A 144,179-nucleotide genomic window follows, 5' to 3' on the forward strand; every position below is an offset into this window, starting at 1 on the left:
TTGATAAGTAATCTTCAAACCATTCTAGTGGAATGCCACGAACTCCATAACAATGTAATTTGCGTAAAAGGATAGTGTGGTCAAGAGTGTCGAATGCCTTGCTTAGGTCCATGAACACACCAATGACATGTTTTTGTTCAGCTAAGGCAGTCGACACTCTGTCGTACAATTTGGCTAGTGCCATATCTGTAGAATGAAATTTCCTGAAACCATATTGGTCTTGGTTCAGTATATCATTTTGGAACAAAAAAAAATTCTGTCTGTTATAAACAAGCCTTTCTATGACTTTAGACAGAATAGGAAGGATAGAGATAGGACGGTAATTCGAGACAAGAGAAGAGTCATTTTTTTTATATTGGAATAACTTATGCAATTTTACATGGGTTCATATAATCATATATACAAGCTGACAACGACAAATTACAAATATGTACTAAAGGTGTCAACATACTCCCAACAATTTGTTTTAAAAGAGACGTGCTCATTTCAGCATGACCACATGTATGACTTGATTTTAGAGAATGCACAATTTCAAGGATCTCACTAAAATCTGTCGGTTTGAAAAATAATGAATTATCGTTTGAGGTACCTAAATACTGACAGAAATCTGTCTGTGTACTATCAATCTTAGAAGCTTGACTATGACCTACATTGACAAAATACTCATTAAAACAACATGCTACCGTCCGTTACTCGTAATCTGAAATGTTGATACCTTATTTTGCTTACCAATGACCTCATTGATAACCTTCCAAGTAGGTGACATATTTCCAGTAGCGTTTTTAAAAGCTTCCGTATATAATGCATTCTGCGGGAAAGCCGAATAATCGTTGTAAGTTTATTTCTGTATAATTTATACCGATTAATATTATCATTATCAGGATACCGTAAACTATATTTTCACGACATCCTGTACAAAGACATACGGCCCCAAAAGTAGGGCCTACTTGTCGTAGGTTTCGATGGCGCTTCTCATTCTGCTGTTCTGTCATTCTGTCATTATGTCATTGGAAAAATTAGATCAGGGGCGCATTTTATTAGAAAGGGTTTAAATGTAGACGATTTAATCTTTCTCTATGAATTGTATAACAAATTTCCAGCAGAGTGGAAGGTGGCGAGAATAGGTAATGCGAGGGATCACATTTTGAATGATAACCCTGCTGATGATTTTGAAATCAGTCTTAACATTAACAAAAAAGTGTACCCCTTAGTGTCAGTGACTTAAAAAATGATTTGCAATATTTTTATTGGTACAATTGAAGATTCTTTCCTTTCCAAACACCCAGAAGTATTAGCTTTAAACATGGATAGATGTGCGACTGCAGTTTGTTTCTCTATTCCTAGAATTTCAACACTAGACTGGAAGTTGAGAGATTTCCAGTGTAAGCTCCTGCACAATGTTATTTTCTGTAATGATAAACTGTATCAGTTTGAAATAAGCTTGTGACACACCATTTGTCCGTTATCCGTAATCTGAAATGTTGATACCTTATTTTGCTTACCAATGACCTCATTGATAACCTTCCAAGTAGGTGACATATTTCCAGTAGCGTTTTTAAAAGCTTCCGTATAATGCATTTATGCGGGAAAGCCGAATAATCTGTGTAAGTTTATTTCTGTATAATTTATACCTATTAACATTATCATTATTAGGATACCGTAAACTATATTTTTACAAAACATTTCTTCTCTTAATGGAGCGAAAAATTCCCTTTGTTATCCACGGATTTTTGATTTTTTTTAATTGTTTTTCCTTTTCAATTGTTGAAAATTGCCCAATTTCTCAATTGGAGCCTCCCGGAAGTTTATTGACCCTATCTGCAAAAACAAAAATAAAAGACAAATTCTTCGAAAATCCATAAAATTCCCAGAAAATCAATCCTTCAAAAATCCATAAAATTCCAAGATCACTACCAAAACTCAATCATCTGTTCCTTGTGTCATTATCAAATTTTCCTATAAACAAGTTTCATTCAGCTCTGTTTTCATCTTTTTATTTATTTTGCAAACAGACAAACTAACGCCGTAGACGGGGCGGGGGGGGGGGGGGGTGTGTGTTGGTTGGTTATGGTTCTAAGAGCACTGAGCGTACACCCCGACCGCCAAGAAGCTCATTTCCACCTAACATGCTGAAAATCGCCAAATTTTCTATATATGCATGATATGAAAGCATTTTGTTTATATCTTCAGCTTCCAGTGTTCCAGCTGCATTGACCATTGACCATGTTTGAAAAAAAAGATTTTAAAAATCCTTCAAAACTCAATAGAAACTCCAGGATCACTATTAAAAGTTTTACGTCTGTTTCTTGTTTCATTATCAATTTTGTTGTACATAGATATAAAAATAGATGTGAATTTGATATGAATTCATAGTAGATAACTGTATTTGAAATGTTTGAAGAAAAACTGATGCATCTGATTTTTCCTGTGTAACTTTATTTTTTTTTTTGAGTGCCATAAACATAGGCAAATAATATTTGAATACAATTATCAGCAATATCAGAATTAGACGGTGCATCGCAGCTGCAACATTTTATTTTCGTCAAATGACCGAATTTAATGTCATTATGTTTTATGAGATATTTACAAAATGTTTCTCAAATGACATCGTTCCTAACTTCTTTACAAACAGGTAGCATAGTTTATATCACCGTTGGTTTACGGGTTAACTAGTGACGGGATGGCGAAAAGGGGGAAAATCTGACGTCCGGCCATATCTTCTGGCAAGTAACGTGGTAAGCCTAAATTACACGATGCCATTATGGAAGACCCAAACTTCAAGCCCTGCATAAATTAACCGACCGCGATTTTTGGGGAGGGGTTCAGTCAAAAGCACAATGTCATGACTTGGAAAATAGAACATAGAAAATAAGAAATAAGAAATATTATCGTGACGACACTGACCATCCCATGCATAATACTCAGCACTCCATTTTTTCTTCGTGTCTTATTATTGCAACATTCTGTACAAAGACATACGGCCCCAAAAGTAGGGCCTACTTGTCGTAGGTTTATAGATGGCGCTTCTCATTCTGCTGTTCTGTCATTATGTCGAGTTTGTAGGCCTTATTTGCCTATTGGCTTCTTAGCGCATGTGGGTTTTTTTTTTTTTACCTATAGTGTGGAGCTCATGAGCCTTATCATACCACTAGTGTCTAGCTAGAGGACCTTATTGCCTACAGTCTCAACTTCGTGGTGAGCCTATTTTATTTATTCCTTGTCCGATGCGGACCTTATAGCTGTATGACTTGAGTATACTTAATGGGTATAACTCGACAGCTTTTTTTTTTTTTAATGTCAAGCTTGTGGGCCGTTGACTCGTGGGTCTCGAGCTCGTGGGATGACCCCGAAAGTTCAACTGTTTTCATCAAACTGTTGGCTCAACCACATCGAAAAACTAAAAGTATAGATTTTTATTTGATTAAAAAAAAAAATGATATCTGCTTAGTCCTTAAAGGACAAGTTCACCTTCATAGACATGTGGATTGAGTGAATGTAGCAATATCAATAGAACACATCAGCAAGAGTTTGAGGAAAATTGGACAATCTGTTTAAAAGTTATGAATTTTTGAAGTTCCTGCTTAGTCACTGCTGGATGAGAAGACTACTACAGCTTGTGATGTCACATGTGTACAACTATATAAAGAAAGTATAAGGAAAATTCAAGATATTTTCACTTTTCTCGCATAATAAAAAAAATTGACTTCCCTCTTTCAGAAGGCAAGATAAATAATATTACCCATAACATACATCAGTAACGAGTCGAGGAAATGTGCACTTTTTTCAAATAGTAACATTTTGTGAAATTCTCTTTATATTTTCCTTTTATCTTTGTACGCATGTGACATCATACACTCTAGTAGTCTTCTCATCCAGCAGTGATTGTGCAGATACTTAAAAAAAATCATAATTTTTGAACGGATTGTTCGATTTTCCCCAAACTTTCACTGATGTGTTCTATACAAATAATGCTGCATTCACTCAATCTACATGTATATGAAGGTGGACTTGTCCTTTAACATTTAGAAACATTGCTATACTGGTACTGATGACATTATTATTTTTTAAAACTTTGAACAGGATCTTGAAAAAATAGCATAAATTCATAAGTGAATTATGATTCCTCAGATCTAAATATCATAAAATGACATGATGAGTGTAACCACTTGCACATCAGTTTGAATCTAAATGGACATACCTTATTATGAGTTGACTCATTATACTTCAAAAATTATTTATCACAGTGACGGATACTAGTCTTCTCTGTCTCTGAATCAACTACAACGTACTCTATAGCTTTTCCCTATAATGATAACATAATTATGAAAATATTGAGAATATTGGCATATGCCTCAATGCCACATTTGCGACAACCCTAACCTTGTATTTATATTGATATGAATTTGTATATGGAGAGCGAATTCTTCCATTTCAAATAATAGACGTTGATAATATTGTAAATCCGGCTAAGTCTGCTTAGAAAATACATCGAAAGCAAGGGAGCTGGAAGCGGGCAGAGGGGGCACTTCCCCCCCCCCCTCCCCCCAGCTATATATTTTTTTAGGGGGCGGGGGGAAGCAAAACGAATTTTTGCCCCCCCCCCCCCCCATGTGCCCCTGAAAGGTAGAAAACAGTTATTTAGATACCAATATAAACAACAAAGGCACTTTTCCTGTCTGGGAAAGTGAAAATGGCTCACCAATCATGCTGATGCTGACCTATACATGTATAGCCTATGCACGCAATGCGCCCAGCGGCTCATCCGCATTAATGTGTGTGACTTCTGCTATGTCAATAATAGCGTAATACAAAATTTAACTGGTCAGACTAGAAAATCTATATTATTACACATTTCGAAGCGCTCGCTCCCTCTGCCCGTAGATGGTATAATCAATAGTTTTCATAAGTTGAAATGATCATAGTTCTTCGCCTTCGCAGTGATTTTTTTACTATTATAATGGTTAATTCCCTAGAAATTTGAATGCTCAATAAACGCGATTTTATACTATCTTTTTACAAAAACACCCTCGCCGAGGATCTCACACTGTCACATTTAATGTCCCCCCGTCGAGATTTTGCCCCCCCCCTTAAAAACAAACAAACAAACAAACAAACAAACAAACAAACAAACAAACAAACAAACTACAAAACTAAAAGTATTCCGGCGCGCTTAATCGGAAGTGTTAAAAACGTTATGCTGAAGCTAGCTTGCATATTATGCAAATTAGGTGATATATTTTTTTTCGAATTTCGCGTGGGAACCGGGCTTGTTAGAATCCAGCCATAAAAAGATTCATGGCAAAAAGATCAATGTGAAATTAAGAATTTAAGTCTTCCGGAATAGGGAGTTGCATATTTCTGACTTTATCACAATTTACAAGGTATGATGCGTTTGATTTATGTTGCCTGAATATGCAAATAATAGTTATTATCGTACAAAACAATGGATTCCAGGAAAAATGCTAAATAAGAGAGGGTGTTGATCAAACCAAGAGCTCATGCAATGTTAGCAAACATTGAATGAATGCAGCCAAATATTTCTTGCTCAATCGCTCAAGTCAAGGACGACGTACTCACCAAAGGAACAGCATAGACACACATACACAATCCATACACACAAACACAAGACTCATGGTATACCATTAATGTAATTCAACAATTTTGCAAATAGTTTAGGCAGATGCAATATTTTAGGAAATGCTACTCACCACCTATATACTTATCATAATCAGCTCTTTGTGATTCGACCAATAGCAGCGTCCTGTACCCACTACTATGGAAGGCACTTCTGTAATAATAGTCTGTATTGTTATCTATTTGACATTTTTTATTTCAAAATACTACGGAAAAAACCCCTCATTATCCCTGCAGATCCCATCAGAAAGATAAGTTTCTTGGTAGAGCTTTGGAGTCTTCAAAAATATTATATTGGTAGCAAATTCGAATTGGTGGAAGACGAATTTACTGAGACCTCACAAGTAGTTGAATGTAATGAGTAATCTCCAAGGTATAAATATATGGAGAAAAAAAAAGTGTAATTCAAGCATCAAAATGGAGTTTAAAGGATGTGTACAGTTCTGGTTGAGGTGAGGATTTAGCTTTTAACGTATATCGTGAGATATTCAGAAACCACTGTTATGAGATGTCAAAGAGCATGTAATTCTAAGGGGTATCAAACGTTTATTTGATGAAAATCGGTTTTGAAATGGCTGAGATATCCAAAAGCAAGGTGAAACAAAAAGATCCTAATAAAAGGTGTGGCCTGTCGCCTTTTGTTATTATCACTTTTTTTTGATATCTCAGCCATTTGAAAACCAATTTTCACCAAATAAACGTTGAATCCTCCCTAAAATTACATTCTCTTTCATATTTCATAAGAGATTTCTCATTATCTCACTTAGGAATGTTCAAAACATGAATCCCCACCTCAACCAGAAGCATTTTTAATTGACCTTTGAATCTGGACCTTTGACCCCATGACCCCCAAATTAACAAGACTAATCATTGCTAGGTAACATAATTATGCTTCTCCCAGGTTATTATACGCCGCACTTCGCAGGGGCGGATCCGGAATTTAGTAAAGGGGGAGGGGGGGGGGGGGGGGAGGGGAGGGCGTCTTTACAAAATTCAAGGGCTGAGGTACTGCATAGGATGGCGCGCCCGGTGCGCTCCCCATGGATTCTCCATCACTGCTTCTGACGAGTCCATCTGCCAGAATCCAGAGAGGGTGCGATACAGTTACTCTTATAACTAGATCTCTCTCTTTCTATTATGCTATTACCTGTTTCTCCTCAACTTATCTCATCTTTCACCCTTCTTTATTTCTTGCATGCTTCCTTACAACCCATGCAATCATTCTTTTCAGGACCACTATTTCACAGTTTCTTTACAGGTCATTTGTCAGCGCCTTAACTCCCTCCCATGCAAGAGTACAACTTTCACTCTATTATTCTCTCCTCTTTTCTTTCTCCCACAGGAACCTTTTCAGCACTTAAACTTCATACACTCTCCCCATGTCGCTTCCCTCTTTAAAGGTATTGTTTACCATTGGGAGCAGCGATATAAGAAATGTTCGAGTTATCACATTTGATGCATATTAAAAAGTAGTCAGTTGTATCACAAAAGTTTTGTAATAAAGCCTAAAATATAAGGAGATATCACTACGGATCTTTCTCACTAAACCATAACTGTTGACAGTTTAGTCTCTAAACAATATTTTAAGACAAGGATTGTTCACATTTTGTATATTTAGCAATACTTAACATTGATCATAATCATCAAAATTTCACATTAGTTGTTTCTATCCCTCACTCGCATGTCAGAACTATTTTGAAGCACTAGAGCTGGGGGATTTTGTTTCATATGCAAATTGGTAAATAAATGTCATGCCTTTCATTCTCTTATCTCTAGGCTCTTATTTTGCCAAGCAAATTCAAAGGTTTTATTTTCACTTCTTTCAACAGAATGTACAAAAAATATAGATTCGACAAGCGTTTGAAGGAATGATACATAGATAGCAAAGAATAACATTTGTCAATAATCATTACAAAATTAGGCATTTTTCATACAGACATATCTATACATTCTGCGAAAAAAAAAGTGGAGGTACCCACTCAAAAGACTATGCTTGTACAACGTGGGCACTTCACAGGAGGAAAAAAAAAGGTGAATACTTAACTACAAGTGTGCGGGATGAAAAAAGAAGTGGAAAGGGGGAAAGGGAAGAAGCAGAAATACAAGTAAAGAGACGAGACAACTAAAAACAAAAAGCCTAGATCAATCGATACATTCAAGATCAAACCAACAGAGACTATTAGCCATAGAAGTGTAGAGCGTTGAAAGCGACGAGAAAGTGATATATACAATTGTATGGAATTGCTGATAGCAGAACATATTATCTGATCTGTAAAGACACGTGTAGTAATGTACAAGTTTGCAATAAGAAAAACAGGGGATGCGATGCGGAATTCCGCGAAAGACGCGACCTAACAAGCCTACACTGCAAAAAATGCGGTGTTAAAAGTGTAACACCAACCGGGTGTCAAACTGTGGGTGTTAAATTTGGTGTTAAATTGACACAATTTGACACCCTTCGGTGTTAATTTAACACCAACATTCTCTCATTCATTGGGTGTTAGATTCTCGGTGTTAAAATGACACCCAAGTGGTGTTATAGTTTTGTCATGAAAAGGGGTTTTTCACTAATAACACCGTATCGGTGTTAGTTGTCCACCAGAGAAAGTCACGTGTTCGCAGTCCGATGATCTCATTGGTTACACATGCCAATGCCTGAAATTTGTTGCTGTGGCGCGGAGTCGTCAACGTCTGTCATCGCGATAGTCAGGTTTTCGATGTCGTCTGGGGCTAAAAATGACATTGAATCTATGATGGTGACTTTGCTAAGTCTGTCAGCGGGGATAAGTATCTTTTAAGGTAATTATTTCCTGTACCAGTTATTTTCTATCATAAACGATGTGCATGATTTTCACGGATTTCATTGCATATTATAGACAACTTTGTCTTTGCACGCACATAATACTATAGTATACTACGTAGCGCAGCATACTAAGTACATGTAGCCTATAGTGTTTGCCATACATAATAGGCCATAACACCAACGCGCTGTCACAGCGGTGCATTGAGTCCGAATTTCGCTGAGGGTTCCTTTGTCCAATAATTGCATTTTAAAAATATCATCAAATTTTAAATATAAAAGGTTCCGTGGCATTTTGTATTGTTATTGATGTAGTTTTCTTACCTCTGAGGCTCTGGTGCGGATCTTTGTTAGCGCGCAAATCATTACCCGCTACTGACGTGCACGAAGACGAAGTTCGAACAATGTTTGTGTGTACCGTACATGTTCGTAGGTTTGTACATGTTCGTAGGTATACTGGTAGGCCCCTAGGACTACTATATTTTTTTGTAGGGCCTACTGTAACTGTTCTAGGTCCAAACTGTTAGGTTTAAATTAGTACTAGGTACTAGTAGCAAATATCGCTCTAAAAAGAGCGTAAATACCCGATTAAAGGGGCTGAGTGGGGGGTTCTCCCGACCCGATTTTTGTTTATCACAACAGGTTACGTGATGTTTTCAGTAGCTACATGTAGCCAAGGAACGTAGGGGCCTATATAGGACGCTAGTGACTGTTTGCGCGTGGATCTTACGTTAGAATCTACTACCGGTAACTAGTTTCTAATATGAGTACTACTATTTATGAGTTTGCTAACCGCTTACAAATTTACATTATATAAGAATATGCTCTTATAAAGTTGATGACGTCACATGCATGTAAAACCGGTATTTCCACCGAGTCCATGTTATTATAGACTCTAGACTCTAGATCTAATTGTAAGGTGCGAGTTCAAGGGTAGCGAGAAACAGAATCACAGCCCATATTAATAACTGGCAGTTGTTCTCTGTCTGAGAACTGATCCTAAATTTCACAAATGAGTCAAAATGGAATACATGTATCATCGCTTTTTTCATGATTCAGGTGAGGGAATATACGTCTACTTTGATGGTAGTATTTGTTGAAATAATCTCTTGAAAAAAAAAATCCCTTCTGGAATATGCCTCTTCCCCATACTTATGTTATTGCCACACTTAATGATATTGGCAATAGTGCACTTGAGAATCTTGAAAGTGACAGAATTGCAAAAAGACCTTTTATTATCTATCTAAAAAACCTTGAAAATGAGAGTAGATCAATTGCAAAATGGCATTTGATTTTTCCATTTCTCCTCAAATAATATTTGCATAAATGTACACTGCATAAAGATGATGAATACCTGGAAGCAGGATATTATTGCCCCCCCCCCCCCCCCCCCCCCCTTGGTGGCTAATTAAAACGAACATGAAATTATGAGCATATCTCAAGTAGGTTTATATAATAGAATCACCGACTGAATTAATCTGAAGCCACCTGAACAAAACCCTTTATTTTCTGCAGTTCTGATCAAATCTTTCATGCACACAAGATAAATCTGTTTCATGCACTTGTATACAGTAAATACACTAGTGCAGTTATGTGGATGTTCAGTACTTTGAATCCTAAGCCAGTGCATCACACCTTGCGCACCAGTTTGACAGTTTGCGGACTTGTAGCCACTTGATAATTATGTATGTTCATGGTCCTTACACTTGCAGGTTGAACAGTACTTCTCACTCCTTCTCCCAGGCAACGATGCCAAGCTTTTTTGAGCAGTGGCCAGTTTTTGGTGGAAGGTCTTGTCAAGCTAGCAAGAGGAAAGCCTTCAGAAACCACAGTCAAGCTGTTGAGTTTGCTGGGAGAACACATGCGGAAAACTGATGTGGATTCATGAGACTTGGAGCAATCATCAAATAGTGTACCACCAGACCTGGTAGCAGTCAGGGTATGCACAATACTATAGGTTTTGAAAGCCCCTTTTTTATGTTCTAGATGTCTATCCATCCAATATTGTTTCTTGTGTATCATGCCGCAAGTTGAAAACAATCATCTGTGAATGAAACTTGGTAAGGCTATGTAAATCCAGGGGGCGTTCCACAAAACTTGTCATTGGTGACAACTGTTATAAGTAGCTGAAATCTTTGCATCTGACAATACATTTTATCAAACGTTTCCCTGGAGTCGATGAGGGTCATGAGGTCAATAATCAAGGGTCAGGAGCCCTTCATTATGAAAAAAAAATGCAGGAAATATCTTGTGACTTCGATTTTTCAAAGGCAGATGAATGGATTTCACCAAACTCAATTGTAATATAAAAGTTCACAGTCACAAATCAATATGTAATGTAATTTTGTTATTTTGGAGATGCTGATGAAATAAAGAAGAGTTTTTTTTTCTTGTTTTTTTTTTTTAAAGAAGTCACACAACAACCCATGGGTTCATCCTACATAAAGGATCATATGTTGTACTTAATGCTCCCTGATTATGCAGTGCAATTCACTGATAATTTCTGTTGATACCTGGATGCTTTGTTAATGAGTCGTAGAATATATTGTATATAACATGCATTTCTTACAACAGCATAGAATGTAAGTAACCTGCAAATCCTTCTTGTACTCTATCTGCTTCCACCTGTGAACCAGGGCGCAAGGATTGTGCAAGATTGCTGTGGCTTTGGCTATAGACTACAATGTACCTTATCCGATTTCAAAAGGTAAGTCTACATGACTATAAGGTTTGTTCAAATATGATGCGACAAACCCCCTGACATTTTTAGTGTTCAGATATGGTGCGCCGAACCACGCCACTTTCATTATGTTAATGAATGCACATGACTCAAAAAAAAAAATAAGATAAAGATAAACTCATGACATTGTATCTTCACTTACTTTTGAGCTTGATTGCACCATAACTTCTTGCCACTGTGTGGCAAAATATATTCCTCTTGCCTCAGTGTTTTTGTTTTGTTTTGTTGCATTTTGATCTGTTTATTTGTTTGTTTTTTACCATCTCATATCGCATTGATTTATGCACTAAAATGTTGCCGGAGTTTGACTCATCATATCTGAACAAGCCTTTATGAGTCATTTTGGACAGGCAATTAGAACTCACAGTACTTTGGTATTCTGAAAATGAAATTGATTTTTACGAGTTTAATTGATTTTGCATTTTCTACTTTCTATGATCTGTTTTTGTATTAGAAAAGAAATTAGAGGTCAAGGGAAATTTTCTGGTTTTTTTTTTGTGTTGTTGGACTATGTAATTTATTAAGATCACTTGCTTTTCAATGTTTCACAGGTTAACTTTTTTTTTTGGATGTTGTGAATATTTTTGCGCACTTGCCTTTGTCAGGGTTATGTCCTGATGTCGACGAGAACTTTACTCGTGAATGCTTCAAAGTCGATCCTTGAACTTTAAAGGGGAAGGCTAGTAACTGATCAGTGGGAATCAGTGGAAATGCTGGGAGATGATTGTTCCAATCCTTATGGGATTCATTCAAGAGCACATGATATATCTATTGTTGTGTGAAAATTATTTGCTTCAAAATGGTCTCATATTCAAGTAATGTGCAGTTTAATGTTTCCAGGTAAGCGTCCCTGGTCTGGTCAGTGACGGGGCATTAAACTGCACATTACTTGAATATGAGACCATTCTGAAGCAAATAATTTTCACACAACAATAGATATACAATGTACTCTTGAATGAATCCCATAAGGATTGGAACAATCATCTCCCAGCATTTCCACTGGTTCCCACTGATCAGTTACTAGCCTTCCCCTTTAAAGATTGTCTTCCCCATATGTAGGCTAAAATTTTGAAGTTGCTTTTTGATCAGTCACGAATAAGAGAAAAGTGATAAATTTCAAAGCTTCTTTAAGAAAAAATAGGTATAAGTGAGTTTTAATTGTGAAATTATAGTGATCTTTAAGTAAAATGGAATAAGATCCATTTATTATCCTCTGCCAAGAAGTGGTGCCTGAATTGTTATGGTTTTGAGTAGTCCATCCCTCCGTGTGTGTGATAGCTTGAAATCTGTTAAAATAATCATAAATGTGAATAAAATGTGTTAAGCCTATGTATGACTGAGTCTATCAAATTGCATTATGGAATCGAAATAAAGGTCACAGTCAAATTTGTCTAGTTTTTATTTGTAATAGATTCATACAATGTCTGTTTGTTTTTCATTGTTTCCTTACATTTTCAGCCTGATGCTAGTTTTGATCACCACTTGAAGAGGGAAAGCAGATGAAGATGCAGCTCTTGATGCAGCTTGCTTGCTTGAAGATCAGAAGATGCAGCTTGCTTGACAGAGGACGTCAGAAGGATAACATACATGTGTACCAATATTACTTCATTGTTGACCACTTGGTACTACCCTGCCCTGGTGATATCATTCAGAGTGCCTTCGACACATTGTTCAAAGCACATTAAATATGTGTTTTGTCTACGGTATGCAAAACCTCTCATCAACCTTTGGACATTTGGAATTACCCCGAGTTCGTGAACCGAGATCTAAACTTTCAAATAGATAATGAAGTGATGCATTCTTTAGGAGTTCCCACTGAAACTGCTTTTTTTTTCACTGTTTGCCATACGAACATGGACTGAGTGATGGACAAACAATAAATTGCGCCCAGGGGGCCTGTGTACGGACATAATTTGATTCGTTCAATGGTTTTAGAAGACACTTGAAGAATCATCATTGTGACAATGAAACTGTGAAGATACTCCAAGTCCAGTTCTATGGAGGAACCGAGATAGAGACTGATGATATACAGTTGATGAAGCAGTACTCTCCATTAGTCGATGACAGTTTTTGATGAGGAGGTGATTACCTTTAGTGCAGGGGACATTGAACAACGACCTTGTAATTTTTACATGTCCTAGTTTACATGTGTCAGTATGGAGTAATGCATTACCATGGTAACATCAAATTTTCATAAAGATTACAAATACAGAATGTGGATCAAGCTACTCAGTTTTAAATCAATTCTGTTGAAATTTGATTGTCCAGAAATCTGTTGCCATGGCCATTGCAGTTTTTAAACAAATCATACAAAATTGTGTGGATCATGCTGCTCTGTTAGTTTTTTTTTTTTTTTTTTTAGCATTTAAATTTGAATTTGATACATATGGTCACTATGATAATATGTTATCGTGCAAGACACTTTTTGTGGGGGTCATAAATCCGTTTCCATGGCAACAGCATCTTCATACAAATCATCCACAAGTACGATGTGGATTCAGCTAACTTCCTCAGATTTTGAGCATTTGACTTTAAATTTGGCACATGTGACCACTGTATTATGTACCTGTGCAAATTTTATTTTTCGTCATTGTCAAATGGTATGTTGTCAAGTTAATGGTATTTTGTAATGAGAATTGTATAAACTACAAGTGGATTGAGCTTACTCTCTCAATTTTTAGCAATAACCTTGAGATATGACACCTATATATTGTGACAAGATAAATTCTAGATGTGCAAAACACTTTTCTCGTCAATGTTAAACAATGCGTTGCCATGCTAACTTATTTTTTTTTTTAATACAAAGCAATCGAAGATATTGTGATTGACTCATAACTCCCTCATGTTTTAGGCATTTGACTTGAAATTTGGCACGTGACCACTGTAGTGCGCTAATGTGCAAATGTCATCTTTTGTATCGGTCAAAGAAAGTGTTATCATGGCAGTGACATTTTCAAATTAAAAACTTACACAACAGTTGATTATGCAATCTCCCTCAGTTTCTGAGCATCTGGCCTGAAATATTGCACAGAGTGCTAATGTAATGGCAACCATCTTTTAAAATGAAAATCAAACAAAAAATACTGTGAATTAGGTGAGCTCCCTCAGTATTCTAGCATTTGACTTGAGGTTTCGCTCATGTAACCAATGTAATCTTAAAATGAGTCGCACACTGATCTCACTCTTGAGTAATCTTGCTATGGTAACAACTTTTGTTACATTGTACTTTTTTTTTCAACTAAAGGCATACAAGAATATCATGAATTGAGCTAACTCTCTAAGTTTTAGGTGGGGGTATCAGTTACATCCAGTTCGAGTTGAAAATATTGGCCCAAGAAGGCCTTATGTGTGTCATTTGAATATTTAAATGATCCGAATTTCACATGCTTGTATCGTCACTTGCAATAGCATTGATCAAAAGAAAGAGTATAATTTTTTTTTTATGTTAACATTTTACAACCAGACTGGATGATCTGTATTGAATATTTGAATTATACAACTGAGTAGGCAATTCAATTTGAACATTTGAATGATAGAGCCAAGAAGATATAATACTAGTATCAATTTCATTTGAAAATTCAACTTGATAGTGCCAAGAAGGCCAAAGGTATTCAGAGTGAGTATTTAAATTTGATATTTTAGCCTACAATAGCCATAATGTATCTCATTTGCATAGATAATCAAAGAACCAACTGACAGGGTCAAAGGTATTCCATTTTGATACTTATATTGTAGAGATGAGGCTTTCATTACATGTAATAGAATTATTGTGTTTTGTTGTGACAGACAGAATTTATTAAATATTTTGATCAACCTAGTAGCACGTGACTGTCTTTCACCTACTTACATTACTGTGTTATTTTGTGCGATTGAATGTGGAGAGTGTGAAATGATGTCGAGGTATCGACACTTCAAATTGTTAATAAGTTGGCATCACTTGGAATTTATTTCTCACTCACAAGCGTTGAATCAACACTTCTGTGGTGTCAAATAAACACCAAATAATGCAAACTTATAACACTTTGAAGTGTTAGAATAACACCATGACAGGTGTTGGGGTATAGATTCTAACAACAAATAGTGTTGAAGTTACACCGTAATTGGTGTTAAAGGGTGTCAAAAGAACACCAAAGTGGTGTCAACTTATCAATAATCTAAGCAACACCAAAGCTGGTGTTGGTATATTTTAACACCACGGGTGTTGAACTGACACCATAACTGGTGTTGGGATGTCAAATGAACACCATTATGGTGTCAACTTCTTAACACTCTCCTAAGTGTTGAAAAAACACCGAGGCTGGTGTTGGTATATTTTTACACCCTTTAACACCCATGGGTGTTGGATATTTTAACACCAGAGACGGTGTTACTTCAACACCAGATGGTGTGGTCCTTTATTGAAGTTCGGCCGGTGTTAGATTCAACACCAGTGGTGTTAAATCTAACACCACTGTTTTTGCAGTGTATGAAAAATCAATAACATCCTGGTGCTTACAAAACCTACTTACTGAAAAAGATAAACAAACAAAATTAATTTCTTTTTGTTACATTATAAGACTTAAGAAGGAATGATTTCAATCTTTTTTTAAATTAAAACAAAGAAGGAGCATTTTTTTATGTCTGGACTAAGGGAGTTCCAGAATCTTGGGCCTGTATAAATAAATGTCTGCTGAGCTAACACAGTTCTAAGAAGGGGCAAATGAAATTCATTAGACTGTCTTGTTGGGTAACTATGGTATGTCAGGTTACGAGGAAACATAGAATCAAATATAAGCGGAAGACAGTTATTATTATAACTATACATAAACTGTCCTAAATGAAATAAAAACAAATCTTTAATTTTCAGAATCTTATTTTCAGAAAACAAAGAAGCTGTATGGGAGCAAGGAGCGGCATTACAAATGATTCGAAGTGCCTTCTTTTGTAACAATAAAACCCTATCTAATAATGTTTGATGCGTGTTTCCCCATTCCAAAATTCCGTAATTTAAATAAGGTAATATCAAAGACGAATACAGTATGAATAATGAATGTTGGGGAAGAAACAATTTGAACCTGTTAATGACACCTATATTGATCCCTTCAAGGACTATATGTACACAATATTATTCCTGCAAGGACTATAATATGTACACAATATTATGGTGTTTTCGCAAACCTTTCCCCTTTATTTTCTTCACCATGCAAACCTTCAAGCAACGCAAAACATAAACTTGCTCTTATAGGCCCTACTGCACAACCTCAATACAATTTGTCCTTTTGTAATGTCATAAATAGTTAACCGCCTTCGCATGAAAAAAAAAAAACAGACGAATATAGCGATTACAAAAGCGAAATATTGTACATTGCTTCCAACTTTATCTACAGCGCAAAAGTTATGTTGCGGTTGACTAGTTTTCACTTGACTACACACTGTGTAGTACCCACCTGGTATGATGCCACGTGCGGGAATGAGCACGTGTCGGATCATAATTATAATCATTATAGGAAGTCTAGATGGACTTAAACTAGGGGTGTAGTATTCTGAAAGTCAGGTTTTTTTTGTTTTTGTTTTTCTTGAGTGATCTCCTGAAAATCTTCCTATCCTTCCTTACTTTCTTCCTAACTTTTTTTCTCCTATTTATACTTAGGAGGGAACTTAGGAAAGTATTATGCAAATAAGGAGGAATCATAGGAAGATATGCACACTTAGAAAAGAAGTTGGTATTCTACAATGCACTTAGGAAAGAATTTTGGGGGGATTATCAGGAAAGCCCCAACCCTGTCCTGAGTATGTCGTTAAGATATGGCAAGATGTATGACATCGTTGCAAGTTTGAAAGTTTGAAAAACTGCACGCAATAAGCATCGTATATGCGCGAAAGGGTCATACAAATTCGGACATATCCTTCACACAAGCTTGAACATACGTAGGCACAACATGTGTATTCAACCATATACGTCATAATAATGCAAGATTATCATCAGTGCATTCCTTATGATATACGACATTGCATATTGGCTTAAGAAACAGCTAGTGAGCTGGGAATGAATGACCTCATTTAACAATATTAAGAAGATCCTATATAGGAAGAAATGTCAGAGTACCGATCCTGTCTTTCCTATAATAGGAACTTCCTAACTTTCTGACTTTATCGGAAGAAATTGAGGAAGAACCTTGGGAAGATTTTCTGATTGGCACCCCAGATTTTGACATTTTCTGCACCGGAAGTGTTTCTCAATCTGTCTCAACTGTACAACGAACAATGTGTCATTAAGAAATTCTGACTTCCGGAGTAGGGATTTCACTATCTTCAACTTTATCACGTATAAGCCTGCCCTTCAAAATGCACGTTGCGTTTGACTGACATTGCTTGACTGTGCAAATAATGCAATACAATGATTACGTAGACATCTAAAACCGATGTATTCCGGGAAATACAGATGCCCAAAGGTTGTTGGTGGAACCAAAAATAGAGCAAAATATCAAAGCAATGCATGCATGCCATGCAGCCATACGCCTTGCTTGTTCAAGCCAAGGATGGCGTAGGCCTACTCAATAACCTCCCCCCCCCCCTTCCCGGCCTCTCCATCACACCTTCTGTACACACAACACACAGACACACATACGCGTCTATGGTGGAAACCAAGGACCTGTTTTACCCACAAGAATTTTACCACATAACCGAGGATCTGTGTGTAAGTAGGACACTTGTCAACCGAGGACTCATTATTTTGTATATTTAACCACACAACCGAGGACTAATGAGAATAATGCTAATCGAGGACCTACAAACATGTACCCCCACATGCAAAAGCAGACCGTTTGGGATGGTCTGCGAACCGAGGACGTCCTCGGTTCTTTGTGTGTGTCCTCGTTTTCCACCATGAGTAAGTGCATCTTCCTCTCCCTAAATTCCTCACACATCTGTGCCCCCTTCCACACTTGAAGACTACCCATCCTCCAACCATGGACCCTACGCTCCAACTGTAGCTTGTAGGGACGTATACGCCACTCCCTGAATTTATGGAGCCCCTAAAGATATACCTCATTCTCAATATGAAATTCAGAAATTCTGGCTTCCAGATAGGGATTTCATCATTATGGACTGTCAGGAGTAGTTAACCGTCTCCATATCTAATTAAGAAAAAATAGCAGGCAAGGATAATCAATGTGAAATGCAGAAATTCTGCCCTCAGGGTGAGTGGATTCATTGTTTCCAACCTTTTCTTCTTAATTTTTTTTTCAGCCCGCAAAAGTACTTTTGCGATTTACTGGTTACTGCTTGACTACGCAAAAACACCAGCTGGTGTGGTCTCTTATTGAAGCTGGACGGGTGTTAAACCATTGATATTAACACCAACAAATATCAAATCAACACCATGTGGTGTCATTTTTGAATTAACACCAGTACGGTGTCAAAATATCACCAGGTACAGTGTCAAATTAACACCACGAAGTGTCAGGTGAACACTTTTCAACACCATCACAGTGCATTTTCTACACCTGTGGGTGTGGTCCTCTATTAACACTTGATCGGTGTTAAATTTAACACCCATGGTGTTAAATCTAACACCGATGTTTTTACAGTGCAGGGACATACGCCACTCCCTGATTTTGAGTTTGAGTTTGAGTTTATTTTACAACAACATATGTACAGGAAAGTTTGAATACATGTTTATACATCAATATTAATACATAACACATGTAACTGTCTAAATGATCTAAACAAAACATATTGAATATAATCTATAATATATAATTGATAAATGATTATGTAATCTAAAACTATTATTCTAAAAAGAGCTACAATATGGCAATGTTGTACACAATGAGGTTGCTAAAAGAACCAAGAGGTAGCACAGGTGCTAGTAGGTGTTGGTCCTTTTAAACACGTATTACATAATGAACTATTGAAATACATTTAAAACTACTATTATAACATTATTGGTTTGTAGTACCATTGTCTATACAGATTTAATGTGTTTTGCTAAATTACTTCGGAAATTTTTCCTGGTATTAATACTCCTTAACTTTTTTGGCAAAGCATTCCACAGTTTCACTCCTATATAAGAAAGTGAGAGTTGGCCATACATAGTTTTACATTTTGGTAGATAAAGCAAGCCTTCTTTTTTACCCCTTGTTGAATAAGAATGTTGGATGTTTTGACAATATTCTACTAGATCATGTGGCATATTTCCCTTTGATAAATCAAATATAAATGTACAGATGTAAAGTTTATGCAGTTCAAATACATCCATTACTCCCAGTTTTTGAAATAGGGGATCAGAAGGTGTTCTGAGTGGACTGAAAGTGATAGCTCGCATGGCCATTTTCTGACTAAGACGAAGGCAGTTTAGATAAGATTTGCATGTACTCCCCCACACTTCAATTCCATATGTTATGTTGGACTGGATAAAGGATTTGTAAAGTAGAATAAGTGTATGTTGGGGGACACAGTGTCGTAATTTAAACAAAATACCTACCTTCCGTCTTACACTTTTATTTACAGCCCCTAAAGATATACCTCATTCTCAATATGAAATTCAGAAATTCTGGCTTCCAGATTAATAGGGATTTCATTATTTCCAGTTTTACCACACTGCACAATGTATGTTGCATTCGACTGGTATAATACCTAAAGTATGCAAATAGCATCAAAGATCTTAAACACTACATGTAGTGTGTAGGACCTTTGATAACATACTGTATTAAGAAACCAAAGATTTCAAGGAAATAGAGATACAAAGAGAGGTCGTTGATTAGCCCCAAAACAAACATGAAACCATTGTATATGACTATGCAACCAGGGGTTCCGTTTCAAAGAACTTGTTATCAATAACAAGTTACGAATACTAAGTAGTTCATAGAAGCTACTGAAATCCTTGCATCTGCTTGGCTGAGAGCAAATTTGTCATAGAAATGTGCCAGTTGCCACTGATCACAAGTTTTGTGAAACGGGACCCCGGTTTATCTTACTCACTCAAGATAAAAGAGCTAGGAAGCGTAAATGCACGTTGATTTTTACCGATTTATGATACCCTGATCGTCACTTACGTGGCCAATAGTATTCTGTTATACATGTTATGATAATATTCCCGCTATGATTTCTCAGATAACTTGAATATACGCCCACAAAACTATATACATTGCACGTGATTAACAAAAGGCATTGGAACACACCTGCCCCTAGAAGAAACATAGCAATGTATGATTAATTATGGTGCTTGCGTGACTTATACCCGTTCTTGGCATATAATACTGGCAAAATTGTGCATAATATCATAGGCTAATGATTTGAGAATTCCTTGTCTGTCGTCCTGATTTTACATTGTGAGTTGATATTATTTTAATTTCAACAGTGTCTGCTAAGAATACCTCGGAAATTTTAGATAGGGAAACTAACAATCTGGTAGCCAATTAGTTTATCCAGGTATAAGACGGTCTAGCTTTTACATACAGTTTCGCTTTAGAACTGAGTTTGATATGATTTCAGCATTTTGAAGTACGGGTATGGTGAAAGTTCGATTTCCAACAACAAACAAACTTTCGCATAAACATTGTCTAAAAACTCACGAGACAAGCATGCATAGGTATTCATTTGAAAAACTTCAATGCAACTATTTCCCTTTTTGGACTGTCAGGAGTAGTTAACCGTCTCCATATCTAATAAAGAAAAAATAGCAGGCAAGGATAATCAATGTGAAATGCAGAAATTCTGCCCTCAGGGTGAGTGGATTCATTGTTTCCAACCTTTTCTTCTCCATTTTTTTCAGACCGCAAAAGTAATTTTGCGATATACTGGTTACTGCTTGACTACGCATATACACGAAAAACAATACAAATAAACATAGATTACAAAACGATCTATTTCAGGAAAGAAAGGTGCATGAGACTGCTGATCAAATAAAAACTAGATAGAGCAAGCCTGAAACAAGTGAATGTACGCAGCCAAGTACATCTTGCTTGTTCAAGTGAAGGATGTCGTACTCGGTAACGGAGCAGCAGACACATATTTTATTCATGTTTATTCAATGGAAATGGAAATAAAGTTGAACTTGAACTTGAACTTGAACATAGAGACACACACAGACAGACAGAAATAATATAATTATGTAAACACACATACACAATCCATTAGTCAACTGTTAGTAATGCAAAGTTCAATAATTTTGTCCCATCATAGGCAGCTGTCATCTTATGAGAAAATGACGGTAACTTCTGACCATCAGTATTCCAAAAGTTATATGCACAATTAGATTGAAGTATTTGCACAACATTAGAGCTTTTGCTTAGAGGTCTGAAAAAAGTGATGGAGTAATAGGAAAGCTTGATCTGCGGCCAATATCGGATTCTTGATTTGATTTAGTATAGAGAGTAAGAAGGTGTCGAGGTGGAGCAGATGAGTTGGATACTAGCAGTGACAGACAAAACACGTAAGTCAATCCAACCTGCAAAGTGTATTATCAATTTCAGCAGTTTTTACACATTGTTATACATTTGCCATATTATACTGTACTTTAACTATTGACTGTTTTTACTATGACGACGATGTTTGTTAGGAAAATAGATTTCATTCACTTCATTTCATAACATAACATTTCATTGCATTTCATTTCATTTCATTTCATTTCATTTCATTTCACTTCACTTTATTTCACTTCACTTCATTTCACTTCACTTCATTTCATTTCATTTCATTTCATTTCATTTCATTTCATTTCATTTCAACTATACATATGAATGAATATGCACATAGAGGAGAACTACAGGAATATGGGCATACCAAGAGAGGTTGTTGATCAATCCAAATATCAAACATGAAGCGAAAAATTAAATAAACGCAACCAAATAATCTCTTGCTCGTTCAAGTCACAATGAAATTTTCACAAACGGAGCCGAAACAGACACACACATTGATCCGACTGATTGATACAGGTGGGAACTCACTTCGTTAGTAACCTACCTTTACCTCACGTTGTCAACAATTTAACATCATAAGCATAATATACATGTAATTTGCCAACCCCTCGTATACACTCCTGATTTGAGGTTATGCTTTTGCAATTTTGGCATCTCTGTTTAGAATGTATTTTAGAAAAAAAAAATCATAATCATAGTCATTCAAAAAGGATGATGTGTAACCATGGTAACCCGTATGAATTTACAAAGGTGGATTTGTATAATTTGCCGCACACGCTTTAATTATACTGAAAGTTTGACTCTCATCCTTGATTTCAGAGTGTCTCTTGCATTCACATTTTCCAAAGTCCCAATAGACTAGCATGTGCATACATTTGCACAGTTTGCGAACTGTCATTGATTTTTTTTTTTTTTGGTAATCTCATGAATCACGAACAGCCTTCGCAATATAAGACTGGCAAAGTCACGATGATCAATTAAAAAAAAAATAGAAATCCTGGCTTCCGGAGCGGGTCTATAGACCAATATTTCATTACGTCAAACTATACGGGTATATCACACTGCATTATGAATGTTGCCTTTGACTGATCAAATGCCTGACTATGCAAATAACACAGTAATCTATAAAAGGAAGAATTCAAAGAAATAAAGATGCACAGAAAGGTTGTTGATCACAGTAGCAAACGGGAAACCAATGAATGAAAGAAGTCAAGTATATCTATCCCTCAATTCAGTTCATCGGTGTTCTCATCTCAGCTTCCAATGGAGAAGCGGATCCCACACGCACTTAGACATCGCCAACCAAGCAGACACGCACGTCACAGTAAAGGAATTGAAATATTGTTGTCATATCCTTGAACTTTTGTCATAATTAGAACAGCTGCCCTATCTTGAGAAATAATGATAACTTCTGATCAACCGTCAACAATGTTTGAAAAAAGAATGTACAATTGTATATTGTAAGCACAATGAGTTCTTAGACTTTGTATTATAGCATAGTCTATTAGACGATGGCATGATTTTGCTTAAATTGATATTTCATTTGCGAGGAAGGAAAGACCTGCAGCTGGTTAGGATACAAGTAGGCCTAGTACTCGATATACATTTCTGATGGTCGGTCAAAGTTAGTTGAAGTTTTACAGCCAAATTTGTTTGTCATGCAGTTTCAACGGCAACGCTGGCAATGGCTGGGGGGAATTATAATGACATGGCCCTCTGGTTTAGAGCAGATGCAACACTGAAGAAGCTACCCTGGATAAGGAGGACCTTATTATTATCATCATAATTATTATTATTATTAGTAGTAGTAGTACTGTAGTAGTAGTACTGTAGTAGTAGTAGTATAGTAGTAGTAGTAGTAGTAGTAGTAGTATCATTGTTATTCTTATTATCATTATTATTACTATTACTATCATTATCATCATCATCATCATCATTATCATTATTGTTGCTGTTGTTGTTGCTACAGTGGCTACTATTGCTATTACTACTACTACTACTACTATTACATGATTCTTGAGTAGTGCAAAGACGCACCTATATGTGTGTGTGTGGGGGGGGGGATATACTCCCCATAATTTCACGTAAGCGCTTGGTAAGTAGGACACATGACCAGTTTGATGGCTAGGCCAAGAAAAATATGGGGGCTTATGAACATCAGCCGTCGCTGGATGATGAGATCGAGACATTTTGTGACGTCACGCATGGATACTGATATGAAGGAAATATAAAGAAAATTATCTTCACGTTTCTATCAAAATGAAAGAGCACTTGATTTGCCTCTTTCAGAAAGCAGGAGGAATGATCATAATAAAGTTCTACAAAGTAAAATTTAATGTCAGTGAATGAAAAGTGTAATTTTCCACAAAAAAAAAGAGATCGCTGAAATCTCTTTATATTTTCTTTATAACATTGTTATTATTGTCCCGCAGTTAAGTCACCTAGGATGCGTATCGGAAATGAAGATGTTTCTCAAAACTTTGTCTATTCAATTCAATTCAATTCAATTCAATTCAAACTTTATTTTCACTTTTTCTTTCCAACAGAATGTACAAGAAACAATATTATGAGTTTGACATGGGAGTAACAATACATACATAACCAGACAGGATTAACAACATGTTCATGTCTACATGATCAGTACAAAAAAGATACATACATTCTATATACACTCTGCGAAACAAAAAGTGGAGGTACCCACTTTATGGTTGTAAGTTAATTGTTTTGCAAAATACAGAACATTAATTACACAAAATTAAATACATTTTCTCACGCAGTACACATGCCCAACTGCATGACTACGCAAATACACGAAATACAATATAAATAAACATTTTACAAAACGATCTATTCCAGGAAATAAAGGTGTATGAGACCGTTGATCAAATAAAAACTAGATCACGCCTGAAAAAAAGTGAATATATGCATCCAAGTACATCTTGCTCGTTCAAGTGAACGATGTCGTACTCATTAACGGAGCAGCAGACATATAGACACACACAGACAGACAGACATAATATAATTATGTAAACACACATACACGAATCATTTGTCATTGTTAGTAATGCAAAATTGAATAATATTTGTCGCATCCTAGGCAGCTGTCATCTTTTGAGAAAATGAGAGTAACTTCTGATTATCCTGCAGTATTCCAAAACAAGCGCAGTTAGATCGAAGTATTTGCACAATGTTAGAGGTTTTGCTTAGAGGTCTGAAAAAAAAAGTGATGGAGTAATAGGAAAGCTTGATCTGCCAGTATTGGATTCCTGATTTAATAGAGAGAGAAAGAAGGTGTCGAGGTGGAGCAGATTGAGTTGGATACCAGCAGTGACAGACAAAACACGTAAGTCAATTCAACCTGCAAATGTTATCAATTTCAGCAGTTTTTACAGATTGTTACATTTGCCATATTGTACTGTACTTTAACTATTGACTGTTTTGACTATGATGACGATGTTTGTTAGGTAAATAAATTTCATTCACTTCATTTCATTTCCTTTCATTTCATTTCCTTTCATTTCATTTCACTTCACTTCATTTCATTTCCTTTCATTTCATTTCACTTCACTTCATTTCATTTCCTTTCATTTCATTTCCTTTCATTTCATTTCATTTCATTTCATTTCACTTCATTTCATTTCCTTTCCTTTCATTTCCTTTCATTTCATTTCCTTTCACTTCACTTCATTTCCTTTCATTTCCTTTCATTTCACTTCACTTCATTTCCTTTCATTTCCTTTCATTTCACTTCACTTCATTTCATTTCATTTACTTTCATTTCACTTCACTTCATTTCATTTCATTTACTTTCATTTCATTTCACTTCACTTCATTTCATTTCATGTCATTTCATTTCATTTCATTTCCTTTCATTTCACTTCATTCCATTTCCTTTCATTTCATTTCATTTCATTTCATTTCATTTCATTTCCTTTCCTTTCACTTCCTTTCATTTCATTTCACTTCACTTCATTTCATTTCATTTACTTTCATTTCATTTCACTTCACTTCATTTCATTTCATGTCATTTCATTTCATTTCATTTCCTTTCATTTCACTTCATTCCATTTCCTTTCATTTCATTTCCTTTCATTTCATTTCACTTCATTTCATTTCATTTCCTTTCATTTCGTTTCATTTCATTTCACTTCACTTCATTTCATTTCCTTTCATTTCATTTCCTTTCATTTCATTTCACTTCACTTCATTTCCTTTCATTTCCTTTCATTTCACTTCACTTCACTTCATTTCATTTCATTTCCTTTCATTTCATTTCCTTTCATTTCATTTACTTTCATTTCATTTCACTTCACTTCATTTCATTTCATGTCATTTTATTTCATTTCATTTCAACTAAAAAAATATGAATGAATATGCACATAGAGGAGAACTACAGGAAAATTGCCATACCAAGAGAGGTTGTTGATCAATCCAAATATCAAACATGAAACGAACGATTAAATGCACGCAACCAAATGTAATCTCTTGCTCGTTCAAGTCACAATGAAATTTTCACAAACGGAGCCGAAACAGACACACACATTGATCTGACTGATACAGGTGGCAACTCACTTCGTTAGTAACCTACCTGTACCCCACGTTGTCAACAATTTAACATCATAAGCATAATATACATGTAATTTGCCAACCCCTCGTATATAATCCTGATTTGAGGTTATGCTTTTGCAATTTTGGCATCTCTGTTTAGAATGCAATTTAGAAAAAAAAAATTATAATCATAGTCATTCAAAAAGGATGATGTGTAACCATGGTTACCCGTATGAATTTACAAAGGTGGATTTGTATGATTTACACACTGCAAAAAGTCCGGTGTTAAATAGTGAACACCGAGCTGGTGTTAAATTTTCGGTGCTCATTTATAGTGTTAAATTAACACCTCCGGGTGTCATTTCCAAATTTTAAACTGTTTTTTGAAGAGTTTCTTAGTAACTGCACTTCTTGTTGATTTTTAATTTAAACAAGACGATCAAGAATTTTACATTAAAATACTAGATTTTTGAAAAAACGTGAAAACAAATTTACACCAAAGTAACACCAGCTGGTGTGGTCTCTTATTGAAGCTGGACGGGTGTTAAACCATTGATACCAACACCAACAAATATCAAATCAACACCATGTGGTGTCATTTTTGAATTAACACCAGTACAGTGTCAAAATAACACCAGGTACAGTGTCTAATTAACACCACGAAGTGTCAGGTGAACACTTTTCAACACCATCACAGTGCATTTTTAACACCTGTGGGTGTGGTCCTTTATTGAAGTTTGATCGGTGTTAGATTTAACACCCGTGGTGTTAAATCTAACACCGATGTTTTTACAGTGCACACGCTTTAATTATATTGAAAGTTTGGCTCCCATCTTTGATTTCAGAGTGTCTCTTGCATTCACATTTTCCAAAGTCCCAATAGACTAGCATGTGCATACATTTGCACAGTTTGCGAACTGTCATTGATTTTTTTTTTTTTTTTGGTAATCTCATGAATCACGAACAGCCTTCGCAATATAAGACTGGCAAAGTCACGATGATCAATTAAAAAAAATAGAAATCCTGGCTTCCGGAGCGGGTCTATAGACCAATATTTCATTACGTCAAACTATACGGGTATATCACACTGCATTACGAATGTTGCCTTTGACTGATCAAATGCCTGACTATGCAAATAACACAGTAATCTATAAAAGGAAGAATTCAAAGAAATAAAGATGCACAGAAAGGTTGTTGATCACTGTAGCAAACGGGAAACCAATGAATGAAAGCAGTCAAGTATATCTATCCCTCAATTCAATTCATCGGTGTTCTCATCTCAGCTTCCAATGGAGAAGCGGATCCCACACGCACTTAGACATCGCCAACCAAGCAGACACGCACGTCACAGTAAAGGAATTGAAATATTGTTGTCATATCCTTGAACTTTTGTCATAATTAGAACAGCTGCCCTATCTTGAGAAATAATGATAACTTCTGATCAACCGTCAACAATGTTTGAAAAAAGAATGTACAATTGTATATTGTAAGCACAATGAGTTCTTAGACTTTGTATTATAGCATAGTCTATTAGACGATGGCATGATTTTGCTTAAATTGATATTTCATTTGCGAGGAAGGAAAGACCTGCAGCTGGTTAGGATACAAGTAGGCCTAGTACTCGATATGCATTTCTGATGGTCGGTCAAAGTTAGTTGAAGTTTTACAGCCAAATTTGTTTGTCAGTTTCAACGGCAACGCTGGCAATGGCTGGGGGGAATTATAACGACATGGCCCTCTGGTTTAGAGCAGATGCAACACTGAAGAAGCTACCCTGGATAAGGAGGACCTTATTATTATCATCATAATTATTATTATTATTAGTAGTAGTAGTAGTAGTAGTAGTAGTACTGTAGTAGTAGTAGTATAGTAGTAGTAGTAGTAGTAGTAGTAGTAGTAGTATCATTGTTATTCTTATTATCATTATTATTACTATTATTATCATTATCATCATCATCATCATCATTATCATTATTGTTGCTGTTGTTGTTGCTACAGTGGCTACTATTGCTATTACTACTACTACTACTACTATTACATGATTCTTGAGTAGTGCAAAGACGCACCTATATGTGTGTGTGTGTGGGGGGGGGGGGATATACTCCCCATAATTTCACGTAAGCGCTTGGTAAGTAGGACACATGACCAGTTTGATAGCTAGGCCAAGAAAGATATGGGGGCTTATGAACATCAGCCATCGCTGGATGATGAGATCGAGACATTTTGTGACGTCACGCATGGATACTGATATGAAGGAAATATAAAGAAAATTATCTTCACGTTTCTATCAAAATGAAAGAGCACTTGATTTGCCTCTTTCAGAAAGCAGGAGGAATGATCATAATAAAGTTCTACAAAGTAAAATGTAATGTCAGTGAATGAAAAGTGTAATTTTCCACAAAAAAAAAAGAGATCGCTGAAATCTCTTTATATTCTCTTCATAACATTGTTATTATTATCCCGCAGTTAAGTCACCTAGGATGCGTATCGGAAATGAAGATGTTTCTCAAAACTTTGTCTATTCAATTCAATTCAATTCAATTCAATTCAATTCAATTCAAACTTTATTTTCACTTTTTCTTTCCAACAGAATGTACAAGAAACAATATTATGAGTTTGACATGGGAGTAACAATATATACATAACCAGACAGGATTAACAACATGTTCATGTCTACATGATCAGTACAAAAAAGATACATACATTCTATATACACTCTGCGAAACAAAAAGTGGAGGTACCCACTCAAAAGACCAGGCTTGTATCATGTGGATACCTCTGGGGAAGGGGAAATAAGGGGGGGGGGGGATGAAAAGCTTACAACTACAAAGAGTGCGGGAAACTGGGAAAGTCGGGAATAGAGAGAAAAAAAAAGCAAATGTGTGAAAAGAGGAAGCAAAAAAGAGGGGAAAGAGGGAGAGAGAGAGAGACTTATAAGACTTTTTTGTCTATAAGTCTGTAGTCTCATCATAATCGCGAAAAAGTAAGATTACGATGAAAGCGTAAGGAATTCTGTTTTTTCTGTATCTACGTAGTGATATCGGTAACATTCGCATGCAGATACCAGTCAAATGAGGTGATACAATTGGATTATGGTTGTAAGTTAATTGTTTTGCAAAATACAGAACATTAATTACACAAAATTAAATACATTTTCTCACGCAGTACACATGCCCAACTGCATGACTACGCAAATACACGAAATACAATATAAATAAACATTTTACAAAACGATCTATTCCAGGAAATAAAGGTGTATGAGACCGTTGATCAAATAAAAACTAGATCACGCCTGAAAAAAAGTGAATATATGCATCCAAGTACATCTTGCTCGTTCAAGTGAACGATGTCGTACTCATTAACGGAGCAGCAGACATATAGACACACACAGACAGACAGACATAATATAATTATGTAAACACACATACACGAATCATTAGTCATTGTTAGTAATGCAAAATTGAATAATTTTTGTCGCATCCCAGGCAGCTGTCATCTTTTGAGAAAATGAGAGTAACTTCTGATTATCCTGCAGTATTCCAAAACAAGCGCAGTTAGATCGAAGTATTTGCACAATGTTAGAGGTTTTGCTTAGAGGTCTGAAAAAAAAAAGTGATGGAGTAATAGGAAAGCTTGATCTGCCAGTATTGGATTCCTGATTTAATAGAGAGAGAAAGAAGGTGTCGAGGTTGAGCAGATTGAGTTGGATACCAGCAGTGACAGACAAAACAAGTAAGTCAATCCAACCTGCAAATGTTATCAATTTCAGCAGTTTTTACAGATTGTTACATTTGCCATATTGTACTGTACTTTAACTATTGACTGTTTTGACTATGATGACGATGTTTGTTAGGTAAATAAATTTCATTCACTTCATGTCATTTCCTTTCATTTCATTTCCTTTCATTTCATTTCACTTCACTTAATTTCATTTCCTTTCATTTCATTTCACTTCACTTAATTTCATTTCCTTTCCTTTCATTTCCTTTCATTTCATTTCACTTCACTTCATTTCATTTCCTTTCCTTTCATTTCATTTCACTTCATTTCCTTTCATTTCCTTTCATTTCACTTCACTTCATTTCCTTTCATTTTATTTCACTTCACTTCATTTCATTTCCTTTCCTTTCATTTCCTTTCATTTCATTTCACTTCATTTCCTTTCATTTCCTTTCATTTCACTTCACTTCATTTCCTTTCATTTTACTTCACTTCACTTCACTTCATTTCCTTTCATTTCCTTTCATTTCACTTCACTTCATTTCCTTTCATTTCCTTTCATTTCACTTCACTTCATTTCATTTCATTTCATTTACTTTCATTTCATTTCATTTCATTTACTTTCATTTCATTTCACTTCACTTCATTTCATTTCATGTCATTTCATTTCATTTCATTTCCTTTCATTTCACTTCATTCCATTTCCTTTCATTTCATTTCCTTTCATTTCATTTCACTTCATTTCATTTCATTTCCTTTCATTTCACTTCATTCCATTTCCTTTCATTTCATTTCCTTTCATTTCATTTCACTTCATTTCATTTCCTTTCATTTCCTTTCATTTCATTTCACTTCACTTCATTTCATTTCCTTTCATTTCATTTCCTTTCATTTCATTTCACTTCATTTCATTTCCTTTCCTTTCATTTCCTTTCATTTCATTTCACTTCATTTCCTTTCATTTCCTTTCATTTCACTTCACTTCATTTCCTTTCATTTTACTTCACTTCACTTCATTTCATTTCCTTTCCTTTCCTTTCATTTCATTTCATTTCCTTTCATTTCACTTCACTTCATTTCCTTTCATTTTACTTCACTTTACTTCATTTCATTTCCTTTCATTTCATTTCATTTCATTTCATTTCATTTCATTTCCTTTCATTTAATTTACTTTCATTTCATTTCACTTCACTTCATTTCATTTCATGTCATTTTATTTCATTTCATTTCAACTAAAAAAATATGAATGAATATGCACATAGAGGAGAACTACAGGAAAATTGCCATATCAAGAGAGGTTGTTGATCAATCCAAATATCAAACATGAAACGAAAGATTAAATGCACGCAACCAAATATAATCTCTTGCTCGTTCAAGTCACAATGAAATTTTCACAAACGGAGCCGAAACAGACACACACATTGATCTGACTGATACAGGTGGCAACTCACTTCGTTAGTAACCTACCTGTACCCCACGTTGTCAACAATTTAACATCATAAGCATAATATACATGTAATTTGCCAACCCCTCGTATATAATCCTGATTTGAGGTTATGCTTTTGCAATTTTGGCATCTCTGTTTAGAATGCAATTTAGAAAAAAAAAATCATAATCATAGTCATTCAAAAAGGATGATGTGTAACCATGGTTACCCGTATGAATTTACAAAGGTGGATTTGTATGATTTACACACGCTTTAATTATATTGAAAGTTTGGCTCCCATCTTTGATTTCAGAGTGTCTCTTGCATTCACATTTTCCAAAGTTCCAATAGACTAGCATGTGCATACATTTGCACAGTTTGCGAACTGTCGTTGATTTTTTTTTCTTTTTTTTTTGGTAATCTCATGAATCACGAACAGCCTTCGCAATATAAGACTGGCAAAGTCACGATGATCAATTAAAAAAAAAATTGAAATCCTGGCTTCCGGAGCGGGTCTTAAGACCAATATTTCATTACGTCAAACTATACGGGTATATCACACTGCATTATGAATGATGCCTTTGACTGATCAAATGCCTGACTATGCAAATAACACAGTAATCTATAAAAGGAAGAATTCAAAGAAATAAAGATGCACAGAAAGGTTGTTGATCACAGTAGCAAACGGGAAACCAATGAATGTAAGCAGTCAAGTATATCTATCCCTCAATTCAATTCATCGGTGTTCTCATCTCAGCTTCCAATGGAGAAGCGGATCCCACACGCACGTAGACACCCCCACACAAGCAGACACGCACGAACAGTAAAGGAATTAAAATAATGTTGTCAAATCCTTGTACTTTTGTCATAATTAGAACAGCTGCCCTATCTTGAGAAATAATGATAACTTCTGATCAACCATAACAATGCTTGAAAAAAAAGTATATTGTAAGCGCAATGAGTTCTTAGACTTTGTATTAAAACATAGTCTATTATAGACGATGGCATGAATTGATATTTAATTTGCGAGGAAGGAAATACCTGCAGCTGGTTAGGATACACATCAAGTAAGCCTAGTACTCGATATGCATTTCTGATGGTCTGTCAAAGTTAGTTGAAGTTTTACAGCCAAGTTTTGTTTGTCAGCTTCAACGGCAACGCTGGCAATGGCTGGGGGGAATTATAATGACATGGCCCTCTGGCTTAGAGTAGATGCCACACTGAAGAAGCTACCTTGGATAAGGAGGACCTTATTATCATTATTATTATTATTATTATTATTATTATTATTAGCAGTAGCAGTAGTAGTAGTAGTATCATTGTTATTTTTATTATCATTATTATTACTATTACTATCATTATCATCATCATCATCATTATTATCATTATTGTTGCTGTTGTTGTTGCTACAGTGGCTACTATTGCTATTACTACTACTACTGCTACTATTACATGATTCTTGAGTAGTGCAAAGACGCACCTATATGTGTGTGTGTGTGGGAGGGGGGGGGGGAGGGGATATACTCCCCATAATTTCACGTAAGCGCTTGGTAAGTAGGACCCATGACCAGTTTGATGGCTAGGCCAAGAAAGATATGGGGGACTGGGCTTATGAACATCAGCCATCGCTGGATGATGAGATTGAGACATTTTGTGACGTCACGCATGGATACTGATATGAAGAAAATATGAAGAAATTATCTTCACTTTTCTAGCATACAGAAAGAGCACTTGATTCGCCTCTTTCAGAAAGCAGGAGGAATGATCATAATAAAGTTTTACAAAGTAAAATTTAATGTCAAGGAATGAAAAGTGTAATTTTCCAAAAAAAAAAAAAAGAGATCGCTGAAATCTCTTTATATTTTCTTCATAACATTGTTATTATTGTCCCGCAGTTAAGTCACCTAATAGGATGCGTATCGGAAATGAAGGTGCTTCTCAAAACTTTCTCTGTAAGACTTTTTTGTCTATAAGTCTGTAGTCTCATCATAATCGCGAAAAAGTAAGATTACGATGAAAGCGTAAAGAATTCTGTTTTTTCTGTGTCTACGTAGTGATATCGGTAACATTCGCATGCAGATACCAGTCAAATGAGGTGATACAATTGGATTATGGTTGTAAGTTAATTGTTTTGCAAAAGGGTATTTTCCTTCCCTATTGGAATTCTTCGTAGTGCTGTTGATTCGCAATACTCTGCAAATTCTCAAAACTCAGCGCCCACATATTATGACGTCACAAAAAACGTGAGAGCGCTCGGCAATCAACATTGCCAACCGGGTGTAAAAGCTCGAATCGGATCACGAGACTATCACTAGACAACGCGCTCGCAGTCAAATCCCGAACCCTGGGGCCTCAACCACCGAGATCTCTCACTGGGCCCGTTTGATACTGCATAGTAAGTTGTCCAGATATACTTCAATCAAGTCAATTTGTCTTTTTTTTTTTTGGAAGTGTTCTACACGACTAGTATAGACTATTGTGATTTATCTCTATCAAAGTGATTGTACAGTTTTTGTTGTACCCAGAGGTATGACTGATAAAGATTTTTATGTTTCATCTCTATTTGAGGGATGTTACAGTTTTTGTTAAAGTGAGGCTTCAGGTTTCAAGCTTTTTTGTGATATAATACGAATCCTCGTGAAATATGAAAGGGCATACAATTCTAGGTGGAATTCAAAGTTTATTTGATGAAAATTATTGGTATTGAAGACGCTGAGATATTCAAAAACAAACAGGTCCTTATAAAAGGTTGATCCAAAACCTTTAGTTTGGACCACTTTGTTTTACTAAGTTTTGGATATCTCAACCATTTCAAAACCAATTTTCATCAAATGAAATTTGAATTCCTCCTAGAATTGTATGCTCTTTAGTATTTTACAAGTGGTTTCTCATTTTCTCACAAAAAGTTAAAATCTGAAACTCCATTCCGACCTAAACTATACCATCCCTTTATAATGATACAATCTATGACTGTTTTGTACTTAATGCCGTAAAGGGGATACATTGACCTCATGACAATTTCCAACGACTGTGACTTTTGTGTACCTGTAGAGTTCGTGTGTCTTTGTTGGATGTAGAATTTTTCTTTTTATTGTTTTTCCATGCAGGAATAGGATATAGAGTGACTTTACATGCACTTTTTTCACAGTGACGAACGTTATGACGATCCTTAACCTGTGGGGAAATTTGATCATCACCGTTGCTCGTTACTGTCCATTGACAGAACTTTTTTTTCCACTGATAAATCCCTATATATTCCACAATTTGACCATTTCCTTATTTTGGTGTTTAAATATATTTTCCTTTTGATTTTGCAGGTACTTATTAGATAATTAAAATTTTCCCTCTTGATTTTCAGGTACTTATAGAATAATTCAAAGTTTCCCTCTTGATTTTCAGGTACTTGATCAATTGAAAATAAAAGAATCCGAACATGGCCGATGCCGAAAAAGTCACACCTTCGAATGAAACGAGCGGTTCCGAAGATGCGACGCAGCCCGAGGAAAGATTAGACACGAAGCCGAACCAAAGCCCAGTGGACGGTCGCTGGGCTGTGGTCGTTGTGATAGTTATTTTTGTGGCACGGACAGTTTTGACCAGCCAGATCGTTGCGATGTCCGTGCTCATCGGAAAGTGGGAGGGTCAACTTGGATTCCCAGCCTCTCAGCTGGCCTGGTCGTACTCTATTATCACGTGTCTTCGCTACTGTGCAGGTGCGTGTGAACGTGCTCCATATTTGGTTTTAATCAAATTTTTAAAGTGAGAGTCTAAATGGTTATAAATCGAGGTGCGGCAAAAATGCGAATTCTCGAGAGGAATCCGGATTCTTCTTCCTCTGAAATAATAATGTAAATGACTTGCCGTTCATTGTACAAATGGATATGAGATAATTGTAAAAACCGAATTCTTGAAAACAACAACAACAACAACATGTTTTATATATTTGTTTCGATGTTTTCATTTCTGGACTCATGAACGAAAAAAAGAACACATCTGTGGGGCAAAATATCGTAATAATTTCCCTGCATACTAGAAAGAAAAACAAACAAAAAAAAAACCTTGAAATTTGCGACTTTTACCTTTGCACCACAGCACAGTAACATTACAACCGTTTGTTGTCTGATAAATTCTATTGTGTCATATTTCAAAAACCAAAACTGCTTTTCCATGAAGAATTGGTACAGCAGGTCGCAAAACGCACGTACATATTTACTTCACATACCAGATGATGAAAACTGCAATTAATCTTGTGAACGCGCTATTTCTCGATCTCTTTGAATGCTTAACCCCGACGAATCCATACCGGTATAATTATGTACCCCATAGGCATCTATCACCTCAATAAAACAGTCATTTAAGAGGAACTACAGTACTGCAAATGCATGTTGACTTCCATTGATTTATCACCCCGATCACTTATGTTAGCCAAAAGAATATCTGTCTGTGTGTCGATATGATTTATTACAACTGGTTGACTAATTGCCCTTCATCGATAAGTACCGATTATTCTGTGTTTTAGCAGTATTATAGCCATGGTTAAAAAATCATGGATATATACATGGATAGGCCTACTCAGGTTGGACTCAAACCAACAATCTCCTGATTAATGGAAGGCAGGCCTCGCAGATATGCAGTAGGCTTGTAATACCTGAGACTGCAAAGGATAACAACCAGCCCTGCCTGTCGGGCGAAAGCTCGGTAGTCTTAGTGGACGCCGGTCAATAGTAATCAGTACATCGCTGGTTCGAGTCCAACTCGAGTGTGTATGCCCATAATGTTCATGGAATTGGATGGTTACTGTGATCAAAGCACTGAATAATCGGTGAAAGGCCATTCGTCAATCAGATACAATAAATCAACTCGACCAAAATAGCATGTAATACTTTGAATCAATATGCTGTACCAGCTGACCAGCACTGCGGGTGTATAGTCTAGTGTGGGTATACCCATGGACCTAACAGTAGGTCCATGGTATACCATGCCGATCTAGCAATCAGGAAATTGTTGGTCTCTCCTCTTCCTGTCCCCTTTTTGTCCTTTGACCTTCTGCTTATTCTTTCTGTATGTAAGAGAGCCATAGGCGTACCCAGGATTTTTTAAAGGGGGGTGTTCAGTGGCGTACCGTGGGTTAAAACATTGGGGGGGGGGGCACCTCATGGAAGCAACATCAGAATTGCATAACTGTACAATTAAATGCGAGCGAGCGGAGCGAGCGAGCTTGAAAATTTTGTCATTTTTGACATACAGTCCCCAAACTGCCGTTTGTGGCTATATATGATAATATATGTATATATATATATATATATATATATATTTGCTTTGGAAATTAAGGGGAGGGGGCGCACCTGCTGGCAATTACTGACAGCAACATCAGGAAAATTGCATAACGATTAAATGCGAGCGAGCGAAGCGAGCGAGCTTGAAAATTTTGACATTTTACAGTCCCCAAACTGCCGTTTGTAGCTATATTTTTTCGCTTTGGAAATTAAGGGGAGGGGGCGCAACGGGCGCAACTGCTGGCAATTATTTTCATTTCATTTCATTTTCATTTCATTTATTTCCACTTTCATAATTGGTTTACAAACTTTGCATTAAAAACAAACAGGCAGACAAACAAACAAACAAAATACATGGTGTCAAATATGATAGTGGCGGAATCATGGGAAGCACAAAGTAGGCTTATTGAAAATGATCCCTTAAGAAATATTGTGATGTAAATATATTATGTAATAATTTATAACCATTGGTTTGTAACTGAATTGAAACAAACATGAATACAAAATATGATAAGATTTACAACTTGAATCAATAAAAAAACGGATACGTGTAGATATGAAAATAGAGAAGAAAGAAGAAAACTCCATATTTAACTATTCGTCAGCTTGTAACTTAATTGCATCAAAAAGATGTTGTTTATATAATTATTGACAGCAACATCAGGAGAATTGCATAACGATTAATTGCGAGCGAGCGAAGCGAGCGAGCTTGAAAATTTTGACATTTTACAGTCCCAAAACTGCCGTTTGTAGCTATATTTTTTCGCTTTGAAAATTAAGGGGAGGGGGCGCACCGGGCGCAACTGCTGGCAATTATTGACAGCAACATCAGGAGAATTGCATAACGATTAAATGCGAGCGAGCGAAGCGAGCGAGCTTGAAAATTTTGACATTTTACAGTCCCCAAACTGCCGTTTGTAGCTATATTTTTTCGCTTTGGAAATTAAGGGGAGGGGGCGCACCGGGCGCAACTGCTGGCAATTATTGACAGCAACATCAGAAGACTTGCATAACGATTAAATGCGAGCGAGCGAAGCGAGCGAGCTTGATAATTTTGACATTTTACAGTCCCAAAACTGCCGTTTGTAGCTATATTTTTTCGCTTTGGAAATTAAGGGGAGGGGGCGCACTGGGCGTAATTACTGCTGACAATTACTGACAGCAACATCAGGAGAATTGCATAACGATTAAATGCGAGCGAACGAAGCGAGCGAGCTTGAAAATTTTGACATTTTACAGTCCCCAAACTGCCGTTTGTAGCTATATTTTTTCGCTTTGGAAATTCGGGGGGGGGGGGGGGCACACCGGGCGCAACTGCTGGCAATCACTGGCAGTAACATCAGGAGAATGGCATATAACGGTTAAATGCGAGCGAGCGAGGCGAGCGAGCTTAAAAATTTTGACATTTTACCGTCCAAAAACTGTCGTTTGTAGCTACATGTATATATTTTTCGCATTGGATGGAGGGGGCGCCCGGTGCGCCCCTGGATCCGCCACTGGTAGTCAAGGGTGTCGGTTTATGTTCATGAATGGGGGAGGTATGACCAGCGAGGGGGCGTCGAAGTGACCAAGCGGGAGAAGGATGTCCAAAATCTGTACTTTATATAGAGCATCCCCTAATTTGTTTGTGTTTGTGAGTGTGTGTGTTTCATATAGATGGAAAAGTTAGGAAATAGCCAAGGTCAAGTCTTATTATTGGCAATGCGAGGCATTTTAATATAGACTAGTATGTATAGCAACACTGCATAATCAATGATCAAGCTTTGATAGCAAATGACTGTGTACAACCTATCAAACATCACATTGCGCAACATTGCAGCGACTCTTTTTGCCATTCCGATATTCTGAGTCACTGCGCACATCCTGCTTGTATTCAAAATGCCAACCAGGAATCACGCTGAATCACAATCTTTTGTCGACTCCGGGCTTTTTGAACAATGTTATACCTCTTTAATTATATGGTTAAAAGAAATCTTAGAAAAATATCTTTTTTTCTTGATCATTCTTTCATGTCGATTTCAAAAGCAGTTTACTAACCCTTGAATTATCATTTTCGTAGGTTTTTTTTTTTTTCCCTTGTTTTTTCTTGTTTTTTCTTTTTTTAACCAGCGGATGGGGGGGGGGGGGGTGGGGCACGTGCCCCCCCCCCCATGCCCCCCGTAGTTACGCCACTGTTCCTAGACCAAGATATCTAGTGAATTTTAGGCGCAATAAAGTCATCCAACCACAATTTGTAGACTCACACTCAGTTATCTTTCAGTTTTAACTTTCAGTCATTGAAAAAATTCATATCTACTATTACTAAAGATTACCAAGTCCATGTGCTATTACTAATTACATTGAGTAGCAAGTAACTTGCTACTCCCAGAGCTTCCAGAGCTTGCTGCTTCCAGTAGGCTACTATACTGACAGTACTTGGTAGTCAGTGGCGTATCTAGGGAAAACGGCGCCCGGGGCAAGCGCGAAAATTGCGCCCCTAATTTCTGAAAAAGTGTTCAACCCCAACCCCATCCCGGTAGGGACTTAAAAAAAAGTCCTCATGATATGCTTTTTGAAGCACTTAAGAGGGGTCTTTTGAGGGTGATTTAAATGTAATAGGCAACCCTAAATTTTGATATATTTTGGCGAGCGAGCGCAGCAAGCTAGCCGAAAATTTTTATATTTCAGCTTTATACATAACATGGAATTCTTGTCATTTTTGGTTATTAAATCTTCGAATTACAATTCTAACTATAGTGACGGCCTTATAGATAACGATTTATACCAACAGTGTCCAACCCCATCCCGGTAGGGACTTAACAAAAGTCCACATGATATGCTTTTTCAAGCACTTAGAAGGGGTCTTTTGAGGGTGATTTAAATGTAATAGATATTGAAGAATTCTGGCGAGCGAGTGCAGCGAGCGAGCCGAAAATTTTTGTATTTCAGCTTACAAAACATGGAATTCTTGTCATTTTTGGTTATTAAATCTTCGAATGACAATTCTAATCAAGATATAGTGACGGTGTTATAGATAACGATTTATACCAGCAGTGTTCAACCCCAATCCCATCCCGGTAGGGACTTAAAAAAAGTCCACTTGATATGCTTTTCGAGCACTTAAAAGGTTTTTTTTGAGGGTGATATAAAATCTGATAAATTTTGATAAATTTTGGCGAGCGAGCGCAGCTCGCGAGCCGACAATTTTTGTATTTCACCTTGCAAAACATGGAATTCTTGTCATTTTCTGGTTATTAAATCTTACAATTCTAATCAAGATATAGTGACGGCTTCATAGATAACGATTTATGCCAACAAACTAAGGACTTGGAAAAATACTCTAAATTACTACGAGTGAGTGAGCCGAAATTTTTATATTTCCACGTCATCATTACGTTTTGTTCTTCTTATTTATTTTTTTGGATAAATTTTGGCGAGCGGGCGCAGCGAGCGAGCCGAAAATTTTTATATTTCAGCGTTACAAAACATGGAATTAATGTTTTGTTTTCATCTTGTTTGATTTGGTTTTCTGCCCCCCCCCCCCCCCCCCCCCCCCCCCCATTCTCCTTTCCCCCGTCCGGGCGAGGGTTTTTTTTCTTCTTCTTCTTCTTTTTCTTCGTCGGTTTTTTTTTTTCTTGTTCTTCTTTTTCTCGTTTTTTTTTCACGTGCCCCCCTTGCCCCCCCCCCCCCCCCCCCCACTAGATGCGCCACCATGGCCACTGTTGGTAGTTGATACTACTAACTTAGCATGCAATGTGCCTATAATAGGCTGCAGCGCAGCATGCATTGTATACACACATAATATTATGCATCATACACAATTTACGGGATACCGCGTACGGTATAATACCGGTAAACGATGAACATTATGCGCAATGTATCTCCGCGATTCGGTCAGAAAGCAAAGCAGGGATCGGGAATGTCTGCTGTTTGCGCGTCAGCTTCGCGCGCGGTGCGGTAACGTAGTATTAACACGTACTGTACACGAGTTCTTTAGTGCGTATATTATGTAACTCCATAATGTGTCATCGTCCACACAAACATTAAGATAAAACAAGGAAGAGAGAAAGAGAGAGAGAGAGAAAATGAACGCAAAAGAAAGGAAAGGCGGAATTCAAAACGGAAATAAAAGCGGCAAAGACAGCTTTTGTTTCATTTGTCAACATCTAAACATTGCTGAAGAGGGGTGTTGAACAGCTCAAACACCTCCCTTTTGCCCAAGGGAGGTGTTTGAACACCTCAAACACCCCCCTTTTGGCAAAGGGGGGTGTTTGAACACCCAAAACACCCCCCCTCGGTACGCCCTTGAAGAGAGCTGTTTTCTTTTTGTGTGTGCATGCGATTGTGTGCATTTGATTTGTTTTATATTCCTTCTGTTTTCCACGCAGTATTTTATCGTTTCGTTTGACTATTACTACTACTTACTCACGAGGGGACTGCGTTCTATACAAGATAGGTTTTTTTTTTTTTCTAGCAGTTCCCTCCATTTCCGACATCTTTGCCTTAATGCGATTCAGTTACAGTTTGCCCATGCATTTCCTTTAACTAATACAAGTATGTTTTGTATACTGTAAGATAAATGGTCTGCATTAATTTTGCTTGAATATGCAAAAGTCACATTGTACTATTTCGTACATGCAAATGTCATATTGTATTGTATACTTTTGTCATGTTGGTGAGCCATTTGTGGGTCGGTCGATGGAGGTGTACAGTGGTTTTGATTTTCAGTACTTATCACATTTGTACACTATATCTATTTTTTGTGTATTTTTGTATTATTTTGGACTAAAATGTTAATTTTCCGGCAAACTGTGCGCTTAGAAACATCCGTATTAAGCGCCTTATACAGATATTGTATTATCATTATGATTATTAATGAAATAAATTGGAATGAAATGCGGAACATGAAATGAAATTACATGGTTTATGCCCATGATATTTTGTCATGGCTACTACTAATATTGCGTTTACACCATGCTTCCGGCGGCCACGACAGCCCTGTTTGCCCGAAGTAGGCTAGGGATGGGTACATTCTGCAGGCCTGTTCCCCGCCCCCTCCCTCTCCCCCTCCCCTCCCCCCCCCCCCCCTCGTAATGCAGTATTCTAGGGCTCACACGGGTAAATATTTCCCCATGCATAGAGACGTGTGTTAAAATTCAAAATTCAATAAATTCTGTGAAATAGCTGGGAGAAATGTCATGAGGTGTTTCATCCTCACTAACCTGAAAAAATGAGATATACCCTTTCATCCATCAAATTTCCAAGGAGGGAGGGGGGGGGGGGTTCTTCAGCTCAAACTCTGTCCAAGGGTTCGCAGAGCCAGACTACGAGTTCTTTTAACCCCCAAAATCACCTCAATGTACTCCCGTTGTAACGAGCACGGTTATAACGAAGTAACATTCAAACCACAACGTCATCCGCTCTATGTAATTTCATTGTTTATTTGTTCGGTTATAATGAAATTTCGATATAACGAAAGAAAACTGCCGGTCCTGAGGGCTTCGTAATAACAGGAGCCCGCTGTATTTTCTGACATGCACCTAATGAAATATAGTCCCTTCAAATTCCATGAGAAGAGCTTTTATCTTCCAACCAAAATGCAATTTGTAGAGGAATATTCATAGTCAATATCTGCAGCTATTCATGTTTTCTTTAGCTGCTAAACTGCAATTCTGATTTTAAATTAATTTTCTTCTTCATTTATTTTAGTATCTGGGGTACGATTTTGTGAAGCGGTCAGGGACATTCCATTCTATTTACGGGCAAGTCCAAGCTATTATTGATCACTCATGGCTGAAAATTCAAAATGATTAAAATAAGACAAAATTGGTGTCATTGTAAAGCCAAGATGTTGAAATACATGAATTTTAATGAGAAAACAGAAATTTTTTTGTGTGTGACCAGTAATAGATGAATACATTTGCATAAATTAAAAATTAGGGTAACGCATGGGACATCAAAAATTGTTGCATTTTTCAAGATATCTTAAAAGTTTTCCACTTTTGTAGCCCAATACTAGTGGGATCACAAAGTCTGAATGGCAAGTTATCATGACTATGAATTCCAGTTTCTCAACTAATCAAATATGCAAATGAGGGATGTGCAAAAATTGGCATGTCCCATGCGTTACTTTTTAGGTCATTTTTTCTCATTTGCATAAAAGCTGGTAATTGAATTTTCCTGAAACTTCAAAAGACCAAATCTACATTAGTCTCCATCATAACCAGGAGAAGAAAAGTTAGTCTGATCAATATAATTAACACAATCTTTAATTAGATTTGGTAACGCGTGGGACATTTTAGGTAACGCGTGGGACAGTATGTGTATTACAATGGGAGTATATTATTGAAATTTTTTCATAAAGAAGTAGAATTTCCCCAAACCTTATAGAACGATGAATTTGGAGATATAGTACTCAAAATATTAATTACTTTGGCCTTGTACATTCCTGGCATTCTTTTACTGAGCTGGAAGTAAATTTTGAAAAGTTTTATACAGAGCAAAATACAAACAAACAAACCAAAACAAAATGAAACAACAAAATTCATATACTTCATAGATCTTCATAAAGTCTATGAGAACTCACCATATTTTGCTTAATTGTGAATATATTTTACAACATGCATTGAAGAGATGACTAATTTTTTCCTTCAATATATAAAAATCACAGAGTCTTAATTTGTTTCTTTTCTTCTTCTTTTTTGACAAATAAAGCGTCAGCTAATACTGCAATATGTACTAACCCAATTTTGTTTTTTAAATCACAAAATGAAATGAATGTATTTATTGTATGTGTTGCGTATGTACAATTATACTGTGTTATTGAATTAATCAAGATTTATTGTCACAATATCTTGCTTGGTGAAAAGTTGTTCATGCTTTGTATTTGATCTTAATATGCGACTATGAGTGTTGTGTTTTACACTAAACAATCACTGTCACTGAACAGTTATTATGTACGACACAAGTCATACAACAGACTTTCACCATAGTAATAAATGAACAACTTTGCATAAAGGGGGGGGGGGGGACTATAGGCCTACATGTGCAGCTGTACTTGTACAACACTGTTCTGTCCAATGTAAGTAGAATCTTAACCTTTTAGCAACCGAAAATTCCGTGTATAATGGCCTCTGGCTTCATAAAGGATACAGTAATATTACTCTAATTTCGACAACTTTCTAAATCATATAAAATAGTTTACAGCATGTGTATTTTTTGTCCGTTATAAGTTATGTTTAATATAAAGCCTATTATGACTTTACGAAGAGAATGGTGTGTCACAGAAATAATTCTGACATACTTTTGTTGATCTTTTACCTCTTTCAAAATGTGTGATTACGTATTCTATATGAAAACAATAAAAACAGTTAAGCATAAAACTGTAAAAAAGCAACTGTAAAGGCGGTGTTGGGCATTTTAGGGAGCAATAAGACAGGTAGTTTCAAGCAGTTGAATTACTAATGGTTAATAGCCTACTTGTATCCATTTTCATCAGATGATTTGCATAGCCTCCATAAAAATGATGTACTAAATGGATCAGTTTATTTATGATGATTAATTTATGAAGTGGTAAATAAAGCCTCTCTTTAAGCAAATGGGGTCAAATATTATGTATCTGTCTTACTGCCTTAAATAGATACCAAAGTTAAAAATTTCTCAACTAGATGTGCCATTTTTTGAATATTACCCACAGTGACAAAAATGTCCCACGCGTTACTTACCCCACGCGTTACTATACCCATCTTTTTAAAATTGACCTTGAGAGAAAACAGAGAGATGAATGTTAATGAAACATGTTGTTCTGTCTTAAGTAATAGATGTGTAACAAGTTGTTCACAATGATTTCTTAGTGTGACAAGTATTTTCTTAATATTTGAGAAACAACGTTAAAGAAAAAACGACGGGGGGGGGGGCTTCCAAAGGAGAGTAAAAAAAGACCCTTCAATGGGTTATGGAGAGCAATTGAATTGTCTGTTACGTAAAGTATCTCACAGCTTTAAGTTTGCTTCAAAGTTTTGCTAAATACTTCACTTATCCTATAGATGAATCGGACTTCAGAGCACTATACTTATGCCGGCCATAAGGCGGGGGGGGGGGGGGGGGGGGGGGGGGGGGGACGTTCCAAATGGGATTAAAAATCACCTTCAATGGGTTATGCAATGAGCCAGATGCATTGCTGCGTCAGTGCATAATACATTTCGTTGGGCATATGTACAACCATAACCGATAATTTAGTAAATCAAAGGTGATCGTATGTGTTTGAAGAAAGAAACCTTAGCAAGTTAAATGAAAAGTTTATAACTCAACTAAAACTTTATTATGAAAAAAACAAACAAACCTAAAAATTAAACAATGACATTGTTATGATTCAAACAAATAATTTGCGTAAAATCAAACCTGAGTTAACAGTCTGCAAAAAGCCCGTGGATAACACAAGAAACAACACAGAAACAAGTCCTGTTATAAAAGTTAATGATCTTCAATTAGACTACATTGATGCAAACGTTGATGTTCAAATATAAACCGAATTTTACACGAAAAAAAATGTGAGCTCAAGCTTTTTGCTCTTACAACAAAACTATTCATCCACATTCAACACATACATACCCGCAATAACTTTCATTGAAATTGCTTTACATGGTTAGGAAGAGTATTCCATATACTATAGGCAGTTATGATAGCGAACATATTTTGTCGAGAAACAGCACTTGAGTAGACCCTAGAACTTCAAAATCTCTTTTCTCAGTAAATACTTCCAGAGTATGCACGTTTCCCCCCATATGTAGATGGATTAGGGGTCACACATAAAATAGTAAAGTTCCCCATTGATCCTTCATTTTTCAAATCTTTACCCTCTGTATAAAAGTTTTCATGACCATTGACTATACGAGCTTAGCCAATAATATCGTTAGCCTGCATGCTTCGTCGAATTAATATAGGTTTTGCCTTTCAATATTGTATTCCGTAAAATACAATGATATGAATAGATCATTCAATTTCGACATAGTGCAACCACTATAGAGAAGCCAAAAAATGCCCAATGGGCATTTGAATTTGACACAGAGCAATCAATTAGAGTGCAGAACTTAATTCATATTCTTCATGGTTCATTGAAGTTCAGCATGGAATCTAAAGGTATTTTGGCTGCCGTATCCACGAAATTGAATGAACTATTTACATCTATAATTATACATTATTAGCGAAAACCTATATGTTGAATAATAGGCCTAATGCACGTCAAATACTTTAAGCAACAGTAAGGTTTAATAATTTGATAAAAACCAGAAATACAGGACCACGAAATAACAAGGACACGTGTCAGTTATTGCGAAGCCTTTAACAATCTAGAGTTTAGGAAAAGTCACCAAATTTGGTTGAAATTTAATCAAGGACCAAAGAGTGGCAATCAATGGTAGGGGCACAATGTGCCCCCTCCCCCATTTGCATGGGCTTTATAGGGTGAAACATTGAACGTGCGACTTCATTTCTCTCTCTGTACTATACAACATGACAAGCCCAAAGTCATTTTTTTTTTAACTGACAACCACTTTTTATGACATTAATAAGCACTTCTATTTGACTTCTGTTAATCATCATGGCGTACTTTGCACCAAATCATCTTTCAAACGAGGTAAAATCAATATTGTTTTGACGAGTATGATCATTTTGGTGATATCAAACCACCTTTCTTCCCCACTTATTGTCGACAGGTCCGATAGCGGGTGCTGTAAACCGCAACCTGGGCTGCCGCCCTCTAGTGTTCATTGGAGGTGTCCTGGCCTTTCTTTCCCTCATCTGCTTGTCCTTTTCCACGAAGCTGTGGCACAATCATTTTTATGCAGCGTTGTACTAGGTGAGGTTAACCTGTTTAAGGTTTTTCCTCCTTTCGAAGACTTTAATGAACTGAGGAGGGAATATGATTGGAAAGTGTCATTTCAGCCAAGGATCCAATTTCAAAGAGATGGTATAGTATTGGTTGAGACGAGGATTTCGTTTCAGCTTTTAACTTCTTCTCTTTTTTTTTTTTGTGAGATACTAAGCAACCACTTTATGAAATGTTAAAGAGCATAGACATATTCAAATATGAATTCATAGTTTATTTGAGGAAAATCGGTTTGGAAATGGCCAAAATATCCAAAACAAAGTAAACCAAACAAGAGGTGGGTCCCACCTTTTATTGGTATCAGATTGTTTGGACTATCTCGGCCATTTCAAAACGAATTGTCATCAATAAACTTTGATTTCTTCTTTGATAGAGTCTTATGCTTTTTGATATTTTATGAGAGAGTTTCTTACCTTTTATCTCACAAAAGAAAAGATAGAAAACTGAAGTCTCATATCAACCAGACTATATCATCTCTTTAAGTCAAATTAATGGCATAATCTTTCGCTATTTCGTATGTTATTTAAAATCATAGCCGACATCTTTAAGTAAACAAAATTGTAATGTGCCATTTTCAATTTTCACTTTACACCCTAAGGCGAAAAAGAGGATGACTATAATATAATCAAATTCTCTTTTTTTTCACGCCAGGTACATCTTTTGGGCTTGTTGACCAAGGATGTGGTTTTTGCCGTTGGAATCTATTTCGACCGCTGGCACGGTTTGGCCAACGGATTTGCCTTTAGCGGCGCCAGCGTAGGAGTTATGGTCGGGCCACTCTTGACAACGATACTCGTTAATATCTTCACTTGGCGGGTTGCAGTCCGTATCTTTGCGGGAATGGTAACTCATTTCTTCGTGGCCGCCATGGTGATACGACCACTCTCTTCGTGGATGGATGATAATTGCCAGAAAACTTCCGACACCCAGGTAGCAAGACGCTGCTCCGTAGCAACAGTCAGTCGCGTGGTTTCTATCCGGGAAGAAACACAATTCGCTCCACAACCTCAAGTCCAGAAACATGACGACATGCAGCAATCAGCTTGTACCCAAGACCAGACTGCCAGTAAGCCATACACTCCCGTTGAAACCTTTTGCAGATTCATCAAAGCCCTTTTCGACCTCACAGGACTGAATTTGCTTTTCAAGAGCCCTACAGTTGTGCTACTCTGCGTTACAGTATTTTTCTTCGGATGTGGCTACTTTCCCAACCTATACATACCTCACCAGGTATGCCATTGCGTCAGGTATTGGTGAACTGCAAGCATCTTACATCTTCACCATCAGTGGGGTATGTACTTTGGTAGTGAGACTTTCTCATGGGTTCCTCCTGGATTATGGCGTAGTTTCACCTACAATGCTCTTTGGAATTACAGCTACGCTGGCATTCGCTGGGAATTTTATCATCGCCCTTTTTACGCCCTTTGCGGCGTTTGCCACCTTCGGTGTCATTTTTGGCTTTGGAGCGGGTACTGCGCTGGCCCTCGTTCCACCAGTGACAAAGTCTGTCACCTCCCGAGAAGAGCTACCGACGGTATTTGGATTACAGGCGTTCTTCCAGGGAATCGGACAGGTGATATGCGTCTATGTGCAAGGTAAGATGTGATGTCATTACCGGTGATATTCACATGAATCCATTACAATCATAAGCAGAACAGACAACGCAAAACATAACACAAAAATTCATCTGAAAAACAAACATCGTAATTATACAAATAAACATACGGATTATAACAACTACAATGTACGATGATTGAATTATATGATGATATTCTCAATTACCTGGATAGTCATGGTAGTATCAATAATCAATCTTTGTTACACTAACATTGCTACATGTCAACCTTTACACCTGGGCCTAGAGGAGGAAAGTAGGTGCGCTTTTCGAAATAGTTTGAGTTCAAAATAGACGTAACTCTAATTTTTTTTAAAAATGTCATTTTTTCGATTTAACTTTCGAATTATCAATTGTAGGAATGGAAGGAGTGATCTTGAAAAATCACGTTGTGAGAAAGATGCCAATGATTTTCACTGTCAAGACAGAAATATTTGATGTTAAAGTCTGTCATGGGTATATTTTGATCAACTGCCCTATCACTAAATCCTTCTTTACAGGTGTAATCTACGATTCCACTGGTTCCTACAGCGCCTGCTTCTACTTAACGGGAGCTAGCCTGTTTGCAGCTGGAGTGTGCTGTTTCGCTCTTCAGGTGCTTACCAAAGTGTTTCAGCGAAAGAAAACCAACAAGGAAATTTTCATCGTCGGCAAGGCATGATTCTGTTTGGACTAGTTGAAAGAGTTACCTTTGAATGTAGATCCCCCCCCCCAAAAAAAAAAAAAGCCAGCAAACAAAACATATAAAACGACTTAAGGAGCTGACTGAAATATTGTTTGACAAGGCATTTCCTGAGGTGGTTTGAATTTAATATCATTAGTACATGTGTTTCATCCTCTAACTATTGGCAAGGCACTATTATGTTGATCGAAAATTGTACAATTCCGACAATTTCTTCAATTTGTCTCCCTCTGTTGAAATGAAATATGTAAGATCGTAACTGCTGTTTTACATTCTTAACAGAATATGTCGGCATAAAGGAATCAGCGGGAATCGAACCTGTCATCTACGGTTTTTGTTCCATGTTCGACGTGTCACTGCCCAGCAACCAGAGACAGCCTGGTGGCAGTGCGCTGCAGCCCATAAATTTAGATGGCAGGTTCGATTCCCGCTGGTGCCCTTTTTGCTGACATGTTTGCTTAGAATGTAGATCAGCAGTTGCTATCTTAAAAGCACATAATCATCTGTATAGGGGGAGACAATCAATACTTGATGAAGAATCCATGACATCGTTTTGCTTATGTTTTCTGAAGATTTAAATGATGGTAAACATGGAAAAATGAAGTTCATTACATTTAGATGGCTTACTTGTGCAGATGTACTAACTCTCCAACCTGCCTGTCTATGTCTTCACTATGGAGTGGTATGTTCTAAATGTCTCTACTTCACTACTCTTTTTCCTTTCTCATTTTTATTGTGTTGTGAAGTTATTGTGTTCTTTGTCTTTGCTAAATTATTGTCTTTTGCTGATGAATGCATTTCGGTTTTTTTTTTTTTTTTTTTTTGGGGGGGGGGGGGGGTTGGATGGGGTAACCAACTGTGTGTGCATGCTGTTTTTTTTTTTGTCACTATATTTTCTTGGTACACCTATACTCTCAGTGAATGGTGTCTGCTGTGGTACGTAACATCGATATGTCATTTTACATGTGTATTTTCCTGAAATACTTTATACAGGTACTGTCTTAAATATCCTCTAGTGTTTACATATACCCCAGTTGAATATTCGTAAACTTGTGGATAGATATCTTATCTGCACATTGTTCATGTAATGTTTTCAAAACTTAAATTTGCGCTTTCAGAATATCACTCATCGCAAAGTATATGCGTTGTGTCTCTCATTTATATGATATCTTGTACTTTACTTGACTGGAACTTCTGTACAAATTGTCAAAACCAACATACATGTAATTTGTCAGATGAGTACTTTCTATTATGTACTACCTTTTGTTGGATGGAAATAAAGTATACTTGAATAAAATCTGAAACGTGACTACGTGTTACATGTCGACAGAAACAAAGGAAGATGGGCAGGTGCTGCCCTGTCTGGAAACCTGGGCACCTCTACCACAATATCCCAGTATTCATCTCAGTATAGCTTCATGTACAAGCTGCTTCAAGGAATTACTATACATCAAGGTATCAAGGTATATATATATATATGTATATATATATATATATATACATTGTATGTATATATATACATATATATGTGTATATTATATACTTATGTGTACATATTTATATGCATGTATCATTCTCTCTCTCCCTCTCTCTCTCTCTCTCTCTCTCTCTATATATATATATATATATATATATATCCCACATATGTATATATATATATATATATATATATATATATATATTTATATATATCAAAAGGCATATGTGTATATGTGTGTGTCTGTGTCTGTGTGTGAGTGTGTAGGCCTACAAGGTGGAAATTTGTTTTGGTCTACTGTTTGTGGGTTTTACCAGGCAGTCATATATGGGTATTTGATAATCTTCACTGATCCAAAGGACACTGAAGGAACACGAATATCACAGAGTATAAAGCGTCTTTTGCCTCTAATACCATTCCTCTTTATAACATGCTTCCGTTACGGTGCACGTCACTAGACCGACACCCACGAGTCATTTAGCCCACGCAGTCATGCAGTCCACGAGTCATACAGCCCACGAGTTATACAGTCCACGAGTCACACATCCCATGAGTTTGACACTAAGCAAACAAGGCCCACAAAACCGACACATTGAGCCCGGTGTTGTATCTGTCGAACTCGTGGGCTATTTTTACCTACTGTCCACAGAGCTCTCGGGCTTTATTTGCTAGTGTCAAACTCGTGGGCGGTATAACTCATGGAATTCACATGTGTTTAGGGGTAAATTTCACTTAAAAAGACAACAACAACAACAACAACGACGACAACAACAACAACAACAAAAACAGCAAGAGCAACAACAAAACATAAAGAACATACACTCGACGATCGCCCGAAATGAATGCATCTTATGACTATAATACTCTTTCAATCGCATAGCAGTCTATATTATGCATGTTACTGATGCTATATGCATTATTTGCGGGGCTAGGGAAATGTTACAGAGAAAATTTCTGCAACTAGACACACACTGTGAATGAACAGTAGCTATTTTTGTTTTTTTCATTTGCGATCCGAATAGATGTCTGGATAGACTATATTCAGCTGCACCAGTTGCTCTTATTGATGGTCCAGTTGGACGTGAGGCGGACCACTTTACCGGGTTATGCACCCTGCTCTTTATGATCAATGCCGATGAAATGAATAGAACGTGATCTTATACGAGCATGAGTTGTGACTTTCTCACACAGAGAACCTCTATCTATTCTTTCTATGTCCTATCCGAGGGACACAGTGTTTTGCCACTAACCTTGATGGTATGATTACACACATTGCTCAGTTTGCCTGTCTGTGAGACATTATTATTGTCGCTACATGGGGGACATTTTATGAAGCGTTTTATCGGATAATTCTTTCTGATAAATTTGCTCTCAGTCAATCAGACGCAAGGATTTCAGTACATTATAACAGTTTCTCAGAAAAAAAAAGAATTTGACAAAACATTTCATGAAAGGCCCCCATGCATGGAGGAGGAACCCTTTGTATTATCCCCCTTCCTGCAAACTACATCAAAATGCCGAAGAAAGACGGTTGTCCTACTTTTTTAACCTTATCATGCAACAAAAGGGATGTGTGTGGTCTCTTTCACCTTTGAGAAGCGATTGATACATTGTTCCATGTTAAAACACACACACACACACCACACGCACGCGCACACACACACACACATGATTTATTGATTGTGGTCTGATAAGTTGGGGAATACAGATAAAACTCATTGAATCGCGGAGGTTCAAGAAATGATGTCATTTCATTTCATTTCATTTTTATTTCATTTCCGGCCAAAGCATATAATATGACAATTTCATATAAACAAATTAAGTACAATGTAACTTTAACATTTCCAAATGAAATTTAGATACACGTCATTTGTTTACATGAATCAATAAACATACTAGTTGAAGAAATACATGGGCAAAATGTGACTGAATCATAAGAAAGAAAAGGTCGGAAATGGAGGGGACTGCTCAAAAGCCAAGCTTGTAGAATGCAGTCCCCTCGTGAGTCGTGAAAATTATAGTAATAATGCAACAAGACAATTTGACATAGCCCTCGGGAAACAGAACACAAAACGAGTACGCACACAAAATGATGTCATAACAGTCTCAGTCCCTCCGATCCGATGCTTGATGCCGTACCTCGAAAATATTAAGGTATGTGCCAAAAGGATTTGCCCCACAAAAAGGAAGAATGGAACCAAGTCTCACTGCATAATGTCCAGCCACTCTCTATTTATGGGAAATTATGTCATAATGATGTAAATCATTTTCCTTCATCCAAGAAAAGATGAGAAGCAGATAATGGTAGAGAGACGGGGATAGACGAATAGAATTGCACAAAATCTAATTTTGCTGGGATAAACATCAAAATTACCCGACTGTGACATGTCTTAACGCTAATCTGACATACCAATTTATAAAGAACTGTGCTTGAAGATTATTCCATATTAGTTTCATTTGTCGGGATTAATCGGAAAAGTGATAGATCAAACACTGTCACAACATACAGCTAAGATTTATACTTTCGCAAGCATTTTGGGACGGGTTTGACTTTTTCTTTATGTGCTAGCTTTATCACTTATGTGAAGTCTGATCTCGTTTAGAGAAAACCACAGCCCAAATAAAAAAGTGGATTGAATGAAAGCAGCAACGTTAGTAGATATATCAGAGAAAGTTTGAGGAAGATCGGAGACTCGATTCAAAAGTTTTAAATTCTTCAAGTTTCAGTGACGTCATCGCTGGATAAGGAGACCACTGCACCTCGTGACGTCATGTCGGACTTTAATAGGGAAATAAAAGGAGAATTTCACAAAACTTCATTCTTTCATGAAGAGTAAACATTCCATTGAGTCATTTTGTCAAGGGTAATGTCATGGCCCCTGTTTTCTTAAACAGCTATTAAAAGTCAAGCGCTCTTTCAAAGTGAAAGTTTGAAGGGTTGAGAGGGGGCTTCAGGTTTCCAACATTTACGATGATGATTTTTTTAGATGATGCGAAATTTCTTATGAAAAACAAGAAAAACATATAATTCTAAAATGAATTCAAAGTTTATTTGGTGAAAATTGGTTTGAAATGGCTGAGATATCCAAAACAAAGCTGTCCTAATGAAAGGTGGGACCCACTTTTTATTAGGATCATTTTGTTTTACTTTGATATGTTATTGCAAAAAAAAAAAAATCTCTTTCATTATCATGTAATTTTGTCATATCATGATATTATTGGTGTCACCTGATCTTCATTTATATTAAGAATTTGGTTTCCTTTGAGAAATGAACAAGCAAAATATATGCCCGATATCGTGTTGCCGTTGGAAAATGAATCTTTAGATTGCGTAGGAAAATGGCGGCATCAAACCCTGAACATTAAAGACCTAAACAAAATGCATTCGTGCATCCATAGAAAAATGACAACTGTTTGAATAACTACCGGCAGTTGGAACTGTATCTCTTGAACCTCCTTGGTTAAAAGTTTTGTTTATTCAAAGTGGATAACGCGTGTATACGAGTACTTCTATTCTTACAAAAGCCTACTTTCACTAGTGGTAAATCTTTCTGATTGTATCTCAGAATCAACTTCTTTTCTTTCTTTTTTGGAGACAAGGGGACATTACTCGATTTACAGCTGAATCACCGAAGGTTATATCGGTCATGGATTCATTCTTTCTTTTTCTTTTACAAAACCTCGAAATTGTTTGTTATGGGTAACTATTGTGGTATGTGGGACCCACTTTAGATAATTATGGTATTCTTTATTGTGCTCACATAATGTTTGCAATCTCCTTGAGTGTACGTGGAGAGATCAATTACATTGTGTGTTCCATATGTGACCTTGCATCACAAAACAAACAAAAAGTCGCAAGACATGGATTTTTTATTCTAAAAGAGCAGACTCTAAGCTTTAAAATGGTGTATAACTCAAACCAAATGGACTCTCCTAACCTATCTAAATGTTGGAAAGAAAGCACTAACTCTGGAAAAGTGTGAAGTGAGAAAAGAGGCTCTGAAGTAAAGAGTCTATTCAAGCGCTTACTAGTAATCTTGTCCAAGCCAATCTAGATGTGCCATGAATGGGACAAAAAACAGGGTGTTAACCACTGGAGTGATAACAATGAAGGAATTATCAAATTAAGATGAAATTAGGCCTGCTTTATTAACACATTTTGTCCATGATTAATGACAACTTTCAAAGCAGTAGCATCATCCTTTCAAAAGTTATTAGAGTTGAAAGTTAAGAGTGTGTACAGGATTTTTAAGAAATGAAAAGTGGGCTCTATTAGAAATATCTAATCACACTGTTCTACAAAAAGTGTTTGAGAAAAACTGCTAAAAACACAGTTTCCTGTTTGTTTTATGACCCCAAACTTTAACATAATGTAGAAGAAGACTTGCTCTTTCAGAACATATGAAAAACTCAAGATTGGCTAGGTTGACCCATTTCACCTATTTGCAGTCCTCACACAAATTCACTGCATGCGACTTTGTGTTCGTTTTGTGATGCACGGTCACATAATTTATTATACTTGTTTGTTGTGTATGATTATGTTAGCTCGTAATCAACACCGAGGGGGTGGGCGGGGGGGGGGATCTACAACCCCGACCGCCCTTGGCGCTTTTTGCTTTTTGATAAAAGAACAATGATATGATGTGAAAAGCAAAGTTTATGAGAATGGTGTCACAACTTTCTTGTTTCCTTTGAACCCATGCTCGGTGCCGCCACTCGAAAATAATTTATTTGAAGTACCTCATGTGGCCAAACTGGATCTGCCTGGATTCGTGTCTGATGGCATAATGACAAACCACATTCTTGGGAAGATATCTCATAATGGTGGAAATTACTTTTCGCCATCCCTACTTACTAAAGATGGGCAATAGTAGTATGATCATGTTTGCATGTTTAACTGCTTTCCGTAACTTTCTCTTCGGGAATGGCTCCGTATTATAATAGCGCAAGTCTCAATAAAATTTCACAAGGAAATTGTATTATAACAAAGTTGACATTTATAAAAATATAAATCATTTCCCCCCAAATAGTGATGCAAGTTACAATAGCATGCAATGATACTTGTAACATTCGAGGTAATGCCATCCCATGACAACTTCAAGATCAGTTGGTAGAAGAATAATGATATCAATATTATAATAAAGGGTCTATTTTCCACTCCTTGCAGAACTCATCTCCTTCTCGTGAACTTGCAATGCTCTGCGAACATAGAATAGCTCCTCACCCATACATAAATGACGTCACAAAAATACGGAAAGTGCTCACGTGATACTTGGGAATCTGTGGCAGGCCTATAAAGCCAGAGCAATTCAAAAGGCACGAGACCGATCGGCATGCAGTCATTACCCTATAGCAGTCAAACGCACGAACGAAGTGGTTTCAACCAAGAAGGGCTCTCACAAGATCTGCTTCATACTGCACAGTAAGTTGTTAATGTTCCCTTGCATTGCAGATTTAGGTTTTGTTTGTTTGTTCGTTGTTTTGTTTTTGTTTTGTTTTTTTGTTTTTGGTCTTTTTTTTGTAGATGGGTAAGGCATGACCGATTATGATTTACTTATCCCTTATCATGTCTTATCTTCGAAGAAATCTATTACTATATACTGTACTTCATTACAAACGGACAAAAATCGACCTCATAATCATGATAATTGAAAACAATTTTGAACGCCTGTGTGAGTGTGTGTTCGTGTGTACCTGCAAGTTTATCTACTATGTCCTTATAATCGTTTTAGGAATGATCACATTTTTTGGAGAACCATTCAAGTTTTGCATTTGTTTTTTGTTTCATGCATGCACAAGATATAGCGTTCACTTATATTGCATTTTGCTCTTTCAATTTCAAAGTCGAACGTCACCACAAACGCTTTGTGAGAGTATTCGATCATCACCAGTGCCAAAAATCAGCGGTACATTCTTTTTTTTTTAATATAAAAAGAAATCCCGATATGACGTTTGTACTTTTTGCGCCTTTCAATTGCTTTCTTTATTTTCAGGAATTTATTGAATGGTACAAAGGGAAGGAACGTGAGCATGGCTGAGCGCCAAAAAGTCTCAAATGATACGAGCGTCTCGGAAGACGTCACCCAGCCAGACGAGAGATCAGCATTAAAGAGGAATCAAAGCCCAGTGGACGGTCGCTGGGCTGTGGTCGTTGTGATAGCTGTTTTCATTGCAAGGACAGTTTTGACCACTCAGGTTGTTGCGATTTCTGTGTTCATCGGAGAGTGGGCGGGTCAACTTGGAATCCCAGCCGCTCAGCTGGCCTGGTCGTACTCCATTGTCACGTGTCTTCGCTACTGTGCTGGTGCGTATGAACGTGTTTCATTGGTATTTTAGTTTGTTTGATTTTCAATAAACGAGTTGAAATGATAAAGTTATTGATAAATATGTGACTTTTCTTGAGAAATCTGAATTTTCTCTCTTTTTACTCAGAGTTAGGATCTGTAAGTAGAAGTCATTTTGGCATATACCAGGGCATTTAACGTACAAACTGGTATCAGAATGAAAAAACCAACGCAACCGAAATATTGCAAATGAATCTAATTATTTGCAATCAGGTAGGAAAAAGAAAACTCATTTCTTGAAAAAAAATCTTTAAAATGGCATGCCCAACCACATAAGCTGATAAAGATTCAAATTGGCAGTGTTTCGTCCTTTGCTCCAAAGATCTCGCGACTAGCTTTAAAACTAATTTGTCGTCTGTACTACTAAGAAATGGTTTTCCAAAGTTTTACTGTGGGTGTTATCTATGTGGACAACGCAAGATTGACAGACGATAAAGACATTTTCATAACACACTGACTACAGATTGATAACAATAAATAAAAAATGGTTACACAAAATGTTTACCAGGCACCGATTGGACAAACGTTAACAACATCCCATGTGCAGAGCACAAAGGACTCTTCTCTGCTGAGATAACATTTTCGCGCCTATGGTTGTTAATATCACACTGACATACGTATATCTAGAGTAGTGTGGGCTGAAGGCTGGAGTGGCATGCATGGCCGGCGGAACCGGGGGGGGGGGGGGGGGGGGCAGCCCCCCCCCCACCTTTTAGTACCATACAAAGGAATATATAAGGTGTGATCATTTTGGCCCCCCCCCCCCAACTTTTTTTAACTTGTTTTTTTTACTTGGTCTTTTTTTTTTTGAGTGTCATGGAATGAGAAAGATGAGATGAAGCCCTTTTTATTCTTTTTTTTTTTTTGCTTGTCAGCTGAAGAAACCCGGAAGTAGCACAACAGAAGTTGCGGAGAAGGCCTTTTTTTTGCTTGTTAGCTCATGAAACCCGGAAGTGCCCCCTCCCCCACTTTTGAAAACGCTCCGCTAGCCCTGACATGCCTTTATTGCTCTAAGAATAAGTGTGTGTGGTGATTATCAAAGACTTCGTAGCCGATCACCGATGACTGCAACCACAGCCAATGCGAATATCAAACTGTAAAAAATTTAAAATGAATTTATAAACAAATGTGCAAAATCTTTGGTAAAAAGTGCTTTTCATCCAATTTAAAGATTTCATACAGGTTTATACATGTATATAATATATTGTATATAACATAGTATATACACTTTTATTTTCCCTCTCCTTTTATTTTAAAGTAAAGCCTTTGTTAAGAGTCTAGCAAGTTATGTGATAGACTCAATACCTCCTAGAATATCGGAAGGGTTAAATCTCCACGGAGTCGTTTTAGTATTACTGTCTTTGTGTTTAGTCTTGTTTTGTATTTATGCCGCCATGCTGGTCTAATTTCCTCGAGATAAACGTTTGCGAAGAGCTTGAACAGTTAGATTGCAAGGCCGGCAGTCATGCCGTTGACTTGCCCGTCTACATGTAACCTGACAAATGCAACACTTGTTCAGACTTATCGCCAGTTGTCTCAGGTTCTTTTTCAGCAAGGAATGCACTTTCCTTGTTGAAATAACATGGGCTTACAAATATTCTTTAAAAAAAAAATGCTTGATGAATATTCTTTCTTTTAAAGTGAGGAATACTGCGGTTGGATTTCTTTTCTTTAATAAAAATCTTTGCAATCAATGTGCAATCAAAATCTGGAAACTGTCGACAGGTCCCCCAAAGGAGCAACATTTATGGTATTTACAGAAAGCAGAGAAATATCATGCATCTTCTCTTTTCTAGAAATGCTATGGCAAACAACAGCAGTAGGGGGTCCTACTAGTAACTAAAACAAAGCAATGGGAAGAATCATTTCAGGACGAGAAATGTGCGATATAAAATCAATATTACATGAACGAACACAGTGGTGTATACCCTCTCCCGGACAAGCCCCCATAAATGTGAGAATGAGGGCTGGCTGACTTGTCGTTTTCCACGGATTATTTCAAAGCTACCAAATGTTAATGCAGGGACACAAAATGAGTGTTGCGTAGCTTAACAGTGAGAAAGTTACCAGTCCTGCCAGTGGAATTATACTGTTTAAAATCTCTAGCTCGAAAGACAATGATTTTAATACATGTGTCAAAATGGACGGAGTGGACAAAGCCACTTGAGCAAATAGGCGAGATTTTGACTTCTCTATCTGCACATAGTTCGGAATAGCGTAGGTGTAACGTCTGGGTTTGTTTGCTCCAACTGGGAGTCTGGTGAATCTTCTTTGGCTTTGGATGAATATGTACACAATTTGGTGAAAAACAAACCACCCAACTCCTTGTCAACAGGTCCGATAGCGGGCGCTGTTTACCGCACCCTGGGCTGCCGCCCTCTATTGTTCATTGGAGGTGTCCTGGCCTTCGTTTCCCTTATCTGCTTGTCTTTTGCAACGAAGCTGTGGCACATCATTTCATGCAGCGTTGTATCAGGTGAGTGTTACGTCTTAAAGGAAAACTCCGTATGATTTTCAGACTTATGCGATTAAACAACATAAATTGGTTACATTGGGGGGCACAGAGTTTCAGAATTTATTGTGATTGAAATGAGGAACAAAAATGTTTTCAAAATGATAACAAATCACAAAGAACAATTACGGATGATGACATAGGAGCATCATCATAAGAATGCATGAATGGGGGCTCAAGGAAGCAGAACAAAACAAGCACACATCAAATTCTACACTGGTAAACTTGTTAAGCAAGCGGTATTGACATTGAGTTACTATGGCTACTTTTCTGAAATATTTGTGTCTCCTATGCCATCATCATTGTTCGGTGTATTTTTTTTTTTTTTTAATGATATCGTTTCCCTGCTCAAGGACTACAATTATTTCCACGAATCTAAACATGAAGCTGTCGATTTATGTACAACATGATGTGAAATTATATATGAAAGTCGCCTGGACTTCGGAACTTTTCAAAGCACTGTTCAAACGGGAATTTTGTTAGGACTATAATATGACTGATGTGACTTTGCAGCCAAGTGTTTAGTTTACCTTGAGGATAATGATACTAGTTATTGATATTCATGTTGAGAAAAAAAGAAGCTTGGAATAAACATTAAGTCCTTCTTTTTTTTTTACCAACAGTAAATATCTGATATGAGTGATCATGAACACTCAACGAAAGGATGATGGTGATAGCACATTTTTCTTACTTTCACGTCAGGTATATCATATGGGCTTGTTGACCAAGGATGTGTTATTGCCGTTGGAATCTATTTCGACCGCTGGCACGGTTGCGCCAACGGAGTTGCCTTTGGCGGCGCCAGCGTGGGAGTTATGGTAGGGCCACTCCTAACAACGGTGCTCATCAACGTCTTCGCTTGGCGGGGTGCAGTCCTTATCTTAGCGGGTATGGTAGCTCATTTCTGCGTAGCCGCAATGGTGATACGACCACTCTCTTTGTGGATGGACGAGAATTGCCAGAAAACTTCCGACACCAAGGTAGCAAGACGCTGCTCCGTAGCAACAGTCAGCCGCGTGGTGTCTATCCAGGAAGATAAACGATTCGCTCCACAACCTCAAGTCCAGAAACATGACGACATGCAGCAATCAGCTTGTACCCAAGACCAGACTACCAGTAAGCCATACACTCCCGTTGCAACCTTTTGCAGATTCATCAAAGCCCTTTTCGACCTCACAGGACTGAATTTGCTTTTCAAGAGCCCTATAGTTGTGTTACTCTGTGTTACAGTATTTTTCTTTGGATGTGGCTACTTTCCAACCTATACATACGTCACCAGCTATGCCATTGCATCCGGTATTGGTGAACTGCAAGCAACTTACATCTTCACTATCAGTGGAGTGTGTACTTTGGTAGTGAGACTTTCTCATGGTTTCCTCCTGGATTATGACGTAGTTTCACCTCCGATGCTCTTTGGGATTACAGCTACGCTGGCATTCGCTGGGAATTTTATAATCGCCCTTTTCACGCCCTTTGCGGCGTTCGCCATCTTCGGTGTCATTTTTGGCTTCGGAGCGGGTACTGCGTTGGCCCTCGTTCCACCAGTGACGAAGTCTGTCACCTCCCGAGAAGAGCTACCGACGGTATTTGCATTACAGGCATTCTTCCAGGGAATCGGACAAGTTATATGCGTCTACGTGCAAGGTAAAAGTCTTATAGGAAATTTTAATATCCATGGGAAGGTCATTATATTCCTTAGCATATCTATATTTAAATGACTTCTTCAAATATTCAGTTCTAGGTTTGGGAAGTCGTAATTTTTGCCCAAAACAATATATCAAACAATATGGCAGAGTTTTTGATTAAAAAAAAAGATAGGACGACCTTAAGATTATGATGGCATTTCAAAGGTTCCTATGATATAACAAATCAGTTATTTCATGGCCGCATGTAAAGTTCTACAAAAATAATCATTCACCGTGTGTCATCCTGTATGCATGCGAACACGAAATTAGTGAGAAGATCTGACCTTGAAATCACATGACAGCAGTTTTATCATCATCCAGTAATTACAACTTTTATAAGAAAAGGGATGTTATGTAATGATCCACCAAACGTACGTAATTATCATATTTTTTTTTTTTTTTTGGTGCAAAGCCACTGATATAAGAGACTCATTTTTTTTTTTCTATTTGAATATAGGCCTGATTCGACGAAAAATTTCAGATATTGTATGTCCATATTATTCGATTTTGACGAAACATGTGACATTTTTTTTTTGGATGTTACTGTAATGAAACCTACAGACGATTATGGAGCTGATAATGTAGGCCTATAAAGGCCGTTGGAATTAGCATTTTCTATATAGGCCTATAGGAAAACGGAGAGAAATGAGAAGGATAATTACAATTTCTAATGTCAATGCAGAAATATTTCATGTATAAAGCCTGAGAATGGCATAAATTAGTGAGCTACCAATCTGTATAAATCCTTCTTTACAGGTGTACTCTACGAATCCACTGGTTCCTACAGCGCCTGCTTCTACTTAACGGGAGCTTGCTTGTTTGCAGCTGGGATCTGCGGATTTACTCTTCAGGCGCTTACCAATGTGTTTCAGCGAAGGAAGCCGAAACCAACACGGAAGTTTCCTTCGTCGGCAAATCACGATGATTTTCTCTGAAACAGCTGATTTTGCGTGTTGCAGGTAATAAAACTGACTTAAGAGGAGCTGATTGAAAATCCTTCTTTGACGAGGAGGGCAATTCCGCAGTTAGGTGGACATGACATGGATAAAAGAAATGTGCCTCTTTATCTTACTCTTTAATCTAGGTATCAACTAATGCCATGGATGTTCACCAATCATTAAGGTCTTTCAAATTCAGTAGATTTTATCTTTCGTATTGATTGATTTCGCGAGATCTAAAACCATCATTTAAAATGTACATGTGGGACTGGGGATGCTGAAATTCACTTAAATGCAAATTACAGTGGGTTCCTTTGAAATTTTTTCCTCAAAGTTTTGCTAAAGGGTAAAAGATACATACATTTAAATACTCCAGAAGTCATGTGACATTTTGTCAATTACAAAAGGGTGAAATGACCTGCGGAATTACTCCGGACAAATGTAACGTTACTAAACCATGCTTTTGGGGGTCTAGCTAAGAAATTATTGGTCGAACTGCTAAAAAACATTGTGTGAACATTTGTCATGATGCAATAATTGAAATTAATGCAACACTTTGTTTGAAGTAACTTGAATTTTTGCACACTTTTTGTTACAAGACATTGATTTTTTTGTCATGTCCTTTTTTCGTAACGTTACTAACCAGCCCTTTAAGTTGCCATAGCAGTGCTATTATTTCTTGGATTGTATTCATTCTTTTCTGTATCATAAACCTGGGAATGATGAACATGTTTTTGACATAATTTTGGCTTGAAATGAATAAATGGTAATTTAGTAGTAAAAACAAATATCTTAATTTGTTCAAATGTAACGTTACTAACCGCGGAATTGCCCAGGAAGTTCCTGAGGTGGTTTGATTTATCATTGGTACTGATAAAGGCCATACAGTATGCAGCAGGGCAGTGGTTTCTGAAGGAGAAAACCCAAAGAAAATCAGTAGCGTTTATACCCGACAAAATACTTAACTCTTTCCATACTGAATTCTTAAATCCCCACTGACATATTTCAGAGGCCACCGTAATCAGTAAGGAACAGGTTAAGAGCAATCATGTTCGAATGAACTTTCTTGATTAGAAGAGGTGACCAGAATGATCCGATCACAATGATGTGATTGGGGAATAATGATGATAATAATACGGTCTTATTTATCCAGGGTAGCCTCTGTGCACAGTGTTGTCACTGTTCTACCGGAGGGCCCTGCTATTATCATTACCCTAGCGTTGCCAGGTACCCATTTCTACAACTGGATCGAGAGGGACATGGTGAGTAAGCATCTTGTCCAATGACGTATAAGCACTAGACCAGTTCGTAATTCCACGCGCATGAGCAGAAAAAGGTCATTTGTACCAACAGGCATTTTGGTTTATTAATTCACTGAGATGAGCATCTGTGATGTGATGATTATTCATGTAATCCTTATCTAATTAGTGCTTGCCAGCACATCCACCTGATAGCAAGCCTGGCATTTGCAATATCAAAAGAAAAAAGGTTCTTATTGCATTCCATACGAAACAATGAATTAGATGCCTGCTGCAGTAAAGTGTCAACTGACTGACTATTCTGGTCACCTGGTCTAAGCAGAAGCTCATTCTTTGTTTGAACATGAATTCCACAAATTGTTATGTCGGGCAAGCTTACGCATTATACCGCTTTGAAAACGAGTTAAGTGCCTAACCAACTGAGAAAAAAGAAAGGTCATTTGTACCAAGGTGTACATGAGCTAATTACGAACTGGCTTAATCGGGAGTCGTATCCACTATGCCACAGCGCCCCCACAGACTGAATCTCTTTCATTATTTTGCAAAGAACGCGTCGTGCGTAATGTAGCTCTTCATACATTTTTAGCTTTTTCTAGAAAATCCATGACGGACCTTCACAAGACTTTGGCAGGATAGAGATTATTGAAACTGTGATATAACTGCCTAATCTATACATCTTTTAGTTTTGCAGCGTTATTGTGACAGAGAGCATTGTTTTTTAACACAGTTAACTTTTCAAATTCGGCCACTCTTTAAGTATTTGGCCAGAATACAGATAGAATTATCATTTTTTATCATTTACATTACATTCAGACATGTTGAGTCAACTTGAATAATTTATACAGTATATCAAAATCTTGCTGAAAACAGACAACTAGTCGAAATACAGTCAGAATATTATTTCCATTTTGTTTTTGCCTGTGTTATCTTAGACGCTCATTATTTTGTTTCGAGTATTAGAAAAAAAAATTAAATGCTTGTCGAGTCATATTTTTGCTGGTGGAAACAAAATTTACAGCCTCAACGTCAGAAAATTAGGTAAAAGCAAGCAATGGGAAAGAAGAAAGGAGAGAATTATGATAATTTGAAGAAAGAAGGAAAAGAGATAGCAAGGCAAGAATAAAAGTGCGAAGAAGATTGAAGGAAAAGAAAAGTAAAAACCACAATATTTCTGTCAAGTACAAAAGACACAATGCCGTAAGATAGCGTTAATGATGCAGCATCTGTAATAATGGCACCGAAAACGGGATAATTATATTTTTCTTTCTGCTTTTGCGACAGAATTGATTTGAAGCATTGATCTCAACCCCAGTACAGGGATCAAGTGGGGGTGACAACTTAGGTAGTGCCTGCGGTATACAGTAGTTCTGTTGCAGAATTCTTTTTATTCGTGGCGATACATTCTCAGGTCCGTGGCGTGCTCAGAGGATTAGCGCCATCTCTCGGTTTGTGGCGAACGCGAAATATGAACCAGTCAAAAGAGCCTCCAGTACTTAGGTACCTACATTACCTTCTGTAACAGACAGCCATTTTAGAGTTTATCACGTATTATAGGGCTCACACCTGTGAATATAATGGAATATCCCTGACCGTATCACAAAATCGTATCAAAGACACTAAAATAAATGAAGAAAAACATTATTCAAAAATCAGAAATGCAGTTTGGCAAAAAACTGAATAGCTGCAGATATTGAGTATGAATTCCTCTACAAACTGCAGTTTGGTTGGAAGATGAACGCTTTCCTCATGGAATTTGAAGGGACTATGAGGGACTTTGAAGGGATTATGTGATTGGGGGCAGGAACAGAAAATCATATGTGATTTTTTGAGTAAAAAGAACTCGTAGTTTGGCTTTGCGAACCCTTTTACAGAGTTTGAGCTGAAGAACCCCCCTTGGAAATTTGATGGATGAAAGGGTATATCTCACTTTTTCAGGTTAGTGAAGATTAAACATCTCTTTCTCCCGGCTATTCTACAGAATTTTTGAATTTTGAATTTTAACACACGTCTCTGTGGGGAAATATTTACCCGTGTGAGCACTATGTAACGAATGTATCATAACCTTTTTGACGCCATCAAAGCGATCGAGTTCGGTCTCACGATTCTCATGATTGTAAAGAATCATGTGCATCCTCGTCTATGTGGGGGCGCTTTTGTCTCTTTGAACCACTGATCTAGAGAGATCTGTGTGTGGACCCGATGCAGACCTCGGTGCATAAACGAGTACATTTTGTACTTAACAACCCGTTGAGGACTGCCGATTTTGCTACAACATACATTTCCCATAGACGCTTGCCTGAGTATACTCGCGACTCGTCCGGAACGAGTTAACATGAAAAATAGGAGCACTATTCAATGCAGGGGCCAAGGAAAGTATTAGGCCTATTTGTGTGTGTAAATAGGGGTAGGGGTGAGGGGGGGGGGGGGGGTGCTGCGGATCGGGGTGGTCAAAGGTCATTGGTACCCTCGCTATGAGAAGACCGGCGGCACCCTCGGATATTGACTTTGTTGTAATTTTATTTTGTAAAATATTTTGTTCGAATCGCAACTATCTGAAATTTACAAAAGTGAAGTTAGATTATTCCTTTTTGCGATCAAACGCTTAAAATAAAGATTAGTTGAAATATTCTTACCAATACACTCAGATTAGCTAAAAGAAAATACTTTGCGGACCAATTGAGTCAATTCAAATGTGATATCAAGAACACTTGGAAAGTGATAAATACCGTTTTGAATAGAGGGAAGGCTGTAAATCCCATTTCTAAAGTTCAAGTTGATAATACTATCATTGAGGACAAGTCTGAAATTGCCGAGATTTTTAACTCATACTTTTCAAAGATAGGTTCAAACTTAGCACAAACTATTACTCCAAGTGATAAATCATTTTACGAATTTCTTTCCTCACCAAACGACCACTCAATTTTTTTCAAGCCAATTGACAGGCAAGAATTAATCAAAATTGTGCTTCAGCTCAAAGCAAACAAAGCCCCTGGCTATGATGACATTGGCAATGTCCTTATCAAAGACATTATACATTGTATAGCAGATCCTTTATTGTTTTTATATAACCTTTCACTACAATCTGGTCAAGTACCATCTGAAATGAAACTCGCAAAGGTGACTCCAATATTCAAGAAAGGAGACAAATTATGTATCAGTAACTATCGCCAATATCTTTGTTAACTTCGTTATCAAAAATTGTTCATTCAAGGACAACTACCTTCCTTGAATCTCACAACATCATATCTAACTCCCAATTTGGCTTTAGAGAAAAACATAACACAACTCATGCCATTCTAAGTTTAATAAATACCATTTCAGCTTCAATCGAAAAATCCTGTCATACTATCGGTTTGTTCTTAGATTTTTCTAAAGCATTCGATACTATAAATCACGACATTCTGTTATACAAACTTGCGCACTATGGTATTAGAGGTAAGGCTCTGGAATGGTTCGAAAGTTATCTTTCTGGAAAAAAGCAATTTGTTACCATTGATGGATAATAATTCGTCTACGGTACCAATCACGTGTGGAGTTCCCCAAGGAAGCCTTCTTGGTCCACTGCTATTCTCTATTTATGTAAATAACATTCGATGTTCTTCGAGCGTTCTCTCTTTCATCCTTTTTGCTGATGATTCAAACGTATTCTATACTCACAGTGATCCTAATAAGTTAGTAGAAGTTTTAAATGTAGAACTTACACATGTAACAAATTGGATAAAAGCAAATAAATTATCTTTAAATAAACAAAAAACCAATTACATGTTATTCAGTAACTCTGTTAAACAACTTCCTGACCAAGTGATATTTGATAATTATGTTATTAAAGAAGTCAAGACTACAAAATTTCTCGGTATTACAATTGACAATAAGCTAACTTGGAATTGTCATATTGATAATATTTGTAAGATAGTTTCAAGAAATATTGGCATCATTAACCACGTTAAACGGATTCTCCCCAAGTCAGTGCTTCTTATGTTATATTCAACTCTTATTCTTCCTTACCTTAATTATGGCGTAATGGCATGGGGAAATGCAATACAAACTAAAATGGACAGGGTGCTTCTCTTGCAGAAAAGAGCGATGCGTTTGATATGCAATACCGCTTATAGATCACACACTGATGTTTTGTTTAAAGAAAACCGTATTCTTAAGATTACTGATTTATATCGTCTTCAGCTGGGTTGTTTTATGTACAATGTAGAAATTAACGCTACTCCTGCTTTATTTAAGGAAATGTTTCGAAAAAATAATGTTATACATAATTACTCAACAAGGTATGCGAATGATTATCATCTTCCTAAAAATAGAACTAGTTTTGCTAACATAAATTTCATGTTTACTGGTCCTAAGCTTTGGAATTCCTTCGATCGTTCACTAAAACAAGCTCAGAGCTTGAATAGTTTTAAGTGTAAGCTCAAAAATGTGTTTCTTGATAAGTATTAATAAACAGTTTTATGGTAATAAAACGTATGTATATTTAAATTAATGTTTTCTAGAAGTACTTTCATTAAGTTTACTCGGAAGGTTATCTTCTGTTTCATTCATTATTCTAATGGTACACTAATGTACACTGTAAACACTTTATACATAAACTTGTGCTTTGTAACATATACATGACTTGCTTGTATATCCATGGTACGGTTCATGTGCCCTTGTAAATAGTGTATATAATTATGGTGTTTTTGTTATTTCACTCAGCCTTATCTTTGATATCATTTTGTCTATAATCTGCAGGGGGACTACATTTAACAAGCAGTGCTTCTAAGTAGTCCCCTCCACATTTGTATATGGTGTTATTCTATATCTCAGAATATCACTATATTTTGTATATACATGTAATATACTCTGTATAGTTTTGATATAATGTCCACTATGTGTTATACCCTGTGTATTCTATCATATAATGTCCACCATGTGGAATATGAATAAATTTCAATTTCAAATTTCAAATTTCAAATATTGAATTACTTGACTATTGCGGTTGCCATAAGTGTATATTTTACAGATAATGTTATTCTGAGTCTTTAATTCATAAAACAAACATCCAGTGTGTGCTAAGTAATGAGAACCAATGAAAAGTCTTCCTGCTCATTTTTCACAATGACAATGTAGAATTTGTGTTTCTGATACCGCAGTTTCCCCATTCAATATCACAGTTTGTGATATGAGGTAGTATGGGTGCTTTAGAAAATATTTGCAGTGCGTTGAAAATGACATATTCTCTCAATTTCCGTAGCAAATTGCTGATAATGTTTGATGTTGTTTGATGTGAATAATGATACTCTGTATTGGTTGAGGGCTATCATTTATATAAAGATAACATAATTGGTTTTATCAATATTTGGTGAGAGTCTGTTACGTGTGAAACATATTCAGTGGAACTTTGATTAGATCTTAGTTAAGTACTGTGGTCATGCATGCAGTGTATATAAGTTTCATGATCGTGATCAAACAAATGCTCGTATCATCTGCAAACAGACTACAATTAAGCAACAGAGATGAATTATGTAGCATACTATAGACACTGATAGATATTTACACAAATGTACAATGAATAAAGATCAAAAATTGATCTTGCGGGACATGGCGGAAGATGCTTTATTAAGTGAATTAAGTTGACTGTACATAGATTACAAGTAGCCGTCTCTTTTGTAGATCGTCTTAAAATCAGTGTACCGCTTGATCTCACATATTGTTTTCTGTTTTAGTACCATATTGTAGAATATCATGATCCAATGATCACTCTGATCAAAAGAATACCAATGGAACGTTCCTGTTTTTGAAAGATTCGCAATAATCATTGTATAATGTCATTGAACGATAGCAAATTCTGGTGAATCTAATGTTTGATTTGGAACTACATATGCTTTCCAGTCCCTTTAACTAGCTCTGATTTTCTTCGTACAGTCAACCATTGTGTTGTAATCAAGACCATTTGTATTACGGTTCTCATAATATGTTACATTCTGTTTTAGAAAAAAAATTATGATTGAATTATAAATGCATTTTAACTCGAGTGTCCTTTTACAAAGGTGTTCTAAGATTTAATGGTTAGGGATTGGTTATGTATTATACCGATTAAAGGAACCTCGTCCCTCCCCTCCCCTCCCCCCCCCCAAGTTTCCCACTACTCATTTTCTTTGCTCTTCGTGTCTGTATTTTACATTAATTTTGTTTTTGTATCCGGTGCCTGTTTTTGTCTGTGCATGTGCCTATATACTCTGCACTGCGCTTGTTTTTATCATAATTGTCTCCATGTTAATGTAGAGTCTACGCTTATTAAAAAAGATATGTTCATGTAGTCAACATTTCGTGTTTGCTGATTTTACTGATCTGAATCAGTATATCATTCAACAAGAGTTTATATACACATCAACATCCATTGAAATATCACGTAAATACAAATATTTAAAATATACATATATGTGATATATTCATATGTTTAAATGTGATTCGCAAATTAAAGTCGTAGTATGATGTACAATATATATATATATATATATATATATATATATATATCATACATTATACTACGACATTAATTTGTGATATGGATCTATATAGGAAGGTATAGGATTATCAAAATTTGCTTAATAACATTATGGAGACTGTTCTAATATATGCGCCATTTTTATCTTACAGTTCATTGAGAAAATTCATATCTATGATTCCGTAACTTTTATTCTGCGTCACTCTTTATTTCTTTATTTTTATTTCATTATTCTTTGCAAAATCGAATAAAATCAAATCAAACGAAGATCAATGAAGAATAGTATTACATTACTCCTACCAAAGACATAACAAAAAATTATTTTGTTATAATTATGTGTATATATAATTTTTGAAACAAAGCTTTTCCAAACAAAGGGGCAAAATTAGAATGTGATCTTCAATTTCGTATGATTCTCACTGCACGCTTCTCAAGAATTAAAGTTTAAAATTTGATACATATTTATAGATGTCCCATATAATATTGCAGTAAGTCATGACAAGACCCAAACAAGAATATCTGAGGTTAATTGCTTGTGTTAAAGGGATGGTATAGTATTGGTTGAGGTGGGCGAGGATTGGGCTTTTAACTTTTTATGAGATACATGTGCCAAGAGACTACTTATGAAATAATACAGAGCATAAAATAATTAAAATTTATGTGATGAAAATCGGCTTTGGAATGGCTGAGACATCAAAAAAAAAAAAAAAGGAAAACAAAGCCATCGTAATAAAATGTGGGTCCCACCTTTTATTCGGATCGCTATGTTTTGGGTATCTCGGCCGTTTTAGAACCACTTTACATCAAATAAACTTTGAATTCCTCTTAGAATTACAGGCTCTTTCATATTTCATAAGAGGTTTAATGTAACTATCTCACCAAAAACTTATATACGATCCCTAAAGCCTATATGTACAACATTTTTAGCGCCTCGCTTATTTTCACAAATATAGGCTATTGCAATAAAACGAACATGTCATTCAAGTTTAAGTGAAAACTGGGGAAAGTAGTTTCGCAAAACGAATATAGATCCTGAGGGGAAAAAAAAAACAAGGAGCTTCAAACCTTAAGCTCCTTGGGTAAAAATATCACACCCCGACAAACCTGCGACAGCTTGTTGCAAATGAATTTATTCCCAAGTAACAACGGAAGGGAGATTTACACACATAACAATTATATGTTTCTTTTCGTTTACATGACACCTGCCCTAAGATCGGACCCGAATAAAATTGGTCATCTTTGCTTATACCCTGTGTAAGGAAATTTTCTGGCCTTTTGTTCCGGTGAACGTTGGCTTGTGCTCTTTTTTTATACCAGCCACTTGCTTGAAAGAGCGTTGACTACATGCTCGAACGATATACACACACACACGAAGACACGTACCTACGGAGACAGTTCCCCGATGGCGTACACGTTATCCGTCTACTCCACACGCAAACACACACACACTACAATCGCACCAGAGGATTGTTTTTTTCGCTACTTCACCGTATCGCATATAGCATTGTACTCCATCGAAGAGGAGAATACCTTTTGCTATACCAACGCCAGAGCTTTCTGATAAGATTGAAGACTATCTACCTCCAAGGTAAGACCCGTAGAATTGAAGTGTCTTTCACAGTGTATGTGACATTTCTGTATACATAATTGTATTATCTCATAACATGCATTGTTTCGTCGCAACAACAGGCAGGTAGAGTGCCAAAGAACGTTCCCTGTGACTCTGGAGGTATACCAATAGTCTAGATGGAAACTGTGTGATAGTGTAGCAAGGAGAGAGAGCTGTGCGTTGTGCTTGACGTACTCTAGCTCTATTATCTGGCTGCTGTTCGTAATAATTACTGCAGATTTTTTTCACAGCATCGCGACGGGCAAATATTATGTACCATGCGCAAAAATCGGTTGTCCTGGCGGCATCATTTCATGCCGTACATTTACACTAATTGCAAATATATGGTTTATCTTGGATGTCCCGCTGTGGTTACAATGCAGGACTATAAAATTGACTATAGTTGGATACAAATTTACAGCACAGGGACTATGCTGGGGAGGCAAAGGAAACGTCTGCTCGCAGACATTCGTATGCCTTACTTCCTGTATTGAGATTACAGGAGGTACGATGTACGAGCTCTTATGTTCGTGTTTTGTTACTCTACAATAGATTATGTTCTGATAAGGTAAGATTATACCTCGAGCTTTTGACACATTGTTGCAGGTACCAGCTATAATTCTGCCTCAGGGTTTAAATGCTTTTACATCCCTAGACATAACAGCACCATATTCCCCCACCCCATGCATTACCTGATGTTCAAAACGTACGTTCCAGATACCCTTGCCAAATGATAAAAGCATAAAAGTATAACGAATGGTAGACAGAAAAAAATCCGTCTGTCCGGAGAAGTTTTTTTCTTAAATCATTCTTTTTTACATTTACTGCTCTCTCGAGGGATTTAATTCCGTGAAGCCTGAACCCAGAAGTAGTATCCGCTGAACATATCCTCGAAGACAAGACACACCAATCTTTCGGTCAAAACGGATGGGCACTTGATTATCAAAGTTTGAAGTTCACGTTCAAATTCTCTTATCCGAATTGCCATGATGCGAGTGAGAAAATGGATTTTGCAATGTTGTCAATTATACGAGGGCAAACAAGAGGTTAAAGGGTGTGTACAGTTCTGGTCGAGGTGAAAATTTAGCCTTCAACATTTTGCAAGATATTCAGAAATCACTTTATTAGATGTCAAAGAGCATGCAATTCTAAGGGGTATCAAAAGTTTATTTGATGAAAATCGGTTTTGAAATGGCTGAGATATCCAAAAACATGGTGAAACAAAGAGATCCTAATAAATGTGTGGCATGTCGCCTTTTAATATTATCACTTTTTTGGATATCTTGGCCATTTGAAAACCAATTTTCATCAAATAAACGTTGAATCCTTCTTAAAATTACATGCTTTTTCATATTTCATATGAGGTTTCTCATTATCTCACTTAGGAATGTTCAAAACATGAATCCCCACCTCAACCAGTACTGTACAGTTCTGGTCGAGGTGAGGATTTAGCTTTTAACGTTTTGCGAGATAGTCAGAAACCACTCTATGAGATGTCAAAGAGCATGCAATTCTAAAGGGTATCAAAAGTTTATTTGATGAAAATTGGTTTTGAAATGGCTGAGATATCCCAAAACAAGTTGAAACAACGAGATCCTAATAAAGGTATGGCCTGTCGCCTTTTATTATTATCACTGTTTTGGATATCAGCCACTTGAAAACCAATTTTCGTCAAATAAACGTTGAATCCTTCATAAAATTACATGCTCTTCATATTTCATAAAAGGTTTGTCGTTATCTCACCTAGGAGTGTTTAAAACACGAATCCCCACCTCAACCAGTACTGTACAGTCCCTTTAAGTTCCTTTGGTCTTATCGTACAGTATGTTGAAAACAGAGGGAGAGGGATATATATAAAGTTTAAACACACAGACATGATTATAGTCGGTGAGTGTATAGTACGACATTTTACACTTAAATAGTTTCAAGAAGTCTTTATAATTACAGCGTTTGTGATGACTGTTCTCACAAGTGGATTCAATTTGTTTATCAGGTATAGTTCAGACAGAGTAGTCCCATTCAGTGCCGTAAACGTCTGCTATAAAAGGAAACCCTGCGTCAAACATGGGGTGAGTGAGATGGGTAATATCATATATTTTAGACTGAGAAGAAATAATATCACCCATTGGTCACCACGTTGTCTAAGAATGAATGCTCACGTTCACAATCAAACGTTCACTGTCATGTAGACCTACTATTTCACATTGTAATTTCAAAAGCTGGATATTGATTACTCATCAGAACGTTTATTAATTTTGATAACAAAGTATTTGCGGGTACGGGTACCGGTCGAATCGGGGTTATCATGTTCATTGAAATGATTGTGTTTCGTTTCAAAGAACCAACTAATGTTCGCTCGTTTTTTGTTTTTTAATTCATTACTCAACAAAGCTACAGGGTACGCAGCGTTGAGTTATTTCTTACGATGAAAATAAATGTGAATACAATCTCTTTTTTTGTGTGTGTTTCCTTTTTTTTTGTAAATCTGCTGTCGTGGAAATAAAGGGAATGCTTTATTGGAGCGTGCAGTATAGAAGAGCAGGTAAACGCACGAAAGATTTTATTGACAATCACGTGGGTGAATTATATTTTAATCTACCTCAACGCTCCAATTTGGGAGTCCTAACAGGTTGCTGTGATGTGGATTTTCTTCTGTCATCCTTTGTTATTGTAACCCATGATCGTTCTGCTACGACTCATTAATCCGTTTCAACGTATAGAAGTAGCATGATGTACGTTCGAGTGTTGGTTGTTCAACTAATCCATTATGCGCACTTTCACTCTATAATTTCTAGTTGGCTCGAATGTAGGGAAGAGGGTAGAATCATTCGTAAACAAAACGGTGGGAATCACCTCTGAATTGGATGTAATATAAGAGTGCCAAGTGCCGTTAATGTGCTTTCAAAACAGGGAAGTAGTCGCTAGGTATATTACTATGCAGATGAGATGACGTGTAGTGTCGTCATCTAGCGAGTCTTCCACTGTTCTGCACACACATGTTCATTCAATTATCGTGAAAAAAAAACACCTAACAATCAAAAAGTAATTCATTTAAACGGCAGTATAGTTTTCATTGTGCCATGATAACCAAATAATTAAAATTGGGCGGGGAGTTATGTCCTATAGGAAATGGATTACAACATGGTTTTGATATTACTTTTGTTCACAAACGAATGGACTAGTTGCGAATAGGTTGCAATCACAAAGACTTGAATTATTTGGTGAAAACATTGTCAATGACTTTCTTGATTCATGTCCGAATTTGTTAGAATTTATGCCGTTCAGTTTGTCTGATTTTAGGCTAACTCTTTATGATGTAATTCAACTTGAACATGGGGGTGAATCCCCCGCCCATCCTGCTCTTTTGACGTTATTAAAGTCATGTTTGACTTCCCCTTTCGTGCTTTCAAAACTGACCCCAAAGCACACTATCTCTCTCGTTGCAGTCGCACTAGTCAGCACTTGGTAGTATAAGTGTCATAGTGAACTAATGATAACTCTACTCCCAGTTTGGATTTCTCTGAATACTATCATATACTTCTAAGCATTCTTTCTTTCTTTTACCTAGTGTTGATATCGCAACAAAAAGAAATATTCGAGAATGTCGACATATATGGTGAAAAAGTTCGAGTTGCTAATCATGCATTCTGTTCGTTTTTGTTTTGTGTGTGTGTGTTTTTTTTTTAAAGTAAAATCAACGACTGTTTTGGAGTCGTGTTGTAATCGCGTTTCCTTCCTCGTCTTTCAAGGATTGGGCTTCTTTGGTATTTTTATTTCTGATCATTTCCTGTAAAATGTTACTTATTTCACTGCAATAACCGAGTGCTCTTAACATTCAGTCTCCTAGAGTATAATATACTGCACGTGTAAACCCTCAGAGTAGTTATACAAAATCAAACTGAGAAGCTACTATAAAGAAGAGTGTGTTGTCGAATCAAGTAATCAAATCTCATGTCTCCCAATCTGCATTTTTTTTTTTGTATTAGTGATCTGTTTACAGTCAATGGCGATTGGTCTCGGACCTTTACACACAGGTTCCCAGTGGAGAATGGCACCAGGCAGGCCTTCTGTTCAAATGCGTTCACACTGGGTCGTTATTCTACCTCCATAGTGCAGTGGAAAACTGTTGAATCTCCTGTATTCCCACGAAAAATAGAATTGGTATCCCCAGCTCTGCTGTTACGTATGCAATTATATCGGTTATTCCTTCTTGTTCTGTCTTTGTGCGCAGGATGTGGATTACAAATCGAACTTTGGACCTTGATGTAGAGCGATATTGATACTCTGTGATATTCAGATTACAGGAGAGTTGTGATAAGACGCTGCAGGGTACATAAAAAGGGGAAGAACAGAACCCACGGTGGCTATTGTAACAGAGATTCTGTTATGCACAACAACGTCCATTGTGAAGGGATTTTAGCACGTCTACCGACGCTGCTCTTAGCTGTGAGGCGTTTGCTTGTGCCCCTATAATTTGCATGGCCAGTAAAGAGCTATTCATGTGCTTCACAATCTCGACACATATAATTCATAACAAGATATACGGCAAGGAACATGGTGTCCTGACAAATTGACATAACTGTAGGTCTATACGCTTTGACCATACTTATTTCGCGATACCATACGATATCCTTCCCAGTCCTTGTATATAGTAGTAGTAGTTGTTGTTGTTGATCCTAATGTCTTATATCTTTAGACCAGGAGGCAGTCATAGATGGTGCCCTAATGTTCCCGATCGTTATCACTCCATGATTAACATCGTGAAGGTGTCAAAGGTAAAGGCGCACGCAGACTATAATGCATTATGAACGCAGGCTGATCTTCGCCCTTCGACACTCCCGTGCTCGCCCATCCGTACTTCGCCCCCTTTTCTTCGCCGTCCGTCCATGGAATCCCTTGATATTGAGGGACACAGTTCTATTGTTTACGCCTAGACGTTCTCGTTGCCCATTGTTTGCCTCTGAAAGAGATTACGTATGATATAAAAAAGGGTGATCTTCTCATCACCTTTCTCGCTGTAAGAGTCGTTTACTGGCCCTATGTTGATCACGTGTAAGCTCATTGGATCAGCTGTTGACAGTGTCTTGCGTACGCTGCTGAAAGCTTCGCGTCATCTACCAACGAAACCTTGGATATTATTCGTATGATTTTGCGCGACCTTGTTGTTTTGCTTTGAACGGATTATCGAGTGTCACCAAAGGGGGAAATAAAAACCTCGCCTGGATTTAACTACTTGGTAATGTTGATTGTGCTACGTTATTACCGATTTCTTTAACAAAAATCAAATGCTCGGTGAAGACAGACGACATGCATTATGTGAAATGTCAAATTACGTTGTTTTATCATGCATTGCAGATAAACAGGTGCAGAAGTCGCTGTAGCATGACTTTTTACGTCTATAGGGAAGTACACTATGATAATTTGCATAGCAATTTTATTTTCAGTACGAATTCGGAGATCAAAATGCAGGTTTGCCAAGAGTATATGAATACAATGGCCCTTGTTGACAGAGCATGCCAGGTCAGGCTACATTGTTTGTAGCTGTATCAGCCGCAGCCGCACGGGTTTGGCACAGTAGTGGGTTGCTGGATCAAAGTCCATTGCTTTCAATACTGAAGATTCTCTGGCTTTCTAGGTGTGTAAAGACGTCGTCCAGAAGTTCAAGTTTGTGATAGGTCTTACTCTCTATTATCAATGTATATGTAGTTTGTACATGTAGGCCTACAGCCCGCCCAGGGCCTTGTATAGCACTTCCTTGGAAGATTTGCGATTTGTCTCCTGTTATAAATGTATGCACCAATAATTCGTCGGCAAACGAGACATTCCAAACCTTTACTCATACTTTTGATATTTCAAACATATCATTTTGAATTCAATTCGTAAACAAGGACAATTTCAAAGCAAACTGACAAGAAGTGACTTATCGGAATGTTGACGAGTTTCACTAGTCTATACTCAGCCAAATGCAATCATTAAGTTACCTCAAAAGCCAAGAAGAAATAGATATGTTAGGCCTACCTGCATTATTTTGTTGTACCCTCACAGATTAACCCTGTACTCTCAAATATCACAACCAAAAGTTCCATCTATCAAGAGCATTGCCACAATGCAAAAGCTTTCATGGAGTGCTAGCTTTGATGAGAAATAGGTTCCTGAACTTCTCAACATGCAAATCCGTCAAACAAACATACAATTTTGTACGCACAGTGTGTGTGATATATACACACAAATTACATGTACGCACATCTTAAAAGAAAACCCTACATCACATGTAACCACATCCTGTGTAAACGCTCTAACGTCTACTCAGATTTTTGTTGGGTTGTTTGTTGAGCTACTGTAATATGTGTGAACAATTTTAATATAATCGAATGATATAACGTGGGTTCACTACGAACACCATGAAACAGCATGCATGGCATCTAGGATGCACGGGATTCCACAATTCAGTCATGTGTTCAGTGAGTAAAAAAGGGGTGACAATCTCTAGCATTTCATGTACTGTATGTTACTTCCTCGTCATATTCTTTGTTTATTATTATTATTATTTTTTTTTTGGGGGGGGGGTAGTTGTTTGTTTGCCCACGTCTAACTAATTCTAAAAAGTAAACAGTCCGTTGCATCAGTCAACAGCGTTAGAGTTTCATATCATTACGGGTGAAGTGCCCTGTGTATGAAATTTTACGGGTCACGTACGCAGCATATTGCCGTTACGACAAAAAGTAGACTGGAAACCTTTGTTGCTCTTTCCACCGTGGTGTTGCAGTACGATTGTGGCCTTTCGTGGCGACCGGAGCATTCAGCTGAGAAATGATCACCATTCTTTCTCGGGCTCCGAAACCTAGACATTACCTGAGCACTCACCAATAACCACTATACAAATAGAATTTCATACTCGACAACCCCAGCAGAGTTATTTTTCTGGTTTCTTCTTTGCCCCGAGAAGAGCATTCCTAATGCTGACACCAGACACAAACAGTCACTTTTTTGACGCGTTGCACAACATGAGGAATGACATGGATGAAACATGGATAAATTAACAACCTTAAAGTCCAAATTATTGTGTTATTTGACGGTTTTAGATGAAAATATAGATTAAAAGGTAAGTACTATCTTCTTTTTCTTTTTCTTTTTTCCTGAGAGCGTTAATGTTAAGTCGTCGTCTCTGATCACGACACACTTTAGTGCGCTGATTACAGAGAATGCAGAGGTACAGCTGTATCTCAGTCGGTTGCTGTCCTTTCAAGTAAAATACATAAGTATTACGTCATCGTTTCCATGGTTATTCATGATTGCGTTCATGCCTTCAATTTCAGATGACGCCATCACGTTCCAGAGAGAGAGAACCAATACCGACGGCTTGACAGCCCCATCCCCACAGGGTCGACTTCTCGTGATATGTCCTACTTTAAACTCGACTTTACAGTCATGGAATCCGACCCCGATCTCAGTTCAACGAACGAACTCAGTGATGAAGACGAAGTGGACACCCTTCTCGACAGATTGCCCCCTCAGCCCGTCGACCGGACCCATCAGGCTCGGAAGGGTAGTCGTGTCATCAAACCGAAGGAGCGGAAACACATCCTCCTCCTACTCGTCACGGCCTTGGTCTTCTCCACACAGTTTGCCTGCCGAGGCTATTTGAATGGCGTTCTGTCCACGATCCAGCACAGTCTGGACATATCGCAAGTGGAGGCTTGGCTAATCGACATCGCTTTCGACTTCGGTGTCGTTCTCGGCGTCACCTTGCTGCTCGTGTGTCGGAGGTGTGTCAACCGACCTCGATGCGTCGCTGGAGGCTCGTTCCTCGTCGGAGTCGGCCTCTTCGCTTCCTCCATTCCATACTTCTCTCTCCATCCGCCATCAGCCTGGCTGTCGTCGCCCGTGGCGTCCAACTCACCGCAGTACGAGATCTGCGTTCAGGGGAGGGTCCCCGACGACGGCGGCGAGGATGGATCAGAAGACGAGCTGGAGAAGTACATAAATAGTCTCAGCGGCAAGGAAGTGGCCGTGATTTGTGGCATGTTTGTAGCGGGGCTTGGTGCAGCGCCCCAGTGGGTCTGCGGCCTTACCTATCTTTGGGATCGCACACAAAAACACCCGATTGTCATCGTTGGTAAGTTAAGGGTTAAATATTTTCCTTCCAATCTTATTTCCCTTGATGGTGTGAACCACACTCACCATGTTTATTTTGATGCCTAATCTTCACTCATTTGTTCTTCCTATCTTCCTTCACCTTTGTGTTTTTTTAAAAAAGGGAAAAATGTCTAAGCCGCTTTGAATGTCAACGACATGATACATGTACATGACAATAATGTCATTATGTCATCAATATTCGGGCGATAAATATTGTTTTATTTATTCGTTCACCATCGGAAGATTTCATCAAGTTTAGAAATATATTCAAAGTTCTTTACTTGTAGATCAGAATTTGATAGTACATTTCGTTAAAGAGTATCACCTCTCGTTTGGGCATAGCTGCATTGTGTGTTTTTCTTAAATAAATTTGTAGTCCTTTTGGAAAAGAGCCGAGTGCAGTTAACAGTCAGTGAACACCGGTTACGTATATTTTGATTGACGACGCAATTGTTTGATTATAGTAAGAAGCTTTATGCGTTCTTCTTGATTCTTTTGTAAGCCTTCTATTTGTCGGCGTCCGTCCTCGGTCAGTGGACGGGGGAAATCCTTTCCTTCATCATCGAAAGCAAGACAGAGCCACATAATTCTTACGGTGCTGTGTCCAGATGGTGGCTGGGATTTCTCCTCATAGGTGAGTCTGCGAAAAGTTCGCGGTCACGGTGACGGTTAATTGGTGTATTGCATCAAAGTTGTATCTTGTCTTCCTCCAAAACAGGATGTATATTTATATGATATGATAGTTGGAAATTGTCAATCTGTCTCGTGATAACTATAATTGTGACAACTTTTCGAATTTATCAATGACAGCTTCTTGCTGCTTAAATTAGGTCAACACTTTTGCTGTTTATGACTACGAAAATCATCTTCCGGTCTTGTAATATTATGGTCGGTACAGCAAACATCTTTCATAAGAGCCACTCATGCTACGTTTACACCATGTTCCCGGCGGTCACGGCAGCAGCAACGTTTGTCGCCGGCAACATGGTGTAAACGTAGCATTACAAGGCACTTCGTAATTATGTTTGTTCCATATGAAACACAGAAAAAAAAATTTCACCTGAAGAGTGATGGATCACAAAAGAAGTTAACCTCACTCTAGTTGATATGATATTATCTTCAGTGATTAAAGCCGCTAAATAAAGAAGAATTATACGAAATTACGGAGGATTATTAATCATAACTTCAAGATTATTCCTTGTTATGTGACGAGTGATGTATCACTGGAAAGATTTAATTTTGCTCCTTTTGATGATTGACTTACTTAAAAATGTGATGGCGCATAACCCGTCTTCGATAAAACTACTCACTTGCAGTTAGTCATTGTCCAATTCCATTTATTAGAAGACAATATGTCATATCACCAAATATAGCCAGTATTACGGTCTCATAATCTTAATTAATTCATGATGTCCAAACTTTTGCCTACAAATATTATCACCAATTCTTCGCAATATCAGTAGTTTTGACGGTAACATCAGCATTTCTTGTATTCTGCTCAGCAAGGATAAACGTCAGGTGTGAGTTTCTTTAATTTGCCTCCCTCTACGAATTCAATTTGTTAAGATCGCATGGTCCCGACATGTTTGTTAATTTACAGATCAGCAGTTGCGATCTTAAATTTTATTTGTCGATCGAGACAAATTGAAGAAACTCACACCTGAACCATCACCCCTCTGAATAATATCTTGCTTTCAAGAATAAACGTCGTCATCAAACAGTTTCTTTTTTTCTCTCTCTCTCTCTCTTTCTCTCTCTCTCATTAAATGAATAGGGCTGATCGAGTTCGTCACGGCCTTGCTGCTCGTCATGTACAACGACGTTCCGGAGGGCGGCAAACCCGTCGAGCAAAACGCCCAGCGTGACCGTCTGGCTAGCGAATCTTCCACGCTCGGAAACAACGAGCAGACGTCTGCCATTGGCTCACCGCTGGGGGCGCCAGATCAAAACGACAGTTTCTACTACATGCGTCTGGACGACGTTGGGAATATGCCGACAACTCGACAAGGTAAAGAAAAGCAATGTAAAAGTTTCGGTTCCATGAGATTTCTGCAACAATTTCTTCCATGAAAATCTGCACGCTAAGCCCAACATAAATTCTACACGCAGACATATCACTATTAAACCCTAAACCTAATCACCACATCACGCTACACCGAAATCACTATCACAACTCTGTAACCCTGACCCTAAGTCCTTGGAGAAAATAAGACCGGAGCAGGTATTGTCGCAGGAGCTAATGTCATGTTGCCAGTGTTCTCCCCATGTGTGTAATGTTAGTAGCTGCCCCTGATTGCTCACTACACCGAAAACATACTCTGTTTCATTTGGACTGCAGTAATATGAACGGCCTTAGAGAGGACATCTCTTTTTGATGTGTCTTTCTTCATCTATTTCTTCTGTTTATCTTTCCATCTATCTGTCCACTAGATATCCCTTTCGCCCTCTCTTTCGCTTGAAAGGACACGTGGCTGCAACAAGGTGAATGTACACCACGATGCGCGGCGAAAAGTATTCGCATACTCATGGTTTCTTTTTAAAGAAAAAAAGCGGCGCAGGCCCTCGTTGGATGCGATCCGTGTTCTCATATTCATCATTTCATAAGGAGACTGATATATCGTACTGAAAATTGAGTTGAGCTGCCGTTTAGAATCCCGGGTATTCTTTGTGAGTTTCTCTAAGGAAGGTAGCGGAGCATTGACTCAATATGCTCAAGCGACTCAAATACATCGCGTTTTTTATTCATGAATGAGCAAACTATTTTAAAATGGATAATATGAATATTGCAATGTCCATTGTAATGTATCAATCCTGAAGAGACTGTAATCATTTAATTACATAATTATCTTCTTCTAGTATATGGCACAATGTTCCTGGTTGATACCGTTTGCTGACTATTCTTAGTCACCTAGGAGGTCGGCATCACTCGCGCGTGTTCTTGTATGGGTGGGTAGGGGGGACCACTTCACCGGGTTGGCACCCTGCTCTATATATGAAAATATTGTACTACAATATTCCGTCTCATGAAATTATTCTTCACAACTTTGCCAAGCATACTATTCATCCATCTAAACTGAAATAAACGTAAACACGTAATTTACTTATACTTTAAATTACTGATCTTTTTACGTTGTCCTCATGCAAGTAATGTTTTTATCTGAGTGCAATCACAAGTCATAAATGAACATGCCTTTAAAATGTTTGTAAAATCCATGTTATTTTATTGCATTTTTTTCGTCTTATGCAGTTCAACTCACTGAAACGTGTTGTACCGTGTACAGACAGAGTAATCTAGTTTTGCTCTGTCTGGCTGTGAGCTTTGAGGCGGCCATTCTCGTTGGTGTCTTAATCTTCCAGCCCAGATTCTACGGCATCATGTCCGGAGTCGGCATTTTCCACGCAAATTTTTACTTCTGTAAGTTACGCCGGCGTCTGTGCTGGAATTCATTCCTTTTTTTTTTTTTTTTAATTAGGCTATGAGGATATAAATGTATTTATTCAAAGGGTTGGAGAGTTGCTTTATTTGAGAATTTGGCCGTTTTGAATAAAGAGCTTGTATGTATAACATCCGAAATATCTGTCTGAGAATGTATTTACCACGCCCTCTCCATGACTACATGTATTTTGACGCAAGAGAGTACAGACAAAACCTTAGAAACGGTGGAAGTTCCGGGTTTTTTTTAATTCGGGTGACAATAGTTGAACACTTTTACAGTGTGACATTACAAAACAAACAAACAAACAAACATGCTTTCACCATTGCATCTGTCGTCCACAGTTAATTATCATACATTGTATATGGTAATGATTGTCAACGATGACCTGTCTGTAAGGTACACACTACGAAAAATAGGATCAGCTGCTGTAAATCAATCATTCCCCATTCTGACTCACGAATTTGTCATGTAAGTGCAGTTAATGCCATTTTATTCTTTTTTTTTTTCGGGATACTAGGTGGTCACCCAAGATGCAAATTACAATGTTTTGAAGAAAGAATGAGATATTTTAGTGACGATTTTGCCGAGTGACCAAGTAAAAATAAATGTATCCCCTCTCAATCTATTTATATCTCAGGTACAAAAATAATGAGATAAGTAGGTAGACATACGCTATTTATATAGATAGATATTTATAAGGGTGGTGGGAGAGAAAATCTGAGAAGCCTTGCGAATTCGTAATATTTGTTTTGTTTTTGTTTTTTAATCTGTGATCGAACGTTTCCTGCTGTTTGTAGAAATGTTTGAGTTTCCAATATGAAATTAATGCTCTTACTTTAAATATGCAAGTACACACTTGTTTCTCTCCCATCAATAGCTTCGGCGGTCTTCATTGGTCTGCTGGTTGGTATCGTGATCGGTCTTGCGATACTGCTCCTCATGAAACCGTCTGTCACTCACATGTGGCGGATGACATGGATCGTGTGTATTGTTACCATGGGGATAATGTGGGTGCTGTTCCTCTACTCATGCGATGAGGCGCCAGTGAATGCCTACACCGAAAGCCCGGGAACACAGACAGGGTGAGAACACGCCCTCATACGGCAGATGCAATTGAACGCAGTCGTCTGCCATGGTATTCCAAGTTTAATCTAAATACAGTTTGGATTTCCGTAGACTGGTCAGATTTCATTTTAGATAGTACGCCTATCCGTAGTACTTCTTTCACAAATTCTGTCACAACTTGAGAAGGGAGTAAGTTAAGGGGTAAAAGAGTGCCACCATGAACATAAACATGGAGTTGTATTCTACCAGTTATAGTCTTCCTGACTGGATTTTCCCAGTAAGTGATAACATTGTCGCTCTTGAGAATAATAGATTCGTTGTTTTTTAAATGTAGTTGATGTTGGCTTTTTTTTTTGCGCCTCCTCCCCGATTACTGTTGGAGGCACTTTTATCAAAAGGACGCTATTTAGTCCCTGGAGCATCAAAATACTGTTATAGGTGACACTGGTTAATGTAGAAATTATGTCCTTCGGCACGATTTGTGCGCGGACGATTTGTATTCGCATGATCTGCAAGTGTTTCCGTGTCTTGTATAAAGAAACAAATAACTCGCCCGGTTTTCATCCTGTTCTTCTCAACAAGTCAAGACAGTATGATCGCTTGATATGTATGTATTTATGTATGTTGTATGCAGGTATGTATGTATGTGTGTGTATGCAGGTATGTATGTATAGGTGTATTATGTGTACTTTTTTATGTATTCATCAATTTACGTTTATTTGTTAATAGATATTCACGTATTTAATTATTCATTTATTTAATTTTTTTTGTGCCCGGAATTCTTTTTGACGCACGTGAGACTATGGAATGCTGAACATTTCAATTCTATAATGCCAACTGTGTTGGTCTCCTGCCGGGGGTGGAATGATAATACGTAACACTGCATCGGCTCTTCTCACTGAAATTGGAAACGGGGACTTCTTGATTACAGTCCAGGCAACTACCAAAGTGGATCATTCGTGTTGTCAATGTGTTTGCAGAAAGTATCGTAATTTTTACACCCTGAAAACATTACATTTGGCACTGATATTAAAAACTCATCAATTTGTAATGACCTTCCTCCCCTTTCGATGCTGTTTCTTTCTCTCCCTATAAAGAGCGGACGATCTTTCACGCTGGATTGATTTGAACCAGACTTGCTCCGAAACGTGCAGCTGTCCCAACAACATATGGCACCCGGTCTGCGGCTCTGATCACGTGACTTACATCTCCCCTTGCCTGGCTGGGTGCAGGGAACTCACGGGCACTGGAAAGATCGTGAGTAGTAGTAGTGTTCCCTCTTGATGTTCATGATGGTTGTTATGGTGATATTGAAGATAGGTGATGCATGTTGATGATGATGGTGATTGTCCAGATGGGTACTGATCATTATGGCAGTTGTAATGGTAGTGATATGGTGATTGTTATGATGACGCTGACAATGGTAATGCTAATAATCGTGATTATAATTGTTATAATCTAGGTACAACAGCAGTGGTAATAAAGGTTGTCATAATGATGTTAATATTTTACTTATACATCTTTTATGTATTGTATCTAGTAGCTAGTAATATTTTTCTCACTATTACAATTTTTTGTTGTTTTTATGACTATGATTTATTATCAATACACTGTGTATTATTATCATCATTGTTTTTTAACTACAGTGTATAATGATCATGGTCATCGTCATTATCAAGTAGGCCTACACTAATCTCAATGTTAACAAATATCTGTCGCTTTTATTGATGTCGCAGAACTTTACTAAGTGCCTTTGCATAGAGGACTCGGAAGGCAACCTGGGCAGCGCCACCAGCGACCCGTGTCCGGCAGATTGCAACCCGCTGTGGTCCCACATGATGGCGCTCTTTGTAATCTTCCTGCTGACTGGCGTCAATTTCCCGGTCATTCTCCTCCTTGTCACAGGGTAGGTATAACGGTGTGGTATGGTATGATATTTATTTTCCGTAATAAAAATATATACAAACAAATATATATGACACTAAAAAATAGGCACTTCAATGGAGGCATGACCTTATACTCAGCACTGTTCTCGCTGAACAGCGCTGCTTTACAGAGGGCCCCTCCCACGAGAAATATAACAAAGCAGTCCCGGTTACATAAGAAGAAAGTACAAACATTCAGAGTTATGTCAGATGAGAATTACATACAATTGGAAACTTCGATGATAAAATGTAATTTACAAAAAAAATTATAGGCATTTACGTATATTCAACAGAGAAAGATTGACTTGCATTTTCCGCATACACCGCCCGTATCGTAATATCCACTGCTGCCGTGCTGTTACCGTATCTTCATGTTTGTTTGTTTTTGTTTGATGCGAGTTAGAGTTGCTCCTGTTGTTTTAGTGTTCCTTTTATTTTGGGGTGTGGTGGGGATAAGGGGAAGGAGTTATTATCATCATTATTTTTTTTTTACCACTGTTATAGCTTCTATTGTTAGTGATGTTATTGTTACTGGTGTTGTTTTTTCGGTGGGAGTGTGGTTGTTGGTCATGGTTTTCTTTAGGCAGGGTTACAGGTATTTGGAAGGAAGTATCATTTCGCCTATCATATTCTTTTCACCACTCCCATGGATTCCCGTGGGTAATCTTGGCCTGAAAGAGTATTGAAAACTAGGTAGCGGTTGGTTTTGTTTACTCCTCTCCCCTACCCCCCCCCCCCTACCCCCTCTAAATGTATATTGTGACTGCATGATAAGGACGACTCTAGAGTAAGTGTGCTTACCATCCTTATTGTGTAATGCGGCTCTGTCTCAATGGCCCGAATTCACGAAGGTGGTACCATCTTTGGCCGTGGTTCATGGACAAAGACCGTAGTTTTGTATATATGGGGCGCCAAGTGTGGCATGGCCTATTTCGTTACGAAATCAGTCATTTCGTCGACGAAATGACCATTTCGTGATCACTTCGTCGAACGAAATGACTGATTTCGTAAACGTCCATGGTTTAAACCATGGACAAAGATTGTACCACCTTCGTGAATGTGGGCCAATAGGGCCGGGTCCAATCACGTGGGTCAAAGAAATACTTTTTTCTTCTTTTTTTTTCAGGAGTCGGCCTTCAGGATGTAAAAATTTGCCGAATTTAGATCGAAGCATAATGACCCTTATTCCTGATGTTCCTAATAATGTGAGTGATGTGGCAATGAATTGGTTAAGATGCCAGTCGGGTTTGTTTGAATGATCTTTTCCTCCGAATCATACATTGTGTCCTGATTTGTTCTTTCCTTTCTAGAACCGTGCCCAAGGAAAAGAGAAGTCAGTCCCTAGGAATGCTTGTCATGTCATGGCACCTTATTGGTGAGATTTATTCATTTAATCTTTCATTGTTGTATTGCATTTTGAAAATACGCGTTATGTTCTTTGGGCGAAAAACAAATACACACAATGAAACAAAACGTAGATGAAGATGGCACTTTCAGTCTGATTTGTGAAGCTGTCCGTTAAAAACTCAAGGTGACTTGCGTTGTAATCGTATTTTATTTGCCGATAAGGTATTTATAAATCATTTGTTATCTTCTCTACTTAATCGCCTGTTGCTGTATAGCGTTTACACGAACAAGAAACTTTTTGTGTGGGGGGGGGGGGGTGGTGGCTGATAATTACTGTTCAAAATTCGATGAAGTTTCATGATTTTCCGTCTTTCCCCGATGGCATTTTTTTTCAGGGTTTCTCCTGGAATCGTAGTGAAGTAGTTTGTCATATTTTGCTATCATTGCCAAGATCAATTATCTCTCTTTCTCTTTGATATGTGTGTATTTATATCCACGTTATTGATAACATTTTCTTCTTTTTTCCTCATGTGTCATGATAGGTGTTCTTCCAGCATTTGGTTTCTTTAACGCCATCCTGGGCCAAGCATGCTCCCTGTGGCAGTCACAGCACGAGTTTCCGGGTCAGCACTACCGAGACTGCCTCATGTACCACCCTGGCAAACATCACTTCTTCTTCGTCTCCCTCGTAGTCTTTCTCAAGGCCATCGCGCTGGCCTTCTACGCCATCTCTTACCGGGCCGCCGTCAAACAGCAGAAGGAGGAGGCCGACATCGCCAGCAGCAGGAACTGGATCGGGTACAACGGAGCTAGGGCCAGCGTCGAGTTAGGCCGAGTTGACCAGCGGGGGAACGCCTCGGTCTCCAGCAGGTCGCCGACCTTCTTGTGAAGGACCAAACATCGCGGGCGAATCGTCAGTGGTCGAGATTCACATTCCATGCACTGGGGTAACTGTTTCGACTCAGGCAGCTCGGTCATGTCAGAGAACATGATTATGTAATCTAAAGACTTTGACGTCACTTCCAACACGTGACATACTGAAGAAATATCCTGTGTGGGTTACTTCAACCATTCGAAGGATTGTCAGGAAGTGTCAAATGGGCATACTACATGTAGTAGGCCTAGACTGTCGTACCCTCAAATCGTGTTATTCATGTCTTCATGATTCAGTTTTTGTCATGTACGTCAGCCATGGAATCATTTTTTTTTTTTCATCGTGATGAGCGTTGAGCCCAGCCCTGGGACGAGATTACCATACCTGTGTGTGACGATGTTTTGGGACTTCAGAAATGACTTTGTCTTGAGGCACAGTGCCTTTGGAAAACCTCCCAGCACACAGCTTGTATGGCACCGCACAAATTGTACACAGACCGTAATCGGTAGATTCAGAAATTCGACAATCTCAAACGGCGCAGTTGACGTTAAATCTGTATATGAATGTACGTGATGATCGCTGTATAGGATTTGCCGTACCCGTGTTGGCGCTGAATCGAGCCGTTACAAACTTCTGCCGTAGATGGCGTTTAACGAATTGAAGATTGATCAAAAGCACTGATACAGATCAGTGATCAAGAGCTGGTCTCTTATGCTGTCCTACTCAACACACAAACAAACGAATGAATAATGAACAAAAAAACACTTTGGCAAACAACAAACAATAGCCGACAATGAAGGCACAAAGAAAGGAAAGTGTAAAAACTAAACAAAATACGAGTAAACAGCTCGTCGGAAATGACGAAAATGCTCATGTACGATTATAACACTGTCTGCACCTCACTGTTGCGATAACTGTGCGTAGGTTCTTCTATTATGCCTTACAGCCAACAAAATTAAGACGGCTGACTCGGTCTCTTGTTTTTTGTCGTTGTTGTTTGTAGGGATTGCGTCTTTCCTCTTAATGTATGATTCATGTCACTAATTCGTAGCCTTTTTCAAACGGTTCGTACAGTACATTGATCTTTCAGAGAACAATTTGTATAGTTGTGTGTTGAATCTGCAGATGTCGCAAGTGCGTTTTTTGTACTATTTCGTGTGAATTTCAGAAAAAATGAAGTCTTTCTTTGTATAGAGTGTTGCACTAAATTATTCGGACAATGGAATATGATGTCAAGAATCTCTGATAAAAGGCATGAATGTGATATTTTGTTTATAGGCTGTAAATTTTAAGAAAGCTGAGATTCTACCCGGATGCCGCCTTTCCATTGAGATCTTGTCCCTTTTCTGTTTACTCAGTTTTATATACTTTCGGTGTTCTCCATTACCATGTTATTCTATGTAGATCAAAGTTGAGTTTTACTCATGAATGTAAACACCATGTCTTTTTTTAATGACTGCAGTCTACATATAACTGCTGCTACAATATATTCACAAACTTCATTCTCGTGTGGTACAAACATGACGAAAACATGATAAGCATTAAAGAACATATGTATATGCATAAGGTATGACAGAAAGAAGAAGAAGTCCCCTGCCGTAACAGTATTTTTGTTTTGCACATCAACGCCTTTTATTTTACATAGATTTTAAACAAGATCTTGATTTTGCTGCTGTCAATTGAAAACTACGGACTACTTTTTTTAAAACGTACTGTCATACATTAGCTTTCCTTTCTTGCTGTGCACATCAGCTATCGTGATTTTGTTGCGTCGTCTGTGTAAGTGGGCACTGAACGCTAGGAAAGAACGTATCTTTGCAGATGTACTTGTTGTTTTGTACAGCATTCATTTTGTACGTGCGTAAAGCGCAACATTTTACAGTACTCTAATCTGATCTCACGAATTTTTCGCCTATGTTTTACCATTCAGCAGTGAATGACATAGAGAGTGATATAATGATTGTGTAAATATACTACATTGCATTGCCTTGTACTATCCTTTTCTTGAGATCTGTCAATAATACTTTGATATAATGTTTTCCATGAAAGTCCGTTCATGTGTCCTTTTCCTTTTTACCATTATACAAGATGACTGCGACATTAGTGCCCAGAGTAAGTTGTTCTATTTCTCGACATCATGCGCAGAAGACAGTTAATAATGTTATTTGTGTGTTTGTTGTGGTAATAATAATTTTTGTTTTCAATTTTACCCTACTGTATATACATGTATATATATATATATATATATATATATATATATATATATATAAACATAATATAGTGTAACACGTACAATGTATAACACACACAAACATATGTATTATATACACGTAGTGTATATATACGGTAAATCATAACTCGAGTTCGTGTTCTCAATACCAAAAGTTTCCTTACTTGACAAACAAATTTTTGGGCGACTCGCCCGAGAATTTGTGTGTCAAAACAAATTATTGGTAATTCCACCATCACGTGCAGACGTAGACTACCTTAATGATAATAGTAATAATAATAATAATAATAATAATAATAACAAAAATAATATATTATATGTACATACATATATATATATATATATATATATATATATATATATATTATATATACATGTTTGTATATATTATGAACACCATCACCATCACCATCAAAGATCAACCAAAAATCGCCAGACATGAACACTACTTAGTTAGGAAATTCTGAAAGACCAGACCCTAAGCTTAAGAAAAAAACAACAACAAAGAAACCCAATAAAATACTAGTATACAATTCAATTATAGTCAATTCAATCCTTTCCAAAAAATACAAAAAAAAAATAGAAAGGAAAGGAACGACAATATCTGGGGAAGAGTTAAATTTGAAAATAGCGTCTAAACTTATTTGGCTGTGCCTTAGATTAAGCAGAAAGTATGCGCGCCTAGAATCCCATTTTCTTTGCTCATTTTTATACTAATATATTACTACGAGAAGTGAATTATACTCAAAAGCTGGAGTGCACAGAAGTTAGCCGTACAATGCAAATATTAACTGATTTCACCAAACTGAACATGAACAGATAGATATATATACACAATGAACACGATTATGCATGTTCTAACGTATCAGGCGCACAACTAACATACTGATTACTTACACGCGTGCGTTAATTCGTACTGAGTAGCAGACGACGCTTAAGCCTAATTTAGCTAAGCAGACGGCGCTAATGTACTGTCCTATCCATGTAGATATCTCAAATTTCACTGAACAAAATTGCACCAATCAAACAAAGGTGTGACAAATATATTATGTGCTAACCTGATCCCAACATTAAGACAGATCTTCATCCCAGGAGCATGGATGACCATTGGAAGATTCTATTCTTTAGCTGCTATTTGTAGCATTTTCCCCTCAAATAGAAAGAATAATAACAATATGCGAGCGTCTGTCAACAATTAACATTTCTGAAATAATGAATGGCAATCAAACTAACACAAACAAAAACAGCAATTATTAGAAAAAAAATCTTCATAATATAGATATTTCTTAGCATTAATACATGTATTTTGAAGGCAACGATCCACCACTGGTAGCCCAGTGTGTTGCCCACTTTGTGTTCCAGTTTTGAAAGTCATTCTTACCCGAGCTGGATCAATAAATGAAACTGAATAAATGTAAACTAGTATTCAAAACCGTTGTTATTTCAATTAATTTTTTCTTCAAGTAACATTGATGGGAATATAAGAAGATAACGTATACTAAAATAATGCCACGCATGTTATGATTTTTTATCTTTATTCTAATGAGCTGGTTCTCTATATTTCATAAAAATATGTGTGATGTTCACTGGATCACCTGAAAAAAAAACAGGAATAGATCTCTCGACATATACAAAAACCTCAACTAAGAGCAGTACACCATATTACAAACAGTCTTCGTGTGTTGAGTATCTGGTTTTCTATGAATTATGTGGCCAACAATAAAATTCATATATTTTCTTCATTTAAGAACGATTGTCACCATAATCATGACAAAGTCCCTGTAAATATGCTATTCTAGCTGTCATTCCCAAATGTTCTACAAAATTGATAATATAAACATTACACATTTCCCTGAAAATATGCCAAATTCATAAAGTTTGTGCGAAAGTGAAAAGTTTTACAAGTGCCCTCCCTGAACATATTCAATTTTCGACAACAAGTGAATATTACATATTCAATGATGAGATAATGACAAAAGACTTGCAAAGTACAGTCATCATTATCTATGATATATGACAAAAACAATTACACGTGTAGAAGGAATTGTGATTGCTTTGAAAAATTGACAGAAATACAGAAATTTTCAATACTGCATGGTTAATCAAGTTTGGATCCTCTGTCATGTAACTCAGTGATGATCTACAAGTACATTCTACAAATACCTACTCTCTAAAAAATATCGAGTGAAAATATTCACTCCTAAAGGAGTGAATACCAAAAAAGTGAACTTTGAGAGAAATTGGAGTGAATTTTGAGTGAAAATGTTTATTTTCACTCATTTAAGAGTGAATATTTTCACTCGATTTTTTTAAAGAGTAAACATACTCGATCAGATAAGAATGATCTTTAACTTTAAGTATAGACCGGGCTATCTAGGTAGATGATAGAGCCGGAGGGAGTGCACAAAAGTTAGCTGTACAATGCAGATATCAACCAATTTCACCAAACTGGCTATTACTAATGCATAGTAATTATTATTTGCTTCCATGAAATTATGAAGTTATCACATTGGTCTCTGCCCAACTGCAGTTGGAGGTCTGGACTTTACAGAATATATGAAGTTACAATTACTGTTTCCATGTAAATAAAATTAATATTTATCACGTGTCAAAAAGTATGGGTGACCATTGGTTTTAAATTAATTTTTATATGATTCTGATTGGTGGAAGATTCACAGGAGAAAATTTGAGGTTGCATGATTAAAGACTTCCTTCTCTACAGGTAATTCTGACTTTTTATGATCTCATTTTCAATTATTCCCAAATCCATCACCGTATTGTCACTTTCTTCAAGGGTTGAATAACTAGTGCACTAAGTGCTGTGATAGAGGTGCGTGCTTATGTAAGGTGTAATTTCACCAAGGGGAGGGAAAATCGAGTGAAAATTTACTCTTCTTTATCTTTTTAGCGAGTACAGAGATGAGAGATGAGTGTTCAGAATATCGATTTGTCACAACTGCTGGAGGAGCTGGTAAGAATAGGCTTTATTATACATGGTACACTGCAAAAAGTCCGGTGTTAAATAGTGAACACCGAGCTGGTGTTAAATTTTCGGTGCTCAATTATGGTATTAAATTTTAAACTGTTTTTTTGAAGAGTTTCTTAGTAACTGCACTTCTTGTTGATTTTTAATTTAAACAAGACGATCAAGAATTTTACATTGAAATACTAGATTTTTGAAAAAAATGTGAAAATAAATCTACACCAAAGTAACACCAGCTGGTGTGGTCTCTTATTGAAGCTGGACGGGTGTTAAACCATTGATATTAACACCAACAAATATCAAATCAACACCATGTGGTGTCATTTTTGAATTAACACCAGTACAGTGTCAAAATAACGCCAGGTACAGTGTCAAATTAACACCACGAAGTGTCAGGTGAACACTTTTCAACACCATCACAGTGCATTTTTAACACCTGTGGGTGTGGTCCTTTATTGAAGTTTGATCGGTGTTAGATTTAACACCCGTGGTGTTAAATCTAACACCGATATTTTTACAGTGTACATGTATTACAAGTGATCACCTTTTAACGGTGTAAGCTTGGGATTTTGTATAGTCGAAATCCGGTTTTCTGTTCTCGTTTATGTCTCGAAGTCTAGCATGTCTATGTCTGACCTCTAATTCTGTCTGAGGATAATGCTTTCAGTGAATATGAAAAGAGTTATTCTCCCCCTGGGTTGGGTTACTTAGAATTTCAAAGGGGTTTTGTGCTGTACAGGGCTGTGTGGTGTTTCTGTTGTCGACAATCTTTGCAAAGAAAGCAATCGTGTTTACCAGATCAAGATACCAGAGTGACCTCCCTCACAAAATCAACTTCTTAATCCTCATTCTCCTTCAAACGCAAACTGAAAGAGAAATTAAAAAGAGCTAACTGAAAGAGAAAAAGAGTGACCTCCCTCACAAAATAACTTCTTTATCCTCATTCTCCTTTAAACGCAAACTGAAAGAGAAATTAAAAAGAGCTAACTGAAAGAGAAAAAGAGTGACCTCCCTCACAAAATAACTTCTTTATCCTCATTCTCCTTCAAACGCAAACTAAAAGAGAAATTAAAAAGAGCAAACTAAAAGAGAAAAAGAGTGACCTCCTCTGCGCTACCCATCTTGATTTGTGGCAATATGGATCAGCATGATGGTCTTACAGGTTGCATTGGTTAATGAAACGCATAGTAGCGTCCTGTTAATGTATTGACAATTAAAACACAGTCTCATCTATAAAATCAAAATCTTGTTAGTGAGAAAACTAATCCCTCTCCTAAAATAGTGTACACAAGATATCCATATTGCTGTTTATATAACCCACACAAACACACACACACACACACACACATAAAATACATATATGAAATTACCCCTAATTTAGGGTTATTGAAGGCAGCAGGATTACCAACTAAATCACATGTTTTTTTTTCCTTAGGGCAGCTCACAAAAAAAAAAAAAACCTTAGTGAAGAAAATATGGAGTTGTCTTCTAGATATGTATTCGTGTAGCATAACGTTCGTGCAAACGCATGAATGTGGCGAAATGTTCTATCATATGAAAAGAAAGCTAAAAGCTGGAGACTGGCATGCTCTGTGCACAGCAGAGCATGCATGGAACCCGTGTTTTCATATTTTTATATGCCTTTTTTTATTTTCAGGATCTATCGCTGTTTCAGTATAGCTTGGGAAAGATTTTTAAACTACCCCCACTTAGTAAATATTCGGGGGAAAAATAAAAGACCCCCTATTTCAAGGAATTTTAGGGGATTTTTCCCACGAGCTGATTCCTGAAAATACGGTACCCCTATCCCGAAAAATCGGGAACGCGCATGCGGTACGGATGACCACCTGAGTAAGGGGAGGGAATCCGAGCGTATGTGTGTGTGTGTGTGCGTGTGTGTGTGGGGGGGGGGGGATAGGGGGACCTATACCACAACGAAATGCTTCTTCTGTAGATGAATCCAACTTCACGAAGCATTGTGACTTATGACGGCCATAACTGGGGGCTTTTAAAGATAAACAAAAGCAATTTCAATGGGTTATGCGAGGAGCCAAGCGCGTTACTATGTCAGTGCATAGATTATTCCAGCGAAACATTGACATTTTACGGAGGAATAAAACCTTCTAGTTTGTTTGTTGTTTGTTTATCTATTCCCGTCACAATCAATCAAACATATACAAATATAAAAATAATACAATGTTGAAAACGGCTGGATAAGCCTCACTCAGTAAATATTGCCATCATGGCTTACTGTTTTTCAGGAGGGTCCAGTTACATTTACAAATCATTTACTGCATAAAACTACTTATTATAGAATTACACACGAACAAATAAAAAACGCCCATCCCCCCCCCCCCCCAATCCTAACATAAAAAAACCCAGCATAATCAACTTTAATTAAGCTCAAGCCCTGCATAGAGCATTATACCTGTCTACAATCTGTCACCTTTTATACGTCGTGTACTTTATACTCTGTTACCTTTTCACTCTGTAGCTATAATCTAATAGATATAAAACACATATCAAATCGATTAGCCAGTAAGACTCATTGACAAATGAATGTGCTCTTTAATATACCTTTGAAATATATTAAAAGTCGTTGCCTTTTTTACATTTAAAGGAATCACATTAAAGTGAAAGCTCCCTCTATAAGAAATCATTCGCTTACAATAATCAGTCCGTGGTGTTGAAATCTTTATATTATAATCAGATCGCAATGAATATTTATTCTCTTTAACTTGAAAAATTCACTTAAATAAGACGGTGCCAATCCATTCAATGATTTATAAACTAATTGAAGAAGATGCTTTCTTCTTCTCGAGACAATGGAATCCCACTTAAGAATTTCATGCAACCTAGAATTAGAAGTATGAGAAAATGGATCAATTTTCAGAATGATTCTCCCTGCTCTATTCTGAAGTTTTTGAATCATATCCATTTGTTTCTTTTTGCCAGAATCCCATACAATATCAGCATAATTTAACTGGAGCAATATGAAAGACTTATATAATTTCTTTTAACAGCGTTCATCATTGATACGACTACACAAAGTCTTCCCATAAAGCTTATCATTTTAGTCACTCTCCTACAGACATTATCAACTTGCATATTCCAATTTAACTCTTCGTCAACTGTAATACCCAAATACTTAACACACTTCACCTGTTCAAGGCTTTGGGAATTCATATTCAAATTCAACTCATACTTATTCAACAATTTTCTATTACCAATTAGCATGCAAACTGTTTTGTCACAATTTAAACTGAGCCTGTTTGTACACATCCAATCGAAAATATTATTCAGATCTTTTTGCAACATCATTTCAACTTTTTGAGGATTTGTGTCAGCAAATATAATACTGTATCGTCGGCATGCAGGTAAATGTTACATGCATCAACTTTATTTACCATGTCATTTATACAAATGACAAACAATAGTGGTCCCAATATCGATCCTTGAGGGACCCCGTAAGAAATATACTGTTCATTTGATAATGTGTTGTTTAATTGCGTTACAATTCGCCGATCACTTAAATATTCTCTAAACCTTTGAATGCTTGTATTACTAATACCTAGGTTTACCAATTTATCTAAAAATATGTCGTGCACCACCGTATAAAAGGCTTTTCGTAAATCGACGAAAACTGCCACAATATAACAATGTTTATCCATTGCATCAAGCCAATCATCCGTGACCTTAATGAGGGCCGTTAACGTTGAATGTAGTCTTCTAAAACCAGACTGTTCTAATGCTTTAAAGCTCTACATTTTGAATAATCAGACAACTGCTTATGAATAACTCGTTCCAATAATTTTGAGACTACTGGTAGCAAAGAAATAGGTCGATAATTATCTGGCTGACTCCTATCACCCTTTTTAAACAATGGAATTATTCTAGCCACTTTCCATCGGGCGGGTACCACTTTTTCAATAATAGACCTGTTGATTAAATAAATAAGAGTTGGTGCAATCTCTTCTGCTGCCAATCAAAGTATACTAGAAGATATTCCATCAATACCCGTTGATCTTTTATCTTTGGATTTCCTTAATTCCAACAAAACTTAATTTTGAGACACACATTACAATTCAAATTCATTTTCAAATATTTTTTCTTCATTTACAAATAATCTACCTTGCTTTTTACATGGAATTGATTCAGACAGCATCTGCCCTCCTTTAGCAAAGAATGAATTAAATTCGTCAGCTAATTTATCATTTTCTTCATGAACTGTCACATTTGAAGATTTTTTACCTGGGAACAAAGTTTTCACTGTTTTCCACGCTTGAGCAGAATTACTTTGATCCCTCATTAACTTCTTAACATAATAATTTCTCTTTGCTTTTCTAATTTCTCCTGTTACTTTGTTTCGTAATTGCCTATACTGACTCATCAAATTATCATCCTTCTCTTTGCAAGCTCGTAGTTTCAGCCTATCACGCTTTTAAATGAGTCAATGAATATAAGAATTCACCCAAGGGAAAGGCTGTTGCCGTGCTCGCTTTTTTCTACTTGGCATGTGTTCATCAACCACTTGCATCAATAATTCTTTCCATCTGTACACAGAATCATCTAAACTGGGGGCTATTCAACAGTTTGTTGAATAAGATCATATCTAAAATTATCCATATTTATTTTATTCATATTTCTGTACTCAATATACCGTGGCTCAGCTTTTGAACGATTTCATTTCCAAATTAGGTAACTCATGGAATGATCACTCAAGCCGACATGTATTACTCCGGATGATTTCACATAATTAATGTTGTTTGTAAGCATATAATTATGGTCTATCAAGGTTGCAGAGTTGCTAGTCAGGTCGCTTTATAGTGAAATTACCGTTACACGGCGGATAAAAGCATCAAATTTGGCATACAGATTACTGTAGGACTATTAAATCAAATTGAGCAGGAGCCCCTGGAATTTTTCGATTTTTAGGGTGAAAATGCTGAATTTTGATATTTCTTTATAATACGATATATATAGGCCTATACTGTATTGCGTAAGTTATAGGTCGCTTAGCGAAATTACCATTACACGGCGGATAAAAGCATCACGTTGTTTTTTTTTTTCACACGGATTCCTCTAGGACTATAAAACAAAATTAGAGTAGGAGCCCTCCGGGATTTTTTTTTTTTTTTGTAGAAAAACACTGTAAAGATAAAATTTCAAAATGGCCGACACTTAATTGGCAAAACCCTCACTTTTCATGTCATATGGATGATACGATCGATGACAATATCTTACATTTGTTTTTGTATTTTTGGCTTGCTTTAGAACCTTGGCTTGAACATTGCGTTAGGAGCATTACATTCTTGTGTAATGTAAAGTCTCTGCTGGAGGAGGGGGAGGGCAAAAGGGGCTATATGTTGTCACATTCCCTTACTTTATACACAATGCAGTATATATATCATATTATAAAGGAATATTAAAATTCAGCATTTTCACCCTAAAAATCGAAAAATTCCAAAGGGCTCCTATTCTAATATCAATGAATAGGTCCTACGGGATCACCTCTCCAAATTTGGTGCTTTATCCGCTCTTACTTACGGTAAGCCCAAATGTTGACAATAAGCGACCTGACTAAGAGAATGTGATTACATAATGAGTTCAGATCTGTTGTGAATTGATTTATTTTGGAATTTCATTTCGTGTGTGTGTGTGTGTGTGTTATCCTTAAAATTGCAGGAGGACTCTTACTCTAATGAGGAATCCATGCGCCAAATTTGATGTTTTTTTCCGCCGTGTTTAAAGCAAGACGGAAAAATACGCAACAGAACAAGCGAACCACCACTTTTTAAGTTGAGGGCCGCCCCTTTCCCTGCCTCTCCCCCAGCCCTTCAGAGACTTTACATTACGCGAAATTATAAACAATGCTCCTATTGTCATCATATCAATCATTCTATAAGTAATATCACATGTAAGTGAGGGGTTTGCCATAAGTGTCGGCCATTTTGAAATGTGATCCTGTGTGTGTGTGTGTGTGTGTGTGTGTGTGTGTGTGTGTGAGTGTGTGTATTTGTGTGTGTGTGGTTAGTCTAATATTGTTTCCTAGTCCTCAAGGAATCCTTGCGATAAATTTTATGTTTTTATCCCCCGCGTATAGAGCAAAACGAGAACAAAAAAGTACGCAATAGAACAAGCGAAAAAACATTTTTTTTTTAAGGGGGGGGGGGTCCCGCCCCTTTTGTCCTACCCCTCCCCCAGCAGAGACTTTACATTACACAAGAATATAATGCTCCTAACGCAATGTTCAAGCCAAGGTTCTAAAGCAAACCAAAAATACAAAAACAAATATAGCATATTGTCATCGATCGTATCACCCATATGACATGAAAAGTGTGGGTTTTGCCAATTAAGTGTCGGCCATTTTGAAATTTGATCTTTTCAGTGTTTTTCTTCCAAAAAAAATCCCGGAGGGCTCCTACTCTAATTTTGTTTAATAGTCCTAAAGGAATCCGTGTGAAAAAAAAAATGAGTAGGTTATTGATTGCAATTTGGTGCTTTTATCCGCTCTGTAACGGTAAGCCCAAATTTTGACATCATAAGCGACCTGACTATTCGATGTATTTCTATGTAAGCGTGTTTGTTTTTTCTCTATTTCTCTCTCCCGAACTGATTATACAAAAATGGCATTTGCATTGTTTCTCCTCATTCTTCGCCATTGCGTTTTGCGATTCTCGGTTGCACGGTTCAGGGGATATTCTGTTAATACAGTCAATGACCATATGACAGTATTGTACTAAGCAGATATCATACTCTCCTCCCCATCCCCTCTCTGTCCGTCGTTTGTCTGTCTGTCTGTCTGTCTGTCTGTCTCTGTGTGTCGCATTCACGGACTCACAGAAGAACAGCCATTGGCTGAAGTGAGTGACCCGTGGTGAAATAGAATAAACTCACACCCTATTCACTTGGTGAATCCAAATTGATACAACTCTGCCTTTATCACTATTTGGCATTCATAATCTTTGCAGCTCTTCGTCTGTAGTGAAACGTCTGACGCCGCTCCCCTACAAGTCTTCGCTGTTTACACCTTGTGTAAGTGCATCGCAGTTGAGGTAAGCAAAGGCTTTCGTGTACTTTTGCATTTTCAAAAGATATCAGTTTGTTGGTTGCAATCGTGCTGTTTCTTACCATTTGACCCCTTATTAGATGCTCAATCCAGCCAAGTATAATGTGTTTCCTTATAGAATTCACAGTGAATGCTAAAATGATGAATGATCATATGTTGCGATTGCATTAATTCTCATTGATCAGAGATATAACATAATGGGTGAAAATCTTGTCAAGAATAGATCGATATTTTGAAGCAGAGAAGCATTTCCAAGAATCTTTAAGGCAGTGTAGTCCCATTCTAAGCAAAACTAAATAAATAAGGAAACACATTTTTGATAATTTTTATGCCAATTCTAATGGTTGGTACCTCTATGAAATGAAACTTCCTAAAGCAATCCTAATATTCGAGAAGGGCGAAGTTGAAAGAGTGTAATTATCGACCAGGTATACTACTATTGTGTACAGTCGTAGAAAATAATTCATAAGATCGTTGAGTGGTAGAAGGCTTAACGGTGCTCCACGTTTTCTTTCTTGGGTATTTATAGGTTTCGGCAAGAATGTTCTTGAACGGCGACTGAACATGCTTTCCGAAAAGTCACGGCGAGGGATAGGCCTAGCTTTTAAGGGCCACAAACATTCACAAAGAATAATGTGGTGTACAGTTGAAGGAGATATCCAGATGATTTTTTATCTTTTCAGTTAGAACAACTATAGATTTACTACTTATCGCGAGTACAGAGTTGGAGAATTTATAGTGTGTGGGATAACGAATATGAATTTATAACAAAATTAATTGCAATAAACAGTTAGAATGATGACATGGCAGCCTCACCATAAGAATGCCTGAGTTGGGGCTCGAGGAAGCAGAACAAAAGAAAAAGGCATGTGGAGATTATACACAGGTGAACTTGTTAAGCAAGCGGTATTAAGATGAAGTAACACTGCTACATTTCTGAAATAGGGTATGTGAGTCTCATATGTCATCAACATTGTTCAGTGTATTTTGTTTTAGATTTTTCGGAGTATTATTTTCTCTGCTCAAGGACCACAATAAATTCCAGAAATCTATATGGAGTAGTCAATTTATGTACTACATGATGTGAAATTATGAAAATCGTCTGGAATGCCCCTTTAAGCTTTCTACCTATCGACGCTCTACCCCCACTGAAACCTTCAAAGATTTCGTGATAAGATCTTATTATTTCTTATAAGATACAATTTTATAAAATTGTAGAAAATATTTACGGATTCTCCGTTTAGATTTTCAGAAAAAGCAGTGCTCTTGAATAGTTGAATTTTGTTGGTGGATATTTACGCTCATGCAATTTATGATCACTCCCTCTTTAGTAGTAATTTTCTAGACTTCTCCAAGAACTTCGACACAATTATTCATGCTATCTTACTTCATCACCAACGAAGTAAATGGGTAGTATCATTTTTATCGCTACTTTATCATACCCCCAAGTGTACAGTCACCGCTTTTGCCTGAATTTGTCTTTCTTCAAGTCGTAAAATCGCTATTCCTCAATTTCCTATTCTCTTTTTACATGTTTCAATCTGCACTATTCTCAATGTGCTTCCGAAAATCCCTTTTTCGGTCCTGTATGTTACTTGTTTCTTCTGTCGTTGTGTTGTCATGCAGTCTACTCTCATATTGTCACGTTGCCACCATTCTTGTCTGCTAAATGGGCTTGAAAACCAATTTCTGTATTAATTCTCTTCTTCATAATACATTACAAGCATTATCATTACAGTCATTAAGATTCCTACAATTTGTTTGTTTGTTTTTTACATTTGTATTTCTTAGTAACTTCGATAACTTACTCTGCTTTTTGTAAGTATATACAGCAACATCGTATACTGTGCTCTGTTCACTCTGTATCATCTGCATTATTCCTTTCTCAGAAAAAAGTGAAGTGTATTATAGTATGTTGTCACTATGATTTGTCGAAAATTAAAAACAAATCGAATCTAATTGAACAGCAACGTGTATATACTGCGCATAAGTCCTGATATTTGTTTGTTTTGACACCCCATTAAAACGACTTGAGAAGAAATTATCTGCCAAGATGACAAATATTTCTGTGAAATAGCAAGACAACACACAATGGTACTTAATTGTAGGCCTATAAATCTAAAAATGTAACTGTCCAATATTACTAATACTGGTAGCCATGATTCGTGATGATGCAATTCTCAATTCTCTTTACCAGGGATAAGAATGAAGTTTGACGTCATTGTAATTGTGTGGTTGGCCATGATTGCTCCAACCTTCGCTAATCCGGGGGTTTTGAAGAAGCCAGATGATATACGCCAGGCCTACGAGGCTGTGAGAAGTTATGCTGACAAAACGGAATGGTACGACTTTAGTTCATAAGGCGATCCGAGTATCTTCTTGGGTTTTCTCGGGAGTTTATAACGTCTCTGCGCTGTGTAAAGAATGAAACAATCAGCAGCAGGATATTTTGTCGTTCTTTTCATTCGAAATCCATTGTCAAATGATTTACTGGGGTACTTTTTTTTTTTTTAATCTCATCATTTGATGCGAAAATTTATGGTATTAAGTTATCTTTTACTTCTGCTTCTTTCAAGTTGATCTGATAGCTTGGTTGTCGCAGAATTCTTGTCTGGGACTTATTTCCTTTGATAGATAGCAATATATATATATATATATATATATATATATATATATATATACATATATATATTTAACAGGGTTTTCAGGAGACAACATTGAAAATTCGTAGACAAATTCCCTTTGACAAATTTCCTTTGATAAATAACTGTATATATATATATACACGCACACACACACACACACACACACATATATATATATATATATATATATATATATATATATTTAACAGGATATCAGGCTTTCAGGAGACAACATTGAAAATTTGGTTACAGCTCGTTATTCCGAAGGTTCGTTATTACGAAGGTTCTTTGGTCCAAAGGTTCGTTATTCCGAAGGCTCTTTATTCCGAAGATTCGTCATTCCGAAGGTTCGTTAATCCGAAAATATAATGAGGTTCTTTATTCCGAAGGTTCATAAATTCGAAAATTAAATAAGGTTCGTTATTCCGAAGGTTCGTTAATCCAAAAATGAAACAAAGCTCGTTATTCCGAAGGTTAGTCACGGACCTTATCATTTCGGATCAACGAACCTTCGGAATAGCGAGCCCTATTTTATTTTCGAATTAACGAACCTTCGGAATAACGAACCCTATTTCATTTTCGGATTAACGAACCTTCGGAATAATGAACCTTCGGAATAACGCCACAAATGTTCGGATTTAACGAACCCTCTTTCATTTTCGAATTAACGAACCTCTAGGTTTAGGGAATTTGTGTGTTTCGGATTAACGAACCTTCGGAATAATGATCCTTCGGAATAACGAACAGCATCCGAAAATTTGTAGACAACTGGCTGCACAGCATAACTTGAAAAACGTTTTGCTATGTCTCTCTCTCTGTTTTAATCTCGGCATTACCGAAGAAGACTCTGAATTCTTGCGAATAATTAGTAAGTAATTTTTTTCTGCTTTTCTCAAATTGATCAGATTTGTAGATTATCACGGGAGTTTTGTCTCGATGTATTGTCACTTGATGAAGTAATACACTTTTTTTTCCTAGCAGGATAAAGCTTTCGGAGGGCAATAACAAAATCACATCTTGAATAATAATTATCATAATTTTTGTTTTTTTAGAATTACATAAACAACTAACTTTCTGCACGGCATAACTTGGTAACGTCCGTACCTATAGATATAGTTATATTCTTCTGTGAGATACACGATCAATGACACGAAGCTAAATCTCATACTGTTGGAGTTTTTCTGGACCACTCCAAGGCGTTTGACACACAATTGATTATGAAATATTGCTGTACAAACTGTCGTATTACGGGATTCGTGGTAACGCCTTGGAGTGGTTCAGAGATTACCTCACAAATCGATCACAATTTGTACACATTAATGATTCTGATTCAAGCACAGGAAATATAACATGTGGTCTTCCACAAGGCTCCCTTTTGGGACCACTTCTTTATATTGTCTACATAAATGATGTGCCCAGGTCGTCGGCACTCCTGTCTTTCCTCTTGTTTGCAGACGATCCGATTCAAGTCTTTTTTTTTTGACGCACAAAAATCCTACTGAGGTACTTGATTTGCTTAACTTTGAGTTGAATCACGTTAATGATTGGATTCAAAGTAACAAAATTAATTATCCCTAAATTTAAACAAAAGTAATTTTATGGTATTCAGTAATACAATTACTTGTTTACCTGGCTCAATTTCAGTCAAAGGGGTAAACTTACAAGAGACAAATTAATTCAGTTAAATTTCTTGGCCTTTTATTTGATTGTAAATTATCCTGGCAGGAACAAACAAATCATTTATGTAAGTTACTATCAAGAAATTTGGGTATCATACAGAAGCTTAAGCATGTTTTCCCCATATATATATATATATATATATATATATATATATATATATATATATTATGTGTATATATATATATATACATATATATATAAATGTGAGGGTCACAGTAATATCAGCACTCACCCCCCCCCCCCTTTTACCTGTGGTGATTACACTCGCTCGTTATATTATGTATTTATATGTATGTTTATCTATTTGATTCCCTGTCCACACATATTTATATGCAAGATATATCATAGTACTCTAGTTGGATGGTAGAGGTATATACACGGTGGTGTAAGGTCAGAAGGTAATTTACATAATCATGGGGAACAACCCCCCCCCCCCCCATAAGTGGAATCTCCCTGTGAGGGATAAAGCGGGTCCTGAAGTTATTCAGAAGGGGCACCTCTTTTGATCATTCTTGAGAAGGCGTCCAAGCAGGCAACGTCACTTTAATCAACCTGCTCCTGTGGCTGTAGCATAGTCCAGTCCCTCATCCTTTGTACAAAGGTAAGAACATCTGTACGATGTGTCTTTAATATTTTGTATTTATTAACATCATAATTTGTGTGGTGTTCATTATGAATTATTACACATGATAATTTGAGAGTGTTTGGTTTTGCCAAATAATTAATGGATGAGGTTTCATTCACAAACGAGTGGTTAATGAGGATGGCATGTCAGTTGCCCATGAAGTGCATTAGCGACTAAGAATTTCTAGTTTTGTTTTATCTATGTTTTATATCTATGCTTTAGTGTTATCAATATGAAGTGATATTGGTAGGGAACATCACTTACAGCGAGCTTAATGAAGGACTGTAGATGTTTCTTATTTCATCTTTATTCTATGTGACTTTGAGAAGCGTGCTTGATGCAGAGGGTAGCATAGAATATAGCACTGTGGTATATGGAGATAAAAGCTAATCGTTCACACAGCCCGATGTACACTATAGTTGATTTTGGTAGGCACGCTGGAGGATTAAAAACAAAGGGGAATGAACTTGGCCCCAGTACAGGGGATGATACAATATGCTGGTAGGTGCCTCGGCTTACAAAGGGTGACTGCCTATGCAGGGGATTAAAGCAGTGGCTACATTCAAAGGACGGTGCTTTTTATCTTTTCTGCTCGGCAAACTTCCTCTCTCACTATTCTAAAGACTTGGGCTGATGTGTGCTACACTGTATGAGCTGTGCACCCCTATTGATGAAGATGTAGACAAGCTAGTCTTTGTTTCTATAATAAGAGTGAGGGAGGTAGCTAGTAAGATTGAGTTCAGGCAGGAAAGCCTCTACGCCCATTGACGCGTGTACAGTATATTTCAAGTTGCTAGATGGTGGAAATAGAAATATATATCCCTTGTACATATGTATCTATCGCTTGTATATCATTATGTATATTACTGTGCTTCCCTATAGCGAAGGCAACTGATCAGTCCTTTGAGTATGGCTTTCAAGCCTCTGTATGATGTTCTATTATTTCATCGGTTAATATAAGTTAGCACTGGTTTATTAGTAGATTGAACGATGCTTGGGTCGAATAATTCGCTTTGTTTATTATACACACAAGCATATGTTCGATTTCATTCATAGATTCCTAACATGGGGAAAGATTTAAGAAAGTATATTCATTTGCATTGTCAATTTTAGAAGACACCAAGACTTCTGTCAAGTGGATGGACCCCAGCGCACTGCACATGCTGTAATGTCAGAGGTGAATAGTTTTTCTCAATGTTGTGTCTCATATCTTGTATGGTAATGAAATTAACAGGCGGAATATTACTATGACATAATAATCATTATGTTTTGCATTTTTGGAGTTTACTTTTCAGATGGCTTTGCCTTCTTGAATCAAATAATGTTGTTACTGTTGTTGATAGAAGATAGAGTTTGCCTGTCATGGAAGTTTGATGATAACGTTTGACGTTTAACGCTATTGAATTCGCGTGACATATGTATTTGGTTGCAGGCGACAAATATGATATCATGCATTCAAAACTGTATGCTTTTACAAATGAATTGCGTATCAACCAGATCTTGAATAATCAAAATATTACCAGTTTTCAATCAAGGCAATATACTTTAAATTTCACATATTGAATGTAAATACACAGTATGTCAATCTCAGCGATACCACTGCATTTTGTAAATATGAATGTGTAAAGTAATATGATTGGTTCATCCCTTGTATTATGTAGCTTCTGTGGGAAAGGGACACGGATTTGCTGTATTCTGCGTCGGACAGTGTTGCGTTGTTGTAAAGTTGATTTTTAGTTTTATGTTTGCTTTAGATTCGTTGTTAAAGTTGTTTTAAGTTCGTTGTTTAAGTTTGCTTTTAACCGTTGTTATTCGTTGCTTGTTGCGTTGCATTTTGTTACTTTTAAATGTTGCTCTGTTATTAGCCACTTTTAACCGTTTGCTTTAGATTCGTTGCGTTGCTTTTAAGAGCTGTTGTTGCATTGCCTCTTGTTGCTTTTAGTGTTGTTTTGTTATTAGTTGTTTTTAATTTGCTATAAGTTGCTTTTCGTTGTTTTAAATTCATTTGCTTTGTGTTCAGTCTAATGTTACAATTTTGGAGTTATTTGAGTTTTGGCTTAGTTTGAAATACTGCAACAAAGTGAAGTAATAAAGACACCTTTTTTTGTAGCAGAAACGGAAAAATTATCTTTGAGCATTCCTTCTTTTCCCAGTCCTTATTAAATAGAACCAGGTGATTGATTTTGTCTAATGGAGTCCGAGCTACTGTAGGTCAACACTGACTGGACGTGTCCAGCCGGTCACATATATATATATATATATATATATATATATATATTACGTACCTTATGTTCGACGTTGTTACTTTCGTATTTTCATTATAACATATACAAGCCTAGGGTAATTGTTCCAGAATACGCCTGGAGTCTATCTTCAGAATACAAAAGCGAGCTATAAGGATTATCAATTGGACAAATTATTTAGCACCGACAAGCCCACTATTCAAAAGTAATAACCTCTTGAAGATTTTCGACATATATTCTTACTCCCTTGGGATATTTATGTACCAGTTAACTAAATACGAATTACCTTATCATTATCATTATTATTATTATTGTTATTATTTATTCGACCAGGTAAAGAATATAGGATACATAATATTATCATTAACATCACAAACATGAAACAAAAACCAGAATGAACATTACAAAGGATACACTGTACTGTACACGTTACACAAAGTGAAAATGAAATGAATGGAGACTACATCAGGGTCAGGGCAAACAAAAGTAAATACATTTACTATTGCCCGTAGGCATGTGAACCCACACATGTTGCCCCTAAGAAACATTTAACAATCATTAAAAAGTTATCACTCAACCCCTTATCCCCACCCCTTAACTCCATAATCCTTATCAAACTTCAAAACATAAAAAAAACACTATACAATTCCAATATAATCATCCAACCCTTAACTTCATTTATAAATAATATTCATACATTAATTTCAAAAACTGAAAAAAATACGTCAACATAAATGTAGGAGATTTCTGGATTTCCACCGACCCCCACCCCTAAGCCTCTAACCTCTTAGAACATAATCATCATTGTCGTCAGCATAAAAATAAAAATGAAGCACATGTGTACAAATCAAAACTAAAACTATCACTCAATGTGATTAATACCCCATCAAACACCGAGAATGTAAACTCAGCTAACAATTAATTTGTACTGTTACCACAACGACTCAATGTTCAACGTGAACAAAATTAATGATGAATTGTGCACACCCACATATCATAACAGTCACATATGCCGAATTTCAAATCAATTGCCCAAAAATCTGAAAAAATTAACTGAAATCACATTATCATATGATTATCATTACTAATATGGAGTTACCATGAAACACATTTCCCAACAATAACAAAAAAAAAATCAAAATCTTTCACAATTAGGTAATGCAATGATCACACATATCAAATCCGAAATATGCTTTCACTCCCATGTCTGTAAAAAAATAAAGTTATACATTCCTATACTCTACAAGAGAGGAAAATTCATTTCACTTTTCTCCCGTAAGAACTGCATTTGCTCTTAAAACAATAGTACATACAGGTCCGACATACTGGAATAGCCTCTAACATCACTGAGTCGTTGTCACGGAATTGTTTTAAACGTAAACTAAAAAATCCCTCGTGCAGGCTTATGTCTAATCATACAACATGCAATTTTATTCGAACTCCCTCTTCTTTATCAGATTCGTCGCTTATTAGGCATTCCAATTTTGCTTTTCGTTCTCTGTACTGAGTCATTTATGTCAAGGCTATTCCTGAATTAATGAATCATTATGTATCATGTGCATTTTGGCGCATTTTTACAATTACGACATGTAACTACGTGTGTTGCTCGGGTGACAAGGAATCTTGTAAGCGAAATACAGGTGGCAACTTAGTATTTCGCTATGCTCTCGTATATCTTATTTCTTTCTCTTGCTCTTTTGCTCTCTTTTCTTTTTTATGTCCCTTTCCTTCCTTTCATAGTTTTCGTTACTAGGTTGTTTAAAGACCTAATAAAGTGGTTTAGACATTCTTTTCTCAATGATGTAATAATATTAAATGTTAAATTCTAAGTAATTCTATGGTTGTGCGGGGCTTTTTACTGTTCTGAATTTTGTTCTATATTTGTTAATATAATGGATGCAATTTCCTCGGTTTTGGAAAATTTTCTATACTTTTGCCGCATGCGGCGCACTATCACTTCTAAATTGTGATGACGTCTAAGAACGGAGTCGTCGATATTGATTGTCCGACCACAGCCTAGCCATAGCCAGCGAGCTGGCAAGGCTATGCTAGCGCAGCGCAGCGACAGCCGGCCGGCGGCTGGCTAGCGCTGGCGGGGGAGCGAGCTAGCGAGCATAGCAGGTGCTGCGCTGCACTATTGTCATTGGCTAAGCCTTTAGACAAAAGAATATTTAATGAATTGTATCGGATTAAATACATGTACTGCCAATAATACAGATTACAACTGTGGTACGCTTGGATATCCATTATTTTCGGCAAGGGATGGTATAGTACTGAATGAGGTGAGGATTTAGGTTTGATATGAATTTCTGTATATATTATTCTTAATAATCAAATAACTGTATAATGAAGATTGAAAAATTTGAAGTTCATTTGTATTTTTATGTAGAATCTTATATAGATATATGTTTATGTAAGTAATTGTCCTTATTTCAACGGAAGTGCAATAAAGTGCTTACGTCTGTATGTTCATTATGTTTGAATTAGTATGTTTTTTATTCTTATCCAGATGCTTCCAGCTTCCTTCCCTTTCTGTCCTTCCCTTTCCCCTCTACTCACTCCTCTTCTTCTTCTTCTTTATCCTTGCATTTCTCCTGCTCTCCCTTTTTGCCTCCCTTTTCTTCTCCCTCAGCCTTTGTTTCTTTTCTCTCCTCTCTCCCCTCACTCTGTTCCTGCTCAGCCTCACACTTCATATAGCATTCTCTATATCTCTCAACATTCCTCATTCCACGCCTCCCTTCTTCTATACCCTCTTTTTTAGCTGAAAGGGTTTTGATATGTCAATAATGGAGGATATAAGGTACATGTATTATGTAAACCGGATTTTTTCACTGTACTCTGCCTTTATTGTAATATGATTTATATACTGTATGTATTGACACTATTGATGTACTGATTATTTGTTGTTGCTGTTGTCGTCGTAACGATTGTATTTTGAGCTTGGTTTGTATATGTAATTTCTTTTGTCTCTCTGTATTTTCATCGATGTAAAATCGGTTTTTATATAGCTGAGATATCCAAAAACAAAGTTTAAAAAAGCGATTATGATAAAAGGTTGGTTCCAACTTTTATTACGGTCGCTTTGTTTTGGATATCTCAACCATTTTCAACCCAATTTTCAGCAAATAAACTTTGAATTCCTCTTTGAATTGTAAGCTCTTTCATATTTCATAAGAGGTTTTTCATTATCTCTTAAAAATCATCATCAGAAAAATTGGAATCCTGAAGACCCATCTCAACCGAAACTGTACCATCCCTTTAAATGTTGTCACCGCAGGGGTGTCACATAAACACATATCATAAGTTCCATGATGTGGGAAGATACACTGTATGTTCGCCATTGTTATTGCGTGCAAACTGAAGCACTAAAGTTTATTTGCCTTCGCCGTAACTCCATTTTTCAGTGATGTTGGAGTGGAAAGCAAGGTAAAAAAGATCATTATCGAATACACACGTCATAAGAAAATGTATACATTTGCATCCACATAATCTCAAATGTAGGAAACGCATGGCACTGAAACAAATCATTAATGTGAGTTTGATGGACCAATGCAATGCAAATGCATAATATTGAATACGTTAATTAATGATTTGTTGTTGTTGTTAATTTAAAGAAAGAAAGAAGAGAGAGAAAAAATGGGGCCCTATACAAATAATTTGCCCCAGACAGCACTTAACATAGAAGAAACATTATAAATCTTAGAGAGATATGAACAAGAATATTAGACATACGAAGTGTCCACGAGGGAGCACATGTCTCCACGAAGGAGTTCATAAAAATATTGTCTCCACAAAGGAGCTCATTAAGTCTCCACGAGGGAGCTCATAATGAATACCTCATATTCTTAAAGCATACTCAGATAACTACATAATACACGCGCGCGTGTACCACACACTAACTCACCCACGTGCACACACTCAAACACATACCTCCAATCACGCACACACATACTAATATCAGGGGTAAACCCAAAGTAATGTACAGTTTTTTAAATAAAGCACACATACAATGATGATTTATAGAATAGATAAGATTACAATAGCTGATTTTTTTTTCGAGTGAAAGAAGAAAAAAAATACAGTGTTTATGCCATAGAGCTCTGAGCATCACAGCAATGATTAGGGGAAAATTCAGAGGCGTTGATACAGCAAGGTAGTAAAAAATGGGTCTAGGGCAATTACCCCTTGCGCAATTACCCCGCACCCTTCCCCTAGCCCTAATCCTAATCCTAATCCTGTACCTAACCCTAACCCTAACCCTAACCTAAACCCCTAACCCTAAACCTAACCCTAACCCTAATTTTTACTCTAACCTTACCACCAACCAGTATTTGGCTGGGGGGTAATTGCCCTCTGGGGGTAATTGCCCGGATACGGTAAAAAATACCACATGGCCATGAGTGTCACTGAAAAAAAAAATCTTAATGATATTATACGCCATGTGGGCCTATATTTCACAATAGCTATGAGCTTTATAGTTTTTCTGAAGGTTTCTTTGATTCACCCTCAAAAGCAAAGCATACAGTATTTTCGTATACTTTCAATATTTTGCAAACTTTACATTTCCTTTATAATACACTGTGGTTTATGCATACAACTTCTTTAAAATTGTACACTTTCTGCTGGATTTACATGTTTACTTGGACACACACGTGGTGATTAGGGTGATTGTAAATTCACGCGTGTGATCAAATTTGCATTGCATATAGGTCATTATAATGGATATGGATTGAAGACCACATAAAAATTATTATAATGTAGTTATAAGTGCCTGTATACATACAACTCTTGTGGCAAATTAAATACTGTAATGAATTGAAATTCTGAATCATTTCATTCGTGTGTGCCCTATATTAATTTTCCCTTGAGATGCGTTTTGTTTAATTTAAATAATGTCCTTACACGCTAATTGTGTCCAGGTCAACACTCGCCCCTCATTCACATTGTCTGTAACTTTTTCCTATAGGCTGGTGCTGAAATACGATGGCAAGCAAATCTACATGGCAGGAACTGGCACCGATTACTCGGAACTTCTGGAAAATTTTGGTGGTAAGTAGGGCCTAGATGCACGAGAAAAACGGCTATTTGAAATCATCTCATTTTCTGTCCGTTTCTGTATAATCTAGGCATATTTAGTGTCACTTTATGTTCTTCTGGGCGAACTTTGGCATGTTTGGTATATGAATGTATTACGGGAGAGATTTTAATGTAGATATCTACAAGTACAAACCATGGATATGAATCTAATCTGTCCTATTACTCAATTTCTAAATCATATAGCCCTACTTGTAATTATATGTCTACAAACTATTCATTGTTTAAAGACAATGTATCACGTTTATATATACGGTCTAAAAGCTATAATGCCTTAAAGATATAATTATGGTTACTATGAACCAGGCCATACTTTTGTAAATAGTCAAATTGAAATATGAAAATGAATATGTCTTTACGACACAAGTCGGAAGTTTGGATATTAAAGAACAAAATCTACAATATCTGACACTGTTTAAGTTAAAACGTGTTATGAATTATAGTAATGATTTATTTTCACTTATTAACGCAAGTTTTTACATATTAGATCCTTTCTTATGAGAATTCATGATATAGAAACTATATGTATATCGTCTTTTGGCGCCTTATAAGTTGATTTACTGTATGACGTCGTTAAAAATTTTGAACAAAAATTTAAATTAAATTAGCTGTACCTTTAACTTTAATTTTAAGTATATTAATGTCTTTTATCTATTTCCACTAGTTTTCATGTTGTGGATTCTGTCTTATTCTGATTCAAATTATTTGAATATCGATTCCATATAACCTTGACACCCCCACCATGCACAAACACACCTAGATCTCGTTCTATGGCCCCTGGATTGAGTCCAAATGTTACGGGGGACCAAAACTTACAAAAACACACCCACTCCGCCCCCCCCCCCCCCACACACACACACACAGCACAACAGAAGCAACAACAACGTTTATGTTGATGCATTACAATTTTGTGCAGTGTAAAAGCTACCCCGTATCAAAATATAATATCGCTTAATCTCTTTCTATTCGTAACCGTGATATAATAATTATATGACCGACCATGACCTGTCAACAAAACTGTCCATATTCTGAACCTGTTACTGGGTTTAAAAAAACAGAAGAAAAAGAAAAAATGACACGAGAAATGCTGAACAGTAACTCAGGTTAACCTTGTGTGAATAAATAGGCAAACCATTTCTGAAAGCAGTCGAAACCTCTCCTTTTTCTTCTCTTTCTTCTATCCTATATCTTTATCTGTATACCCAAGTCATTCTACGCTCAGCCCCCCTCCCAAAAAAAGAAGAAAGTAGACAATTTTTCCAGCACATATCTTTAACAGAAGATTTTGATAATAATCATTGTGTCATAATATACCATATCAAAGATTATACAATTGGCTATCAACCTGGTAGGTTAATACAAAGGAAAGTTGCATGCCTGAGTGAACACAGTGATCTTTGTTATTCAAGACACAAAAGTAAAAATTGCAAAAATTGACATTTTTGTCGTTCATTTGCAAACAAAATGTCGAATCTAACTTCAAAATGACACAGGGAGTCAGTCGCAAGGTGGTAAATGGGCAAATTTTCTTTATTTCATTGTTTTGATTTAGGAATTTAAGAATTCATGAGACAAATTCAAAAACTAAATATCATTTTCAAAGTTCTTAATTTAAAATAACATTTGAAATTTCTACCAGTTTTTGTTAAATCGCCTCTTTCATGCCATTTGAATTTGGATTTGACTGAAGATTCGTAATTTTTCTCTATTGTTTTTTCGCCTTTCTTTATCTTTGCGGGCTACAAAGTCACTACAGAGATCATAAGATGATTATTGAAACTTGATTTGTATTTTGTAGTTGTTTTGAATTGTCTTTTGTTGTCATTGTCACATGGAAGAGCACATACGCATGGATGATGAATGATAACTTGTCCATTTTTGCACATTTTGCTTTTGCGCTTTTGAAGAACGAATGTGTTCACTTATGCGTAAGGTTTGTCTTTTCAATGACCTACCAGGTTGATAGCTAATCAAATTACCTATAACGTGGTATATAAAGCATTAATATTTAGTTTCATTTTTTATGAACTTGAAAAAGTGTTTACATTCTTCTTCTTTTTTTTTGCTGAGAGTATTTTTAAATGTTCACATGCATTTTGTATCAAATTTAAGGGAGGCAAGCAAATCAAACCACTCTCAGACCGTGTCCGTTTTGCTTCGTTAATTGTACTGTGTATATTCCACTTTAGATATACATTGTACTACGTCGTATGTATTATATCAACAATGTCTCAAAGTACAGTATTGACGAGGAAACCAATAAATAAAATACAATGATAACAACAATTTCATATAGACCCATTGTTATGACTTATATCGTGTCAAATCAACTTAGCAGAGTGCTCAAGGCGCATATACATTATAGGTGATAATTTTATTGGGTGGTAGAAGGCTTAACGGTGCACCACGTATTCTTTGTAGGGTATGTGTGTGGCCATGAAAAGGCCTACTCGATCCCCAGGGTCACACACATACCCTGGAAAGGTAGAATTCTCGGCGCATCGCTAAGCCTTCTACCACCCAACGTCCTACCGCCACGGAAACCTTCAAAGATGTCATGATAACTTTATTATCAATTTTCACTTGATAATGGACTCATATGAAATCAAATCTGATCAAACAAAAGCGAAGGTGAAATTACCGCGTCAGAGTACTCTTGATTGTTTCCCGCCATGTACAGATGCTGATCGAGTGTACGCGTACGTACGATTTACGTACTGTTTGAACGGAGATGCGAATGAGAGAAGAGCCTCTTTTGCGTTCATCACATGGATAGGACCAAGGGTCTCTGCAGTGAAGAAGGCTAAAGCACTAGAATCAAACGACAAGGCTTTCGTCAAGCAGATCATGCCGGTAAATGACAAAACTATGAAACCCTCCTCCTCTTTTATCATCCTTTTTTTTTCCAGCAGGCCTAATTTTATGTCTGCCGTCGACCAATCCTTTCGACAAGGCCATCGTGACTGAAAAAGAGGCTAACTGCGAGTGAACGAGTGAACGCGAGTCCGAGTGGCCTTCTCCTCTTTTCTATATTCTTATTCCTATGAGGAATGATGAACGCCATTCAAACGTTTATCATTTCTATGAGGAATGTTAAACTCCAAATAAATTAATTCAAATAGCAACAACAAAATAAACAACAACAACTACAAGTGAAAGAGAAACAAGGTAGAGACAACACCTGTATTACAAGATCGTCTGAGTAGGGACAGCATGTGGGAAATAATATGAGTCCCTGCAACTGTGAGGGAAAAGAACATCTGAAATGTGAGAAATGGAGACAATACCATAAATATGAACCTATTCAACAACCATGCCGTGCAGTCTAAATTAATTTCCCCATGTGCTGTCACCAGGACACTGTAGAAGAAGTTAGTGCGCCTACGTTCAAATTGTATAAAATCCAGGGGCCCGTTGCATAAAAGTTACCATTAGGGTAACTTTGCCATCCAATGGTAACTTCCATGGAATTCTTGATGTAGATTGGCTGTTGAGTATTGTTGCCATGGTAGTTACCATTGAATGGCAAAGTTATCATAATTGTAACTTTTATGCAACGGGCCCCAGGAGTTTGTTTTATTTCAGTATTCCAAAGTTTGATGCCATTATAAATAAAAGTATTTGTCCATATTCCTATACGTCTTGGTTTTTTTTTTGTGTGTATGGTCCATAATACTCTCGTCGAGTTCACCGTGTATGCGCCTGTTTGTTTGTTTTTTTTTTCTTAAATGAAGACTCTAAAAGATCAGACATTAAAAATTATTTAATTTGTGCATCAAAGTTCAAATTCAAGTCAAGTTCTTATTTGTCTCCGTTGTTATAGCTGCAGAGAACTTTGTTTAAATCCAAAAGATCATGTGTCCTGCATGTCCTGAATGACTAGAAATTATTATCTTGTCCTTAAATGGCGTCTGCGTCCATGTTTGTTTTTTCTCTCTTTTTTCCTTAACCCGTCACCTCCGAGATTCCGTAATTCCCATGAATTTATACAGGGCGCATTAGGTTCCCTTGCACAACAAAGTAATCAAAATACACTTAACGGAGCGCCATCATAAGACAAATATCGTCCATTTTATAGTAGAATCCCTAAATGATTGGTGACAAAATTTTCTCACTGTACATCGTAACCACATACATTCCAACCTGTCGGAAAGTCAAATAATCAATAATTATTCTTATTATCCATTTGTTTACAGTAATGAGGTGGGAGGGGGGTGGAGGCACCTAGAAAAGAGAAAGAGAGAGAAAGAGAGAGAGAGAAATTAAAACACAAACATATCGATAGCATCAGGGTAAATCTAGCTGAAAAAAAAAATGATTTCAAATAAGTAATTTTTTTTTTTTGTTTGATAGATACTTTATTTTCTGCAAATCAATATACATAAGTTACATAATCATGAAAATGCAGGAAATGTACAAAGTAAATTAAACGCAAAGTCGTTTGACTTGCATAAACCACGATACATACTAAGTACATAATCATGAACATGTAGGACATATGTAAAGTAAATTTAACACAGTCTTTTGACTTGCATAAACAACGATATGAAAGAAATTTAATATACAGTATGCATGTCTATGCAGCAGTGATAAGAATAACATTTATAGTTAAGAAACGATTATACAGAGGGCCGCCATTATAAGCATTGCTTGAAATTTGATATTTGAAACTTGAGTTCGTATTTTGTAGTTTCTTACAATGTACATACAAGTCAGTCAAATGGTCGTCAAGCCATTGCTGGACACTGACACAACATACATCTTAAGCATGTATTTTGTTTGTTGTATGTATGTGTTTTTTATCTGATTTGATTTGCTTTATTGTTTGTTCTTAATAGATGAAACATAAAGAATGCATGCCAAAAACGGTGTGCATGATTGATGTCCCATGACGTAATCTTTTTTTTTTTTTTGGAATAGATGATGAAACTGGGACATAAACATATGCCTTTATCTATAAATTCGTTAGATGGAAAATAAGTTCAGGCAAGTTTGAATAACACGTTGACAGTTATGTTTCCAATTTATTAGAATCACAGAGGGTCATTATGTACTTTCCTGGTTTTCCTTTGTCATGTTTTATTTTTCTTTTGCGCGCAAAATTTGATAATGGAGATACCACTTTATTATTGTCTTGATGCCATTCTTGTGTCTGACAAGCTCTCAAGTTTGTGTGTTTGGTCTACGTCTCTTTACGACAGCAAATGGGTACGGAAATTCAGGCCGAAGAAAAGTCGGAGGTCAAGTACGACAAGATTTTGAAGAAATTAGGCACTGAGAGAGGCACCCCGACAGCAGTACAGGTAAGTGCAGGAGGGCACCATCAGTGATCATAACTATTCAATATTGATATAGAATTATATAGACACACCATGCATGAAAAGTATAAACGAAACATACTCCCACGTACACGCATGTATGTGACTTTTTTCTAATTCATGGTCAAATAATTGATTAAGTGATGTCCTGTCCAAATCCCAACTGTCTTCCTACAAAGATGAAGCCACCACGGCATGTCAAAGGAAGGGCTATCCTATTCGTCACAGTGCTTTGGCCGCCATAATATGTATGTATATATGAAGGGGTCGGTGCAATATAGTGCTAACCCACACTTTTGTCAAAATTGAATTACATGCATTTTCGTAATCCTTAGCCTTCACTTTAACCTCCGTGAAAATACCATATTTGAATTCAACCTATAAGATGGTAAAAAATGCATGCATTAATGTTTTAATGCATGCATTTTAATTATTGTACAATGTATGGACTTTCCAAACATCCAACAGCGATTATCTCAAAATGACTTTTGTGTGGGTTAGCACTTTATTGCACCGACCCCTTCATATATATATATACAATGTCCTATTTTCAAGATGCAAAATGTATTTTCAAATTTTCTTGATAGCTTGAAGTATTTAATTGTCTTTCAAAATAAGTATTATTTGCATTTTTCGTTTCTTTTGCCAGCCATGCCCGGGAACTGCCAAACGGGAGGAAGAGTTCCAAAACTTGCTGAAGCGTATTTTGAGTGTGTTGCTGAATGATAATTAGACAGACCAGTCATATATTATGTCACAACGTTAAAGAAACAAGGAGGAATCGGATTATTTCATTTCACTTTATTTCATTTCATTTGGTTTTATATTCGTCATTGTCCGTATAGCCACGTTCATTTCCTGTGTGAGAGATATCTTTGTCGTGTTTGTATAGGGCCTATTAAAAAGTTGAAAACATTCTTTTTTTAATTTCTCAGTGCTACTATCATACTTAATTTTTACAATATATATATAAACATGGATTGAATATACAAACCAAGTCATATTTGACAGAATTCACAAAGATAGATTAAATCAAACTTGTGCTTATCAATTTAATCAATGGACTAAAACTGAATAGGCGTATCCTTCACATGCGCGTGTCAGCATGTATTGTGGATGTGTGTTGGGACTGTAAACGATGTGTGACCAGTATAACGCAGCCGAATGTTTGTTACCACAGCGTTACATAATCAACGAACTTTGTAAATTCCAGGTAAGATGGTTACAATGATAGTAAGGTATAAGCAGTAGCGTTCTGTGCATAGGCTACATTCTGGAAACAGTGAAATTCATTTCAGGATTGATAAAGAAAACAAAACATTAAAATGAACGACTGCAATTACAAGGGCTATATAGGTATATAATGATCATCTTAACTGTGTCTCAGTGGCTGATAATCAGAGTTGTTCAATTATACACAGTTATTTTCCAAAAAAATGCTGTATCCAGTTTTTATCTAATTGGATATCTTTTTTTTTTATACGGATACGATTTAAGTTTAAATAGTCTCATACAACGAACACTTCAAAAGTATTGATAATTTTGAAGAGAAAATACGAGAAGCCATGCAATGAATCTAAACAGTTTTGTTCGAGAAAGGTGGTAAGTAAAATCCAGCTGGATCTGATCAGAAAGCCTGATGTCTGTGTTCGCTTGACTGCTCTTTCAATGTTAGGCTGGCTAGCTGTCCTGCTGTGTACAGGTTGTAGCTGTCCACATGATATACACAATACTTGATAAATAATTTTCTAAATAATTTCTAAACATATAATACATTCTTTGGATGTATGGAGGAAACATGGGGGAGGGGGTTAGTGCTCATTATAGAAAAAAATACACAATCGTACAGACTGTCACAAAGAATACTGGATAGAGGTTGTACCACCTTCGTGAATTCGGGCCGTATAGATTTCAGAGGCAAACTATGTTCTTCTCTACACTTATGGGCTTATGGGGCACAAAGTCATTGCATGAAAATGAGTAGAAGCATGAGAAATAAAAATCCTAGTCTTTCTTCTTATTTTAGAAAACATTGGAAAGGAACTTATTTGCAGTATTTTGATTTGTTTGCTTTATTTTGTGCCCTGTGTATATAATGATAACCAAATCGACTTGCACTCGCTTATGTTTCGTTTTTGCATGATGTTCTAACAATAACTACTTACTTACTTTCGAATTATGATCTACGTTTGTTGTAATGCGCAACTTCAGTTTCACTTAATTGCAAACTACACTTTTCAGCTAACAGTTTACGCCGCTGAATAAGTATTTCTATTATAACGATTTGTTTCTTTAATCTCTTTTTGTCTTGTTATGTTATGCTTTGAGTATCGCTTGTGCTTTTATTTACTATAAATTCATCATCATGAGCAATTGGTCATATAATTGAATACTGTTCATTGTGTCAGATTCGCTTCTAACATTACTAATTCCATAAAAGAGTGAGAGAATGTATGAGTGAATGAATCCATAAAAAATGGATGAATGAATGAATGAATGATGAATCAATCAATCAATCAATCAATCAATCAATCAATCAATCAATCAATCAATCAATCACTCAATCAACGATAATTATAAAGTAATCAAAGAAAGGAGGAAGAAGAATGAGAGTTAAGACCAGTGCAAACGGTGTAATATAGATTGAGAAAGAATGTCTGTGTATGTGGCATGAGAGAGTAACAATCTGTTCTTTTAGGGATAATAAAACTCAATGATTTCAGGATTAAATTATTGCAGAAATAGATAACAGCAGTCAAGTTTCAGGAAAATCAGACTGTCCGTTTAGACTTTAAGTTTGAGTAGGCCTATCGCTGTCACCGGATAGGAATATAACTCGTGATTCAAAGTCGGACAACGAAATATATTAAAATAGAGAATAAGTTGTTCCAAAAATATACCACTCCTTCATGGAAGATCAGGAACTTTACGCAGGTTTGTACGCGTTTTTGTTTTTTCCTATATAGTAAGGTATGCATGAGATTTTCTCATTTCTATAAATCTGGAAAACCAGTAGTCTGATTGGTTGAACAAACCAATCTTAGGTGATTTTTAACAAATCGCGCACTCGCAATGTGACTTTAAGCATACCAGCTGACAACAATCTGCATTGATCATCAATCCCATGCTTTCACAGCCAAACGCCCTGGGGAGGCTTAAAGATAATAGTTTTGGTACCTCAAAAGTTTCCCTGAATTTCCTTGTCTTAGTTTGTGTTTCAGGTTAAAGTACCTTTCATATAACTACCACTGTGAGACTTACTTGCCCCAAAGTGCTCTCATGTCTTAGTAATCATGCAATCAACTGCGACCAGCAGCCCCATACGCATAGCGTAATGGGGCTTCGCATTATAGCATTCAGGATCATGACAGATTTAGTATCGCGGGTAAATATCAACTTAAAATCCAAAAATTTCTTCAATTTGAAGACTTATACCAATTAAGTTGAAGTATTGAAAACAGGCTTCGGGCAACGTTTGGTTCTGCCAATAGTCCCTTTCTGTTCGAGTTGATGACTGAATGTGACTCGGTCAAGAGGACCTTGGGAGAGCTACATACACTGAATACTACGGCTGCGCATGCGCACACATCACATGCGCACAAATTTCAAATCCATGAACGGATAAGATGTCTGTGTGCGCATGCGCTGGCCGTCAATTCAGTGTTTGAACATAAGCTGTGAGTGATGCGAGGTTTTTAGCCAATCGGGTTGCTGAGACTCTCCTTACGCATAATCGATATACAAAGAACACATAGGGAAGGATTTATAGACATAGCAGGGGTCGGTGACTGAATAAACCATCTTCAAGTCATTGATGTCATTCAACGTATGGGCTCACTAGAACAAGACAAAAGGTGGCCGAACGAAAACAAACAAACAAAAACAAATATAACATGGGCGTGATCGAGAAGGCTAAGAGTAAGCTGAAGCATTTGAGGTATTCAATACAAAATAACAATAGTTACTCAAGCAGTTCGACTGAAGAAAACCTGAATGCGCATCTCGATATCATAGATTATCAACAGTATTACTGATGTGTAACAAGAATAATCAGATGTGGGTGCTAAGTACGTAAATTGATAATGATAATAATAATAATAATAATAATAATAATGATGATAATAAAAATGATAATATGCATTAAATATAATACAGATATCTTAATACAGATATGTTTCGAAGCGCTCTATAATTACAAAAAAACAACTAACAAACAAACAAATATTATTAAATCAACTACGAATACAATAATACAACAATACATAAGCATTAGTTCTATTCATGAAATATGAGGGGTTTTAAGTTTCTTTTTTGAAAATGTCAATGGAGGCGGAGGATTGAGTATATATGAGGAGGGAGATTGTTCCAAAGAAAGGGGGCAGAAACGGAAAAAACGCGGTCGCCCTATTAACGGTTGTGGGTGCGAGGGCCAAGATTGGGCTGAGCTGTAGATGATGATCGGAGGTCAATGCGTGTTGCCGGTTTGAGTTTCAATGAGATCAGACTATACGCTATTCTCCGATTCATCATATTTGTGTATCACCTTGGTGTTTGTTTGTTTGTATGTTTTTGTAAAAGCACCGCTCTGTGAGTGATGTCATGATGTCTGCCGAGTTGTATTCAAGGCCGGCCGAATCGCCACAACCACCTTTTTTTTCACCTTGCAAAGGAATACAATAAGGTGTCATCACTTCGCCCCCTCCCCCAACACACACACGCACACACACTCACTCACACTTTTTTTTTCTTGTTAGCTGGTGAAACCCGAAAGTGGCTCCAACAATTTGAAGTGCCCCCTCCCCCCCCCCCCCATGGGCCCCTATTTTGCAAACATGGCGTCGGCCATGGTCAACTTTTAAAAAATCAAATATTTTATTACGTATGAATTCATTCAACAGAAAAGATCGGAGAAACATGTGGTCTATATAAATAGCTCTTCCTGCGACATTATTTTGGAAAATACAATTGGGTGCCATTGACCATTGACAGCACCACCCCCCCCCCCCCCCATCCTTTAACCAGGCAGGAGCAATCGCCCAATGAGCATAATTATAATAACGGAGTTATATGGCAAGGGGATGCTTGTTCCAAAATCCCAGACATATGGACCTGCATTACGGAGAGAAATGTGTTGGGATTTTGACCACCCGTATTACGAGCTTTTGGAAGGGGGCATCAAAATTACCCCCTTATTTAAGGTTATTGAAAGGAAGCAGCAGAATTACCCCCTATCACATGTTCTTTTTTTGAGAGAGAGGGAGAGAGAGAGTGTGTGTGTAAGCTAACAAAATAACCCCCTTAGTGAAGGAAAACTGCTGAAGCGCCGATATGGAGTCGTCTTCTACATATATTGCATTCGCATCGTACAAACTCATGAATGTGGCGAAATGTTCGATGAAAAGAAGGCCAGCTGGAGACGGGCATGCTCTGGAGCAAAGCATGCATATGGATATGCACTCGTGTTTTCAGATTTTTATTTGTCTATGTTTTATTTTCAGGATCTAGCTGTTTCAGTATTGCTTGGGAAAGATTTTAAAAGTACCTTAATTAGAAATATTCGGAGGGTATGGGGGAATAAGAGACCCCCTATTTTAAGGTGTTTTCTGGGATCTTTCCCAAGAGCTGAGCCCCGAAAAAGTACCCCTTTCCCGAAAAATCGGGAACGCGCGTGAGGTACAGATGATCACCTAAGTAAGGGGTGGGAATGGGTGTGTGTGTGTGTGTGTGTGTTGGGGGGGGGGACACTACGGGGACGTATACCACATAGAAATGCTTCTTCTGTGGATGAATCCGACTGTAGAGCACTGTAACTTATGGCGGCCATAACCTGGGGGCTTCCAAAGACGAACAAAAGCCCTGTCAGTGGGATATGCAATGTGCCAGATACGTTAAGTTGCTATGTCAGTGCATATCTTTTGTCGCCATAGGGCCTATATACTTCAAGCCCCCAATCAGACATTACCGTAAAAAACACCAACCAAACCGAATTGGTCTACAGGGGAACCGTTATTCTCCATTGGGACATTGACATTCTATGGAGGAATGAAACCTTTGATGCATTTTCATTTAAACCATTTTTTCTCTCTCCCTCTCCCCCTCCCTCTCCCGGGCTTCTTCTTCTTCTTTCAATAAGGTACAGGCCACCTTAATTGTGGTGTATCAGCGTACTAGTGCAGTCGTGCATGAACAGTGTATCTCAAAACGTTTGCTATGAAGGCCCATTTATACAGTGCTAATTATTATTCTTCTGTAATACACAGAGCTGATACGAAAATGGCTTTTGCATTATCCCTCCATTCTTATTTCCTCATGGCGTGCTGCGATTCTCGATTGCACGGTTCGGCGAACATTCTGTAGTAGGTCCATGGTCAGATTGATTGAGTGAAGAAGGTTTTCCTTCTCTCCATCTCTCCCCCCCCCCCCCCCCATCCTGTCTGTCTATCTGTCTGTCTGTCTTGTGTGTTTGTGTGTCTCCTTCTGTCTGCACCCTATTCACATGATTCACTTGGTCAGTCCCACTTTATACAGCTCTGCCTATTCACTGTTCGGCATTCACAATCTTTTCAGCTCTTCGTCTGTTAGCAGTGAAAAGTCCGAAGCTCCCCTACAAGTCTTCGCTGTTTACGCCTTGTGTAAGTGTATCATAGTTGAGGTAGGCAGTGGCTTTCGTGTACTTTTGCATTTTCCAAAGATATCAGTTTGTTGATTTCCATCGTGCTGTTTCTTACCATTTGACTCCTTATTCCGTGCTCTATCCAGCCAAGTATACTAATGTGTTTCCTTATTATATAAGAATATTAGGATATGTTATATTAAGGATATGTTATATTATAACATAATGAATGTTATAATGATGAATGATCCTAGATATGTTGCAAATGCATTTGATTCTCATTGATCATAGATACACATAGTGGGTGAAAATCTTGCTCAAGAATAGATTGATATTCTTGAAGCAGAGAAGCATTTCTAAGAATCTCTAAGGCAGCGTAACCCCATTCTAAACAAAACTAATTAAAGAAGGAAAAATATTTTTGGTATTTTTTATGTCAATTCTAATGGGTCGTACCTCTATGAAAATAATGAAACTTCCTAAAGCAATCCTAATATTTGAGAAGGGTGAGAAATTAAAAGGGAGTAATTATTGACCAGGTTCACTACTATTGTGTACAGTCGTAGAAAAAAAATCATAAGATCGTTGAGTGGTATAAGGCTTAACGGTGCTCCAAGTTTTCTTTCTTGGGTATATGTATAGGTTTCGGCAAGAATGTTCTTCGAACGGCGGCTGAACTAATATGCTGGCCGAAACGTCAAGGCGAGGGGATAGGCCCTTTTAACCCTAGCTAAGCCCCCCCCCCCCCCCCTTAGCCCCACCGTTGGTACGGGACTAAGCAAAAATTTACAAGTGTAAAAAGTCCTGGAGTGATCTGACACCACAATGATATTGCACCCCTCCTCTATCATTTTTCCAGGTAAGCCGAGCATGTATTCAGCTTTTTTTTTTTCCTGTAAATATCTTTCTTTTTTTTTATACTTTTGCTCGGATTTGTTTCATCTAATTGTATTTTTGTGTATATGTTTCATGTACATGTGCATATGTTTTGAAAAAAGTATGTCATTTTTACCTCATGACGCACGGACATGTTGAAGAACAGCCGTCTGGCTGAATCATATGCCGTGCAGAAATAGATAAATGAAATGAAATGAAAATGAAACAACTATAAATTAGTTATCCCGAGTACAGACAGAGTTGGAGAGTTTATAGTGTTTGGGATGAGGAATATAAATTTATAACAAATCGCAATAAGCAATTATAGAATGATGACATTGCAGCCTCACCATAAGAATGCCCGAGTTGGGGCTCAAGGAAGCTGAACGGAAGAAGAAGGCAAGCATAGATTCTACACAGGTGAACTTGTTAAGTAAGTGGTATTGTAATGGAATAAAACTGCTACATTTCTAAGTATGTCATCAACATCGTTCAGTGTAATTTGTTTGAGATTTATGGAGTATTTTTTCTCTGCTCAAGAACCACAATAAACTCCACAAATCTATACATATAGCTGTCGATTTATATACTATACATGATGTGAAATGATGAAAATCGTGTGGAATACCCTTTTAAGCTTTCTACCACTCAACGTTCTACCGCCATTGAAACCTTCAAAGATTTCGTTATAAAATCTTATCATTATTCTCAAAATTACACAAACTATTTACGGATTCCCAGTTCGGCTTTTCGGGAAAAGCAGTGCTCATAATTTGCTAAATTTTGTTGATTGATATTTAAGCTCATGCAATTTATGATCACTCCGTGATCTTGAGTAGTAATTTTCTAGACTTCTCCAAGAACTTCGACACAATTATTCATGCTATCTTACTTTATCACCAACGAAGTAAATGGGTAGTATCATTATCGCTACTTTATCATACCCCACGCGTACAGTCACCGCTTTTGCCTGAATTTGTCTTTCTTCAAGTCGTAAAATCGCTATTCCTCAATTTCCTATTCTCTTTTTACATGCTTCAATCTGCACTATTCTCAATGTGCTTCCGAAAATCCCTTTTTTCGGTCCTGTAATTTTACTTGTCTCTTCAGTTGTTGTGTTGTCATGCAGTCTACTCTCATATTGTCACGTTGCCATACCATTCTTCTCTGTTAAATGGGCTTGAAAACCCATTTCTGTATCAATTTTCTTCTTCATAATACATCACAAGCATTGTCTTTTGATTAGGATCCTTCCTTTTTTTAACATTTTTATTTCTTGGTCACTTTGATAATTTACTCTGCTTTTTGTAAGTATAGACCCATATACAGCAATATTGTGTACTGTATTCTCGTTTCACACTGAATCTTCTGCATTATTCCTTTCTTATAGAAAAAGTGAAGTGGATTATATGCTATCACTATATCTTGCCGAAAATCAAAAACGAATTCAATTTCAATTTCAATTCATTTTATTTTCATGCTTCTCATTTATGAACATTACAACAGAAATGATAATACAAGTTCTTTTACCTTGTAAACAATGTGCAGAAAACAAACAATATACATGATGATAACACAGCAATTTTAATGATAACTGGTCAAACTTGAATCGAAACTATTTGAACAGTAACGTGCATATACTGCACATAAGTCCTGATAATTGTTTGTTTTGACCCCCCAATAAAAAAAAGAGTGGAGAAGAAACTGCCAAGATGACAAAGATTTCTGTGAAACAACAAGACAACGCACAGTGGTACTAAATTGTACAGGCCTATAAATCGAAAAATGTAATAATCCACTATTAATTTATCTGGTAGCCATGATTTAAAGGGGGTCATCCCACAACCCATGAGTCATAGAGCTCACGAGTTATACATCAGCCCATGAGTTATACAGCTCACGAGTCATACAGCCCATGAGTTCGACACTAAGCTATTTTACAAAACAAGGCCCACGAGACCGACATATTAAGCGCCGTGTTGTATCTATCGAACTCGAGGGCTGTTTTTACCTATATAGCGTCGAACTCATGGGCTTTATTTGCCTAGTGTCGAAATCGTGAGCTGTATGACTCATGAACCTCTTTTCACTGTCAAACTCGTGGGCTGTATGACTCGTGGGTGTCGGTCTCGTGACGTGCACCCATTTAAAGTTGGTAATGATTCTAACTGCAATTCTCTACCAGGGATAAGAATGAAGTTTGGCGTCAGTGTAATCGTCTGGTTGGCCGTGATCGCTCCGACTTTCGCTCAGCGGCCTTTCATCGACGAGTCAGAAATACGCCAGGCCTACGAGGATGTGAGAAGTGATTCTGATCAAACGGATTGGTACGACTTTAGTTAATTAGGTGATCCGAGTATCTTCTCGGATCACCTTCTGTATCTGTATCTTCCTTATTCTTCATTCTTTTTTTATTTCTCCTCAAATCTTGTGCAGAGGTTAACTGATAAAGACCTTCGACTTTCAAATTCAAACTTACACCATATAATGTAATGTATGTATCATGTCCTAGGGACGACAGATCTATGATACCTTTGGTCTCGTTCAAACTGCATGCCAGCTTGTATTGTACACTGAGTTTACTCATATTAGCACCCAATATCTGGGTTTGTATAATTTCACCCACAGGTAGCACAACAACTTTACCTTGGTTTAACATAATTATCTTGAATTGAGTGGACTGCCGTATCGACTGTTTTTTTTTTCGGAGTCGCGGTTAAAACTATTTGTCCAGAGATGAATTTTCAGCAGTGTTATGATCCTCGATTTCGTCTCCAGCATATTAGTATAGTGCTATTGAGAAATAACCTCTGCGCAAATAGTTTAACCACTATAATACGCTCGAAGCGGTCGGTATTTTTATACTACATGTATATCTCTACAACGCATGCATCTACTGAAAAAATAAGTATGTCTGTTTGTTATCAATACGTACAGTGCGATTGATCAAAACAACAACAACAACAACAAAAACAAACAAACAAACAAACAAAGAAACATGCCAGATGTCTGACACAAGCCAAATGGAGTTTATAACGTCTCTGCGCTGTGTAAGGAATGGGATAATCAGCAGCAGGACATTAGGTCGTTCTCTTCATTCGAAATTCATACTGTCAAATAATTTACTGAAGGTGCTTTTTTAAAATCTTATCATGATACAACTGTTTATTATCTATTTCATTCATCTATCATACAGAAGTTATCTTTCACTTTTTCTGCTTTTTCTCAAGTTGATCAGATTGCCAGGTTGTCACAGAATTCTTGTCTAGGATTTAAATAGTGATGATTTTTTTTTTAAAAACAGGATATAAGGCTTTCATCAGGAGACATCAGATTTGTAGACAACTGCATGGCTGCACAGCCTAACTTGTAAAATGTCTTGCTATCTCTCTCTCTCTCTCTCTCTCTCTCTCTCTCTCTCTCTTTTAATCTCGACATTACTTTAGAAGGCTCTTGATTCTGGTGAAAAGTTAGCAAGTTATCTTTTTTTTCTGCTTTTCTCAAATTGATCAGATTGACAAAGTGTCACGGAAGTTTTGTCTCGATGTATTTTCACTTGATGAAGTAATAAACTTTTGTTTTTTCTAGCAGGATAACGCTTTCGGAAACGAATAATAAAATCACATCTTGAATGATATCGTCTAATCTATTTTTTGTTTTGATTTTATCCCTCTGGTGTTCCTTATCTTCTTTGATGTTGCCTCCCTATTCATCCTTTTCCTACACTGGTTGCCCCCTTGATCCTCTTGATGAGCACTGACCCTCCTCTGCCTTTTGTCTGTCCACTCTCCTCTGCCCTTTGTCTGTCCACCCTCCTGCTCTAATCCCCCCTCTCTTCACCTGTTGAGTTCCTTGCCCTTGAACTCCCACCCTCTCCTTTGTTTTCTTTGTTCGGTGTACCCAGTCTGTACCTGTCTGTTCTTGTGTGAAGTCCTTATATGTGATTGCTTTCCCTGCTTGTTTGTCATTTTGCCTCTGACGAAGATTCTGCTAGGATCGAAAGCTCAGGCCCCTTTTGACTCCATTTTACTCCATTGGCTCGCCTTTATTGGATAAGCAGTTTTCAGCAGTTTTTTTTTTTGCCACATTTTGTTTTGATTATAGACAACTAACTTCCTGCACGACATGACTTGTTAACGTCTGTTCCTGTAATTCTTCTGTGACATAGATTATGATCAACGGCAGGAAGGGGGGGGGGGGGGAGGAATCGTCTTTAGACAGGTTTGATAACCACCTTATAGGAATGGACCCTTTGGCGTATTGTAAACAGTACAACAAAGCAATTTCCACCCTGTCTCACATGAAACGTATCTTAAAGAGATGGTATAGTGAAGAATCATCTTTGAACATTTTGCGAGACACTTAGAAACCACTTCATGAAATGTTAAAGAGGGTTGAATTCTAAGAGGAGTTCAAAATTTATTTGGTAAAAAAAAACAAAAACCGGCTTTGATATAGCTGAGATATATAAAAAAAGATAAAACCAAGCGATCCTAATAAAAGGTGAGTCCCATTGGGTATAGGGTCTCTTTGTTTTGAATATCTCAGCCATTTTGAAGCCAACATTAGCAAATAAACTTTGAATTCCTCTTAGAATTGTAAGCTCTTTCATATTTCATAAGAGCTTTTTCATTATCTCATAAAATCATCATCAGTAGATATTGGAATCCTGCACAAGCACCGACAAGACCCATCTTAACCGAAACTTTACCATCTCTTTAAATGGAGTCACAGCAGGGGTGTCACAAATACACATAAGAACATATCATAAGTTCCATGATGTAGGAGGATTATTATGTTCGCCATTGTTGTTGCGTGCAAGCTGAGAGATGCAGTAAAGTTTATTTGTCTTCGCCGTCACTCCATTCTTCAGTGTTGTTGGAGTGGAAAGCAAGGTCAAGAAGATCATTAGAATACACACGTCATAAGGCATATGTTTACGTTCACACACTCAGTAATCTCTAAAGGCCGTGTCACACCATAACGCGGGCTTGTGGCGAGGAGGAAGTTTCCAGCACGTAGAAGATTTTCAGCGGGCGAACAAGAATGTTTGCAATTTTCATTCATGCCTTGTCATACTGTACGGGGGAACTTCTGCGGCTTGACTTGCGGGGAAACAAATTTACTCCAAGGAGCTCTCCGCAGTTGGTCCGCACCTGACAGTATCTAGCGCGTAGTTGCCCGGAGGTGCTCATGCAAGTCCGATTTAACCGCAGCCAAGTTTTGAGCATGACCAAAACTTTTTCCGGGTGAGTCGCGGGAATGCCCGTAGAGGTCCACGCAGAACGCCAGTAGGAGGCCCTTAGCGGCAGGCAATTCCCACGCAGGTACTTCGCAGTCCCGTATGCAGCCAAGATAATGAAATTCTGTGAGATTTCAGCCATTCCATTAGAGGAATTCCTTCACTAAGTTGTCAGCCCCCACGCGACTGGTACAAAGGTCACACAGTATACTCGCAAGTATAACGCGTCCAGCAAGTAAGACACGCCTCAGGAATGTCCGGTATGCTAGAAAATCCCTACACGTAACAAGCCCGAGTAGCTTGCCCGGAAAGGTGTGACAGGGCCTAAACACGGTTGCGGGTAAAAAAATATGCGTGCGCACCTCCGGGCGACTACTTTTGAGATACACGCTAGGTACTGTCATGTGCGGATATCTACGGGGACCTCCGGGTAGTCAAAATTGTTCATTGCAAGTCGCACGCAAGGCTGGTGTGACACGGCCTTAAAGGCCGTGTCACACCTTTCCGGGCAAGCCTTGCGTGCGACTTGCAAAGAACAATTTTTACTACCCGGAGGTCCCCGAAATGAGCCGCATATGACAGTAACTAGCACGTATCTCACCCGTAGTCACTCGGAGGTGGCACGCAAATCTTTTTACCCGCAACTATGTTTAGGCCCTGTCACACCTTTCCGGGCAAGCTACGCAAGCTTGTTGCGTGTAGGGATTTTCCAGCATATTGACAATTTCTGAGGGGGAACAAGGATTCGGGTGAGTCAGTGCATGTGTCTTACTTGCTGGACGCGTTCTACTTTATTCTACTTGCGGGTATACTGTGTGACCTTTGTACCAGTACAGTCGCGTGGGGGCTGACAACTCAGTGAAGGAATTCCTCTGATGGAATGGCAAAGTCCCACGGAATGTCATTATCTTGGCTGCATACGGGGACTGCGAAGTACCTGCGTGGGAGTTGCCTGGGAAGTTTGTTTGTTTGTTTTGTTTTTTATTGTTCCATATTCCACATTTCAACAAATACATAAAACATAAACATCACAATACAAAAGCCTGGATAAATTGTCACGTACAGCTTGTAAGACAATAAAACATGTGAAATATGAGGAATCTACATAGAAGCATTGCTTGTAGGGTGTAGATTCCCAGATGCGGATGTGAGATTATTTCTTACTTGGGTATGTAATTAAAGGAATGACAATTTCTGAATTGGAGAAATATAAACGCCAAAAAGTAAAAAGAAAAAGAGAAAAGAAAACAATGAAAACAATGTCCGCGGCACAGACTTCTTGAGTGTTGCGTGATCACCCGAGCGAGGTACAAGTCAGATGCAGTGTACAATAGCAGAGATAGCAAATGTGTACAAAGGAAGTTCAGGAGATAATACAGAAATCACGAGCGAGGCACATGTTACATAATCGATAATGTCAGTAATGTGAAGTATGAACAGAGAATATCGAGGAGGATTGAAGAATAGCTATAGATATGAATTCAGAAAAACTAGTTTCAGTTTATGTTTAAATGAATAAAGAGACTGAGATTGGATTATTTCTCTATCCAACTCATTCCAAAATGAGTGCTGCCGCTAAGGGCCTCCTACTGGCGTTCTGCGTGGACCTCTCCGGGCATCCCCGCGACTCACCCGGAAAAGTTTTGGTCATGCTCAAAACTTGGCTGCCGTTAAATCGGACTTGCGTGAGCACCTCCGGGCAACTACTGGCGAGATACGCGCTAGATACTGTCAGGTGCGGACCAACTTCGGAGAGCTCCGGGGAGTAAATTTGTTTCCCCGCAAGTAAAGCCGCAAAACTTCCCCAGATACGGTATGACAAGGCATAAATGAAAATTGCAAACATTCTTGTTCGCCCGCTGAAAATCTTCTACGTGCTGGAAACTACCTTCTCGCCACAAGCCCGCGTAGCTTGCCCGGAAAGGTGTGACACTGCCTTAATGTAGGAAACGCATGGCACTCAAACAAATCATTGATCTATGTGATATTAAGGGACCAATGCAATGCAAATGCACACTGGCTCTGTTGATTAATAATACCATATGGCTATAAGTGTCACACACACACACAAAAAAAACTTAATGATATCATGCGCCATGTAGGCCTATTTCACAGTAGTTATCTGCTTTATAGTTTTGTTTTACTGAAGGTTTCTTTGATTCACCCTCAAAAGCAAAGCATACAGTATTTTCGTATACTTTCAATATTTTGCAAACTTTACATTTCCTTTATTATGCATTATGGTTTATGCGTTCAACTTCTGTAAAATACACGTATATCTACTGGATTTACATGTTTATTTAGAAAAAATAATAAGTGATGATCAGGAAGATTGTAAATTCACAAAAGTGATCAAATTTGTATTGCATGTAGGTCATATCGATATGGCCATGGATCGAAGACTACGTAGAATGTAGTTTTAAGTGCCTGTATACAACTCTTGTTGCAAATGAAATACCATGGGCGTCACCAGGGGGGGGGGGGGGGTGCGTTGGGTGCGAACGCACCCCCCCCCCCCCTTCAGATCCTTAAAAAAAAAAAAAAAAACAGTCTGCGAGCGATCTCAACGCCGGACGCTAAATAATTATTCTTTTTTTTTTCATATTTTGCACCAGGGACACACACACACAAGAAAATCGTCGGCAAAAACAATTCGCACCCCTGGTTCTGGCAGCACTGATTTTATACATATCTGTTAGTATTCTACAGTGTTTACTATCGACCGTACTGTACATCCGTACGATACGGACCACTTATACACGTTTGCATGTACGTGTGCTACTTACAAGTATGTAGGGTCTATGTACGTTACTTCTGACCAATCCATATTGCCAGCCCAAGAGCGAGCCTTTATAGCCTCATTAAAAAAAAAAAAAATGGAGGGGCAAGCATATTTTAGTTTTGCCCCCCCCCCCCCATAATTAATAATACCCGAAATGAGAAGATTTTCTTGCTTTTGAAAGAAAACAAAAATGTTGCCCCCATAAAAACATTGGAAGGCAAGCGCACCATTTGCCCCACCCCACATAATCATAATTCCCGCGATGAAAAGATTTTCTTGCTTTTTTGTTAGAATTCAAGAAATCTGTCCAATCATTTCACCCAAAGCGGCAGTGGCGTAACTACGGAGGGGGGGGGGGGTGCGCCCCCTCCCAATCCGCTGGTTAAAAAAAAAGATTTACCGAAATAGTAGTTCAAGTGTTAGTAAACTGCTTTTGAATGAAAGGGTGATCCAGAAATAAGATATTTTTCTATGATTTCTTTTAACCATAATTAAATAGGTATATAGTGTGAAACATTGTTCAAAAAGCCCGGACCCGACAAAAGACTGTGATTCCTGGTTGGCATTCTGCATATAAGGGTGGGATTTCACGGAGCACGCGAACGATTTGCGAAGGACGCGAATGACAAAATCCAACATTCGGAAAAGTTTTTCTCCGAATGTTTTCCGACAATGAACCCGAAAACTATTCTTGCGCAATTTGTGCGAAGTTTCCGCGACGTATGTGCGAATGTCGTGTGTATCATTGCTAAAGTACAGCATGTTACGTACACGAAGAACACGCGACGGAAATGCGAACAACGAAAAATGTTCAATGATCATGGGAGAAAATGTACCCAAGGAGAGGTGGAAGCTGTCTTAAGTTGATTTTTTTTTTCGTTCCTCTATTCTCCTTTCTTTTTCTCTCATTTCTCTATCGTGTGCTTGCCTACATTTTTTTCCCTAGGACTATCTCCACTAGTAAAGCATTTCATTTTTTTTTTTGCAGTTCCTCCAACACATAATCTCTATATACAGTTCAAATGAAATTTAGCATACTTTAGATTAATATTAAGTGTATTCTGCGATTTTTTTTTTTTGTATATCAAACATGTCTTTTTCTTTGGTAGTCTTTAATTTCTTTTGTTACTGTAGTTGTTAATGATTGTTTGATGTTTAGATGTATGGTACGATTTTTATTTGTAGAAAACGTATAGGTGATACATCCCCAAACGTGCGCCAAACGTTCGCGAGAATGTCTCAAAAGGTACGCGAACAGTTTGCGATTACGTCGTAAAATGATCGGAAAAACTTCGCAGATTTCGCGTAACATACGCGAGACATTCTCCAAAGTTTCGGAGTCTGTTTGGGGTTTCACGAACATTTTGCGAACATCGCGCGTGTCTTGCGAAGGTCTTGCGCATATGACGAGGCTTTAAAGACACTTTCGAGAACAATTCACGAGCAAATCACGACCAAGTGTGCGGAAAAGGTTCGCAAAAAATTTCAAACTTTTTTGAAATCGTCGCCGAAGTAAAAACGACATTCGCGAACAATTGACGACGCTTCCGAACCCTCACGTTCGTTTGGCGATCTTTTGCAGACTAAAATACGAATGCTGGATTTTGCCATTCGCGTCCTTCGCAAATCGTTCGCGTGCTCCGTGAAATCCCACCCTACGCAGGATGTGCGCAGTGTACTCAGTACATCCGAACGAAGAGTCGCTACAATGTTGCGCAATGTGATGTAGAATGTACACCTTTGTACCTTACGCTTCGTTTTATCAAAGCTAGATCATTGCATTTTGCAGTGTTGCTTTACATACTAGTCTATATAGAAATGTCTTGCATTGCCAATAAAAAGACTTGACCTGGGCTAATTCCTAACTTTTCCATGTATATAATACACACACACAAACAAACACGCACAATTAGTTTAGGGGATGCTCTAAAGTGCAGATTTTGGACATCCTTTCCCCGCTTGCTCACTTCGACGCCACCTCGCTGGTCATACCTCCCCCAGTCATGAACATAAACCCACACCCTGGACTACCAGTGGCGGATCCATGGGGAGGGGCGCACCGGGCGTCCCCCCCCCCCCCTTAATTTCCAAAGCGAAAAAAAAAAAATAAAATAGCTGCGAACGGCAGTTTTTGGACAGTAAAATGTCAAAATTTTCAAGCTCGCTCGCTCCTCTCGCTCGCATTTAGTCGTAATGCCATTCTCCTGAAATTGCAGCCAGTAATTGCCGGCAGTTGCGCCTGGTGCGCCCCCCTCCCTTAATTTCCAAAGCGAAAAAATACAGCTATACAAACGGCAGTTTGGGGACTGTAAAAGATGATGTCAAAATTTTCAAGCTCGCTCGCTCCGTTCGCTCGCATTTAATCTTTATGCCATTCTTCTGATGTGGCGGCCAGTAATTGCCTGCAGTTGCGCCCGGTGCGCCCCCTTAATTTCCAAAGCGAAAAAATATGGCTAAGAACGGCAGTTTTTGGACTGTAAAATTTAAAATTTTCAAGCTCGCTCTCTTCGCTCGCTCGCATTAGTTGTTATGCAATACACCTGATGTTGCTGCCAGTAATTGCCAGCAGTTCCGCCCGGTGCCCCTCCCCCTTAATTTCCAAAGCGAAAAAATATGGCTAAGAACGGCAGTTTTTGGACTGTAAAATGTAAAATTTTCAAGCCTGCTCGTTCCGCTCACTCGAATGTAATCATTATGCTCTCCTGATATTGCTGCCAGTATCAAATATATTTGCCAGCAGTTGCGCCCGATGCGCCCCCTTAGATTCTAAAGCGTAGAAATATAGCTATACAAACGGCAGTTTGTTTGTTTTTTACTGTAAAATGTCAAAATTTTCAAGCTCGCTCGCTCGCTCGATCGCATTTAATTGTTGCGCAATTCTCCTGATGTTGCTGCCAGTAATTGCCGGCAGTTGCGCCCGGTGCGCCCCCCCCCCTCCTTTATTTCCAAAGCGAAAATATGGCTCCAAATGGCAGTTTTTGGACTTTGAAATGTCAAATTTTTCAAGCTCGCTCTCTTCGCTCGTTCGCATTTAATTGTTCTGCCATTCACCTGATGTTTCTGCTAGTAATTACCGGCAGTTGCGCCCGTTGCGCCCCCACCCCTCCTTTATTTCCAAAGCGAAAAAATATGGCTCCAAATGGCAGTTTTTGGACTGTAAAATGTCAAAATTTTCAAGCTCGCTCTCTTCGCTCGCTCGCATTTAATTGCTATGCCATTCACCTGATGTTGCTGCCAGTAATTGCCAGCAGTTGCGCCCGGTGTCCCCCCCCCCCCCCCCCCCCAATTTCCAAAGCAAATAAATATGGCTACAAATAGCAGTTTTTAGACTGTAAAATGTCAAAATTTTCAAGCTCGTTCGCTCGCATTTAATTGTTATGCAATTCTCCTGATGTTACTACCAGTAATTACCGGCAGTTGCGCCCGTTGTGCCCCAACCCCTCCTTTATTTCCAAAGCGAAAAAGTATGGCTCCAAATGGCATTTTTTGGACTGTAAAATGTCAAATTTTTCATGCTCGCTCTCTTCGCTCGCTCGCATTTAATTATTATGCCATTCACTTGATGTTGCTGCCAGTAATTGCCAGCAGTTGCGCCCGGTGCGCCCCCCTTAATTTACAAAGCAATAGAATATAGCTATAAAACGGCAGTTTTTTGACTGTAAAATGTCAAAATTTTCAAGCTCGCTCGCTCCCCTCGCTCGCATGTAGTCGTTATGCCATTCTCCTGATATCGCTGCCAGTAATTTGTCGTTTCACACCGTCATTCCATAATCCATTTATAGGGGGTACAACCCCCTCCGGCACTTCCACACCCTCCCCCCACCCTTGCTCGCTCCCTCGCATACTACCCCCCCCCCCCCCCCCCCCCCAAAGGTGAAATCCTAGCTACGCCGGTGCCCCTTCCCCGCTTGGTTTCCCTAAAAAAAACAGTAAAAGTCTAGGGATTGAGGGCTTCCTATATTCCAAATGTCTGTCCAAAAAATCTCGTAAACATTTAGTGTCAAAACGCACCCCCCTTGAAAAAAAGCTGGTGACGCCCCTGAATACTGTAATGAATTGAAATTATTAATCATTTTATTAAAGTTAGGCCTACTTATTCTCCCTTGAGATACGTTTTCTTTAATTGAAATAATGTCCTTACACGCTAATTGTGTCCAGGACAAGACTCGCTCCTCTTTCACGTTGTCTGTGTCTTTTTCCTGTATAATATAGGCTGGTGCTGAAATACGATGGCAAGCAAATCTACATGGCAGGAACTGGTACCGACTACTCGGAACTTCTGGAAAATTTTACTGGTAAGTACGGCCTGTATCGACCTGTCGAATACAAAACTGTCCATATTCTACCCCTGTTAGTGGATAAAAAAGAAAGAAAAAAGATGACACGAGAAATGCTGAACAGTAATCCAGGTTAACCGTGTGTGAACAAATAGGCAAACCTTTTAAAAGCAGTCGAAACCTCTCCTTTTCTTCTCTTTCTTCTATCCTATATTTTCATCTGTATACCCAAGTAATTCTAAACTCAACACATATTTTTAAAAGACGATTTTGATCAAAATCATTGTGCCATATACAATATAAAAGATTATTTACTTAGTAATTGGCTATCAACCTGGTAGGTTAATGCAAAGGGAAATTTCAAGCATGAGTGAACACTGAATTTGTCATTCAACACACAAAAATAAAAATTGAAAAAATTGACAGTTTGTCGTTAATTTGCAAACACCCTTCAAGATAACAATGATAAAAGACCAATCTAACATAATGAGAGACATGAATTTAATAGCAAAAATAAGTTTTCGTCCCACTATATCCTCAAACACAAACAAAATGTCGAATCCTGCTAACCTCAAAAGGACACACGGAGTAAGCCGCAAAGGTGATAAAATGGGCATACTTTCTTTATTTCATTCTTTTGATTAAGGAATTTAAGAATTCATTGGACAAATTCAAGAACCAAATATCATTTTCAAAGTTCTTAGTTTGAAATAGCCTTTGAAATTTCTACCATTTTTGTTAAATTGCGTCTTTCAAGCCATTTGAATTTGGATTTGACAGAAGATTCTTGATTTTTCTCTATTATTTTTTTCACCTTTCTTTATCTTTATTTTACAAAGTCACTACAGAGATCATAAGATGATAGTTGAAACTTGATATGTATTTTTTGTTGTTTTTAATTGTCTTTTGTTGTCATTGTCACATGGAACAGCACGTACGCATGGATGATGAATGACAACTTGTCCATCCATTGTTACAATTTTAACTTTTGTGCTTTGAAGAGAAAAACGAATGTGTTCACTCATGCGTTAAGTTTGCATTTTCAATGACCTACTAGGTTGATAGCTAATTGAATTACCTATGCATGGTATATAAAGCATTAATATCTAGCTTGATTTTCTATGAGAAATATGAACTTGAAAAAGTATTTACATTTTTTTTTTTTTGCTGAGTGTATCTTTTAAATGTTTGCATGCATTGTGTATCGAATGTAAGGGAAGCAAGCAAATCAAGCTACTCTGAGACCGTGCCCCTTTTGCATCATTTGTAAACACTTTAGATATACATTGTACAACATTGTAAACATCGGATGTATATCACCAATGTCTAAAAGTACAGTGATGGTGAGGAAGCCAATGAATGAAATAGAATAATAATAATACATGTAATAATCGACCCATTGTTATGACTTGTATTGTGTCAAATCAACTCTGCAGAGTGCGCAAGGCGCATATAGGTGATAATTTTATTATCAATTTTCACTTGATAATGGACTCATATGAAATCAAATCTGATCAAACAAAAGCGAAAGTAAAATTACCGCTTCAAAGTACTCTTGATCGTTTCCCGCCATGTACAGAAGACGATCGAGTGTACGCGTACGTACGATTTACGTACTGTATGAACGGAGATGAGAATCAGATGAGAAGCTCTTTTGTGTTTATCACATGGATTGGACCTGGCGTCTCTCCACTGAAGAAGGCTAAGGTATCAACCGACAAGGCTTTCGTGAAGGAGATCATGCCGGTAAATGACAAAACTATGAAACTTTTCTCCTCTTTTATTGCCTCTTTGTCATAAAAAGTCACGATTGTATAAGAAATGTCTTTTGAATTCCACTTTGTATCGAAAGGAAGTGTTTAGAAAATGTCGGAATTACGAAACCATGAAGATACGACAAGCTAAAAGAGATTATTTTAATAGGAAATTTGGTATTCAAATAAAAGGAAATATGAAAAGTACTTGGAAATTGATTAATAATCTTTTGCATAAAAGTAGGAAAATACAGTTATTGAATCTCTTTATTTTAGAAATGAAAAAGTAACCAACAGTCAAGATATTGTAAATACATTCAATGATTATTTTGTTAACATTGGTTCTAAACTGCAAGAGTCAAATAATGATATAGATGAGAATACTGTATAGTAAATCTTTTCAACATTATCTGAAAATGCCAAATAATAATACACTGTACTCTTTTTTTAAAGCCAATAACAAATGATGAAATAATAACTATAATTAATAATATGAAGAATAATATCAGCTCTGGTAATGATGACATTGACGTCAAGACCTAATTTTCCGTCTACCGTCGACCTTACCTCTCGACAAAGCCCTCGTGGCTGAAAAAGAGGCTAACTGCCTAACTGCTAACATACGAGTGATCGCAAGGCCGAGTGGCGCAAAGACAAATGAAAGAGAGAAAAACAAGACTGTCAGAGCAGGGACAGCGTGTAGGGGAAATAATATTAGTCCCTGCAGCTGTGAGAGAAAAGAAAGTCTGAAAAATGAGAAATTGGAGACAATACCACAAATATAGATCTGTTCGACAACCATGCCGAGCAGTGCATTCCCCATGATTATCATCTGTTAATTTGTGCTGTCACCAGAGCACTGTAGAAGAGGTTAGTGTGCTTTTAGGTTACGTTTAAATTGTATAAAATCCAGGAGTTTTGTTTAATTTCAGTATTCCAAAGTTTGAGGCCATTATAAACAAAAGCATTTGCCCATAATTTCTATACGTCTTTTTTGTATAGTCCATAATACGAGTTCAATGTGAACTCCGAGATTCTGTAATTCCCATGAATTTATACAGGGCGCATCCGGTTCTCGTGCACAACATGAAATAAAAATACGCTTAATGGCCATTTGTAACATGAGTGTTTTTAAATGTGCATATACTTATAAGTCTGTCAAACGGTCGTCAACCACATTGGTGGACTCTGACAAGACGTAGACCACCTGGAACCCCTATGCATTTTGTACACTGACATAATAAACATCTTAAACATGTATTTTTGTTTGTTCTATGTTTATTTTTTTTATCTATTTTGATTTTTTTTTTGTTCTTAATAGATGAAACAAAAAGAATGCATACCTCAAGCGGTCTAATAGTAGATCGGAAGATGACCCATAACGTAATCTCTCCCCTTTTTCGGGATAGAATGATGGTGAAACTGGGAGGGGGAATATAAGGCTGTATCTATGGACGATAAGTTCAAACAAGCTTGAATAATACGTCGACAGTTCTGTTATCCAATTCAGTGGAATCACAGAGGTTCGTGTACTTTCCTGATTTTGCTTTGTCATGTTTTATTATTCTTTTGCGCGCAAAGTTTGATAATTGAGATACCACTTTATTGTCATGATGTCATTCTTGAGTCTGACAAGCTCTCAAGTTTAAGTGTTTGATCTACGTCTCTTTACGACAGCAATTCGCTAAGGAAATTCTGGCCGATGAAAAGTCGGAGGTCAAGTACGTGAACATTATGAAGGTATTACGCATATTGAGTGGCAACCCTACAGCAGTACAGGTAAGTCAGTGATGATAACAACTATTCAGCATTAATATTATAGACACATCAAGAGAAGTAGAAACAAAACATACTCACACGTACACGCATGTATGTATATATAATAAAATACATTAAACATATGTATATATATATATATATATATATATATATATATATATATATATGTGTGTGTGTGTGTGTGTGTGTGTGTATTGCATATAATGAAAATCATGCAAGAATATACTGCATGTGGGGGCGTTTTGATCGGATATTTTACTGACAAACTGTTACAAGCTACTAAAATCCTTGCATCTGATTGTCTAAGAGCGATTTTTTTTTTGTCCGACAACTTTGTTTGACAAGATGCTTCATGAAAAGAGCCCCCCCCCCCCCCGCACATGCGCAAAACTTCGGCGGTTTTGTCGATTTCCGATGATGCGAGACATGTCTATCCTCATGCTTTGTTGACCTTGACCTTTTTTTCTTGTCGTTACTACCTATTTCTTTTACATCTACCCTCTGAACATCCCTTATAAAAAGCTTAATTTTTTGGTCTCCTCCTTATGCTAAAGACGTGCCTATGTGATGGTGTAGCCCCTGCATTTTATCAAAGTTTTGTCATTTGTAAGCAGTGTTGAAGTATCGGAATTTTATGTACACCATACTGAAAACAAAAATAAACAGTTCTATACAATATAATTATCATGTATAGTTCGTGTGCACAAATAGAAACATTCCTTCATGCGGTGCATACATCACGCTTTGGTTGTTTTTTCCCAATTATGAAGTAACCCCAGAAAGAAGAATGTCAGAGTCATTTTTTTTTCTCTGTTCTTGTATCTTTGTTATGTAATTTCATAACAAGGTCCATCAACAGGGTCTTAAGTCATAATAATATGTTAGTCATGTACAACGTGTGTCGTAAACTATTACTTTGATAGACAAAATTAATATAGAAAAACTGAACCGTTGTTTTCCTTGCTAACACTTTGGACTTTGTGTTCTGTTTTTTAATAGTTTATATTTATACACAATGTATTATATTTTCTAGACGCACATACCAATATTATCAAGTTTTCTTAATGGTTTGAATTAATCAATTGTGTATCCAAATAAGTACCATTAATTGATTTTGCATTTTGCTTTTCCTACTCTGCCAGCCCTGCCCGGGAGCTGCCAAACGGGAAGAAGAGTTCCAAAACTTGCTGAAGCGTATTTTGAGTGTGCTGCTCAATGATAATTAGACAGACCGGTCATCTCATGTCACGACGTTAAACCAGTCAATGAGGAATCGTATCTTATATCTTTATTTCATTTCATTTCATTTCATTTGACTTTATGTTCGTCATTGTCCATGTAGCCACATTCATTTCCAGTGTAAGAGATATCTTTGTTATGTCACTTGGCCCTCTATTTAGAAAGTTAAAAAAAATGGTTCTCAGCGCTACTATAATGCTCAAATTTTACAATTTGTATATGAACATGGATATGAATGTACAAACCAAGTCATATTGGAATTCACAAAGATAGATTAAATCAAACTTGTGTTTATTAATCTAATCAATACATGGACTAAAACTGAATAAGCGTATCTTCCACATGCGCGTGTCAGCATTTATTGTAGATGTGTGTTGGGACTGTAAACGATGTGTGACCAGTATAACGAAGCCGAATGTTTGTTACGACAGCGTTACATAATCAACGAACTTGGTGAATTCCAGGTACCATGGTTACAATGATAGTGATAAGCAGTGGCGTTCTGTGCATAGGCCACATTCTGGAATCAGTGAAATTCATCTCAGGATTGATAAAGAAAACAAAATAGATTTGAATGAACGACCGCAATTACAAGGAGTAGGTATGATCATCTAAACCATGTTTCTGTGGTTGATACTCAGAGTTGTTTTATCATACGCAGTCATTTTCCAAAAGGTGCGGTATCCAGTTTTTATCTCATTGGATATCTTTTCTAATGATGTGATTTCAGTTTGAATAGTCTCATGAAACGAACATTTCAAAGTATTGATAAATCTGAGAGAAAATAAAAGAAGCCATGCCAAGAATTAATAATGAGTTTTGTTCGAGAAAGGTGCTAGGTAAAATCCAGCTGGATCTGATGAGAAAGCCGCGTCTGTGTTTGTCTGATTGTTCTTTGAACCCGGAGTAATGTTAGGCTGTCTAGCTTTCCTACAACTGTGAACAGGGTGTAGCTGTCCAGATGATGTATACTAGTACACAATACTTGATTAATAGCTGTGGAATTTCTATCCATATACATTCTTTGGATAGATTGAGGAAACATGGAGATGATGTTTTAGTGATAGCAAATCACTCTATAAATACAAAGTTATACAAACTTTCACTAAAACAGTATTACGTGCCGTACATCAGTGTGCAAAATTTTGTTCTCAAATTATGCCAAGTTAAAGGAAATTAAATCTTCAAAAATTAATGTAGACACGTAAATTTCAGAGGCAAATTACTTTTCTTATCCCTATTCATGGTGTAATGGAACACGAAGTCATTTCTTGAAAACACTTCGAAGTTTACCAAATGAAAATCTAGTCCCTCTCCTTACCATCAAACGTTAATTTACTGACTTTTGGACGGGAACTAATTTGATCTTATACTTTGATTTGTTTGCTTTATTTTGTACCCTGTGCATGTAGTGATAAAAATCTTAATTTCCACTTGCTTATTGTTTCCTTTTTGTATGATATTCTTACAATACAGGTAACTACTTATTTACTTTCGAATTATGATCTTCAATTTCACATGCAAACTACACGTTTTACTTATAGTATGGCTGAATAAGTATTAATCTTTGACGATTTGAATATTCAATCTCTTCTTGTTTTGTTCTTTTATGATGTGAGTATCGCTTACATTTGTATTTACTATAAATTCATCAGCATTTTGCAAGCATCAAGAATTTTAAAAAACCTTTAATTGTGTCAGATTTGTATCTATCATTACAGATCCTATAAAAAGTGAAAGAATATATAAGAGTGAATGGATCCATAAATGTATGTATGAGTGAATGAATATATGAATGAATCAATGAATAATTAAGTTTGATTGATAAATAAATAGATAGAAGATTCATAAAGGAAGAAGATGGGGAAGAAGAGTAAACAAACAGCAGGTGCAAAGGGTGCAATATGAATTGAGAAAGAATGT

At 37.2% G+C, this 144,179-nt stretch overlaps 3 protein-coding genes across 5 annotated transcripts; all 3 read left to right on the plus strand.

The window, feature by feature from the left end:
- Positions 1 to 34,701: 34,701 nt before the first annotated feature.
- On the plus strand, positions 34,702 to 48,685 carry LOC139739299 (monocarboxylate transporter 12-B-like). Its single transcript, XM_071649915.1, has 5 exons — positions 34,702 to 34,981; positions 46,237 to 46,304; positions 47,061 to 47,475; positions 47,786 to 48,004; positions 48,525 to 48,685. Exons 1-5 carry the CDS (start codon positions 34,702 to 34,704, stop codon positions 48,683 to 48,685), a joined length of 1,143 nt encoding a protein of 380 aa, XP_071506016.1.
- A 7,528-nt stretch (positions 48,686 to 56,213) lies between these two features.
- LOC139739300 (monocarboxylate transporter 12-like) lies at positions 56,214 to 61,659 on the plus strand. The gene is made up of 4 exons (XM_071649916.1): positions 56,214 to 56,487; positions 58,863 to 59,003; positions 59,742 to 60,683; positions 61,481 to 61,659. The coding sequence occupies exons 1-4, from the start codon at positions 56,214 to 56,216 to the stop codon at positions 61,657 to 61,659; spliced, it is 1,536 nt and encodes a 511-aa protein (XP_071506017.1).
- Positions 61,660 to 70,857: 9,198 nt separating this feature from the next.
- Positions 70,858 to 89,820, plus strand: LOC139739287 (solute carrier organic anion transporter family member 5A1-like). Of its 3 annotated transcripts, XM_071649900.1 has the most exons (11): positions 70,858 to 71,002; positions 73,017 to 73,092; positions 78,340 to 79,139; positions 79,662 to 79,793; positions 80,934 to 81,167; positions 82,407 to 82,574; positions 83,474 to 83,678; positions 84,759 to 84,918; positions 85,398 to 85,567; positions 86,897 to 86,961; positions 87,476 to 89,820. In XM_071649900.1, the coding sequence occupies exons 3-11, from the start codon at positions 78,422 to 78,424 to the stop codon at positions 87,820 to 87,822; spliced, it is 2,199 nt and encodes a 732-aa protein (XP_071506001.1). In that variant the 5' UTR covers positions 70,858 to 71,002; positions 73,017 to 73,092; positions 78,340 to 78,421; the 3' UTR covers positions 87,823 to 89,820. The 3 variants fall into 3 exon arrangements, with proteins under 3 accessions (XP_071506001.1, XP_071505999.1, XP_071506000.1); XM_071649898.1 differs by lacking the exon at positions 73,017 to 73,092; XM_071649899.1 differs by lacking the exons at positions 70,858 to 71,002; positions 73,017 to 73,092 and adding an exon at positions 75,925 to 76,259.
- Positions 89,821 to 144,179: the final 54,359 nt, after the last annotated feature.

This window comes from Diadema antillarum, unplaced genomic scaffold (genome assembly GCF_040938485.1).
Source record: "Diadema antillarum isolate AM-2024a unplaced genomic scaffold, OU_Dant_1.0 seq00000793_RagTag, whole genome shotgun sequence".
NCBI lineage: Eukaryota > Metazoa > Echinodermata > Echinoidea > Diadematoida > Diadematidae > Diadema > Diadema antillarum.

Coding starts and splice junctions, on each gene's coding strand:
- LOC139739299 (XM_071649915.1), top strand. CDS start 34,702: ATGGCCGATGCCGAAAAAGTCACACCTTCGAATGAAACGAGCGGTTCC. Junction 46,305..47,060: donor TGTTCATTGGAGGTGTCCTG/GCCTTTCTTTCC, acceptor TTTTCACGCCAG/GTACATCTTTTGGGCTTGTT. Junction 47,476..47,785: donor TACCCAAGACCAGACTGCCA/GTAAGCCATACA, acceptor TTGGAATTACAG/CTACGCTGGCATTCGCTGGG.
- LOC139739287 (XM_071649900.1), top strand. CDS start 78,422: ATGTCCTACTTTAAACTCGACTTTACAGTCATGGAATCCGACCCCGAT. Junction 83,679..84,758: donor AGCCCGGGAACACAGACAGG/GTGAGAACACGC, acceptor CTCCCTATAAAG/AGCGGACGATCTTTCACGCT. Junction 86,962..87,475: donor CATGTCATGGCACCTTATTG/GTGAGATTTATT, acceptor GTGTCATGATAG/GTGTTCTTCCAGCATTTGGT.
- LOC139739300 (XM_071649916.1), top strand. CDS start 56,214: ATGGCTGAGCGCCAAAAAGTCTCAAATGATACGAGCGTCTCGGAAGAC. Junction 56,488..58,862: donor GTGTCTTCGCTACTGTGCTG/GTGCGTATGAAC, acceptor CCTTGTCAACAG/GTCCGATAGCGGGCGCTGTT. Junction 59,004..59,741: donor TTCATGCAGCGTTGTATCAG/GTGAGTGTTACG, acceptor CTTTCACGTCAG/GTATATCATATGGGCTTGTT.